This window comes from Candoia aspera, chromosome 5 (genome assembly GCF_035149785.1).
Source record: "Candoia aspera isolate rCanAsp1 chromosome 5, rCanAsp1.hap2, whole genome shotgun sequence".
Taxonomy (NCBI): Eukaryota; Metazoa; Chordata; class Lepidosauria; order Squamata; family Boidae; genus Candoia; species Candoia aspera.
Genome location: NC_086157.1, coordinates 104,132,733 through 104,244,597, shown reverse-complemented (window position 1 = coordinate 104,244,597; position 111,865 = coordinate 104,132,733). Strand labels below are relative to the sequence as shown.

Sequence of the window (111,865 nt, the reverse complement as noted above, 5' to 3'; positions counted from 1 at the left end):
ACCTTGAAGTAAAATCTGGGAATGAAAAGCAGAACAATTTTTCTGTCCCTATGAAATATACTGGAATATTGCTTGTACAGAAAGGAGGAGTTAATTACAAAACCCCCTTGTCATGAGTGCCGTTGAGCTGAAGACATCAGCACAACGGCACACATGACAATACCTAGGAAGCAGAGGAAGGGACTTAAGATAAGCATAGCACACACAACAACAGACACAGACCCCGAGGAGAAGGGAATGCCCCCGGCCGGATGACCCAGCCATCAGGACACAAAAGAGGAAGAAGGAAAGACAAAGACAGGGCGGATCACGAGGCACACCTGAAGCTGTCAGCAAAGCGCAATGGAGATCGCTCAGCTGACAGCAATCACCGGCCGGAGGAAGAAGCAGATTATGGGCAAGCCCGGGGCACCAGCAGGGGCCCTGCAACCCTTCACCTACCGGCACGAAAGCATGCAGGACTAAGGGGGGATGACGCAACCCAAAGTGAGGGGGCGCTGACCGGCGCGGGATATTTAAACCCCGCACCGGCGCGCTCCCTTCACTCTCAGCTTTGTTCCCGTCTAGCACTACGCTGAAAATAAACCTGAACCTGCTTTTCCTGAAACAGTGTCTGTGTTTCACTCAGCGGTAGGCAGCGCATGACACCCCTCTTAAATAGGGAGTTCAGAACATCAGTTTTGAGCCAAGTCAATATATTTATTGGCTTATGTATTAGCTCTAGCATTTGCTTTTCCAAGGTTCTGAAAAATTCTTCCAAACATTGGGTTTCATTTGATATTAAAACAGGCAACATTGGCTTTCTGATCCTATTCTTACTGGACCATTACAGAGCTCTTAGGATACATCCAAACAACGTATTTCAGTAATCCTTAAAACAATTCCTGTAAGATAGATCAATAAGTTAATAAAAGCGTTATCCCATCCCAAAGAAAAAAATAGATGAAAGCTGAGACGGTTGAAGCCAATTTACACATAGCATCTTTACTTTTTTACGCACTAGATTTAAAGATGATGTTCACTCAGCACGCTAAGCGTGATGTAGTTGGCTTGATGTGATGTGAATTCAATCAAAATCAGCTCATTGAATAAGCGATATTAGAAACCTAGCTTTTTTGTAGCAAAAGAATGGACAGTATCTAGAGATAGGTACTGTCCATTGTTTAACATCAGCGTGTTCTCTTTACAATGCCAGTCCACAGAGGATCTATCCTGTGTAGATATCCTTTTAGTTTCCTGCCTTTTTATGGTCATAAAGATTCTTCACCATGCTGTGATCAAATGTCAAAACTAACAAAAGGATGGACAGTCATCCAAGAATTGATATCCAAGAGCTATGAATAGATCACAGGGAATGCTAGTGATTTGATTTAACTGCTTAGAAGTTAAAATAAGGTTCTATGGAGTCCATTGCTTTGGGATCCAAACTGAAATACTTCCTTGTATCCAAGCCAGTGGTAAAAGGACCTAGAGCTGACGCTTGGGGAAGGTATGAGAGAGCTGTTAAGGGGAGGACTTGGAGGAAATATTACACACTTCTGAGATAGAGGGAAGTGTGAGAGAGAAACTCAAAATAACCCTGTCTTGATTTTCTTAAGTATAAGATGAGGGAGAAACTTGGAAAGGCTTTTTCTTTCTTGCTGTTATTAAGAAATTAGAAAATGCATCCATCTCTACTTTCAAGTACCTAGATGTTTACCAGGGGAATCCAATTGTCCTCTGTCCTTCTCACTGTAATGGCCACATCAGGCAATCTTAGAAAGTCGTTTCTAACTTGCCAGCAGTAAAATGCAAGGCCGTATTTCCACAATGGGTAAGCTAAAGAGTGCCAGCTCCAACTGATTTGCAAAGCTAGAAAGAGAGGGTGACCTAGACTGGCTATGTTATAGATCTAGATGGAAAATTAGAAATAACTGCAGGTAGTCCTCGCTTAACAACCACAATTGGGACTGGCAAATCTATCGCTAAGCAACAGGGTCATTAAGCAAAACACTGAGTGAGTGCAACGGACTTAGGACCTCACTTTCACCATGGTTGTTAAGTGAATCACTTGCTGTCATTAACCGAGACATCACATGACCGTGACCTGTGATTTTTTTCTGCTAGCTTCTCCATTGACTTTGCTTGCTGGAAGCCAGCTGTGAAGTGCAGAAATGGCAATCTCTTAACTGAGGGATACTGCAATGGTCATAAGTGTGAGGACCAGTTGTAAGTTACTTTTTCAGCACTGTCGTAACTTCAAACAATCGCTAAACATGGCAGTTGTTAAGCAAGGACTACCTGTATTTTGAGAAGTAGAGAAGAGAAGGCAGTGATCTGACCATCCAGGTACTAACTATTGATGATGGTCCCCAAGTGATTGTTGATAGCTACCTTTTCCTTCTGAAGATTGGTCAGCAAGTGACCCTTCCTACATTGACCCTTAATTCTGACTTAAAGCTAATTTAATCTGTCAGAAGTAAAGTTTCTTTCCTTAACCTGAGACTCTCCCTCTGTTGGATCACAGCTTCCATCTTCCATGATCGCATTTTCTCTGGATGTGGGAGTTATACTGCAGCACTTACGAAAAATTCAGTTTAGGAAACTGCGGTTTTTGCAGTGAATGATGGGAACCTAAGTAGGCAATGGGTTAGGAAATTGTCTTCTGCCGCACCGAGTATTGATGACCCAGCCATAGTAACAGAACAGGAAAGGAAATGGATACTGAATTTTGGATGTGCTTGAACCCCACACAGCATTTCCTTATCTTCTAAGGATTTAAACAATTGGTACTTTTGTCTCCTCTGTCTTTCCACATCCGCTGCAGTGGTTAAGTTCTCTCAAGTTAATTATATGATTCTGGACAGGGAATGTATACATCAGATTGTCCCAGTATTCCCAGTGCCAGTTGGAAGTCTTGAAAAAGTCTTCTGACATTCCTTAAAAGTGCAGGAACACTGAATTCCTGCCTTTTCCCTTTGCAAAGCTCAAGCAAGTCCAGGCAACAGCCACATTCTTTTGTGAGAGTCATCACCGGATGAGAAGCGAAGAATGTGCAAAGGGACGAACCTTGGGCTTCTTGAACAACCCAGGGGAAGAGGCTCTGAAGAGTGCAGGTAAGATATTTTCCCCTTTGTCTGGTGGCTTTTTATTACAAAGGTTTCTTCTTGGTTCAATTGAGACTGTAATGGTTATTCTTGAAGAAAAAAACCTGAGGAAAGTTCAGCCTTGCTTTCCAAATGGCAACTTTTGGAAGGGAAAAGCTCAGAGAAAATACCCTTGTAAAATTCCTGCCAGGGAAAAAAGTGGCTTGATGACCTTGAATACTGGGACTGGGATCTTCGCCTGGCATCTAGATATGCCCCAGAAACTTCTTTTTGCTCCTGCATCCCCATGACGTTGCCTTCATTCGTCCCTGGCCCATGAGTGAGATAGCCTTAAGTCTCCCTTGGCTATTCTGCTGTTTACGTTGCATTTCCTGCATTCTTCCAGCCTTGCCCAAGAGCAGCCTCAAAGCATTCAAAGTCTTTGTCATCCATGACCTTGGAGGGAAGTCAGGAGAATGGCAGTGACTGGAACAGAGTCGATAAAGGTGGGATAGGGATTGGCAATGGGGACAATCAATTTCATGCAGATAAAGTTTCCTACCCACCTAAGAATGGGTAGAGAGCAATTCAGCTAAGCAGAGGAAAAAGCCTGAAAAGTGTTATGATCCTTTTTTTCATTTGCTTCAGAACTGAGTGCAGATTTTGGTTGGGTGCGGGGTGGGGGGGAAGAGACAGAAATAGCCGCCCTATATGTACACTAAGTGAAACCACTTACAAGGATCCTGCCATTTCATCTCTGTTTAATGTCAGGGATATCATTATTGTAATTGTAGCATTTAGTTGATTAATCAGTTCAGTGAATTGTTTGAAATATTTTTTTATTAAGTAAAATAGTATTTATTATGATTTATTAGATTTATACCCTGCCTTTCAGTCAGGAGCTCAAGACAGTGCATATAATGTTCCTGTTTTTCCCCATAACAATTAAAAAAAAATCAGTCTTCCTTAAAGAAGGTGAACCACTTCCATGATGTTGCCACAAATATCATCTGGAAACTCCCATGAGTCATCAGAAGTGGAGCACAATTCCAAGGAGACCCCTTAGCCTTAGAAAAAATTGGACGACTATTTTGGTCCATGAGAAAGGAAAACGACCCCCACTGAAAGGTGGATAACAGTGTCTCCTCTATCAAGATGCTTGCTGTAAGCACCTTTATAAACCCCAAATCTACTACCTGGTAATCCTTTCTTAAAAAGTAAAGTCTCCTTGGAATTGTGCTCTTCTTCTGATGATTCATGGGAGTTTCCAGATGATATTAGTGGCAACAGCATGGAAGTGGTTCACCTTCTTTGAGGAAGGTTGATTTTTTTTTTTAATTTGTAGTCTAGGTCATAACCCTGGTACTTCCTGACAATCTCCCATCCAAGTTCTTCCAAGCACAACCCCACTTAGCTTCCAAGCCAAGACCAAGTCAGCCATTTCCTGCCCCCTGATAAAACTTTATCAGGTCCAACGAAACGCTTTTCCATTATTTTGGTTGATCTTAATAAAAGCAATACCAAATGTGGTAACTGGAATTTATTAAGAACTTCACCGGGCATGTGCCTTATTAAAAAGAGGCATTCCCATCTGAGAGAGACAAAAGAGAATGCTTCTTCTAAGATGGTGCTTGCTATAATATATGGATTTAAATTCCGATTCCCTCCTTTGCCTGAAAAGGTTACTTATATTTTTCCAATTTACAAGTATATGTTGGATGGGATATTTTGTGACAGGCAATCCATAAGTTTGTAGGGTGGGAAATAGGAGTTCTGATATTTCCCTTTCTTCTTGATGATTTTTTAAAAACTTTCCATAAAAAATATATGGAGGGAAGAGAAAATAACCACAGTGGCTTATCAGTCAAAAAGATTGGGGTTCCATCCTGGGTTGGTAGAGCCTTAAGAATCAGAGGACACTCCGATATGCCCAGAATTGAACCCAACTCTCAACAGAATTATTTTGCTCCACCAATGAAGATTCTTTATCTTTTGATTCTTTTCTCTGTATGTTTATTTTAAGCTGTCCAGAGTCACGTTTTTTGAAATGGGCAGCTATATAAATACGATAAATAAATATGGGAAAAGTCAGTCTGAGTAGATAATGTAAACTGGTACTCTTAAAAATTCCATGTTCTCTGTATCAGAATTTGCTGTGTGCTGCCAGGGGGAGAGGGCATTAGATTACGGTATTTATGTATTATTATTATTATTATTATTATTATTATTATTATTATTATTATATCATTTATATCCTGCCTTTATTTGTACAACTCAAGGCACTGTGTATTTTCCCCAAAACAACAACCCTGTGATATATTCAGGAATAATCACTTTAGTGGTTTCCTATTCACAAAAGCAGAAAATGTGATGAAGAAACAATTTGGGGACTTTGTATGAGAGGGAAGGTTGCCTAGTCATATAATTTGATACATCTTATTTTTTAAAAAAGAAAAAAAACTGCAGAAAAATATCTAAATAAGAAGATTGCTAATGTACATATAGTCCTGAAATACCAGTCTTGAATATGTAGAAAATGTTTTTTCCATAGGAATGCAATTCTCAGCTAGATAGTCAGATGTCATTTTACTTCACAACTGCATCTACTGTTTGTATGAACTGAGCCATTGACTCAGACTTGTATTATGCCCAACAGAATCCTGAAATTGCTTTGTGGGTTGATGCCTAATAGTGTAAAAAGGAGCAGAAAAGGGGGCCTTGTCACTTTTGTGGTACTCAGGAGCATCTGAAAGGAGTTTTTAAAAAAAAATCGAGGTGACGGCCATGACCACACAGCTGAAGCCCCACCCACTTTTAATTTGTGTTGCAAGTAAAAAAAGGGATCAAATAACTAATTAGGGATCTTGTGTGGAATCCAACTTGCTTCCTTGTGTTATTTAGTTGGCGTTCCCCGTCATGTAGCCACTAAAAGTACGGACATCATTTGCAGTTAGGGGCTTTGGTTTCCAGCTTGAAGATACATCTATTTTTTAGAGTTAATAACTGGGAATGGAACTGCATGCATGTTAGAACAAGAAAAAAATGTGTATTTCCTGTGATTGGCATGGCTTCCATGTATCATGTACAAACTTGTGACTCTTTTTGTATTAATATAGCAATTTATAAAAAGGGAAAGGATAACCAGACTTGGCTATTTTGAAACATCTCCTAGAAACAATGTTGTGCTTGGATTCCCCACTTTGTGCTGGTGAGATTCAAGAATACGTTAAATTCCCCCACTCTCTCTTACCTTGCCTTCTTTTTCGCCTGCAGAAATGTTATTTTATGAGGCATTCTGGCTTCAATCATAGCTAAATGTTAATGAATGTTTCCAGTGATGGTGAGTGTAGCTCACTTCTCTGTATGTATGAGGGGTTCTGTGGTGCCAGCTTATCTGAACTTGGTTCCTTTTGGAAGGTAGATAAAAAGGTGAAATCTTTGACTTTTGGAGGTTTCACGGGCTGTCCTGAGAGATTTTTTGCAATAATATGGACAACTTCCAGGATATTTTATCAATTCCTGATCTGGTCTATAGCCCTAGGTTTCCTGTGGCTTCCCAACCAAGCACTAAATATGTTTTTATCTCTCTTCATGCTGAGAATAGCTATTCCAGTTATGCTATCCCTTATTTATTTTTATTTATTTTATTTTCTATCCCGTCTTTATTATTTTTATAAATAACTCAAGGCGGGGAACATGCATAATACTCCTTCCTCCTCCTATTTTCCCCACAAGAACAACCCTGTGCGGTGGGTTGGGCTGAGAGAGAGGGACTGGCCCAAGGTCACCCAGCTGGCTTTCATGCCTAAGGCAGGACTAGAACTCTCGGTCTCCTGGTTTCTAGTACAACCATACCTATAGGGTTACCCTTTCTCCATCGAATGACAAACCCACTTCGTTTTTAAAAAAATATTTATTTACAGCTTTTGTCAAAATAAAATAATTTGAAAGATAAACAATTATAGGAGTTGATAGGCTGAAACTATGTGCTGAACTGTTAGGAGGTTAAAAGGTCATCTTTTTTTCCTATTAATTTTGTTAAACATTACAATTAAAAAGATAAAAACTAATACAAGCTAAAAAAAAAGTACAAAAAATAGTGCAGAAAAGAAAAAATAGAAATAAAAAATAATATAGTAAAGAAAAAGAAAAATATATAAAGAAGTGACTTCCCCCTTTATCATAACAAGTATAAACAGTTTTAGTAACTTATTACTTTCTCTTAAAATACAACTAATGATCTCTTCTTCCCATATCCCATCTCTTACCTATAAACAAATCCTTAAAGTCTCATTGTTTCAGTCCTGATCAGCAAAAGTCCATTAAGGGTTACCAGAGATAACAATGTATCTATTTTAACCTTGAACACATAAACCAACTTTATATTCCTTGATATTCCTATTTTACTTTTAACAATCTTAACCTTTAGCCCTTTCAAATAATGTCCTAGAACTTGATTTCTTTTTATTTTTTCTTTGTCCCTTCTCACAAACTTCCTCAAAGCTTTAACAAGCCTGTTTTGTAAATCCAATATAGGAAAATTATCCAGGTCACTCTCTTGGTTTGTTATTTGTGTATCCCTTTTACACCAACACCATTACCTATACCTCTTCACCCTTGCATCCATTATATCCACACATTGATTCATATATTACCTTTTTTGCCTTTGAAGTTCTTAATAAATTTAGATCAATATTAAGAAAGAACCCATGGCAGGAGAAGCTAAAGGGCAAAAGAGCTCAAAAGGAGTAGAAGTTCCTAAAAGCGCAATTGCAAATGATTCCAACGAGGAGAAAAAAATGGATGACAACAGGAAAAGACAAAAAAGACCTGAATGATGATCTGAAAATAGAAAGTGATACATACAGGAAATGGAAAGAGAGCCAAGTCTCAGAGGAAGAGGGCTGATGGGCAACCTAGAACTAGTGTCAGTAAAGTGAAAGTTGAGATTAGTGAAGGATGCTAAAATAGCAAAAACAGCTTCTTTAGCTTTGCTTAAAATGACATCAGAACGAACTTCCCAAGAGCAGGTGAGCAGTGGAATGGGTTGTGCAGAAAGATGGTGGGCTGCACTTCATTGGACAGGTTCAAACCAAGGCTGCACAGCCATCTGTCTGGGATGCTTTAATTTGGATTTCTGCCTGATCAGGAGTTGGGCTTAGTGGCCTGAACGGTCCTTTCCAACTCCATTCTTCAGTGAACATTGGAGCTGGTACTTCAAGAAAGATATGTCTAAGTAAAATGTAAAAATATGTTTGTGCGTGGGTTTGAGTGTCCTTAAACCAAAGCCTCTGGGTACATCACTAACTATATTTCTGCCCCTTCCCCACGAAAATTCAAAACAGCATAAGCAAGAAAGAACATCATGTTCAATCCCAGCAGATTATAAGGACCATGATGCTGAAAATGACTGAAAAAGCAGTCTTCTTCTACTATGAGAGAATCAGCTCTTGCAGAAGAAAAATCCTGCCCCCATTGACAACAATGAGTGTCCAAGCAGTTAAATGTGAGATCTGCAAATGGGGAGGGGGAGGCGCACCCCATAAATATGCCTTGGGTGGGCTGGTCTCAGCCTGTCGCTTGCTTGCTTTTTTCTGACAATATCTGAAACTAGCAGCTTTCCCAAAGTTTAAAAAGAGTTCTGCCACCGCAGCTGTTCTCATCCAGAGAATGCGACAGATTGTTTTAAACTGGAAACATTCTAAGGCTCAGCTGGCCCCTTTTCCTTGGCATATAGTTCTTAAAGATGAGAGGTTTTAGTGAAAAAAAAAATGCAACTGGAATAATAATTCATACACTGCAGTCATTTTTGTACGCAGGAAACAAAACCGGGTGTAATGATTGCCTACTCTAATAGACTCAGACTCACAAGCAGTAAGTTAATGATATCTGATTTATTAAAGAATAGTATGCAAATACAGAGAAAGCTGAGAATGAGCAAAAGCGCACCAAATACAAACTAAAAACCCTCGGCTCAAACGTAATCCCTCCCCTCGCCCTGCCGTTGCAAACTCCCCCCCCCCAGGTGCTGGTAACCGTTTCTGCTGATGTCCTGGGAAAGGAACCTTGAACACACAAGATAACCCAAACACATTCCAATCCAGCTACCAACATATAACAATCCCACGAGATGGAATCCTCCTCCCCCCCCCAGACGAAACACGCATCAGCCAAATGACATGCGAAACATTATGATGTACTGGCAACACTGGAACGGTGAACACGACATACCGCACCCCAAAAAATATTAAGGAGCAGGTTTCATAGGATAAGCTAGATGAAAGCGTCTAACTAAAACAGGAGAGTGAACATCATGGGCAGACACCCACTCAGGGTGGGGAAAGTGTTTCCACCGAATGAGGTACTGCAGGTGCCATGAAGTCTGCGAGAATCAAGGACCTCCTTCACCTCAAAATGTTGCTGTCCGTCAATCATGATCGGAGCAGGAGGTGGAGGTTGCGGATGCCAATGATCGGAGAGGTTGACAGGCTTGAGCAAGCTGCAATGAAAAACAGGATGTAAACGTTTTAGATTGTGTGGCAAATCCAGTTTAAACGTGACAGGGTTCACAACTCCCACAATGGGAAAAGGACCAACAAACTTAGGAGCCAACTTCTTCGAGGGCTGAGGGGATTTAATGAACTTGGTGGAAAGGTAGACCTTATCACCAACTTTTAAAGCAGGTTGAAGGGCTTGTCGCTTATCGGTGTGCAGTTTATAGGCAGATTGGGCATCAGCCAACGCCTGTTGAATCACTGGCCATGAATCAGCCAGTTGAGCAGCCCAATCAGAAGCGGAGCAGGGCTGTGTGGAGGGTTGAGGCAACTCAGGAATGGGAACAAAATCCCGGCCAAACACAGTACGGAAAGGGGTGTGCCCCGTGCTCTGATGGACGGCGTTGTTATAAGCCACCTCAGCAAAAGGTAGCAGATCAACCCAGTTGTCCTGCTGATAGTTGACAAATGCCCGCAAAAATTGCTCCAGAGTCGAATTAAGAGCCTCCGTAGATCTGTCAGTCTCCGGATGCGACGCAGTGGACAACGCCTGCTTGGTGCCCACCAGCTTCAAAAATGCCCTCCAAAATTGGGAAGTAAACTGTGTTCTGCGGTCCGTGATCAAGCGGGAGGGGCTCCCGTGAATCCGGTAGATGTGTATTAGAAAAAGGCGGGCCAATTGCTGCTCAGACGGAATGGAAGCACATGGAATGAAATGGGCTTGCTTAGAAAAGTAGTCCTTTACCACCCAAATCACAGTCTTTCTCTGACTAGGAGGTAAATCCACAATGAAATCCATGGAAACCTCCTCCCAAGGACAGGAGGGGCTGGCCACTGGCTGCAGTAGCCCTTGCGGTTTGCCCCCCTTCTGTTTTGACATGGCACAGACAGGACAAGAAGCAACATAACTTTTTACATCACGTCTCAATGTGGGCCACCAGAATTGGCGGCGCACCAGATGCAAGGTTTTGACAAACCCAAAATGACCAACCACTTTATCATCATGAGACCTAATCAAAATTTCCCTTCGCAAACTGTCAGGGACATAGAGGCGGTTCTGCTTCCAAGCGAAGCCTCTGTCAAATGTAACATTGTCTCTATTCGCTTGCAACCAAGTGTCAGATTTCCGCTCTAGCAGAAACTGCTGTTGCAATTGCAAGGGAATTGGCGTTCTTCCCCCAGCCGGTGAAACCGAAGCTGGGGGCAGCTGCGCACAAGTCTGACTGTATGTGACAGCTTGCAACCCCAATTGGGGTGCTGTCTACACCGTACCTACAACGTCAGGTGCCTGGACCGAATCCTGGGGCAGGCGGGAAAGCGCATCAGCCAGGAAGTTCTTCTTGCCCGGAATGAACTTCAACTTAAAGTCAAAGCGACTGAAAAATTGAGCCCAGCGGATCTGCTTAGGACTGAGCTTACAGGATGTGCTGAGCGCTTCCAAATTTTTATGGTCAGTCCAAACCTCAAAAGGACATCTAGCCCCCTCTAAGAGGTGGTGCCATGCCTCCAAAGCAGCCTTGACTGCAAAAGCTTCTTTTTCCCAAACATGCCATTGCCTTTCCATCTTGGAAAATTTCCGGGACAGATACACACAGGGCTTCAGGCGGCCAGCAGCATCCGCTTGCAGCAAGAGCCTCCAATTGAGAAATCGGAAGCCTCCACTTGAACCACAAAGGGTTTAGTGGGATCAGGGTGTTGCAGAATGGGTTCAGCAGTGAACAGGCTTTTGAGTTTGTCGAAAGCCAACTGGCATTCAGGTGTCCAATTGAGCAATGCCCCTGGGTTCTTCACCTTGCGTGTGTCCACCAACCCCTTCGTACGTAACAAATCAGTGAGAGGCAATGCAATTTCTGCGAACCCCTGGATGAATTGGCGGTAATAGTTGGAAAAGCCAAGAAAACTTTGGAGCTGCCTGCGGGTACGCGGGTGCTCCCACCCCAAAATAGCTTGAATCTTCACAGGATCCATTTCAATACCCTTGTCAGAGATCCTGTACCCCAGGTAGTCAAGCTGAGTCTGATGAAATTCACACTTAGAAAGTTTAGCATAAAGCTCAGCCTTTCTCAGTTTGCTAAGCACCTGTTTCACCAAGCGCTCATGTTCCTCCTCCGTTTCAGTATAAATTAAAACATCATCCAAATAGACCAGTACACCCTTGAACAAATGTTCATGTAACACTTCATTGATCAATTGCATGAACACCCCTGGTGCCCCCGCCAACCCAAAAGGCAAAACCTTGTACTGAAAAGAACCCAGAGGACAATTGAAAGCAGTCTTCCATTCATCCCCCTCCCGTATGCGGATACGGAAATAGGCTTCCCTCAAATCCAGCTTAGAGAAGATTTTCCCCTTAGCCAGATGTGCTAACATGTCTTTTATTATTGGCAGAGGATATTTGTTTAATATCGAGACCACATTTAATCCGCGGTAATCTGTACAAAGTCTCAATGTCCCATCCTTCTTTGCTCGAAACAAGACGGGGGCGCCCACTGGCGAATTTGCTGGTTCAATAAAACCCCTGGCCAAGTTTTTGTCCACAAACTCCCGCAACGCCGCCAGTTCCTGTTGCGTCATGGCATAGATTTTTGGTTTCGGCAGTTGCGCGTCGGGGACCAACTCTATCGCACAGTCAGTTTTTCGATGAGGTGGAAGTTGGTCCGCTTCCTTCTCACCAAACACATCCACAAAGCTTTGGTATTGCTCCGGCAAGCCCTCCAGTGGGGTGACAGCAAAATGCGGGGTTGCTGCCGCCGCCCTCCCCACTGCAGCCTCCGGAGCGTCGTCCTCCGCAGGGGCTTGATAGAAACCATCCCCAAAAGTCAAAGTCCTGTGCACCCAATTTATATATGGGTTTTGTTGGACCAACGAAGGAATCCCCAGAATGACTAAGGGACCCCCCCACAGGCGTCACTACAAATGGCAGCCCCTCACGGTGGCTGCCCATTTGCAATGCCACCATGCCCGTGAAATGGGTGACTGGCTTCCCCCCACCGTAGAACCATCCAGCTGGGTAAAAATCATGGGACGTTTTAGTGGAAAACTGGGTAACTCCAAAGCAGCCACCACATCAGGGTGCATCAAGCAACGCGAACACCCTGAATTGATCAATGCCCAAACTTCAACGGTTCTTGTGCGGGAGCCTAGCTTCACTTTCACTGTCAGTGTGGGATAGTTGCCACTCACCGAAATATGGTCGCGCCCCTCCTCCACCACCTGCCCAGAGGTGCTCTTTAAAGCAGGTGGCTGGCGTTTCCTGCCGGCTGGAGTAGATCGGGCTCCCCCTCGTCCCCGAAGTAAGGAATCTCCTCCACTTCAGTTTCAACCATGGCTGCCTTCATTTTCCTGGGTAAAGAGGGAGATTTCCCCGACGACTTTCCCGGACGATCATCGGTCTTTCCCTTCGGGCATGCCACCGCTCGGTGACCTTTCTTCCCACATCGAAGGCATTGTCCTTTCGCATAGTGGCGCTCTCTCTCCTCTTCCCAGGCACGTTGACCTGACTTTCCAGTGGGCGCAGCTGTGAGCGAAGGTCTCATGGGCATGCTCAGCCTTCCCTGCCAGCTGTATCCATTCATACAGGGTATCTGGGTCGTCCCTGCCAAGCGACCACCTCAGGACCTCCGTATTCAGACCATCCTTCAAACGTTCTATTAATGTGGATTGGGACCAATCCTCAACCTTCCCAGCCAGAGCCTTAAATTCCAGAGCATAGTCTGCCACCGATCGTGGCCCCTGGCACAGCTCCCTCAATGCCCGTTTCGCTCTTTCTTTAGCTAACGGGTCTTCAAAGTGTAGTTTCAACGCCCACAGGAATTCTTCAAACTCCTCCAGCTCAGGGGCATCCAATTGACATAACTGCACATACCAATCAGCTGCCCGCCCCTTGAGCTTAGTGGCAATGGCATTAATCTTGGCTCTTTCTGAGTGGAAACACTGTTCCCATTCGTCCATATAACTCCTTGCATTGGTAAGGAAGAATGATAGCTTAGTTGGATCTCCATCAAATTTAACGGTAAAGTCCTTAACCCCCAGTCCGGGCGGTCCCTTCGCCACAGCTGGGCGGTCGGGCTTCCTCTTAGCTCCCAGGGAGCTCCGCTCTTGAGGAGGGGACCTTGAAATTCTCACCCTCGGTGCTCTTGCTTCCTCTCTGTGACGGGTCCTACTCCTTTCCTCCGTGGAAGGTGGGGGCAAAGAAGAAGTCGAATACCTATTACTGGACTCCTCTCTCCTCCTCTCCCGGGGACCCCAGTCCATGGACATTTTCCGGAACATAAATTCTAGTGACTCCAATTTGGCCTCCACCAGTTTTATACGATCAGGGGTTTGGGAATCCTCCTTTTCCTCCTGCCTCACCACGGTTGGGGACATCGGGTATCGCTGCTTCCAAGACGTTTTGGACGTCCCTGGTAGGGATCCCTGTGTTTCATCCCAGGTGATCAGCTCGCCTGGTGACTCACCCGTCGGTCTAGGGGCTCTTTTACCTCCAACCTCCTCTTCTCCTAGGCTGGAGCTCGACCCCTCTCGAACTTCTGAGGACTCTCGAGGAGGGACTCTCTCCGTTCTTATCACTGTGGAGTCGGGTTCCCCCTCACTCGATTCCTCGCTTTCCGTGGTTTGGGGATTTGGTTTGCTCATCGCTAGCACTTCTCCCTCACAAAATAAGTCTGGAAAGGGGCTAACGGAAAAATTTTTTGGATTCTCAGCTTTATGTAATGATTGCCTACTCTAATAGACTCAGACTCACAAGCAGTAACTTAATGATATCTGATTTATTAAAGAATAGTATGCAAATACAGAGAAAGCTGAGAATGAGCAAAAGTGCGCCAAATACAAACTAAAAACCCTCGGCTTAAACATAATCCCTCCCCTCACCCTGCCGTTGCAAACTCCCCCCCCCCCAGGTGCTGGTAACCATTTCTGCTGATGTCCTGGGAAAGGAACCTTGAACACACGAGATAACCCAAACACATTCCAATCCAGCTACCAACATATAACAATCCCACGAGATGGAATCCTCCTCCCCTCCCAGACGAAACACGCATCAGCCAAATGACATGCGAAATGTTACGATGTACCGGCAACATTGGAACGGTGAACATGACACCGGGGGGGGGGAACAAAAGAGAAAGTGAAGGAAGGAAAATGCGGCACTTCAACTAATTAATTTGTTAATTAGCCAAAACTTATTTGATTCCTTTAGAAAGACCTGTTAACTTTATTTCAATAGTTCCTTGAGTACTGCCTAGCATGAGTCTATGAGTACTGCATAGCATCTTAGAAAGGACCCTTATTTCACACTCAAGGTAGACAACCTTTTCCAAGGGGGTCTCCACTGCAACATTTGCATATGCCTAAAATTAACTGGGAGCACCTAGCCCAGTTTTCTCAACCTTAGCGAGGTTAAGATGTGTGGACTTCAACTCTCGGCTGAAGTCCACACATCTTAAAATTGCTGAGGTTGAGAAACACTGTCCTAACCAATCATAGCTGTTCCCAGAAAGCTAAACAGGATCAGACCTGGTCCATACTCAGATGAGAGATGGCTATGAAATCCCAAGGCTATAAGCTAGACTGGGAAGTGGGGTGGGGGGTGAGGGATCCCTTGGCAAACCTTTGGGGGATTGGAAAGAGTGGAATGAAAACGAGGTTCAGAATATTAGAAACAAGGCCGAAGAAAAAGTGTGGGATAGGATAGAGGTCAAAGAAGTTATGCAGGGTGTAGTAAAGAATGAGAATATTTTAATGACATGGGACATTTTTGCACGTTTTTGCAAAATGTATGAGGGTTTCTAAATATACTCTTTTGGAAATTCCCACAGTGTAAGAAAAGTTACATTGGGTGGTGAACTGGGCTTTTAAAAGCCATGAAGTTTAATATCCTTAACCCTTCAGAAAGCAGCTGGATTCCTGCAAAAGTCCATCAATTTCAGCTTGCTGCTGAAATGTTCTGAAAACAAAAGCACAGCAACTTTTCCTCCTTTCCATCTAAGCCACTTTCCTGTAATTTCTTGCTGCCTGCTGGGATTTGGTTTAATACATTTTTGTTGGAGAGGTTGAGGGGAAACTGCTTTGTGAATTCCTGGCAGGCATCTTACATGCAGCAACAAAGCCAGAGGCATTTGCGACCGCACTTGAAATATTCAGCTGGAGAAAAGTCGGTGATTTCATGTCTGTAGGATTTAGATCAGGGAGGGACCGGTGGCTGGCAAGTTGATCCCAGAACACATCAGCTGATTGAATAGAGAAACTTTGGGCAAGTGAAAGTCTTTTAGCTCAGGACAGTTGGAAGTACTCTATTCTAGTTCTAGGTATGATTGCTAGTCCTGACCATCTTCAACAAAAATATTTCCACTGGACTACAAGAAGCTGTCTTTGATTACATGAGATCAATGTTTCAACCAGCTGAGTGCTGTCTAGGGTAGCTGGGCTCATACATCACAGTAAGCCATGGTTTGTTTAAATTACATTTTGTTGAATAATGTCCTATGTCCTAATGTCCCCATCATAAAAAGCCATGAACTATGTTCTACGACCCATGCTGGCTGGATTCAAACAATATGCTAAAGTTTTCCATCCCTTTGGGGTTGGCTGTCTATCTGATTGAGCTTATGCTGTTGTCTGTTTTGTGAAGTTGATCTAATTTAATTCTGACTCTCCTTGAGATTATTTGACAATGCAGCAAAGATGACATTTTCCTTTGTCACTGTGAATGTGCAGAGGTTGTGGCCAGTTCGTTTTCCCTCTGGCAGAAACTTCTGCCTTACCCTGCCTCCTGCTTCCTTTTGTCCCCTTACCAAAGTTTACCAGTCTGTACCTGGTAGTCTTTATTATGTTTAGAATTTATCTTCCCTTGCTCCAATCCAGATACTGTAGCAACATGCAGCCATGGGCAAAGCTATTGGGGAAAATACCCAGCTGCAGAATTGCTGACCTGTTATCAATTTTGCTGTCACAACTCACTGGGGCTTTAAAATACATGGAGGAATGGTGACAGGGCAGCTGGGAAGCCTTTGCAGGATTTCAGGGCTTTCATTTTAAGTTTTTTTTTTTAAAGTATCAAATTTTATTTATGGTTGCAGACCAAAATTCTGTATAAAACGCCAGGTAGCAAACATGTAACAAACTAAAATGCTAAAAGAGAAAAACCAAAACGTCTGACTTAGAACAATCTATCAGAACTTAATTATTCCCAGAATTTCTTTACAGCAATTGTGACTTAACTAGTTTCCTGGAAATGCTGGAATATCAGAGCCACAGTATCTGCAGTGAGGAGGTACTTTGTTGTCATATGCTTTGTACAGGTTATTTATTTATTTAATTTTTATCCCACCTTGATTATTTTTATAAATAACTCAAGGTGGTGAACATACCTAATACTCCTTCCTCCTCCTATTTTCCCCACAACAGCAACCCTGTGAGGCGAGTTGGGCTGAGAGAGAGGGACTGGCCCAAGGTCACCCAGCTGGCTTTCATGCCTAAGGGGACTAGAACTCACAGACTCCTGGTTTCTAGCCCGTTGCCTTATAGGTTAATTATCTCTGGACTCTTAATTTAGATGGAGTTTGTGTTTGGGGGATGAAGGATGAAGGCAGCTTCTATAATCTTCCTTCCCGGGATCTAACATCATTAGTGGCTGAAATAGATTACTTAATGAGAATGATTCATCGCTTACTGTAATGCATTCCCTGGGTAAGAATAAGCCTTTAATGTTCTGTTACTTTGAAGCTTTTTTCAGGCTTATCAGACCAAAGTGAGTTATTTTTTTCTTTTCCCCCATCTGGACTGGGAAGCTTAGAAAGTACCAGTTGTTATAGTGCCCCAGCAACTCAGTTATTCCACTGTCAAGGATGTTTATCAAGTAAAGAAGGAGATAAAGATGCACAAAGATACGTGAGCCAGTGAATTGAAGACTTGGAGGAATTGAAGTAAATTGTTCTTCTGATGCCATGACAGGCAAAACTAGCAAACAAACAAAAGCAATAGAACTTTTTCTCATGGTGGCCTGCCATCCATCCATCCATCCATCCATCCATCTATCTCACACAAATCCATGAACTGAAAAAAACATGGGTTTGGAATGGGGGAATAGCAATTTATATTGTTTCCAATTTGGTGGAGTGGGGTTAGAAAAGTTTGATACTCTATGACCAACGGGACTCAGAGGGCTCGACTCTGATTTGGTGGCTTTTAAAGTTTTTTTGCTTACATCCATTGGTCAACTAGAGGAGAAGAGGGTGAACGCTGATTGGCCCACAATATTTATTTTTATGTATTTTATTTATTTCTTGAATTTGTACTACCTCCCATCCCCCCCACAGCGGGACTCTGAGTGGTTTTATTCCCTGTATTTTGAGGTCAGCACTGGCAAACACAATCATAGGTCAGTTTTTATTAAGGATTTAGAAAGAATTCCAGAACCCATGCCCTTCAGGATTTCCCTACTTGTCTAAACCCTGCATAAATTTAACAGAACATCTCGTTTGGTTTGAAGAGCTACAACAGCTGAGGTCTGGAAGGTATCAAATGCTGACAGATGGCCCATTGCTGAGCAGCAAGCAGCTAAAACCAGTTGCTTTGAGGAGGATGAAAGCCCGTGAGGGATGGGTGCTGCAGACATATCTTTCCCCAACATTTCACCTTGGCTGCTTTTGCCCATTCTTTCTATCAGTACTTCTATCCCACCTTCACTGTTACATAAGAAGCAAAACATTCTGGAAGACTGAACATGAGGACTTCGATAGCACACCCCAGGCTGTTCGTCCTCTGTAACATAATGGTGGCTACTTGGACACTGTAGTTTGTTAGCATTTATCATCATTGCAGCTTAGGGCTGCTAGATCTGAGATGGAAAACTCTGATTCACCATTAAATGGGAGCAGAGAGTTACAGTTTTCTATGTCAGTAGCATCATGATCTGTTCAGAGCCTTATATTGCCATATAAAATTCCCTTCTAACCCCTATGGGTTGTATGTGTCTTCCTCAATCTCGGGTCTGCTACCAGAGGCGTGGGAGTTTGAGGGTTCTGCGCAGGATCTTGGCTGTTCCTGGCACAGCACTCTTCTGGACAGAGAACTCTGATGTTGCTCCTGGGATCTGTTGGAGCCACTCTCCCAGCTTGGGGGTCACAGCCCCGAGTGCTCCTACCACCCTTAGGACCACTTTGGCCTTCACTTTCCACATCCTCTCTAGGTCCTCCTTCAGGCCCTGGTACTTCTCCAGCTTCTCATACTCCTTCTTCCTGATGTTGCTGTCAATTGGCACTGCTATATCTATCACCATCGCTGTCTTCTGGTCCTTGTCTACTACCACAATATCTGGTTGATTGGCCAGTACCTGCCTGTCCCTCCGGATCTGGAAGTCCCACAGATCTTATGAATATTTATTTATTTATTTATTTATTTTCAGATACTGACTTTATTTTGAACAGCTCTTTATCTTATCTCTTTTGCCACTGAATGTTTAACATATGCCTATTAAAATCTAAGAAAACAAATTTACATTCCTTTTTCCCCCTTTTAATAAAATTTGATTTATTTACAGTATCTCTTGTGAGATTAGTCTATCTCCTCACATGGGACGAGGGGCTTATTTCCCTAATCACATGCCTCAGCATTATAGGAACAAGAGATGGCCTTATGCAGTACATTTCCCTTTTACTTGCCAATAACCGCACAGGCTATTGGAGCTGTAACAATTTTATACATTAGGGTTGTTGGGGTAGACAGCAACTAAAGGTATTTTATTCTAGTCCCCTCCCCACTTTTTTCTTTTCTGTATTTATTATATCTCCTGACGAAGAGTTTTGGAGAAGTCAAAATGTTGTACTTCAAATTTACTTTATAGAGGTATTGTCTGGGTATTTTGAACTACAAATGTGTATCATTTTTTAAATGTCTGTCACTGAAACATTAATTCTGTGGCATACAGTGCCTTTGTACAAATGATAAAAAGGCTCCTCTTCCTCAAATAATTTTTAAGTTAGCCTATGATTTATTTCTGGACATAACAATGATAGCGAACATAAAGTCATTCTTTATGTTGAGCAATAAAAATTATTGAACAAACCAAAATAGAACATTCAGATTTTAATCACAGTGATTAGGAACTCAAAGTTAATCAAAGTAAGTAATTTTAAAATACAGTAGTTGCACATCTTGCTTTCATGAAAATTACATTCTTTATGACAATTCCAATGCTTGCTTACTCCAATATCTATTGGATATTTAAAAAATATATGGCGTTAGCAGTACAATGCAACAGCAGCTTACAGTTGTAAAGATTTTCCCCTCTAAACTCCCCAGCCACTTCATCCTAAGAGGAATTATTCACACCAAAATTCTGAAGTTCAATTCTTTAACTTTTTGACTTTCCCCAATTTAGCCCAATAATGGGCATATTTCTGTTTTCTTAAAGTAGTAGTTTAAGGGGTATTCTTAAACAAAACCCAGTGTGGTATAGTGATCAAGTAGTTGGACTAGAAGTGGGGAAACCCCAGTTCTACTCCAGCTGTAGCCACAAAAATTTACTGGGTGACTTTGCGGGGCAGGCATTCTCTTTATCAATCCAGCTGTCTGTATTTTTCAGGGTATGGGGTGATACTCGACATGACCATTAAACAGGTATTTTCTGGTTTTCTTGTGGGCCAATGCACATTTACTGTTTGTATTATGAAGTATTTCTATTTTAAGAAAAACTAAGTGACTAGGATTTTATAGAAATGTACTTCGGCCTTCTTGGCTATATGGGCAGTACAGAACAAAATTTTACAATGCAGTGAAGAATACAGTTTTATACTGCAGCATTGGCAATGAAATATTGAAAATTAAGAAACATTAGATTGGAGGTGTGAGATTATAGAATCAACTTGCAATACACATTATGGTATTTGACGGACCATGGAGAGAAGCAGTGGCTTCACAACAGCTATGGGAGCTTGCCAATGGTAATATATTTTTCTGACAGCTGCCTCTTCACACATTTATTTTAAAAGGAGAAAATAATACGGGTGCACTAAAACTGAATCCAGCAATCACCATCCTACTCACTAAATGAAGAAGAACAGGAGGAACGGAGAAAATACTATACCCTAATTGCCCTACTATATTGGGCAATTTTCGCCCTGTCTCCCACCTTCCCTTTTTGGGGAAGGTGGTTGAGAAAGTGGTTGCGTTGCAGCTCCAGAAGATTCTGGATGAAACGGATTATCTAGACCCCTTTCAGTCAGGTTTCAGGCCAGGATATGGGACAGAGACCGCATTGGTCACACTTATGGATGATCTCTGGTGAGAGCGGGATGGAGGGAGTGCATCCATCCTGGCTCTCTTGGATCTCTCAGTGGCTTTCAATACCATTGACCGTGGTATCCTTTTGGGGCGGCTCAGGGGGTTGGGGGTGGGCAGTGCAGCTTTGCTCTGGTTCACCTCCTTCCCCCAGGGCCGTTCCCAATCGGTGGTGATAGGAGAGGAGAGATCCGCCCCTCGACCCCTCCGTTGTGGGGTGCTGCAGGGTTCGGTTCTCTCTCCTCTCCTATTCAACATCTACATGAAACCGCTGGGTGAGATCATCCGTCACCATGGGATGAGGTATCATCAATATGCTGATGATGCCCAGTTATATATCTCCATCCCAGGTGAAGTAAGTGATGCTGTCTCCACCCTCTCCAAGTGCCTGGGGGCTGTAGGGGTCTGGATGGGGAACAACAGGCTTCAGCTGAACCCTGGCAAGATGGAGTGGCTGTGGATTGATGGCCCCTCGGTTCCCAGGAAGTTGTCATCTTTGGTTCTGGATGGGATGGCACTGCCCCATTTGGAACCAGTGCAGAACCTGGAGGTCCTCCTGGACTCACGACTCCTGCTTGAAGAGCAGGTGGAAGTTGCAGTCAGGAGGGCTTTTGCACACCTTTGGATGGTGCGCCAGCTCTGCCCATTCCTGGATCGAGAGGCCCTCCGAACAGTCACTCATACCCTTGTCATCTCTCAGATAGACTATTGCAATGCGCTCCACATGGGGCTACCCTTGAAGAGTATCCGGAAGCTTCAGCTGGTCCAGAATGCAGCAGCGTGGACAGTTATGGGTGCTGTAAAATGTGACACCACTGTTACGCAAGCTGCATTGGGTACCAGTTTGCTTCCGGATCCAATTCAAGGTGTTGGTTATTGTCATGAGTAAGGATGGCGAGCAGGGGGCTCCTTTCCAGACTGTTAAGCGCGTGCGTAGCACTGAGGAATTGGTGAGCCATTCCAAGAGGCACAGATTGGGACCGCCTTAACCTGCGGGGTTTATATGGCTGGGTTTTTCCCACGCTTGTTCAGTTTGTTAGGATTACTGTTATGTATTAGCAATAAAACATTAGAGAACAGTTCCCTGTCTCAGAGTGTTTCCTGGGAGTCAGGACAGTTATCACCTTTAAAGCCCTACATGGCATGGGGCCAGGCTACCTGAGGGACCATCTCATCCCCATGATGTCGACCCGCCCCACCCGGTCAGGCAGGGAGGGCATGCTATGGACCCCATCAACAAAGGAATTACATCTGGCGGGCTCCAGGCGGCGGGCCTTCTCTGCAGCGGCACCCGCCCTTTGGAATATCATGCCCCTGGAGTTGAGATGGGTTTTCTTGCTCTGGTCTTCCCGAAGAAACTGAAGACCTGGTTCTGCCACCTTGCATGGGATGGGGGGTGGGGGTAATAGTTCCACCTGGGGGTGGTTGGTGCCAAAGCACCCCCTATTGATTGGGATTCCATCTCCTCTTGGATTTTATATTTATATTTATATTTTTTATCTTACTTATGTTTTTAAAGTGTGATTGAAGCTTAGATGTTTTTATTATAGTTTTTATTGTAAACCACCCAGAGTCCCCCATTGGGGGAGATGGGCGGTAATATAAATTTAATAAATAAAATTAAAAAATGGGGAACGCATGTGCTCACTGCTGTGCAAGCTGCTCACTGAACAAGCAATTTTGCTGGAGACCAGCCAGCTATGCCTGTTTGCCCAGCCAGCCAAGCACACCGTCTTCTGCCTGTGGATTGTTAGTTTTTCACTGTTTTGCCCAGAAATGGAAGTACTGCTAGCTTCCTGCACTTTGCAGATGATCTATTATGTGAATGGCCACCTCACAGATGTGGTGCCCTTGTGCACTGTACAACATGAACAGGGTAAGCAGCAGCCCTGATTCCTAGACAACACTTTGCTTATAACACTTATGGATAACTCATGGGCTACCTGTGGTCCTTAGCTGCTTTCTGTGTCTATGTTGGCACACTATACTAACCCATGGTTATTTGAACCATGATTTACTGAGTTAACTCAGTTGCTCACAAAGACTTAGCCATAGCCTAACTGTATTAGGCAACCATATTTTATCCTAGATTAATGTACTAAACAAACCTAGAATGTGTGGCTTACAGAGCTCCTGATCAGAACTGTTAAGCAGGAAGGGACTCTGGGGGTTGTGTGAACGTTCTTCTATGAGTGTGTGTGTGTGTGTGTGTTCTGGCTCCACACATCAACACTGTGTTCATCATTATGTCCACCCATTTGTAATTCTCTGAAGTGCTCTGTTGGGATCAATATGGTCCTTCATCTTACTACAAGGAAGTGCCCTCTTTGATTGGCAAAATGGAAAGAGCAGAGGAGTTGGTTTACCTCATCTTGTGTAGAACCCATAATAAACACTTGCTCATTCTTGACTGTTCATTCTTGTTCCACTGGTTTGAGCTTGCGTAGAAGTTCAGTCCTTGCAAGCACTTGACCTAAGCTGACACAATTATCTGCCTTATTTAAGAAATCTGCTTGTACGATCAGGAATTAAGTGTGTAAGGTGTGCCACTTCTAAGCTTTCAAGTGCCACCCCGTAAATTGAGAGATTGAAAAGAGGCAGCAGCCTGGGTGAGCTTGGTTTCTTTTGACCAACAATTGTGGCAAAGCCTGACTTGAACCCTAGCTTAGCACATTTCTGTGTGCACAAAACAAATCATTCTTTTTCACTGACATCAACTTCAAACAATTGTTATGAAGGCAGAAGGAGATTAATAGAAGAGAATATCTGTAGCTCAGGTTTGAACTGTGGAGTCCTTGGTCTCTCAGAAAGACATTTGTAATTTATTTATTTATTTATCAAATTTGTCACCGTCCATCTCCTCCCACCAGAGGGACTTTGGGCGGTAATAGAGGATGAAGGCAGCGAATTTCTCCATAGTGTTTAGAGTGAGATCTCAAAAGCCTTGGACAGGATGGGGAAGGGGCAAAGAAGCAGGAAAAGTAGCAATTTGTTGGCATTCTTGATGAGGACAGGGAAGGATGGATACTGAAAGTGTGAAACCAGTTGTTCAAATTCCCACTACTTGCTGCAGGAATGGTTGCTTGGGTTTGCAATGCTTTGCACATATATTTGTAAATAAAATCAGTATTACCAACCAATAAGTCTGCAATGCTCATATCTAAATAAACCCAATCCTGGAACTTTTTTTTTTTTGCTACTTGAGGAATCCAAGTACCAAAAAAACCCTGTCTAGCTGCTAGCATAATTCCAAGTGTAGTAGTAGTAGTAGTTGTTGTTATTATTATTAAAAATAATAAAATGTAGGAGAAGCTGAAAAAGAAATCCATGAAAGCAAATAAGGGGACTTTGGCTTCAGGCATCAGCATATCCTAAAGAATGATGACAAGCTTAGCTAGAAATGTTGTATAAGACTAGTTTTTATTTGAACAGGGTGTATGTTTAAGACTAATTTGTTGTCTCTGATGACTATTGTCTCTATACAGTCTCAGTCCTTATGTAAGTTGGCACCTCTTCACATCATCATGTGTCTAGGTTAGTAGCAGATCTATCATCTAGTGAACTGCTCAGAGCTTTATAGTGTTTATACTGGATTTTTTTCTGTTGGAGGGTTGTTTTTTCTTCACATACTGCCTATTTTGAACAGCTCTGTATTTTTTTTCTCCTTTATCAATGAGTGTTCTGCATGTCACACAAACTAAAAAAGCAATTTTTACATTCTCTTCTTTTCTTTTTTCTTTAAATAAAACTGGACTCTATCTCTTATGAGATTGTCCTATCTCCCATACAGGGAGAAAGAGAGGAAGGGCTGATTTTACTGCTCATATGTCTCAGTGCTGCAGGACCAGGAGATGGTGCTATAGAACTTATGTGCCTTTTATCATCTTTCTCCTTTTACTTGCCAGTTAAGTACACAGCCGCGTCACATGCCAGGTTTAGCAGGGAGGATCTCTGATATTCTCTTGGAAAACAGGTGGTGGCAGCAGTAACTGTCAAGCTGCACATCAAGGCTGTGTATTGCTCTGTATTTATGGTTTGTTGCTTCTGAGTCTTCATGACCCAATGGACATCATTTCATTGGGATTTCTTGTCAGTAATTGCTTCGTTGAATTCTTCTAAGCATCCAACTGCTTGGTATTCCGTCAGCTTCTTTTTTTATTCTTTGATTTTACCAAGCTTTGAGGCCTTCCTCAATTGCTCTTCTCTACCATTATGTGTCCAAAATGTTTAACTATTTGCTTCACTGACCAGCAGCAAGATGGATGGACTCAGTTACAGTGGCGATGGGTGTACCGTTGGAAGACCTGAAAGAAAGGTTAGGGACAGATCATTATGGAGAAAATCTATCTGTGTGGTCACTAAAAGTCCACACTGACTTGATGACACATAATCAGTCAGTCAGTCAGTCAATCAATCAATATTAGTGCTTCCAATGAGAAGTGTGGTTTTACTTCATCTAATATTAAGTGAGTTGTTCTATTTGTAGTCCAAGGTATTCTCAGCAATTTCCCCCAGCATTACAGGGGGCTGTCCACAGTTATTTTATTTTATTGTATACTACAATAAACTTAATATAATCAAAACTTGCCTGTACATTAACAAAGGAAGCCTGTGGTGAATCCTGTTTGTACATCTAGTCTAGCTGGATTGCAAAACCTTGAGCATTATCATACTAGCATGTGAGATAAGTGCAAATGTTTAGGCGGAACATTTTCTAGCACTGCCCCTTTTTAATACTGGAATATAAATTCATATTTTACCACTCCCTTACTGTCCCCACCCCATGCTGTTTTCCAAACCTGCTTTCAAAACTCAAGCACCATTTTAACTTCATCATCCTGCTAAGCTTTAAACAATTCAGATGATATTTCACGAACTCCTGCAGTTTTGTTGTTAGCATTATTTTCTAGGGCCCATTTAATTTTGCTTTATTGAATCACTGAACTAAATTCAGATTAAATCTGCATCCATAAAATTGATATAATTGAGGTCTTTTATGCTTACATAAAATTGATATAAATTTAGACATTTTTATACAGTTCTTCTATGTATATATGCCATCTCTTCTTTATATCTACTTTTGTCTGTAGATCTTTGCCTACCTTCTCTTTGCTTTTGCCCATCTTTGCATAACATGTTCCCTTGATTTTCATAAGTCTCTTGCCCTCCAATTCAATTGTTATCCTTAATTTCATCACATTGCTTATTAAATGTAACGTAGTTGGGCAAATATCCTCTGTTGCCTATTGCTTTCAACATATCAGCAGACAGACATTTTGTGCCATCTTTAATGATATCATACATTTTGCTACACAGGTCTTTAGCCAGTTTACGTATCAAATCAAATCCATTTAATCTATTCCTTGTCATTCAATAATATGGAACACGGGCAAGGCTGTATCTTGTTGGTTTGATTATTGTGTTTGTTTTCTTTAGTTCAAGTTGTCATTTTGCAAGGTGTTTATGAGAGGAGCTGTGTCAGCCTCAGGTCTTGTTTTTGCTGACTGAATAAAGTTTCTCCACCATTGCCTGAAGACTATATAGTCAATTTGATTTCAGTGTTGTTCATCTGATGATGTTCAGTATGTAAAGTACTGTTGGAACACAGTATTTGTTATAAGCACAACTCTCTTAATCTGGCTCCTGCTTCATTTTGTACACTGAGAACAATATTTCCATTATTCCAAATGCTATTTTACTTTCAGCTTTAGTATTCTAATATTCTATAAATAGTATGACATCTTTTCTCAGGTGTTGTGTTGACAAGGTATTGAAAATCACCACAGAACTGTTCAATTACTCCTTCCTCTGCATTTATGGCTGAAGTATAGACGTGGATTGCTGTAATATTCACTGTCTTGCCTTAGATTTGATTTGCAATCATTCTGTCTCCTTGGTGTTGTATTCAAGCACTGCCTTGGATGCCCCTTTGTTAACAGAGTTAATAATTTGTTGTAATTTGTTAATAATTAAAACTATTATTAACAATGAATACATATTAAAACAATATTGCAACTGTCTGCAATAGTTCTGTTACTCCTAACATATGAAGTGATCCATTCCAGTCCATTTCATTTCACTGATTCTCATTTTGCAGATCTTTGCGGCACTGATTTTTCATTTTGCAGTTGGATATCCTTTCAGTTTTAATTCACTCACAGCATAAGGCCCACTGCTACTCTTATTTGCCCTCTGTTCTTCCCCTGTAGCTCATTGGATACCTTCTGATGTGAGAGGCACATTTTTCAGTATCATGTGGACTTGATCCTGGTTGTGAATGTCCATCTGGTGTTCCTGGCAGAATACTGGAATGTCTTTCTCCAGTGGGTTGTATTTAGTTTGTCCCTTGTCCATGATCTGCCCATTATGGGTGACCTTTCTGAGTCCTGATAGTATAGTTCATGCCATCATTGCTGGTATGAGTCATACCATATAGTTCATAAGCCCCTTCACCACTACCTATGGAGAGTGAAATATTATGTATTACTGTAAAATCAGAACAACATATGTCAAGCATAGTATACATGCGAAGTTTAAAATTATGTGACAGCAGAAAGATAAAAGTTTAATCAGTAAAATCAGTTTAAAAAAAAACCCTTGATTGCAAAAACTAAAATACTGAGAGTTACTTTTTCTGCTAACCTCTCTTAACACTTCTGCTACTATCTCCTATATATACTCAGGCAGATCTGAAATATTTTTGTCTTCTGCAACTCTGTGGGTGCAACACAATTGCATCTTATCTACAAGACATCCTAATTTGCTACTTGCACCAGTGATGTAATGGGATCAGCCTCTGTAGAAACCATCCGGTTCTTCACATTCTGAAGTAGCTAGCAGTGTGGTTAATTTTATGTTGCTCTGTTTTCTTTTCAAGGCGTTGCTAGCTGTTCCTGCCATCTTGTAAAGTATTACATGTTCACCAACCAGGGCTTGGCCTTACAGAGAACGATGGACATGAATGGAAGCTGGAATTTAGATGATTTCAACTGGCTGACCCATGATGCCATTCTTCATGTTGTCAATGCACTAAAAGGTATGTACAGTTCAAGAATGTGCTGATTTTTTCCTGTCTCCCCACCCCTACCCTCAACTCCAATAAAGTAGAAAAGTGAAGAACCACTTTTCTTATCATCCCCACTTTGGTGCATTGCAACTACACTGTTCTCCGGACTGACTGTGTAATCAGTAAAATTCTCAGTAGTAATTAAACTCCATTTGCAAAGGATTTTTTGAGGTGAGAGTAATTTGGGTTGGAAAGCAAAGGATTTGCCTGCATTGCACAGATGAGGAAGAGAACCCCCAAAACTTGGCTTATTATGAAGAGATGTGAAATGTTATAAGTGGATTTACTGCATGATCTTGGTTTCCACTGTCATCTTGGTCCTCTCAGGAGAAACAGCTAATGGTTCTCCACTTCCAGGAAGAGAGAGGGGCAGAAGCTAGAAGGTGTTTTTTTTGGGCAGGACCTATTCTTTGGAACAGCCTACTAGTTGAAATCAGATTGGCCCCTTCCCTGATTTCATTCAGGAAATGTTGAAAATGGAGCTCTTTCATACAGCACTTATTGCTTGAATGAGATCACCAGTGCATGAATGTAGATTTTACATGACTGAGTATAATTAAAAGAAGTTATCCTTCTTTATGATTTTTTTTTCATTTTTTCATTTTATTTATTTTCTTTCTTGGAACTTTCCAATCCAGCAGGACTCTGAATGGCTTATACCCTCTTTTTGCAATCAGAGGTTAAAATAAACCCTACTAAGAGCAAATGGCTGTGGGTATTTGGACCACCTGAAACCTAGGGAGGATCCTATACTGGTGTGTCTACAGCAGCTGTGGCCAGGAAGGCCTCTGCACAGATTTATCTTGTGCATCAATTACACAAGGCCCCCCAAATAGTCACTCATGCTTTAGTTACCTCACATGTGGATTAATGCAATGTGTTTTATATGGGGCTGCCCTTGAAGACTGCTCAGAAGCTTCAGTTGTTCCAGAATTTGGCAACATGGGCAGTCATGGCAGGCCACGTTATGCCTATGTAAAACTTTTGCAGCAAATTCTAGATGTTGTCTGTATCTAATGAATTGCGGAGAGTCTTAATTGGATTGTGATGTGATAGAAATGGAACAAACAAATAATAAAGTTGTTACTGATTTTAGTAATCTGGTCTGCAGCAGAAAGCACTACAGCTTCCGTATACTGTTGTTAAACCTCAAGACCAATGAAGTAAGAACAATACAGATTGCAGGAGTGTTTCTTTAATGGTGGGATAAATGCAGAATCTTGAAAATTTCTAAGAGTAAATTCCCTGCCTCAATTATAGTGAATTAATCCATTGCCACATATGCCTGTGAAAGTTGGACATTAAACAAGGAAGATAGAAGAAGAATTGATGCATTTGAATTGTGGTGTTGGCAAAGATTATTGAAAATACTATGGACTGCCAGAAGAACAAACAAATCAGTTTTAGAAGAAATACAACCAGAATGCTCCCTAGAGGCAAAGATGACTAGGCTTAGACTCTCATACTTTGGGCACATCATCAGGAAAGACTGATCATGTTTGGTAAAGTTGAGGGCCAGCAGAAAAGAGGAAGACCTTCAATGCGATGGATTGATACAATTACCGCAAAAATGGATGCAAACACTGGAACAGTCAGGCATATGGCGCAAGACTGAACAGCATTTCGTTCTGTTATACATAGGGTCGCCATGAGTTGTAAATGACTCAACAGCAACTAACAACGACAACAACAATGAAGGCAGAGTCTCTTTGAAATCCTTTCTTCTCATGTCTCTCACATCTGAATGGCATTGCCTCTTCTTAGATAAACCAAACAGTCCTGCTTTCTGACAATCTTTCACAACTATGGGGGATTACAGAGGATCAAATGATAATTTACCAGGGAGCACATGAAGTAAAACAGTAAGGTGATTATCTGGGTTAGCATGTCAGCTGTGGGGATGATAGCATACAAAGCCTGTGTTTGTCCATGCTTCCTTTTAAACCATGGATTTTGAGGAAGCCATAATTGAGCACTTTGGTTGATCTTTCTCTATTAGTCCTCCGAGGTAGGCCAGGTCAGGAAACAGACTCCTCAAGAAGTACTGGAACTCTTCTTTATTGATAGAGGCCGTAGTAACAGAATCTTGAAGATCTGTGTTTTCCCTTCCCTCCCGCTTATACCCCAGAGAGCTAAGACAGAACTAGATTGAGTTTCTTTCTAATGTTTTCTTTGTTCCCTGGGCCTAAAACATGTTTGTGTAACCGTCCCAGCAATAGTTTCTCCAAGGTCATTTCTGTGGCTCTCGCATTCCAGCCTTTGCTTTCATTCCCCCATTGTGGACCAGCTTTGCAACAGAGGTCCTATGTAATCCTAAAATGTTAACCAGCATTAAGCCAAAATGGCCAAAATGTCTGCAAGTAAAGATTTCTGCTCTGCAGGTGGGGTGCAACGGGAGGAAAGGAAGGGATATGGTTAGAGTTGGCTTGGTCTTTGAGAGGAAAGAATGAGATTAACATTATTTTAGAAGACATACTAATGCTAGAAACTTCAGAGCCCAAGTGGTGTAAAAATTAGGGTTCAAGACCACACTAGACTATAAAACTCACTGGGTGACTCTATTTTTTAGCCCCACTCCTTACCATAGTCTTCTTAAAAGGATAAAATGAAGGGGACCTATTCTCTCCCCCCATAACGTGCAATGCCTTAAGCTCCCAGAGAAAAGATGACACATGCAAGTTATAATAGATAATAAAATTAAATTAAACAAAACAAAACAAAACCTCTTGAGGTGCAGGGAGAAAAGTAAATGTGATTTCCTACCCAGCAGTCTGTATCCTAATGGAAATTTGTAAGTGTAAGTGTAGCTTGGAAACTGCTCGAGGCCACAGATTTCACATTCCCATCTCATCAGATTCAAAAGTACTTTGCTTCACCCACTTCAGCGGCAATGCTCTCCAACCTGGTTTCTCTCCAGATGTGTTGGACTTCAACTCCCATGATTCCCAGCCAGCTTGCCTGCAAGAATAAAAATTATGGGAATTGGACCAATACATTTGGGAGAGCATCAGCTTCACCTGGGCTGCTGTGGGGGAAGATACACAGACAGCACGTGTGACCATTTGCTATCCGTTGTCTTAAATGTGTATGTGTATTTGGTTCAGTTTAAATCAGATTATTTAGGGCAGGTAGATAGACAAAAACACTTCTAAATGTAAGCTAAAAAAAAGGAGATGCTAATGCCGCTTACGTTCATGGAATATGCCTTCTTCGGTTGCCTAGCAACTGATGCGAGGCCAGTTGGATTGCAAGAAGGGAGAACTGTGTTGATAGGCAAGAGTAGCTGTGTCAGTTCAGGTGGGTTCGGGACAGAAATGTTCCAACCAGCTGTTGTCTCCACAGCCATGAATGGTTCTTTGGAGGTCAACTTTGGGCTTGGGTGAAGAAAAAAGATGGGAGCTGGGAAATGCTGCCAAAATAAGGAGGTGAGAATGCATGAATCCTGCTCTTTGGGTGAACCTCACAGATCTGTCCAGTGCAAAGTTTGTTGGGTGATGATGCTCAGTGTGCTGTTTTTTTTCTGCACTGGAGCAATGTTTATTCCTAGCTGAAGTTTGTTTCAATCTAATGTAATGATTACAGTAATAATTAATGAGGCGATACGGAATTTCAGGACAGCATGATGACGGTGCCAACTAAGCAGCAGAAGAGGAAATCCTACACAGCTGCCATTCAGAATTAACTGCAACACTATTGTTCTGCTTTTATCTCCCCAGACCCTGAGGCTCCCCAAAGTATTCCAGCAGTATTTGGGGTCCACCAGTTGGGTAAGTAAATGCAGTGTGTGTTGTCCTTTTGATCTTTGGAATTCTCTACATCTGTGGTTGCATTTAGACTATGAATGGCTTAATTACTGAAGACAGATGACACCTCTAGGTATGTTCTGATGTTTACATGCTTTGGTTTCTTTTTTTAAAATAGATTACTTCTGTTATAAAGGGAGCTCAGAAACATCAGTTCTCTGTTCATATTTTTTTTCAGTGGTCATTATCCTGAAACCTTGACTCAAGAATCCATTTTGTTCTAGGGGAAAAAAAACCAGCAAAGACAGAGGCTCAGAGAACAGCTAGACATAAAAATAATATGTTATGGGAGTGCAGAGAAGGTAGAAATATCTGTGCATTTTCTCTTTTGATTTAGATCTAAGGAAATTGCTCCAATGCCTATTTGATACTCAAGTCACCACCTCTCTGGTTGACCTTGATCCAATTTATCCATAAAGTGGCTAATTTAAAGCCTTGGAGTCCAATCTGAAAGCACTCTGTCCTCCAGGATAGAACAATTGGTCAAAATACTATTCAGGCATGTCTTGTAATATATTTTCTTTTATACAACTCGCTGTCAGTAGTGTGGTTTTGGTCAATTTAATCTCTATAAACTAAGTAATGAAACAACTTCACAAAGTTCCTTTCCTTCATGTAGATTAAACTATAAATTCATTTGTTCTGTCCTGAGACTCTCTGAAACCCACAAAATGTCATGGCGTGTGGCTTCCTTGACTAGATTTCCAGCTGGTTTGTAGTTTTTAAGCTTAAGATTTGACCCAGTTTATTAGCTTTCTTTCTTTATTAGGTTTTTTCTTCCTTTATTAGGTTTCCTTCCTTTCCTTCCTTTGAGGACCACAGCCCTCCGTTTCTTTCTTGGTACCATTTGGCTAAAGCAGGAATGAGGAACTTGAATCCACCCAGATGTTGTTGAAACAACTCCCAATATCTTTCACCCTTGCTCTGTGTTTTGGAGCTGCTGGAAACCTAATAGCTGAGAAGGTTCCAGATTCCTCATTCTTAGCCTAGAAAGGTCCATTGGTGTGCTGAAAGAGGAAGCTCTGTTCCCTGGGAGAGCCCGTGATTCAGTCAAATCTGGGTTCCACATACAATGCAGGAGAATTGTTCTGCACCCTCCTTCTGACTCTGGTGCCTCATATGTGTGTATCAAATACAAGCAAAAAAGGATTTATATAGGAGAAAGACCTTTTTTTGGATAGCTGCTATGGCATGCAAGAAGTCCTGCACTTTGGCTTCTCAACTATCTTCTACACAACCATGAATGGTACAGGAGTCCTTTCTTTTGCGGCATTTGGTAACCTTCAAAAGATCAGATAGTGTGTATATAGTTGCAGCAATGGTTTAAGGTTGCATGTTAGGATTTTAGCTTTATCCTAAAAATGCTGCTCCATGTCTAACTTTCACAGACCTATGGAAGTTTGGATTGTGTGGGGTTACAATAATCATGTAATATTACTTCCTCGGCCAGAGTCTTTGGGCAGATGAGGAGTCTGAGTCCATGTGTTATTAGGATGATGTAGGAGAAGAACTCTCTGATCATTTTGCAGAGTTCTCATCCAAGTGAGAGGTGCTGACCCAGTGCCTGGAGACTGTGAGGAACCGGCCCCAACTCAGCCCTTGCAAGATGGAGTGGTATGGGGCTTGGGGCTGTGTTTGAGTTTTATGTACGTTATTCAGCCCTGTGAGTTTCTGGTAGTCAAGAAGGTTTGGGGCAAGCTGCTACCACAGACTCTCAAGGTAGCCTGAATCATCCAGTCACTTCTAAAATAGCTGCATTGTCGTGGCCTGAGAGTCCTAACAATAGGTACACTTTATTCAGGTTTTCAGGTGTGTCTACCTAACTGCCCCCTTTACATTTAATGCATGTGAGCAGGTTGATAGTTGTCTATGCCCACATTAGCTTTGACTCCATCCAGAATTTCTGTTGCCCTATTTGTGTAACCAATCAGAGCTCATGGTGTATTTCTTCTGTTTTCCCTCTTTTAAGCTATTTGGGAACCTCACCACTGCCACTGGGAATCAGTAGGGCTGTGCAGCACTTTGGATTGGAAAGCAAAAAGATACTTTGTAACCTGTGGGGATGCTGAAGTATCACCGGTCTGCAACTCCTCAAAGCAGCTGCACCTTTTTCCAGGGTCATGCAGCTCCCCTCTTAGCTGCAACATGATCCCAGGAAAAGATGCATTTGGTTTACGGAGTTTGCAGGCCAGTGATACATGTGTATACGTGTGAAGAGGGAAGAGGGAATGGCCCTGAAGGACAGGAGGAAGAGCTACTACCAAGGCAATGGTCAGAAAGGAGGGTCTGAGCCAGAGTCAAGAAAGTAACTTGAGAAAGTATCTTAGAACTAGAAGTGTCTAGTTCAAACAGAGATCAAGGGAGGGAGGGGAAAGCACATGCAGATTTGCAAGATTCTGTTACAATAAAAATAGTACTGACCTACATGGCATTGGTTTCTTAGTCTGGTCTACCTTGTAGGGCTGACACAATGTGTGCTCCAAAAGCACCTTTTTGCCATTGACTCCAAAGCACCACACAACCCTAATCATCAAATGTTCCTGGCATAAATCAATCTCTTGCCTGGCCATTTCTGCAGCATCATCTTCCACTTCTTATTTGTCAAATACTAATTTTCCCATTGCTTTTTCCACCTCTGTCACAGGACTGTAAGAAACCATATGCTAACCTACAGTATCTGCCTGGGTGGGGCATATTTTCCGGGGCAGTCTTCTCTTTTTTAAAATACATGCTGTGCATTTTGCTTTAAAAAGGTTATATAATCTTATTATTCCCCACTGTAGAAGCAACTCTGCTCGTTTGCTGCATTCTTGGTGTTCTTTCAGCTTCCTTCTCTTCCTGCAGATATTTCATTATCAGAGTAGGTAATAACATCAGTGCACGGGAGAGAGGAGTTTGCTAGCCGTTTCAGCAAGCAATACATATATTCTCCACTATTTCACATTTGCTATAGCACAGTGCATAAATCTGCTGTATGTGCACCAACTCTCTAGAAAAATAACCCCCCTTTTTAGCATCAATCTATAGAGACATACAGAAGGGAATTCACATACGCATATGGACATAAGGCACCGATTAATGGATTATGAGTTTTATTGCCATTTTGTGATTACTTTCACTGTCACCCGTGCTGAAGTTTTCCTATGAAATAAGCTTAACTAAAGTTGTTATAGGCTAAAGGACCTTCTTAGATAGTTAATAGCTTATTTTTATTTTGTAACTTTTTATTACAATTACAATTATTTTATTACAATTATACAATTACAATTATTGTATGTTTTATACCTATAACATGATAATATAATGACACAACATTCTACTAGTGTAAATCAGAGTTGCCAGATTTAGAATTAAAGACATAACACTTGTTTCAGATACTGAGTATAGAGTTAAGCAAATATCCAGTGGCAGGACACACCTTGGTTTTTATAAAATGGTCAAAGCTTTTCAGTTGAACAGCCATAACTTCACTTCTTCAGAACAACAAAACTATGCAAAACTGCTGTCCTTCCCAAGCTGCCTTGCTTCTTGCAAGGAAGATATTCTCTTATTCATGTTTAGAATCACAGGGATATCCAGATTTAGGTACTCACTCAACTATAGAGTTAGAGAGAGAGAGAGAGAGAGAGTTCACTGTATAACTTTCAGCTAGTCAGTCTCTCTTTCTGTGAATTAAATCTACTCCATAGATTTAATTTTTATTCAGGGGAAAAATGAGAAGAGGTTCTCCATCCCCTCCCACCCCATCTACGCTATCTGGAGTTCTCTGAGTTGGAAATGCATCAGTCAACCAACCAAGTAAGCAAACAAGGAAGGTGACTGAGGAACTGCCTGTTGTCTTATTTCCCCCAATAGTATCAGATGCTTGAGCTGATTGCCTGCCTTGGTTAGGGATTCCTGTACAGTTGGGTCCTTTGACTGGGGAACTGTCATCACAACACACCAAGAGGCACCAAAGGCTGGAGGACGTTTTAAGCTCATTGCCAATTCTATAGGCAAAACAGTGCATTCCTTGAGATAATGGTGGACATTTTTGTCCCCCTGGAAATGCTTAAGCACCTGTTGGTAGAAGATTGTAACTTAGGGTAATAGAGTTGTTTTCCAGCATGACTGCCCTTTCCAGAGTTCTGCATGATGGGTTGGGGGAGGGAATTGGCCTCTTCACTAGAAGTTGCATAAACTCCAACACATTTTGTGTGATCTGGTAGCCACCAGGTCCTCCACTGCAGTCCTCATTCAGTGCAGACCAGTGTTTCTCAACCTTGGCAGCTTTAAGATGTGTGGACTTCAACTCCCAGAATTCCCCAGCCAGCCATGCTGGCTGGGGAATTCTGGGAGGTGAAGTCCACACATCTTCAAGTTACCAAGGTTGAGATACACTAGTATAGACAGTGGCAGTAATGATTATTCCAATTAGCAGTTTAGATCCTGTTTGGCAGTTTTTCTACATTGATAGAGAGCTAGAAGAGATCAACATGCTCACACACACACACATACACTTAAAAGGCTCTAAAGTGGCAGATATTCTGATGACCAGAGTAAACATTTGTAGGATTACCATCTCTGCCTTGCAACTGTTGCAACAAGGAATCCAATTCTGTTTGATCCTGATTGAAACCACAACCCAAGCGCTTTGTTCAGATTGCTGGTGGACATCCAGCTGTGAGAATTGGCTTCTTTTTCCCCCTTTCCCGTGCTGACCTCATCTGGGCTTGGAACGAATCCAAGGAGCCAGTGCTTCACACAGCATCCTCTCGTCAGAAACAAAACAGGTCGAATCATTAAAGGAAAGAAAGATGGAATGCTCTTCCTCCAAATAGAAAAAACAGATGTGCAGCTGATTTTTCGTTCTCATGTTTAGGGAGTGGGGTCACTTTTTCCAGCAGCGGGCCTGCACTTTGGAGAAGCCTGTTGGAGGAAACGTTATAAATACCGTATGTACATTCATTACCATGGCAAAGATCTCGTCATGGCTATTATTTTTAGGAGGAGAGTACAAGGTCTCTTTTCAGTGTCTACCAGATTCTGGTCGGTAGCAAGGTTTACTATGGCTTTAAGTGCTACTTGCAGATGGAACTGTATAACCACTAGTGGAAAGAGCAGGCACTGGGGACTCCTCCTGCTCATAGGGTTCCACCAGGCCTGTTACGCTAAGCATAAATGCACCACAGTGTGTTTCTTAAGCTGTGTGTGTGGGGCGGGGGGCAACAAGATTTGCATCTATCAGAACGTGCCATGGTCTTTGGGGATCCACATCACAGCATGAAAAGGATGGCAAGTGACTTCCCGCCCACCCTTCTTTCTTCACCCTGAATTGGACACCAAAATGCTCAACTTTTATTTAGGATAAAGAATGTAGCTAGCGTATGACAGAGCACACTGAGGATGCAGAAGGCAAGGCCGGCCCTAATCTTCGGTAAGCCTTAGGAAGGAGGGTTTGTTTGTTTGTTTACGTGGCTTTGATTCTGCTTCAATCCATTCAGACTCTGAGCAGTCATCAGTTAGCCATACACAGTACGTAATAAAATAATATACTATAAAACTTTCAGAGTAAATATTCTTAAATCTACTATATACATGTAGTCCTCACTTAGTGACTACAATAGGGACTGGAAAACTGGTGGTTAAGTGGTATGGTCATTAAGTGAGTTGGCACATGAGTAGACCCAATATTATGACCATTTTACAATGGTCATTAAGTGAATCACAGGTTGTTAATCAAATTCAACTTCACCAATGAACTTTTTATTTTAGATTTTTTTTTATCCCACCTTTATTAATTTTTATAAATAACTCAAGGCAGGGAACATACCAAATACTCCTTCCTCCTCCTATTTTCCCCACAACAACCCTGTGGGGTGAGTTGGGCTGAGAGGGAGTGACTAGCCCAAGGTCACCCAGCTGGCTTTCATGTCTAAGGTGGGACTAGAACTCAGAGTCTCCTGGTTTCTAGCCCAGCACCTTAACCACTTAACCAGAAACCAGCAAAAAAGGTTGTAAAAAGCGATCACGTGACTGCAGGATGCTACAATTGCTCATAAATGCAAGTCAGCTGCCAAGTGCTTGAATTGTGATTGTGTGACTTTGGGGATGGTGTGACATTTTGTGACAGTTGTAAGTGTGAGAACAGGTTGTAAAGCACTTTTTCCAAGGCTGTCATAACTTTGGACTGTCGTTAAATGAATGGTTGTTAAGTGAGGACTACCTGTAGGTCCAAACTTCAAGGCATTACATCTTCCTTACCACAATAATAAAATCTCCAAATGCCAGATCTTAACATTTTTAAAATAGTCTTTAAATTGTTAGAAATACTTCTGTTCTTTCTCCCTGCATCCATGTCCCATCTTTTCCAAGCATCACGTTACATTCCATAGCTACCCAGCATGCTTGCCTCTTACGGAGAATTATTTTCCTAGATTCCTAGTTTGTACTTCTGCAAACCAGTGAACTGATACTCCCTTTGGTTTGTTAAATTATCAAGATTATATCAGACATTCATCCTCCATTCAAGCTCAAATTCATGTTGTTTTCTTGCTAAAACTAGGGAAGAAGTTTGTCTTCTTTGGGGAAGTTCCTTCAATTTCTCAATCTAGTCTACAGCACTGTGGCTTTTGGTGGCCTCCCATCCATGTAACAACCTCATCCAATCCTGCTTATCTTTTTTGAGATCTGCCAAAATCAGCTGGGTACTGCCATCTGCTGCTCCATGGGATTGGGAAACTGACAGCATTCCCTTCTATCTCCCACACCCTACTTTTCCCTCCAGGTGTGGGTGGAGAAGCAGTGGGAGAGAAGAGAGGAAATGGGCCTTTTCTTTCCTCCCCGCAAACAGAAGATGAAATTGGGTATGGAAGGAGGGAGACACAGAGGAAGGTCGAGGGATCACCATGGGATTGGAGAGCTGACTGCAAGGAGGGTGTCCCCCACCCCACCTCTCTCCTCCCCAGGCTTTCAGTGCAGACAAGACCCCTACTCTGTTTTGTCACCAATGCAGAGTCGGGGTTGGAAATCCCACAACCCAGTTCCTGCCCAGGACAGCAGCATTGAATGCTGCAGGGTGGAAGAGCCCAAAGAGAATCCCTGGCATCCTGTTCAACCGGACAGCCACCCTCTGAACGCACACCCCCCCCCCATTTTTTTAAATTAAATTCTTGACAAAAGTAGCAACTGCAGAGTTTACAGCAGGCGTCAGAAGGTTGCCCCCAGGAGTTTTGGAATGCCAACAACCCCTTGCCATTGGCTGCTTATGCTGGCAGAGGCTGATGGGAGCTGAACTCTGGAACATCTGGAGGGCATCTGGTGGCCAGCCTCGAGTGGAGGTGTCACCAGCCTGGCAGGTTGGGGTAGCTCCGCAGGAGCCCCCAGGCCTCCCGCCCTTGACCCTCCAGCTTCGGCAGCCGCCCCGGCTCCGCCCCGCGCTTTCACCTCGCCCGCCCGGCGCGTCCGAGACGCGGCCAGGCGGTGGCGAGTCCGCCGTCCGGCCTGCGGCACGGAGCCTCGCGCGCTAGGACCTGGCCAGCGCCGGAGGCGCGGTGCTTCCGAGCGGCGCGCGTGGGAGGGCGTCGCGGCGGCTCGAATTACGTTGCCGAGCCCAGACCCTTCTCCGGCGCCACGGCTGAGGGAGCGGGCTCGTGCGGGACGGTCCTTCCTCCGCCCAGGGAGCCTTGGTCGCCGCGGCGAATACATGGGCCACCATTAGGACCCAGGGACGTTGCTATGATTTGGGCAGCCGTAGGTAAAAAGCTGGGGCATTCCGATCATTCCGGCGTGGGAAGCGGTGCGGGCTGGCTCCCCCTCCCCCTCCCGCTCTGGAGGATGCCAAACGCAGGCAACCACCGCAGCCTGTCAAAGCTGCACGCTTGCGCCCTCGCCGCTGCCTTCCCCGTGCCTGCCTGATCCTTCCCCCATGTTTTTGCGCGGGGTGGGGGCGGGTGGGGGTTGATGGTGCCGGGCAGAACCGGCTGGAGACGGGTGGAAGGGGTGCTGAATTGGGCTGGGCTCCCGGTTCGCTCCCCGGGAAACTTGGAGGCGGGTGCGCGAGCCACCCGAGCGCGTGCGGCGGTTCGGACGGTTGGGAAGAAGCCCGCGGCTGCGGTGGCAGCGATGAAGGGGGAAAGGGCCGAGCCAGGTTTAGGAATCCCCACCCCGCCTAGCCCGCCTGGCCAGAGCCCCCCCCCCCCCCACCTCGCTGCCGAAGCGGTTCGTTTATCCTGGGATCTATTTTGGCAGATGGTGGAAGACATTTCTCCCCCTCCCCGCGGCTGCTGGGAAGAGCGGGTGGGTCCCTGCGCTCCCTTGCTTTCTAGAAAACTTCCATTTGGGCTTATGGATCCTTCCACTGACCACGAAAAGGGTAAAAAAAAAAAACTGGGCAAAGAAGTAGCTTCGGAAGAATATTTCTAAATAAAATAATTGTATGGTACAGTACTAAGAAGTCTCGCCCCAAGGAGCGTTGCAGTGGTCACAGATAGAGAAGCGTGCAGGATAAAACAGTTGGAGTCAGTTAGCACTGCAATCCGAATAAAAGCAAAACCTGACCCCTAACTTTGCAGGGCATTTGCAACATGCTGGTGGAAAAGGCATGGCACAGAAGAAGAGAAAGGTTGGTCGTGGTAAATCATGGTCCAAAATGGACCAGGGGGTTTGCTTCAGAGGTGATTTTAGCTCCCTTGGTCCATGTATGTTTGTGTCTATGTGTGTACAAGAGTTTGGAAAATAATGCCTAATTTACAGGATTAATTCAGGGATAGCTTGATCTCCAGTGACCAAATTTACAGGAAAAAAATCAGAAGGAATCTGGTAATGCCCTTTCAGACTACATATTTTATTAAAAGGCATGATGTTTTGTGAACTACAGTCATTCACTGACTTTGGGCTACCATAGACCACACTAACATGGCTTTCTCCTACAGTTTTAAAGCATCATCCTGTAGGTAAATCCTGCTATAGTAAATCTCCTGAGTTTGGAGGTACTTAACCCTTTCTGAGCATGCATACAATGGCAGCCCTCCTTTAGATCTTTCTGAACGCCCTTATCTAATGGTTTTCAAAACTGTATGAGGTCACCTCGAAGAAGTAAAAACTTGATTAGATTTGTGATATGCAGGTGGACATCCATAAGGGTTTCTGTCCCCAGTGTTATATCATGCTGGAAATTTTAGTTTCTTGTGCTGCACTTAAAGGCATCATCTGCCTGTTCAGATGATGATTTTTTCTAAAAGCTGCTGAACAGAGAAAAAATACCTGTGTAGGAAGTTTAATTTCTAAAATGTGCCACACATTTGCCAGGTGACCCCTCTTCTTCTGAAAATGATGAAGGCTAAGTATCCCTGCTTGGTAATGAACAGAATACAGTTGGTCCTGCATAGAGTTTCCTTGTACATTTTTATCCCACACAAAATTCTAAAGCTCATCTGTGGGACTCGGAACAAAGTCCTCGTTCTAATTATATAATTGCAACTTGAATCTAAGGTGGGCTTTTTTGTGAAGGCAGATGGGGAGAGCTTCAAAGAGGCAGATGCAAAGTGCTAGTGGCAAATAGTATTTTTATTTTTATTATTATATTTTATTAACTTGGGTAGGTGCCTTTCAGATATTCTGCTTCAGGCTTGCCAGTTTTTATATCCTACACAATTGAGTTTCAGAGCAAAATATTAAGCCTCAAGTTTCAGAGCAAAGTGTTTCACAGTAATTCCAGGGTGGTCTTTCAACTAAGGGTCTGCACATTTGGGGGGATTTTTTTTTTTTAAATCTCCAAGGATTTCAGGAAGTGAGGCCATGATATGGGGCCATGATATGGGGAAGCATAGCTTTTTTAGATACTCTTTGGGGGACTTTATTCAATTATTTCTGTAATGTAATCCTATCAAGATCAAGATGATGAATGAACAAGGAATTTGTTTTGTGCCAACTTAATTTTGATTGTTTTATATTATTTTCTCCTCTCTTTTGCTTATGTGGGCTTATGGGACAAAGTGATATACAAAACACAGTAGAATTTGGTAACCAAGGCTTCTAGTTCCTGAAAAGTTTTCTTCTCTTGAAAAACAGGGTTCTACCATTTCTTTAGAATGTATTTGGCCAGTATAGGTCAGCTTAATTTGTTGTCAAAAGATGATGGAAAAAACTTGCTGTTACCACTTTTTATTATACTCTGCTTCAGCCTCCCTGGATGTCCCTGCTGCCTGATATGAAAAGCTCCATAGGAGGAATTCCTTCCTGATATATTTCTTTGATTTAATTAAAAGAAGCCAGGGAAGTTGCAGACTGTTGCAGAGGTGATTATACAGTGAACGGACACTTGGACTTGTTAAAGATGTGCAGTGGTGATTCACAGGGGCATGTACATAGCATTTGTTTGCAACTCCTTAGCTGTGTCTCTTCCTGGGATCTGAGCTGTGCTTTTAGCAGTTCAATTAACTTACAGGTTTAGTGCTGTTTTTCAAACTAGGCAACTTTAAGATGCGTGGACTTCAACTCCCAGAATTGCTGGCTGGGGAATTCTGGGGGTTGAAGTCCATGCATCTCAAAGTTGCCAAGTTTTGAAAAACACTGGTTTAGTGTATGGACAACATAAGAGTTAGTCGTTACTGCATGCTTTGGAACCGACAGGAAATTAAACCATGACCCAAAGTGGTGGGTAGAACTTGCCCCTCCAGCAGAAGGAAGGGTGTGTGCTTGTATAATAAAAGAGAGCTGGAAATTTAAATAATTTCCTCTGATCTGACCTTGGTAGAAAGGGAGTTAAGATATTTTAATAAATAGATCATAATAAAACAATGTGGTAACAAAAGATAAGCATCTCTACCTAAATCTGACTGTATGCTATGAAGAAGCAACCTGTACATACAAAAAGTATTGTGTGGGCCAGCTCTTTTAAATTTATATGCAATACAAAACAATATATACAATACAAAGATGTCTCACTCATGCTCTCTATTATTTTCCCATTTTTTTTTCTTTCCCTTAACTTTGCCAGGCATAATCATATGTTCCCCCACAGTATGTGAGACTCCACGCCCCCCTTTCTTTAAAAATTAATTTCAAGCATCTTCTAGCACTCCCTTCATTTACAAGAAAGTCGCTGGGCCTCTCATAGGCATTCCTGGAAAATAAAAAGAGTAGGTAGCTGCAGGCTTACGCTTTGTGTGCAAGCATGCCTCCCCCTCCAAAAAAAGAGGCAAAAGCAAGCTGGATGTGTTGAGGTGGTTTGGAGCATATACAGAGACTGAATGAAGGTCAACCCACAGAACTAGTAAATGAAGGAAGAGAGAATGGGTTGGAAGAAGGGGGAAGGCTGAGACAGTCCTGGTTAGATGGAGTTGATGAGATCTTCAAGACAGAGGTGAGAAGTTTAAAGAACAAAAGGCAATGGATGAAGCAGGGTATGGACATAGTGGAAGCATGGATGCTTTGTGAGGAGAGGATCTGGAGAGAAATAATGAATGGGGCTGATTTAGCTATATTCCTTTTCTTTATTTCCTGCCTTTAACTTCATTTGCTAACTACTACTTGCTCTTTTTCTGTGCTTTGTATAATGTTGCTTAGGGAATTGCATTGTGGGTATTTATGAATGCATTTAAGCTAGGCGGTGGCAGGCAGTCTTCTAGGAGACTGGAGTGCTGTTGGGGAACTAAATGCATTTTTACTTTCTGTTAAATGAATGGTTTATGATTAGCCCTGCTCACAGTAGTAGGATTTTGTAAATTGGCACCCTTCTACATGGAGAAAAAGACCACCTGTCCCTCTGAAGATTAAGTATTATCAACAATCACATTCAGATGATGGAAACAATCTTTCTGGGTACGGATAAATAAAGACATTAAAGTACAGGTAGTCCTTGCTTAATGACCACAATTGGGATCAGAATTTCAGTTGCTAAGCGGCCATTAAGTGAATCTGACCCGATTTTACGACCTTTTTTGCAGTGATCATTAAGCGAACCATGTGGTTGTTAAGTGGATCACGCAGTTCCCCATTGTTTTTGCTTGCCAGAAGCTGGTTGGGAAGGTCGAAAATGGCAATCACATGACCGCAGGATGTGCAATGGTCATAAATGCGAACTGGTTGCCAAGCGCCCAAATTGTGATCATGTGACTTGGGGGGGGGATGCTGCAATGGCTGTAAGTGTGAAGGCTGATCATAAGTTGTTTTTTTCAGCATTGTTGTAAGTCTGAACCATCACAAAATGAATAGTTGTTAAGCAAGGACTATCTGTAATACCTTTTTGTTGTTTTCTAGATTAAGCCAAAAGATTGAAAGAGTTGCATTCCTCAAGTTTACCATAACATAAAAATAGCCTTGCTGGATTTGATCAACAGCCATAATGGACTTTGTGACTCACTGAAGAACCTATAGGCAGGACCTGATGGTCATTTCATTCTTCCACTGTTATGTCCCAGCATTTGGAAACACATTGGTTTTGGATTCTGCCCATATTCTTGCAGCCATTGTAGCCTTAAGCTCCATGTATTTGTGGTATTCTGTTTAAAAACCATCCCAATTGATGGCTACCACCATCTTGGTTTTCTTCAAAAGAGTCAGAGATAGTGGCAGTATTGCAAACACGACATATTCTGGGGAATTGGCTTGGCATGCATGCTTCCAAAAGCCTATTCTATCTGGCACGTGAGTGGTAAAAGAAAATGCTACAAAATACTTCTTTTATCCTTATTTCCCAGAATGGAATTAAGCTGCTCATGCTTGTAAGATGTGGTAAGGTGTCCTTTTCTAAAAAAAAATTGGATTTTATTCTAAGCCACCCCCCACCTTCTCTGTCAGTGTGTGGTTAGAATAGTATTAGACTGGTGGCCTACAGATGAGGCCAAAAGTATTGGTACCTGTCTGCTTTTCCCCAAAGAATCCCAATTTGCCGTGAAGTAAATTGGAACTGACACAAATAAATGGCATCTACCCTTTATTTCATAGTCCATGGAGTAGACATTTTGCTTTTGATGTATGACTTAACATATTCTTTAAACAATAAAACAAATGAAAATGGCATGGGCATAATTATTGATACCCCTAGCTTAATATTTCATAGCACTCCCTTTTGAGGCAATAACTGCAATCACGAACCTTCTGTAGCTCTGAATAAGACGTCTATGCTGCTCAACTGGCCATCCGTCCCTCTCTTGAGCAAACTGCTCCAGTTGTCTTAGGCTTGATCGGTTCCTTCTCCCAACTGTGAATGTCAGCTTTTTCCATAGATGTTCTGTTGGATTCAGGTCAGGACTCAGCAGGCCACTTCAGAACAGTCCAGGTCTGCTTTTCAACCATGCTTGGATTCTCTTAGATGTGCTATATGTTTTAGGTCATTCTCCTGTTGGAAGACCCATGACCTGTAACTTAGGTGGAGCTTCCTAACACTGGGCATTATGTTTCGTTCCAGAATGCCTTGAAAATCTGCTGGTTTTATTGTTCCTGCACGGATTCAAGGCAGCAAAGCAACCCCATAATATTATGGAGCCTCCTCCATGTTTCGCAGCAGGGATGGTGTTTGTTTCTTTAAATAATCATTTTTTTCTTCTGTGAACATAGAGCTGCTATAACTTACCAAAGAGCTCTAATTTTGTTTCATCTGTCCAAAGGACATTCTCCCAGAACGACTGCGGGCTTGTCAACGTACACTTCGGCAAATGCCAGTCTGTCTTTTTTCTGTCTGTCTTTCAGAAGTAGGGTCTTCCTGGGTCTTCTGCCATGGAGGCCATTTTCAGTGACAGATGGTGCAACCTGATATTGTTGAACTTTGATCCTAGAGGTCACCCAGGATCTGATTTGAAGTTTTCCTTGGTTCTTTCTCCACCATTTGAACTCTCCTTCTGTTCAGTCTGGGGTCAGTTTTCCTCCTGCGGCACATCCAGGGAGTTGGCTATGGTCCCATGGATCTTAGACTTCTTGATAATACTGTATTAGCAACTGTGGTCACAGGAACATGGAGCTCTTTGGAAATGGTGTTGTAGCCTTCACCTTCACCTTGCTTTGCTATTACCTTCTTCCTTTCCTCCTCTGACAACTCTCTGCTTTTCTTTCTCTTGTCTGAGTTCACTTTGGACTCCTTGCTGCTCTCTGAGCTTGGTTGTTTTTTTGCAGACATTTCATTGCCCGACTGGGCAACATCTTCAGTGCTAGAAGGGAGTGGGGTTTGCTCTCTGTTCATATATAGTAGCTTGCCCTGCCCTGACATGTTGGTGGAGGTGTTGTTCTCTCCTTGGTTCTCTCCTTGATTAGGCTGTTGTTTACTGCTTGATTGTTTGACTGAGTTGGTAATTCCTTGATTGGGGTATTGTTTACTACTACTGATGGTTCATCTGGTGTTAATCTTTGCTTATCTGGGTGTTGATTGCTGGTGAGGGGGTGTTCTGGTCTTTTTGTTTTCTTTTTTAGCTTTTTATTGTCTCTTTTGAGTGCTATGTAAATGTTTTTTACCTCTATGTGTCTGTTGACGGCTGCTTCGTCTAAGTGCCAGGCGTCCAGGAATTCTCTGGCGTTTTTGGATTTGGCTTGGTCTAGGATGCTCAGTTTCCCAGCTGAAACTATGGTTCAGTCTGTCCATTGTCCACTCACTGTGTTGTGAGATTAAGGAGTTTTCATCATGTCTTCTGACTGCCAGTTGGTGTTTGTGGATGTGCTCTGTGGTCTTCTGCCTGTCTGTCCTACACAGTGGCTGTTAACAGTCTTTGCACTGTATGTTGTAGATGACTCCTGTTTTTTCTTCTTGGGCTACTGGGTCGTTTGGTTCACTTTGCTGCACAAAATGCCTGAATGAATACTTTTTTTCCATTCAAATAGGCTGAGTGACTGATTATGAGATCGAAGACACCTGTGACACTAATTAGAGTAAATAGTCTGCTTAAGAAAAAGAAATCTAATAATGTCTTTTAATTATAAGGGGTACCAATGATGATGCCCATGCCATTTTCATTTGCTTTATTATTTACAAGAATATGTTAAGTCATACATCAAAGGCAAAGTGTCTGCTCCATGGACTATGAATGGACTATGAAGTGAAGAAGGGTAGATGCCATTAACTTGTGTCAGTTTCAACTTATTTCACAGCAAACTGTGATTCTTTGGGGGGAAAAAGGTGGGGGGTACCAATACTTTTGTCCGCATCTGTAAATTTGGTTTTAAGCAATCACAACTAGGTAATTCGCATTATTGGATGTAATTTATATGAAAGGTATAAAACCTGGACTTTGGCATGGAATTCAAGAGCTGATTGCAACTTAGGCTGTACTAAGAGATGCAGGCCATTGGCTTCTTCCACGGTTGGCTGAATCTGAGGCCCAGTTCAGGGATGGACAGATGAAGGATAAGAGATTTGTTTTCATAGTGATGGGCAAGCTGGAAGTCAAATATCAGAATAGGCAGACAACAAACAAGGATTCTCACTAAAGTACAAAAACTGAGCCCACTAGCTTGCCTTCATTATCTAAAGTTCTGGTCAGGAAGAGGTCTCTAGGCTTACTGTATTTTCAAACAGGTCAGAAGTCCAAAATAAACTCAGCTGCATATTTTACATTTATTTACACGTAGTTACATGTATTTATATAATTAAGCTAATACTGCACATACACTGGGAACATTGCTTGTGTCTGGTGAGCCTCAGCATTATTTAAGTCAGACACGGAGGATTTCGGAGAGGTATTTTGGGAGCTGGCATTTTACCAGACCTCTAAACACCTTTCCAACACCTTCTGTACAACTCCACTTATGGGGACTTTGTAAACCATCTGAAATGCCCAAACTGGAACATAGAGCCAGGAAAACCTCAGCCGGGCCATAATATAAACATAATCTAGCTAGCCCTCTTTTTCAGTTGTTTAAATATAGAAATTTATTAGCCCCCTTGTTCCCATTGGTGTGACGTCCTAGGAAGTCAATTTTTAATGCGATGCTCGACAACGTAAGATCTAGTCTTCTGATTTCCTAGCTTCCTATAGAGTCTAGAATGCTTAAAGTTGGAGCAGGCAAAGTTTTGGGATCTGTAGCACATTTGGGACTGTTAGTGCACGTTGTGGGCAACCTCACAGAATACCTAACCTCTTATTTTATAACCATGTATAGGAAAATCGCAAAAGCATTGTTGTAAATCCAGATGATTCCTGAGAAGCTCTCTTTATTATGCAAAAGGCCGATTTCACAGGGTGCTTTTTAAAATATAAAAATATATATTTTAAAAAATAATAAAGCAGGGCAGGGAATCTGGAGTGCCTGAAGAGAAGTTCCTGTGAGCATACTGACTCCTGTCAAACCATCTTGCTATTCCTCGTGGCTTGGGCCCTCCCCTCAGCACCATACAGGGTTCCCATCTGCTCCACAGCCTTTTTAATGGACGTAATGTGAATTGCCCTTTTATTTATTTCATTTTGGGACCATTCCCTCGTGTGACAAAAAATTGGAAGACCATTGGTTTTTACCTATGTTACAGAAGGTATTCATAAATGGCTGATACTTGACCTTCCATATGTGACCATGAAAGTTCCTTGATAAATTTTGGCAACAGATATCTGGATGCTTAGACAACCCTCCCATGAATGGTAGCTTAATGTCATTCTGAGCATATGTTTGTGGTTCTTCAAAAGAGAAGGAAAGTAGATATTTGGATATCCACAAATGCTACAAAGACCAGCTTTCCCATGTGAATGAAAGCAGGTACCAAAAGTTTTGAATGGTTCGTGTGTTCGTTGCTTGCCTGCGGGTTGTGTTTTTTTATGATAGTGTTGAGTATATAAAGTATGGTTTTAAAATGATAAAATGCCCCTATGTGTTTGTTACGTTTTGATGTGTAAATGGATTATTTCCTATGGCAAGGGCAAGAAATAGCTTCAATATTTTGTTTCCTTTCTTTGCACACATGTGGTGCTGCTGAGTTTATCTGGCATGTGCAAAAGTTATACCTAAAGATTGTGCAGGTACAGGCATGCCAAAAGCTTGCTGTGAAGTCACCTTGAGAGAAAAGCTAAGCAAAGCATTACTGATAGGGGAATTTTGATTTCTGTGCTAGCTGGAACATCAAGTAGCAGTTGATTTAAGGTCCTATGGAAAATATCCTTCCCTTTTCAGAGATGCATGGTTGAAAAGTCCTGGCTTGTTCACTGAGAGATTCACTAGCTGTTAAATCTCTGTGTGGCTTTTATGTCCATATTTAAATGCATCTTAATATTATGGCTGTGCCGAGCTTTAGATTCAATTCCTTTGGAGTGCATTGGGTGCAGAAAAAACACTTGGGTGCAAATGTTTAAAAAACTGTTTTTCCCCCATGATGGCTCAGCCACCCTGGAGGGAGCCATGCGATTCCATATGTTCCAAATCATCTCTTGGGAACTGAATCCGGAGCACTGCACACCCATCTGGAATAGCCACTGCAGGCAGCTGAATTGGGCAGGAATTTGAAGTTTGCAATATGGAAAGAGCATGGCTGGCTGGGGAATTCTGGGAGTTGACGTCCATACATCTTCGAGTTGCCAAGGTCGAGGAACACTGTCTTAAGCAGTAAGAAAGGAGCCGTCCCACGCCCAAGGTGAAATCCTGAGAAAAAGGATTGTGAGTCAACATAAGCTGGATTTACTTACAGAATCATAGAGTTGGGAGTGATGCTAGAGGTCATCTACTTCAAACCCCTGCTCAGTACAGGATGCATTAGAGCACCTCTGACAGAAGACCCTCCAGCCTCTCTTTGAAGATTTCCAGTGACCTTCTCCTGAAAACGTTACCTATTTCTCCACACGGTAATCTAGGCTACCAGTTCCATAATTCCCAGATGAGAAAACAATGGTATAGAAAAAAATCTTGCCCCATTACATCAAAGAAAGAAGGAAGAAAATGATGGATGGTTGTAGACCGAGTGAGTGGCAGAGTGGAAGAACAACTTTATAAACTGAGAAACCCATATGCATTCATTTCTGCTTTCGGTTTACTTCAACGTGGCCCAACGGGTAGGCCTGCTACATGGGGTCTCCAGAGTTCTCTTTTATTGCCACTGCTGAAACTTGGTACCATTCTGAAGCAGGAGAAAAACAATCACAGCCTTCCAAAACCCTTCCCCACAAACCAGGAAAAACCCCCGCCTCACATGTGTGGCTTAGGCGTACTCCCTTTGCATCATTGCCCTTATCCCTCAAATAGTCTGTGGCCTTCTGTTTAGAGCAGTGTTTCTCAACCTTGGCAACTTTAAGATGTCTGGACTTCAACTCTGGCTGGGGAATCCTGGAAGTTGAAGTTCAGACATCTTAAAGTTGCTAAAGTTGAGAAACACTGGTTTGGAGGTACCAAATCTGGGCTGCAACAATCCAGATAACTGCCAGAGGGCAGCAGAAAGATATGGAAAATTCTCTTTTCTGCCATCTAGTGGACATCTCGATTTTTCTGGTCTAGAGATCTACCTCTGCTGCTCAAAGGGTGAAATCCAGGATTCCAAAGTTGTGTATGCATATGCTCCAATATGTGCTGGTGAGATGGAATTGCTACATTAGCAGTAATCAAACATTGAGCTAAAATAGAATTAGTTGGCTTAATTGTTTGAAGAGCCTCAGCAAAATATAGCAGAATTTGATCCATCTGAGAGATATTTCAGTTGAGGCTAGGTACTCATAAAAAGGATGACCCACTCACTAGCGCTGGCCGTTATTTGATGTTAACATGTGTGCAAATGATTAAATCACCAAAATAGGATGAACAGTGGCATGTTTTGTCCCACAAATAACTTCCTTTAGTATCTAACAAGCACACTGCCCCAATTGACTTTTATTATTTTAGCTTGTGTGTCTGTGTGTTTTGTAAATTTGGTATGTTACAAACTGGTGATGTTAGACAGCATCTTGGGATGAACGGGTTAAAAGGGATATTAGAAAGCATCCTTGAAGAGTGAGGACCATCCATCCATCCATCCATCTGTTTTCTTGTTTGCTTGAAAAATATGTGCATTTGTTAATTCATTTGCACTGATACGGTGTGTATTCTACCAGAGTTTTGTGTATATGTGTGAGATGTGTGTTTGTGTGTAGAGGCTGTATAGTATATTCATTTTGCTTGTTTCTGTGTGTTTGTGTAGCGATGTGTGGGAATGAGCTGGGTTAAGGCTAAAGAAGAGAGTTTTGATTTACAGTATTGTTACGCAGGGAGGAAAATTCCCATTGGGATTAAAAAAAAGCAGCAGAGGCAACTGGGAATTTGCTAATTTGGTGCTTGCTCACTGGAGGGAGAGAATTTGGCACAGAACAAAAGAGTTGATGACATCCCTGGACAAATGTTTAGATACTGCTTCCTATCTAAAAAGTGGGGGAATGATTTGTATTAAAGATAACTTCCATCTTTGTATGCTTGCATGTAATCAGGACTGTCAGCTTTGGCCCACTGCTGAACTTTCAAAGCCATTGTTATCTCATTCACACAAACTAGAGAATGTGGTCTGTACAATTTTGCTCTAGAGATCCGTTTAATCTTCCAGTGACCAAACATAAACATTTACCACAATAGACAGTGAAATCAAAAGAGTGTATTTCACTCGAGGCTGCAATTTGAGGCTGATATAAAACATGCCATTTCACTTTGAGGGCTGAAGTACTGGGGACATAAGCCTGTTGCGATATTTTTCCTTGTATCTTCTTTCTTGTTGGTATGTTTTTGTAGAGAGCTTGTACAAAAAATACAATCTTAAATCATTTTTACGACTAAGGTTAAAATGGCATTCCTGCCCCAATGCTTTTTTAAAATGTTGTAAATTTGGTTCATATGGCACATTAAGGCAGAAAAAGGGGAGAATTAAAGTTTCTGAAGCACCATTGAGGTCTGATGCCTTCCAATAATGTTAGGTTCTATGCTGGTTGAAAGGATGGGAATTGTGATATATTGCAGGGGCATCCACAGGGAGAGTCAAAATCTGCAAAATGGCGGTCACAGGGTTACAGTCCAAGCCCTGCCGTCTTGTAAGTTTTGACATACACACGTACAGCTGTGGATGCTGCTGATTTAATGCATCTAAACGAAAGCTGTTTTGCATAAATATTTCATTTCCTTTTATTATTATGGTCACAGGCTATAGAAATCAAATAAATAAATAAATAAATAGTAGCTAGAGCATACATGTTCAATTATTAAAATGAAATAAATAAAATATTAAGAGTAAACTTTAAAGCAGAATTAAGAAGAAAGGAATAGGAATCCTGATGGCCAAGGAACTGTATTCAGGATTGAGCAGTTATTAACTTCCAGAGGTAATTATTTTGGAGAGACCTATAAAACGTCTGTTGTTACTTTATTGTACCGGAATGGGCAACCTGCAAATGGCAGGCCTTTTTTCGCAGCTGCTAGAGTTCCCCAAGCTCATTTAGTGGCAGACTGCTGCATTACAGTTGTGCAATACGTGTGTTTGTGTGTACATTTTCCAGGTTGGCATTAAAACCGTTACTCACTTTTACCTAACCCCAGTTTAGCTCCCTCCAGATGCCAAAAGAAGAGCCAAGCTTTTATTGTCGACATCACCAACCCCCCACCCCAGCAGTCTTTGGAGGCAGAGAAAAAAACAATGCAGCCCCCAGGTATAGAAGACAGGCCATGGAAGCTGCATTTCTTTTGACATTAGAAAACAGGAAGCATTTACAGATAACACAAGAACTTCAGTACTGGAACGCCTATGGAGTGACAGGCATGGTGCCATTAAATAGCTGCAGGATACTACGTTTCCCTTGTGATGAGGACACTGGTTTCTATACATGTCCTCTGTGTTCTTTCAAGGAACACTGTCCTGGTGTAAAGCTTATGTCCAAGCAAACAGGCTGTATAAGCAATCATATGTCCTGTGGCTTGCTTTGAATAGTAACTGGTTGAGCATTCTTACATTGCCTTCAGTTGCACGGTTGTGAGAGGACGTTAGAAGCTTTTACTTCCCCCTTTAAATAAAACTTAGTCTCCCCAAGCTTGGGTTTAAGTGAAAATGGTCTCTCTTTTTTTCCCCCACAACAATCAGGACCAAATTGTGAGTTTGTACCTTGGTCTGTGCTGAAAATGTTTGAAACAAGCCCTAGTTCCCAAAGCTGGAAATTAACGAAGAATTGTGGTCTGTTTAAAAGCATAAATGAATTTTTGCCATTTTTTCACCTGTTCACAAAAAGAGGAGAAGGAAGGAAGAAGGCTGAGGCTAATTCATGTACTGGTGCTGTGGATATTTTCTTTGAAATATTTGAAACTGACACAAGGGTTATGTAGAAGCAGGTGGCTTACAGGCAGTGAAGTGGTTTAGCTGAATATGGATTCAGATTTTATGGCTGGCCACCTTTTCTAGGGACTATTCTCTTGTTCAAGCGCGTGCCAAATCTTGTCCACCCAAAAATGTACATGATTGCTTTTTCAATAATCTAGGTGCCAAGCCGATATTTGCTACCAACATGTATGTCTGATTGGGTTCAGAAATCATATGAAGCCAAAGTCTTTTTGACTGAAGTTGAAGTGTCAGTAATGTAATAAATAAATATGATTTTGCAGGTTGTTCAGTAAGCCATGATCACAGAAACTACAGTTTAACATTATGGGAACACTGTGTGCTCATAATCCCTTGGATGAAAATTCTTGTATTGGTCCGTTTGATAGCACTTTCTCACTGCTCAGGTATATTTCTGTATACAATCCAACTGAAGGCAGACATCTGAAAAGCTTGAGAGTACACATACTGAAAAACCTTTCAGGAGTTATTCAACACATCCAATACTACTTAAAATGTGTGTAGTGATTAAGAGAACTAGTTTGTTGTAGTAGTGAAGGGGCTGGAGGTAGATATCCAGGTTCAAGTCTACCCTTAGTGATAGGAACTTCTTGGGGAACTCATAGGGCTGCTGTGGAGATAAAAGGGGAAGATATTCCCATGTGAGATACCTTCAGTTCCTGGAGGAAATCCTAACAAATCAAATAAATAATAAATACTGTTTATAACTCTTGTTTTTTTTAATTTTCTCCACAGGCCCCCCATCGATCTGCTATACTTCCAGTACTCCTGTGCAGGTACTGGAAGGCACTGGCTGTCTTAATACAGATCCTCACCTGTTTGGCAATAGGCAAGATGGCTCCCCATTAATGGTAGAGGGGTTCAATAATATTGAAGGTGAGTTTTTGCACTTCATCTCTAGCTCTGTCTTCTGCCACCTGTGCCCTTTCTGAAACGTGGACTTCAGTTCTCATCCTTTTGTCATTGGCCATGTTAGCTGGGAGGATGGAAGTTGCTTTACAGTGATCACTTTCAGATTACTGGCTAGCTGCAGGACTGCAGGTAGACTGTGGGAAGTAATTACTCCACTCTTATTTTGTCTTGGTCAGACGCCATTTGGAGTCCTATATCCAGTTCTGGGCACCGAAAAGAACTGTGATACACTGGGAACAAGTTCAGAGGAGGTCTCCCTCCTTTTCCTTTTCTCTGTGTATAGAGAAAGAGCATACAAAATAGAGAAAGGGCCTACAAGTAAAAGGGGAAAAGGTTATTTTATTTTGCCAGACCTGAGCTTCTTTGCCACCATAAGAGCCAATTGTGCCTATGATATTACACCTCTGTGATGGCATTATGGTACTAATGGGCTAGTTGGGACTAGAGAGAGCCATCTTTGGATCACTGAGGAGCAGTTTGGTATCTGTAGACTTTAGCCAGGAATCTGAGAAGGCACATTGGTAGAGAAGACACCAAGTCATTAAAAATAAAAAGATGGCTGCTCAGTTCAGGTTGTAGAACCTTTCTTACCATGGATGGGCTCAGAAGCTAAGCCTAGACAGGCCTGGTTAGCATTTAGATGGGAAAGCACCATGGAACTTCAGATCTGTAGACTAGAATGCATACCCCAACCCACCCTGGTGTACCACTTCTGTACAGTTACCAAGAAAACTGTGTGGATATGTCCATGTAGTTAGCAGGAGACAAGCTCAGCTGTGAGAGTTTTTACAGTCAGAGAAAGCAGCAAGGGAAATGATAGAAAATTCCCCCCCCCCCTAATTTCTTTTCTCTCCTTTAATTTTTCACAATTCTCCACTTTCTACCCTTTACAGAATGTGCTCAGGATGCTTTTAATGGCGTTCTTTCAGAAACAACCCCAAATGTTGGGAACATTTCATAAATGGGTTTCTATGGGGGGGGTTGAATTTGGAGGTTTAGATACTTGTTTATTTTTCTTTATATATAAGGGGAAGAAGCAATTGCTTTTACTGATTTTTATAATGCCTATGGGATGATTTATAAAATAATGTGATCTTGGTTAAATATAGAGTAAGGGACTAATTATGGAAACTGCTGTATATTCTTGATGTTGAAAGTTGGAAGTCATCTTGTAATTTCTTAAAATAAATCTTTTTTCATTTTCTGTTTTCTCATCTTTTTTTTCTTTTCTTTTTGTAGGTTTTTTTTTTTGCTTTTTTGTAGTTTTTATCTTTGTTCTAAATTTACTAAAGCTTTTATCAAAAAAAAAAAAAAGAAAGAAAGGAACAACCCCAAATGTTGATAAAACTTGGTAGACATTATAAAGAAAGAATAAGGATCAGTTAACTCCTCATTGGCAGCAGTGTACATGTGAAACAATTTAAATGCTGTAGAAAAATTACCGAGGAACAAATCCTGTTACAAAAGATGAGCATAGTACATAAAATTTCCATGTGAATTTTACTCACCAAACCCCTGAGAACTAAATTGCCTGTAATGGCCTATGAATGAAATATCACCCTATGGTTAAAGTTCTGTCCTTGTATCAGAGGGTAATAGTAGAGCAGAGCGAAGGAGATGAAATATTTCAGAAGGTCTCAGAGAAACTGGGTAGACCAGACACATTTCAAATGCTTCTTCAGTAGCCTGACTTCAGAACCAACTACCAGGTGATACTCTCCATGTGTAATTTTTTTTCTGTTGCCTTTAAAAGTTCAGGAATGAAAATGGCCTCACCTCTTACCTTTTTTCCATCTCTTTCTTTCTGCTTGGCATCTGGGCCTCAGCTGAAGACCCTTTGTGTACCTTCTACCCCCCAAGCTTCCTTCAGGCTTCAGAGGTGGAAATGAGAGGTTCGGAGGATGTTGCCCCTGGCACTGTTTTACAGCGGTTGATCCAGGAGCTGCGCTATGGCAATCCGAATGAGAATATGAACCTACTGGCTCTCCAGCACCAAGCTACGGGGAGTGCAGGGCCATCCAACTCTACTGCCAGCAGCACCCTGTCTTCTTCTGCAGAAAACCTTGTGCCGGAAGACCCACAAATGGTCCAGCAGTCAGCACGGCAGGAACCACAAGGCCAGGAACATCAAGGGGATAATACGGTGATGGAGAAGCAGACCAGAGGCTCCCAGCCTCAGCAGAACAGTGAAGAATTACCTTCTTATGAAGAGGCCAAAGCCCAGTCTCAGTTTTTTAGAAGTCAGCAGCCTAGTGTTGGGCCCAGTTTCTATGTGGCCAGCAGCTCTGGTCCAAAATCTAAGACAGAAGGGAGGCCCACTTTGGCCCGTGCCAACAGTGGACAGGCCCACAAAGATGAAGCACTGAAGGAACTGAAACAAGGTCACGTGCGCTCCTTGAGCGAGCGGATCATGCAGCTCTCCTTGGAAAGGAATGGGGCCAAACAGCATCCTCCCTGCTCCGGGAGAAGCAAAGGGTTCAAATCCAGTGGGCCACCCGCTTCCCAGGCTTCCAATAAAGGCATGGAACTGAGGGGGCCCCCTCCAGATTATCCATTCAAAAGCAAACAGGTGGCCTCTCCAGGAAGCAAAAGTCAAGAGCCAGGGGTGTTTTTTAATGAGCAGCATTCTGGAACGATTCAAGAAGCGGCAAAGCCATCCTATTCAGCGTCACAGCCAGCGAGGAGTGAAGTAGCCATTGCCCGATATCAGGCTCCCCCAGAGTATGGTGTCAACAGGTAATTTTGAATACCCTTCTTCTCTCCTATTGTAAAATGTTAAATGTTCAGATCCTTGCACAATCCTTCCCTTTTCTTTACTACGTAAAGCTGCACTATATGACTCATCTTGATACCAAATATTATGAATAGTTATTCTTTCAGTAATTCCAGTCATTATTCACAAGCTCTTTGTAACTAACCCCTTTGTGTAAATAATCCAATTAAAGTTTATTCCTCTCCCCCCCCGTAGTCGTCAATGTGCGTCCTCTTTTCCATCACTGCCAGTGCCCCAGGAGCACAGCCCAGTGGCCTCCCAGGCCTCCTCTCTGAGTGGCCCCCTGCACTCTGCGTCTCTGCCACCTCTCTCCATGGCCACAGCATCACAGTCTCTGCCTGCAACTCCGCCTAGCCAGCAGCCCCTCACATCAGATGCCTTCACGATAGTACAGCGAGCCCAGCAAATGGTGGAGATGTTGTCTGAAGATAATGAAGCCTTGCAGAAGGAGCTGGAGGGCTACTACGAGAAAGCTGACAAGCTTCAGAAGGTGGGTGACAGGATAGAGAGGATCCAGATCTCTCCTCTCTCTCTCTCTCAATCTCTCTCCTACCTACCTACCTACCTTCCCTACCTACCTTACAGTGGTTGTAGCCCATCCAACTCAAAAGATTCTGGGCAGATTACCAAGACTATAGGTGTTTTTGTGAAATATGCATTTAGGAGGCATGTGTATAATTTGGAATGGAGACCCCATCTCTGCCTTGTATAAATTATTTGACTCAGATCCTGTTCCATTTACCTTCTTTGAAATGGGTATTGGAAGGGGGAAAAGCATGGCTTTCTGCTTTGGAGCTCCATCTGTCACCTCTTTTAGCCCCATCACTTTGCCTTCTTGGGTGGGCTGTGGCTCATCATACCATTGCAGGAGGTATTTTATGCATGAACGTGCCCTCTCTTATGGCACCATTTTGTAAGGTGCCCATAGCATATGCTCAGAACCTCAAAATGTGCCTACCTTGATCCCCAGAAGGTTGATCCTGGTTATAGACAGTGGCTAGCTAAATGATCTGATTGTCCAAAGGATAGTTAGGCACTTGGGTAAACTGGAGCCAATTTGTGTAGTGTAGTAGTATCTGGGAAGTATCCAACTCAAATCTCACTTCAGCCAGTATTCTCCAAGGGGCCTTAGATAATATTATCCTTTCCTCCTTGTCGATGTAGTTGTTATTTACCATAAATACCTGTCTGGAATTCTTCCAAATGCTTTAAAAATGAACGATGTTACTGCAGTTGCCTGACTGATACCAATGTTCAGAGTTAATTCCTGTGATGTCGTTTTGTAACGCTTCAGCTACCTTCCTGTCGGACAGCCTATTTCGAACGCTTGCCAAATCCTCCTCTGACACAGAGTGTTTATACAGCCGTGGGCTGTCTCAGGCCACAAAAGGGGTTCCCAGATTTTCTTTCCTGAACTAGCTGTTGGAGGTTTTGCTTTGTCACCTGCACTGCTTAACTTCCTGGGAAGTGTCCAGTTGTACATTTTCACATATAAAGCAGTACAGTTACCCGCCCATCCCGAAAATGCAGAGCATATGTCTATTGATGTGAAAACTTAATTAAGCTTTTAGCAAGTGGGCACATGGTCTATGCGTAATGAATCGAGACAGCGAAGTATTCTTGGTTTGGGAGAGTGGCCGTAGTTAGGTAATTTTAGATTCTGGACTTTGTGGTCTCATGATGAAAAGGGAGTGTCTTTAGATAGCCATACATTTCCTCTTCCAAATCTAGTAAGTTGGTCATGTTATATTCAGGGCTTCTTGATCATTCTGCTGAGTGGGGCCCTGAAGATTTTCCTCTCCCCGTTGGAACCCCTGGGCTTCTGTTTGCATCATTGTCCCATTCCGTCTGACCTCAGCCTTGCAAAAAAAAAAAATGTTAATTGGAACTCCAGGCTATCATAAGACTGGTCACAGCAGTCATAAACTACAATTTACAAATTGCAAAAGTTGGGTTCACATGTCATGCTGCTGCAGTAATCCTGTACACCCACCCATGCATATCTATCATGTTATTCCTTTTGGGGGTAAATGATGTTGTCTAAAATGTGGTAGAGGAGATCATGATCTCTGCCACACATCACAGTTTTGGTCAATCAAGGCTTTTATATAATGTTTTTTTTTTACAAGAGAAGGGAAGAGCAGACTAGGTTACAGCCTGGAACATACCTGTGTGAATACGCACGTCCCTGATAATTGTAAGGACAGGATTGGTCAGTTTTGACACATTTTGGCCATTACAACACATCCAAAACCCAGTTTTAGCCTAAGCACGCTCATACTGTTCTATGCAAGCTAGGATCTCTAATCTAGAGGCTACCTTGCAAGCCAGCATTCTGTTATCCACATTGCACCAACTAGGACATACATACCAGTGCACTGACATGCTATGGGCAGGACATGTCACTGTTTGCATGGAAGCCCTGTGTTCTACAGGCTTTCCACTGGCATGTTCAAACATTTCTCCAGTGACTGGGAAACTGATTGCTTTCAGCATTACTTGGTTTTTTTGTGTTTGTGGAAGGATTCCCATTTGGATGTGATTATAAAAGAGTTCTTTTTGCAAAATTACAGAACTGGTACAGTTGGCAGGGACTTCTAGGTATTGTATAAAATTTGCCAATGATTGACATGCATCCCTGCCTAGCTTTTAATGGAATATTGGTTTCTCCTTTATCCTAGTTTGAAATAGAAATTCAGAGGATTTCAGAAGCTTATGAGGACCTGGTGAAAATCACCACCAAGAGGGAATCACTAGACAAGGCTATGCGAAACAAACTTGAAGGTGAAATCAGGAGACTCCATGATTTCAACAGGGACTTGCATGGTATGTTGTTGTTGTTGTCGTCGTCGTCCTCCTCCTCCTCCTCCTCCTCCTCCTCCTCCTCCTCTTCTTCTTCTTCTTCTTCTTCTTCTTCTTCTTCTTCTTCTTCTTCTTCTTCTTCTTCTTCTTCTTCTTCTTCTTCTCGTCCTCCTCCTCCTCCTCCTCCTCCTCCTCCTCCTCCTCCTCTTCTTCTTCTTCTTCTTCTTCTTCTTCTTCTTCTTCTTCTTCTTCTTCTTCTTCTTCTTCTCGTCCTCCTCCTCCTCCTCCTCCTCCTCCTGCTGCTGCTGCTGCTGCTGCTGCTGCTGCTGCTCCTCCTCCTCCTCCTCCTCCTCCTCCTCTCCTCCATAGCCTTTATGCTGTTCCCCTTTGAGGTAAGCAGCAATATAGAAAGCATGGAGAAGGAGTAAACGAAGAAATTAAAAGCATGACATAAGAAAAAGAAAAGGAAACATAGCTAAGACTCATTTATATCCACATCATTCACTACAGTTGCTCTACCCTAGCAAAGCATCTTTTCTTCTACCAGGTCCATACCCTGCTTTGTAATTGTCTTTTGTCTTTAAGTATCTCATTTCTCTCTTTTTGAAGATTGCATCGTTTCCACCCAAACTCAACTTTTTTGGTCTTCCCCTTCCTCTCCATCCATTCACTCTTCCTGTGTGTATTTGTTTTGTGATTTGTTTTGTTATTTCATTCATTCTATCAATATGATCAAACCACCACAATGAACTTCTTTCATACAGGTCACTTACTTTTGTATCATGTCCTTTCATTTCTTAATTCATGTTCTTTATCATTTATTCGTCTTACATTTCCATTTCCAATCCCCCATATGCCACGATTGTCACTAGATGGACCTACCAATCTTAACCTCTGCCACTATCATAACTTTAGTAAATCCAGGCTTTCACTGGATGCTTTTTAGTAACATAGAGAAGGTGTAGAATAGGTTACTGTCCTGAGCATGACTATACTCAGACCACATGTGGCACGTCCTACTAATGATAAGGATGATACCAGTCAGTTTGGGCCTAGAATGCCACAAATACAACTAAAGCTCATTTGTAGCTCAAGCATGCTTGAGCTATTCTGTTCAAACCATGATCTCTAATCTAGAGTCTATCTCACAAGCCAACATCACATCAACTAGGAGGTAGATAGGCTTTTAATTTATCACTATATTTCAATTTTGCTCCAAAATCAGAAGAAGGCAATGGGGGTGGGGGTGGTGTTGAGCAGCAGCACATATTTTTTAGCCATTTGGGTTACTGTTAGCCACAGGGGAGTGCATCCAGTGATGTGAATAGTGCGTGCATGCACACTCTTGCTTTGCAGTACTTGGGGATGGTCAGGAGTTTTAAAAATGGAAATGGATTCCCTTTTGCCTTGTAAAGGTTTCCATTTATTTTAGTCATTTCTCCTTATTGTTATGACAAAGATTAAGCATGTTGACATTGGCAATGTGATCCTGGGGTGCTCTGAGGATCACACATTGGGATTTGGGTGCTGATGGTCCACAAGCCATGGGTGGCTTTCCCCAGTTCTAAGCTATCATATTCTGTATTGCCAGGCTAGAGACCAGACAAATTGTTCCCTGTCATGACTTTTAGAGAGCTATTATGGGTAAGGTTTTCTGGGCCTGGTTGTAGATGTGTATTTAAGGGCTCCATTTATCATTGCTTGACCCAAATGTTATAAATCTAGATTGCTTCTGCTTTCAGTTAATTACATACTTATTTTCTCCAAACAAAAACTTGTGGCTAACACTAATTATGATTTACGGGAAGCCAGGATTGTAAAACATAGATTGAAGTTATCCAGAATTCAAGTATAAATCAGAAAGTAGGGAGGGGCATTTATAAAAATAATAAAGGCGGGATAAAAATTAAATAAATGATAATAATTTATATTATTGATTCCAACCCCCTGCTCAGGACTGGAATCCATATTATAACATCCACAAACAAGTACATGTTTAGCCTTTAGTTGAGCCCACCATCTCTTTGAGTAAATGGTTCCACGGACAACCTGCTTTTACTCTTAGGAAGCTTCTTCTGGCATCTAATCAGAATTTGCCTTCCTGTAACTTGTCCTGCACTCTGGAATGGGAAAGGAAAAGTTTGCTCACAGAGTTGTACATTTTTGGCTGGTCCTAAAAAAGGTATTGCCTGACTGGAGTTTGGAATAGCTCTCAGCCACAGCATAAACTATTGGCAGCAGCTTCACTCCGCATTCCACTCCACATTTATTTTTTTTTCCACTCCACTCCACTACCATTGCAAAAGGAGGACATCTGTACTGATTCCTTGGTTCCCTCCTTCTTGTGCTCCCCAAAATCTGTCTTAGTCACAAGGCGATAAGTCACTGGAGGGGGCATGACAGAAGCAGGAATTTCTTCTACCATAAGATCCTTTGTTGGAGCTCAACCCCATCTTCAGTCCCACTTTTCCCCAAGGAGAAAGAATCTTTTGGCTTGCAGACACCAAGTTAGGAACTGAGCCAGCCTTCCCACATGCACTCCTTGATGTGTGCCTGGGTTGGAGAAAGTTGAGCCAGACTGAAGCCTATGGAAGAGAACCTCCACCCTTGATGTAGGTCATTCTTCCTTATTCTCTAGTATGATCTTCCATTTCTTGTCCTTTAAATTAGTTTCTCCCTCCCTCTGAATCCCTCTTTTTAAAGTATTTTTATGTCACACTTGTTGGCCTGCCTCTTTCTGTTCAAGCATTCAGTGTAATACGCATTATGTATTTTAATTCTCAAAATCTTTCTCCTTCCTGTGTAGACCGACTGGAGACTGCAAATAGGCAACTGGCCAGCCGAGAGTTTGAGGGACATGAAAATAAGGCAACAGAGGATCTTTATGCCTCTCAGAGTGAGTGCCATATTAATATATACTGAAGATATATAGGAATGTGTCTATGTGTGATTTCACTTCTTAACAGCATTTGCACTTGAAAACTTTTCTGTTTTCTGACCTGTTTTTCTGGGGAGACTGTTGTAGTAGTTTATGGTGGGGGGGGGGGAAGTGGGAACACTTTGAATATTTACGTGCAAGTGAAAAGCCCTGAGAGGAAAAAAGAAGCCCACACTCAGTTCACATATGCAGTTCTTCTCACCTTCTGGGATCCTTCAGAATTCACACAGAACCCAAAGTGGTGAAGCTATTAAATATGGTGCCTTTCCTAAGAAGTGCAACAGACATTTGTGTTCTTCATCCCCAACATATAGATATTTCCTGCATCAGCTTTGGAGCAAATTATAAGTTATATGAAGTGAGGCTGAAAAGCGAGCATTGCCCATACAGGCACGGCTGCCATCTTAACCTATCTGATCCCTCTCAGATCTTCCTGGTCCCTATACAGCCCGAAGGAGATACTTAGAACCACAATGAAGAATCTAAGACTCCAGGACTTCACATGGCCCTTGAAAGGCATTCCCATCAAACTGGAATTTTTAATGTGAAAGATAGGGATTCTTATTATATACATGGGGACAAATAGTGTTAACTGCATTTAATTAATTTTAATACCAATGTCTTGGCTCTGTCTGAATTAACATCCCTGCCCACAAGTGCATCTCATTACCCCAAATATATTATGCTTCCTTTTATTATAGTATTAAATGGCCTTTCAAGGTCCATTTATAGGTAAAGAGTAACATTGCATTGGGTGGGAAATTCCTGAGTATGAACTTTCGGCTGAAATTTGTGGAGGTGCAAAAAAAAAAAAAGGAAATAGAAACTAACTCATCAGTAATAAGAGACAGGCAAGAACAACGTTATCATCATCATCATCATCATTTTTCCTAACTGGCAAAATAGGCTGGCCACTGCCATTTTCTCTTCTCCAAGGTTCCAAAAACAGATGCTGTGTGATACTGTAGGAAGAATGGTGGATGATGAATGTAGCCCTTCCTGCAAAGAATTGGCTAAAATCCCCCTCCCACTTTTTCAGCCTGACAAAGTAGGGATAGTGTTCATTCAGTCCTGGAATGATGACAATCACCCTGTCCCACTTCAGAGCTCTAATGCCTCTGATCACCCAGGTTCTATTTAGACATCATGTTGATCTCCATTTTTACTCTTAAATTAATCACATTCTGTTAGGAAGCCACCTGAGACAATAGCCTTCCACGCATTTTATAGTTGTGAATTCTACAACTGTGTGTTCTACTCAGTGCTATTTTGTCCATTCAGAGTCAATGGTGGAGTGGGGCAAATGACATGATAGCTTTCTATGCACTCTTCACCCAGGATGCATGTTGGATCACAAATTGTAGAGATCTGCTACAGAATATCCTTCATTTAATCCTGGCCAATTTGAAAGAAGTGAACTTATTTTAAGGGCAGGGAAAGATCTCTAAATGCCTGACTGGTTTTCACCAACTGGATTAATCAGTGAGGTTGCAGAATGGCAGCTTTGAAATACACCAGCAGGAGCCTAAAAGATGGATGCAATCGATTAAAGACTGCAGTGCCTCTAAGAAGCTGCGAGGTGAACACCATAAGGTTTTGTCTGAGTGGGAGAAATGAGCTGAACTTACAATTCTTACAGATCAGCTGCAAGTCTTGGGATCTGCCAATAGACCCAAGTCACATACTGCCCATTATGGCTGGTATTTGGATTGGGTCACATCTTAATTGAGTTTTCCCAAGCTGTATGGTTTGGGTCTGGGTCAGCCTGCCCTAGACTCTTTGGTTGCATTACAGCCTCACCAAAATACAATATTTATTATTTTCTTAGCTGACAATGTTTACTGAAGTATATTTTTGTGTATACTTTGCTAAAAATATTGATGGAACTATCACAGCTCGTAACCGAGTTGAGCTGTTTATTTGCAACACAGGAACAAATGTAGTTCCTTAAAGCACAGATCATACAAAATGCCACAAATGTTTGGCATGAATACCCTATGTAAGCTAGACAGCTCCATGCTACAAATAACAGATAAAGTATTTCCAGGAATAGAAAGAGGATTATGCAGAACCTCATCAGATAGATTTTATTTATTTCTACTCTGATATCCATAGACTTGTAAATACCATCATCTGCAGTGTAGCCCCGAGGTAAAAACAGAGTTGGATGTCCTGGAGTGGCTAGTAAGGTGTTTCTATGGAAGCACCACCTGGAGCAAGATGGCACCATTAGACTATGGGTACCCATTTTCAAAATTCTTCCCAAATGATTAACAGGTTTATATGACAGTAAGTTAATTAAAATATTGGAATCTTACCTATTTGTGGGGAGAGAGAAGGAGAAAGTGCATAAGAGCAGTTTGAACTTAAGCAGGGCACTCATGCTTAAGCACATTTATTTATTGCTTTTTTACAGTAAAAAGATAGGCAGAGCAGATCACAATAAACCACTTACCATACTTAATGGTTGGAAAAAATTGTTAACTGAAAATTATAGTAAATTTAAATTGAGCACAATTGAATAAACACCAAACAAATATAATACCGTATTCGAAATCACAGGCAAAGAAGAAAACCAAAGTTAAGGCAAAAACAAAATAATGAAGGTGATCTGTACAAGTAGCAATTGTCTTTACATACTACGTGAGGGTGCAACAGCATAAATACAGTTCAGAGGAAGTCGGGACTAGTTTGCAGTTGGTTCAGAGGAGGGTAGAAGTAAGAACGGAAAATGTGGGGGGAAACCTGCAATGATTTTCTCAGTGCCTCTACACACATTCCCCCCCGCCCCCCAAAGGTTGGATGCTAGTGCTTGGCCTCATGTGTTGCTTGCTGTTTTCAGCAGAATCTGTTTAGGATAAGGGATAAGAGCCTAAACAGAGTTCAATTTAGTTTTTTTTCCTTATGTTTGAGGACATAAAATATATCTGTATACTACGCAAACATTGGAAGCCATTGTGCCATCTACTCTTCTTTGGCCAGGACCCACTTAGAATATTCTGTCCAGTTCTGGGACAGTTTGAAAATGGCAATGACTAGTTGGAGTGAGTTCAGACAAGGGCTACCAAGAGAGTGATTGGGCACCAGGTCTTGTGAAGAACAGCTAAAGGAACTGGATATGCTAGAAGACTGAGATGAGATAGATTAGCAATCTTCAGACATCTAATTGGTTGTCATACGGAGTTGGGAGTTGGCTTGTTCTCTCTGTCCCAGGAGGTTGGACCAGAACAAATAGGTTGAAACTAGAGAGAAGTAGCCTCAGGTCAACTATCGGGAGGAATTTCTTGACATTAAGACCTGATAAGCAGTGGAATAAGGTGCCTCACAAAGTGCTGTTCCTCTTCCGTGGAAATCTTCAGACAGAGGCTAAATTACCATCTGTTTGAAACACTATAGAAGATTCTGCACTAAGCAGGACATTTGATTAGAGGACTTGTGATCTCTCTTCCAGCCCAAGTCTTGATTCTGTGAGCTGAAGTCTAATATATCTGCAGGCCACCAAGCTCAAAAAGCTGTCTTATGACATGGCTGATCTTTATTTTTTTTCCTTTTTGTGATCTCTCGTGGTGCTTTCCTTGTCCTTTGTTTTTGCACAGGAGGGGGAAATTAAGGGAACAAATGTCTAGGCTTTGTGCCTCCCTGTGGAACAGGACTGTCTGTCATCCCTTTAGTGAAAATGTACTGGTCCTCAACTCCCCTGAAAAGTTCTTTATCAGTATCCTGAGGACCCCAAATGAATGTGGCCTGCAGAATGAGCGGGCAGAAGTTCCTCATGCGATGAGCCACAGCTCATCCTGGGCCATCTGAGCTATTTGGGAATGCTTGGCCACAGCTGAGGTTCAGTGAATTCTTTCCCATCCCATGACTCAGAGCCAAGTTCACATGAATGGGGCTAAGCTAAATAAAGCACAGCAATGTCTCCCCCCCCACCCGCTCCAAATGATGTTGATATTAACAAGGCCTCGCTGGAATCAACAGCAGCCATGTCGTTTCAGGTCTACTGACAAGCTTTGTCTAATGTAGCTTTCCCGCAACTATGGACCACATTTATACCTGTTTGGTGCAGCATGTGCATGCAGGTGTGTATCTGCATGCTCACACACATCCATTTTGCCTGATGTCACCACTCAAATGGAGCCTCATTCTTAATCACTTGCTAATTTTTTAAAACTTAAAAATATTGAAATTACATCTCTTTTATGTTTCCATGTCTTTATTTAAAATTTTGTATTAGGACGAATGAGGGCTCAAATGTGGAAAGTGATCAGGCCCTTCGGGATCTCTGCATATATGTATGTGTGAGTGTATGTGTAGGTGGAGAGCAGTTTGGTGTGGTGGTGAAGGTGCTGGCCTAGAAACTGGGTGTAATGGTATGTGGGAATGACCTTGAGAGACGGGGTAATGGTATGTGGGAATGACCTTGAGAGACGGGGTGAAGAGATGCTGCCTAGGGGATGGTCAGATAACAGAACACATAGCCCACAGCTGCATAGTGGGTGGAGCAAGAGGCTCAGAAGGGACCCTCCCTAAGTTCTCAGGCTGTAAAGAAGATGGTGGGAGAATTATACTTTCAGACTTGCAAGATTGATGTCAGCCTTACCAGTAGACCAGACAGGAAACATGACCAGATAACTAATTCTACTTTCTTGTAAAGCTACATTAATGGAATCTTGCAAGTCTGAAAGTAGAGTTCTCCCGCCGTCACCTTTACAGCCCGAGAACATAGGGAGGGTCGCTTCTGAGCCTCTTGCTCCTCCCACTATACAGCTGTGGGCTATGTGTTCTCTTATCTGACCATCCCCTAGGCAGCATCTCTTCACCCCGTCTCTCAAGGTCATTCCCACATACCATTACACTGGGAGACCTTCAGTTGTAATCTTCCCTTAGGCGTGAAAGCTGGTTGAGTGACTTTGGTCCAGTCACTCTCAGCCCAACCCACCTCACAGGGTTGTGGTGGTGGTGAAAATAGGTGGTGGGAATGTTATGTGCACCATCTTGAGTGATACAAATAAAGGCAGAATATAAATCTCATAATAAATTACAATCCTAGGTGAGTTTGTAAAAGGCTGTTTCCTAGATGGCTCTGCCAGGGGTCAGATCTAAACATCTCCAGATGTCCATGCATATTCTCCACACCTTGTTTTACCACAATGTTTAGTCAGGCAGGCACACAGTGCTGCAAAATAAATGTGTGGGCCCAGAGATACTCTGGTGATGGTATAGGTGACTCAACCTTCAGCAGATTATAGATAATTTGTCCTGTCCATGAGGCTGTCAGCTGAATGTTTAAGGAAGGAAGTCATGTTGAGTCAGATCTCAGCTTTGGTTTACGGCTGTCCATGCCGGGTCCTGTCTCTGGGCTTGCTTCCTGCTGCTTCCTCCATCACTCCACTCCCAAATTATTTGTTCTTCTCGCAGCTGATTCACAGAGCTGCTGCTTGATCCCCAAGACAGCAGTGGAAATAGCAGGGGCTTCTGTGAAATATTTTCTATGTGTGGAAGAAGCAAGCAAGGGTACGTTTTAGATTTTCAGCTGAAAAACAACTTGGCTCTTCAGCAGTGCAAGTAGCTGCAATGCAAATGGTAAAAGAAACCATTTTCTTTGCTTAGGATTGTCCCTCATAATTTATTTAACTTTTAAGGGGTGTGTGTGTGTGTATGTGTGTGGGTGGGTGGGTGGGTAGGTGAAGCTGCAGCCCATAGTTTATGTTGTGGCTAGTCAAATAACAGAGAGCTATTCCATAATCCATAGTTCAAGTCCACACATCTTAAAGTTGCCAAGTTTTAAAAAACACTGCTTTATACTTAAAATTTATACAGTCCTCAGTATGAGAATGAAAGACTAGCTGATATTGGACTTAATGGCTTGACTGAGGATTTGAACCTTGATCTCCCTGTCTAGTTGGAAATGCTTCTCCTATACCATGCTGGCAATTATTCAGGGGATTATTTTACAAAATATGGGCTTCTCCTGCCTTCCTCTCCCAACCCCCTGGTGAGGTGGTTAAATGATGGAGATCTAAGAATGTCCGTGGCAAAGGTGGGGATCTGGTACATGGTAGTCCTAGTTTAGCACTGTGGACACTGTTGGGAGTTTACTCTTTCATAAAATGGCTACCCAACCTCTGTATTCTCTTAGAAAGTTTGCATTTGAGGCCCAGAGCCATAATTAGAAATAAAGGTAACGATGGACACCAGCAGTTGCTTTGCAGCATGGAGACTAGTATGATTGATTGATTTAGATTTATTAGCTTCCCAACTCCAATGGACTCTGGGCGGGATACAAACTAGGAAAACTGTCTGTAAATACCTCAGGACTCCTGGGTGCTAATTTCGGGACTGCAAGCCTAGAATTTTTTTTTCTCTGAAGGATCTGACTTTGGCCTTGTTACCCTTCTAGACAAAGAGTACGTGAAGGAGAAGGAGAAGCTAGAAATGGACTTGACAGCCATGCGCTTGACCCATGAGGAGCAGCGAAGGCACATTGAAATCCTGGACCAGGCTCTCAATAGTGCGCAAGCCAAAGTCATCAAACTAGAAGCAGAGGTGAGATGTTAAATTCTCTCTCATAAACTGTCACTTGTTTTCTGGGATTGGTGTGGGTGGACAAATTCTCCCCTTGGTGCTAAGGATGATGGGGCTGGCTTCCAATCCAAACATCAGCATTAAAGGAGGCAGCACACTTCTGTGCTGTCTGGAATATTTTAACTGAAGAGCCCCAGATGTTCTAATCAGGCTTCTCAAGGTCGTTTCTCAATCTCCTTCATTATTTTGGTTGTCCTTTGGGTTGCCTTTTTCTGCACCTTTCTGAGTTTGTTTGTTCTGAGATGCAGTAACTGGACGGTGCACAATTTTTTAAGAATAGAATATTTGGACTTAGTCATATTTTCCAATCTGTAACTATATATTCTCAGCATTTATTACGGTGGCTAGAGTAACCCAAAACATAAGGGGAGCCAGGCAGCTAAAAGCCTAGAAAGTATGAAGAACATCTGCTGGGTAATTGCCAAATTGTATCTTTTATTCCAAATTTAGGGTTATCCAGTCACATTAAAATTAACCAGAACTAAAGGGAGAAACATCAGTAACTTGCATTAGTGATTTTAAAAGCTTTGGAGCTCTTCTCAGCCTTTGCCCCCATAACTTGCTCTATAGGACAAGGATGAGAGGAAGCTGCTTCTCTAGAGTTGGCGAAGCAACCTCCCAGTTTGAACAGCTCCAGCATAGGCCATGGGGAACCCCTCTATGTGCTTTGAAGATGGCCAACACAGATCCCTCTTGGCATGTGCCAGGCAGTCTCCAACCCCAGGAGCCCAGGGTGCAAAACTCAGGGATTCCTGCTGTATGATCTGGAGATAGCCATCTCAAAGGTCTCTTAGGATCTGCCACTTGCCTTCTCCCTATTGGAAGGGTAAATTTGCTGGCACCAACTCGTTAGCCGCTTATGACCTACTGATCACAATGGAGCAGTGGGAGAGAAATGCAGAGTTAAGGATTTACCTTGTGTCCCTCCAGAGGCATCCACAGGGTGGGGCAAGAGCAGTAGCAAAACCAACATTTTTAAGTGACAAAACCAATGACATCGTGATGCAAGCCCCACCCCTTTTCACGTGGACATCACACGCATGCGCCAAAGCACCTGTGGATGCTGCTAATCCCCTCTTATCAATGCTATATAGCAGTGTTTCTCAACCATGGCCACTTGAACCTTGAGTTATTTATAAAAATAATAAAGGCAGGATGGATGGATAAATACATACATACACACATACCATTAAAGCACATTAAAAATTATTAAAACCATAACAACACAATCTGTAAGAGCATAATCCGCTTTACTAACAATATAGCCATTTAGCAGGCTCCATACCACCACTACCAGATCCCCAGGCAAGATAGCAAAACCAAGTCTCCAGGTCCTTCCTAAAGGCCAGAAGGGTAGGTGTCAATCTAAGTTCCCAAAGAAATTATGTTGCAAAGGGCAGGCATCACGGCAGAAATGGCTCTCTTCCTGGGTCCTGTGAGATGACATTCTTTACTAGATGGGACTAGTAACATGCTTCTCCTGCCAGATCTGATGGAATGTGTAGATGTAACCGGGAAGAGAGCACAGGAATGATTTACCATTGCCTTCTCTTGCACAGCATGAATTGATGTCTTTGCCATTGTCACTAAAATGGTCATCAGCCTCCAGCATATTCCTATATACAGTATAAGTGCTTGCTTGCTTTAACTGGCAGCTGGGATGATCTTCATGGCTTAGGTGACCCTTCTGGGAGTATATTCTCCCTGTGTCCTTCACTCATCCTTCTCAGGAACACCCCACCACCAGAGTGGGGTAACACAGCAGGACTTGAGGGGGAGCACTTGCATAGAAATACATATAAATGGCACCCCGCTCCAAATATCTCTAGCATGTTCATTTTTCCTTGTGGAACTTTGGTCTCTTGAACTAGCTATCAATCTGCCACATGCTTCTTATTTCTGTCCTGTTATCATTTCAATAGTCAAGAACATTTTGCCTTCATCCTCTGGGGTATAATTGTTTTGGATGATTCATCCCAGATAAGAAGTTCCCAGTATCCTGGTTTCCTCCCAGGACCAGTTTAAAAACCACTCTTTTTGATATGAAGCACACTAACATCCTTCTTCCAATTAGATTCAGGCCTGTCATATCTTTGAAGGTCTCGTCCCCCAACCTCTCTTCCTCTTTCAGCTTCTTCAGATCACCTACCTTAACCAAGGCAAGACTCCCTTTTCCTTGGGACTCACTGTACTGAGCACACCTCTGTAACTTGGGAACATGCACCTAATACCCTGTGAAATATATGTTATATATTACAGGTTTTAGATATTATATTATGGTACATTAAATTAAAATCCGCCATAGTTTACACAGCCCTTACACAGCTCTGTAGTTTTCTATGTTGTAATTTTTATTTATTCATGTTTACCTGGATTTAGGTTACTTTTTGTCAAAAGTGGAGAAAGGGTTTACTGCCATAGGCCCCTGTTTCTAAAGTTACCTGTCATCTTGTTTTGTGGGGTTGCATTCAGTGATATGAATTAAATGAATCCCATAGAATTCAAGAATTCACTGAGTTTTATGGGATTACACTGACCCCTTCCTGGTGGTCAACATAACTGTCACCTTAGTTCACTGTTACCTTGAAGATTTATCACTGGACAACTTTTCACATTCATAGAGTTGAACTCCTTCCTGGGTCTATCCTCTCTTCTCCATCAATGGATAATCTCCATGTTTGTTGTTCTCTCATTCTGGATCACAAGTTCCCAAGTATTGGCAAGTTGTATTAGTTTGTAATGCTGTTTGTTTTTAAATAGTTCTGTGTCATTTATAAGAACTCCTTATGAAGTATTTTGGCTACAGTCAGACCCTCAAAGTAGACTGGGCTCACATATGATCACACATAGTTTGCTGAATGGATGATGACTGGCTAAATGATGATGACTAAACTATGTTCAGAGTTTAGTGCAGCAGCTGTGTAACTGGCAGTAACGATGACTCTATTCGAATATGTCTTACGGTTAAAAAGGAAAATATCCTTATCTAGGTTTCCATTATTTCAGAGATTACATAGAACAATCATTTTAATTTACATCCTGGATGGAGCAGGAGAGCAGAGGGAGCTTTCAGAAAGATTGAGAGACTTAAGTTACAATACGCAAGTTGGACAGGAGCACCAGACTTTGCCCTCCCTTTTCCCCCTTGCATGAATATACATAGACTAAAGTTCAGTCATGAATTGGTTGCTGTTGCTATTCCAGCAAAGTCATGGTTTATGAGCCTCAGTGGGTTGAAAATACTGAATGAACAATAAACAAATCACATTGTGGTTTAGCATGGGATGAACCAATTTCAAAATCTCCAAGCCATGTTGAACCAAAAGCCAACTCTTTCTCTCTTTTTCCCACACACGCTCACGCGCATGTAAACATACAATCACTGTTCTTGGTCTCATCTATTTCTCCCAGGTAAAATTTCTTTTTTGCTGCTCTCATTTCCTTGCTCTGGGTTGCACTGACCGGCGGGTTGGCCACAGAGCACTCTGCTTTGAAGGGAATAAGTTCTCAGTTGTTGGGGCATTTCCTTAGAAGCAGAGTGATTCCTGTTAGGGATGCTGAGGTGCACTTCCTGTATTGAATTAGAGGTCGGATGAAGTGACTCCCATCCGTGGGGTTCTGTGATTCTGCCTTCAGCTACGGAAGAAGCAAGCGCACGTCGAGAAGGTAGAGAAGCTCCAGCAGGCCTTGACCCAACTTCAGGCAGCCTATGAGAAACGAGAGCAGATGGAGCATCGGCTGCGCACCAGGCTGGAAAGAGAGTTGGAATCTCTGAGGCTGCAACAGGTGAGAAATTGAGAACTTTGGTCTCCTGGAGTGACTTAAGGTGCTCCCAGATCAAAGCCCAGAACTGACCTTGTGTTGGTCTGCATCCATCTCAGACTCAGGTGGGATCTTCTTATTTTCCTAGATTGCTCTGGAATGGTCTCTCTCTCTCTCTCTCATTCTGTGTGTGTGTGTGTGTGTGTGTGTGTAAAATAAACACTCTTGAACTGTATGCTATGGAAGCAGTTTGCCTTTGTTTTCTTTCAGGAAGTTTTTTCAATTTCCCTAGAATTGCCATTGAGTGGCTTCCCATTTAACTATTAACCAAGGCCAATCCTGCTTAGCTTCTGAGATCAACCAAGGCCGACTAGGTTCTGCCATCTGTAATGGTAAATATTTTAAAGACATCCACAATAAATGAACTAAACTGGTTATATGTAGCAATAGCTCCACCAAGCTCATTGAGATCTTGGAATTTGCCTAAAACTAAGTGAGTTTAAACCACTTCTGCTCCAAGTGACATCTGGGCAACCCATTAGGCTCAAGTGCACTTTGAAAACACAGCAGTTGGTTTTAGGCATTCAACTCTTTTGGCAAGCATTCAAGGTTGTATCAATCTAATCTTCTGGATTACATTTCATTCACCAGTTCTTTTAAAGTACAACATTTGGGGTCTTTCAAGGAGCAAGTAGCTGTCATCTTTTAAGTGGCTGTTCTTTAGACAACCAGTGTTAGAAATGTTCAGAGGTACTCCGTTGATTTAGAACTAAAACTCTAAATTATTTTTTAAAAAAAACATGGGTCTGCCTCTCTTTGTTGGCTTCTATTAATCCACAGGCCAGAAAACTGTCTCCTGAGTTTAACATAATTTGAGATAATTTAACAGAATTCAGCCAATTCAGTTACTTGGCATGAGTGAAGAGCTTTTGATTTAATTTATTTGCTTTCTGAGAATTACTTTTTAGGAACCTAGTTGTCACTTGCCAAATTGGAATGCTTAGGGATGTTTTTATGCAGAGATTGATCCTTATCAGCAGGTGTGATATGCTGTTGAAATATTACCATAGCTTGGAAAATTATATGCTAGATCAGTTTCGTCTTTGTATCAAGGAAAACTATTCTGAGTGACTATTATTTGAAGATATATTTGCATTGATATTAATGAGCTGGGGAAATGGGGTGCCTGAAAACAACCATAGTTTGCTGTTATCAGTAGCATAAGCTTCAGGTTTGTGCATTCTCCAATCTTCTTCCCATCTGCCACATGCTAGAAGAGAATGTGGTGGTGGTTTGCAGTTATGTTTGAAGCTAGCAGATCATATATTTTTGCAGGCTATCGCTTGCCTACAAAGATAATTGGTGGAATCAGATAGTGGTTTGGGATCCTGGCTGATAAAACAAGCTGTAAATGTAATTTGCTGGAGTCAAACTAAACCCTGGTTTGCTAGATAAAAGGAGATGAGAGAGGACAGATTGCACAGATGTACCTTGTGTTTGAGTTGCTGTCCCATCTGAAAATAACCTGTTCTTTCTCTGAAAATGGCTAGGATTGGTTTGCTTTCCAGAAGAAGAAGAATTTATATGCCATCTGATTCCTAGTGAATCTGGGCAATTAGTCTGATTGGTCTGATCAGAAGAGCTGTAAATGGATAAAACTGAAAGGACATTCAAACTGAACTACATTTTGACTTTGGCACTATTATCTCATCTGATATATTGTAGTTGGGTCTCCTCTTGCCTAGCATAAGTTGAGTACAAACATGATTGTTCATTCCTTCTTTAAAGGAAGGGCATAGAATGGTGTTTCTACTTCAACTTTGAAAGCAGTTTTGTAGTTATTGTGTCATGGGTAATGTTTCTCTTAATGCATTAGCTGCATGATTTTTGTCCAGAATCCTTCCATGAACTCCCCAGAAGCCTCAATAGGCCCCTGCTGCAATTGGATGAGGTTGCATTGTTAATCATCTTGGCATAAGTCTGTAGACAAAGGGCCATTGTCATGCGCTGCCTACCTCTGAATAACGTTCAGACACTGGTTCGCAAAGCAGGCTCTGGTTTATTTCAGGGTAGGTACAACGTTGGTAGAAAAAAGCTGAGAGTGACAGGAGCGCGCCGGTGCGGGGTTTAAATACCCCGCGCCGGTCAGCGCCCCCTCGCTCTCGGTCACGTCACCCCCCTTTGTCCCATGCGTTGCCCTGCCATTGGTTGAGGGTTTCCAGGATCGCCCATCCTCAGGTTTTCATTCTTCTGCTGATTGCTTTCAGCTGGGCGATCCCCGTTGTATTGCCGCTGATGGCTTGGGTGGCTCCGTGATCCGTTTAGCTATTGTTTGTTAGCCGTTAGTCGTTGTGGGTTGATGGCTACTTAACTTGTACCCCTTCACCTATTTCCTTGTCATTGTCATGAGTGCCATTGCGCTGATGACTTTAGCTCAACGGCACTCATGACATACTGCCCCCTTTCCGAATAGTGTTCTCCCCCGGGTTTCTGGGTTTTCCCCATGGAGCTGTCAAAATGCCACATTTTTTTTTTTTTTTTTTTTTTTTTTAAAGTTCCCGCCGGAGTAGTTGTCGCCCCTCCCTTTGCTCCTCCCTCTACCACGTGCCTTCCCAGGGTGTGTCCATGGTGCGCATGCTCGGGTTCTGACCTGGCGTGCGCATGCTCCAGCCACACCCTGTTTGTTTGGCTCAGTTCGGCGAGGCGAGAGGCGTGGCTGGTCGGGTGCTTCTCAGCTCCAGGTAGGGCCCTTCTTTTCTTATTTAGAGTGCGTCGCCTTTGTTGTGTCTCTTGGGCGTTGCCCCCAGGTTGCCCTGTTGACTTGCTTGCCACTCCCCCGCGGCCGGGGGGCGGGGGGAGGGTGCTGGCGATCGTTTGTCACCACCCCGTGGGCCCGGGGCGGGGGGAGTGAGTCCCGGGGGGGGGAAGGTCCACCCAAGTCGCGGGCTTGGGGGGGGCCCTTTCCCTTGGGGCACGGGAGGCGGGGGGAGGCCTGCGGGGGGGGGTTTGGTTTTGCTGACCTTGGTTGCGGTTTGTCGGGGTATGCCCGGTGAAATGCTCTGGTCAGGTCAGGCGCGTTAACGTTATGCGCCGCCACCCATTCAGGGTGGGGGAAGTGTTTCCACCTGACCAGGTAGTGTAGGGTTCCTCGTTGCTTGCGGGAGTCGAGGATGTCCCTTATCTCGAAGTGGTGTTGCCCGTCGATCATAAGCGGTGCGGGCTGTGGCGTGCTTGGGTGCCATCGGGAGGTGGTTGCCGGTTTTAGGAGGCTGGTGTGGAACACCGGGTGGAGCCTCCGGAGGTTGTGTGGCAGGTCCAGGCGTATTGCTACCGGGTTCACTATTTGCGTGACTCGGAACGGCCCGATGTACTTAGGCCCCAGTTTTTTCGAGGGTTGGGTTGACTTTAGGAACTTGGTGGAGAGATAGGCCATATCCCCCGCCTGGAACGTCGGTTGTAGGCGCCGGTGCTTGTCGGCCTGCTCTTTGTAAGCAGCCTGTGCCTCCTTTAGCGCCGCCGTGATTACTGGCCATGCTTCCGCGATCTTCCGTCCCCAGTCGCTGGCGTCCACCTGGGGTTCCGGGGGTTGAGGTAGCTCCGGGATGGGGACGAAGTCGCGCCCCGAGACTACTTCGAACGGGGTTTTCCCCGTGCTCGTGTGGACGGCGTTATTGTATGCGACTTCGGCGAACGGGAGCAGTTCAGCCCAGTCGTCTTGGTGGTAGTTCGTATATGATCGTATAAATTGCTCTAAGGTGGCATTAAGAACCTCAGTGGCTCCGTCCGTCTGCGGATGCCAAGCCGTAGACAGGGCCTGTTGGGTCCCCGTCAGCTTCAGGAAGGCCCGCCAGAATTTGGAGGTGAACTGTGTGCCCCTGTCGGTCACCACACGTGCGGGACATCCGTGTAGCCTGTACACGTGGATGAGGAAGAGTTTGGCTAGTTGTTGTGAGGATGGGACCGACGTGCAGGGGATGAAGTGGGCCTGCTTTGAGAAGTAGTCCTTCACCACCCAAATGGCCGTTTTCTTCTGGCTGGGTGGGAGGTCCACTATAAAATCCATAGAGATTTCCTCCCATGGGCGGGAGGGTTCTGCCACCCGTTGCAGTAGCCCCGCGGGTTTGCCTGGTGCCCGTTTGGCCCTAGCGCACGTTGGGCAGGACGCCACGTAGGTTTTTACGTCTCGCCTGAGCGCGGGCCACCAGAATTGGCGCCGCGTTAGGTGTAGGGTCTTGAGGAACCCAAAGTGTCCCGCTTGCTTGGCGTCGTGTGACCTATGCAAGATCGCCTGGCGTTGCGAGTCCGGGACGTAGATTCTGCCTTCCCCCCATGCCAGGTCTTGCGCCATTGTTACCTTGTCGGGGTTTGCCAGGAACCAGGGGTCGGTTTTGAGGGCGGCGGCGAGGTCCGTGCGCATTCCCCCTGGTAGTTGCGGTTGCCTTCTTTCCGTCGCCGGTTGTCCCGCCGTCGGCTGCGCCGTAGCGTCGAGCTGCCTCCGTGCGCCGCTTCGGGTGGTCACGGCCATCCCCAGTTGCGAGGCGGATAGGACCGTCCCAATGGTGTCTGGGGCGGGCTCTTCGTCTTGGGGCAGCCGGGAGAGGGCGTCGGCCAGGAAGTTCTTCTTTCCCGGCATGAACTTCAGCTGGAAATCAAAGCGGCTGAAGAATTGGGCCCATCGGACCTGTTTTGGGCTAAGGCGTCTAGGCGTTCGTAGGGCCTCGAGGTTCCGGTGGTCCGTCCAGACCTCGAATGGTTGGGTGGCTCCCTCGAGTAGGTGACGCCATGTCTCTAGTGCCGATTTCACCGCGAAGGCTTCTTTCTCCCAGACGTGCCATCGCCTCTCTGTCTCGGAGAACTTCCTTGACAGGTAGGCGCATGGTTTCAGGAGCCCCGTGGAGTCTTTTTGTAGCAGGATGGCTCCCAGGGAGAAGTCTGAGGCGTCGGCTTGGACCACGAACGGCCGTTCTGGGTCCGGGTGCGCGAGGATTGGCTCCGTCGTGAACAGCGCTTTCAGCTTGTCGAATGCGGTCTGGCACGCGGGAGTCCAATTCAGCACTGTGCCTGGGTTCTTGGCGCGTCGGGTGTCCCCCACCCCTTTGGTTTTGAGGAGGTCCGTTAAGGGGAGGGCTATCTCAGCGAACCCCCGGGCGAAGGACCTGTAGAAATTCGCGAATCCCAGGAAGCTCTGTAGTTGCCGTCTGTTGCGGGGCCGCTCCCAGTTTAGCACCGCTTCGACTTTTGCGGGGTCCATTTCGATGCCGTCCCCGGAGATTCGATACCCCAAATAGTCTAGGCGCTCTTTGTGAAACTCGCACTTTGTGGGCTTTGCATAGAGCTGCGCCCTTCTGAGCTTGTCGAGGACTTGCCTGACTAAGGTTACGTGTTCCTCGTATGTTTTTGTGTAAATGAGGACGTCGTCGATGTAGACCAGGACCCCTTTAAACAGATGTTCATGCAGTACCTCATTGATGAGCTGCATGAACACCCCAGGGGCCCCCGCGAGTCCGAAGGGCAGTACCTTGTACTGGAACGCGCCTAGGGGGCAGTTAAACGCCGTCTTCCATTCGTCCCCCTCCCTGATTCGGATGCGATAGTACGCCTCGCGCAGGTCCAATTTGGAAAAGACTTTGCCCGTGGACAGGTGGGCGAGCATGTCCTTCACCAGGGGTAAGGGGTATTTGTTGGACAGGGAAGCCGCGTTTAGGCCCCGGTAGTCGGTACAGAGCCGTAGGGTCCCGTCTTTCTTCTCCCGGAATAAGACGGGGGCTCCGACCGGTGAGCATGCTGGCTCTATGAATCCCCTGTCTAGGTTTTTATCGATGAACTCCCGGAGGGTTGCCATCTCCTTCGGGGTCATCGAATAGATCTTTGGTCTAGGTAGGGGGACGTCGGGCAGTAGGTCGATCCGGCAATCCGTCTTGCGGTGGGGGGGTAGTTGGTCTGCCTCTGCCTCTCCGAAGACCTCGGAGAAGTCGGCGTATTGTTCCGGTAGGTCTGCTGTGGTAGCGGCGTTGTCTTGTGTGGTCGCCTCCGCTCGTCCTACCGTGGGGTTGCTTTTGCCAGCTGGTACTGGTGCTCGATACTCGCCGTCGCCGAATGTGAAGGTGCGGGTCGCCCAGTTGATCCGCGGGTTGTTTTTCGCGAGCCATGGCATCCCCAGGACTGCAATGGGCCGTCCGATGGGCGTGACTACGAACGACGTGCGCTCGGTGTGAGTGCCCATTTGTAGGGTGACCGGCTCGGTTTGTAGCGTGGCTGGTTTCCCTCCCGCTGTAGAGCCGTCCAGCTGGTGGAATGCCAGCGGCGTGGGGAGGGGGAAGCAGCGGAGGTCGAGTTTGGCGACTAGGTCGGGGTGGATGAGGTTTTTTGAGCACCCCGAGTCCACTAGTGCCGCGGCCGTGGTGGCTCCGTTGCCGGCAGAGAGTTGAATTGCTGCCAATATTACGGAGCTTTTGTCGTTTCGTTGAGGTGGTCCGCGTTGCTGTCCCACCGCCTGCCTCGCCACGCGTCTCAGAGCAAGCGGGGAGCATTTCCCGCCGGCTGGTCGGGGTCGGTATTGTCCTCTTCCCCCCAGTAAGTGTCCCAGCCCTCTTCCGGTGTCGCTGTGGCCACGGTCATTCGGCGGTGAGGGGGCGGCCCCGGGTTGGGTGGTTTGGGGCTAATTTTCGGGGCGGGCTTGGGCGCGCTGGTCGGCGGTCGGTTGGCGAAGCAATCCGCCGTCTTGTGCCCTAATTTGCCACACCTCCCGCAGGGCTCCCGGTTAAACTTCTTTTTTGGATATATGGGGCCGGCCATCCCCCCGTGAGGTGCGGGTACCTTTTTCCCGACATAGTTTGTGTCTTCCGTGGTTGTCATCAGGAAGGTGCGGTGCGCGTGTTCGGCTTTCCCCGCGAGGTGGATCCACCCGTGTAACGTTTCTGGGTCGTCGCGGTAGAGGGCCCATTGGAGAACGTCGCGGTTGAGCCCCCTTTTGAAGATTTCCAGCAGGGTGGTCTCAGACCAGTCGCAGACCTTTCCCGCGAGGGCTTTGAACTCCAGGGCGTAGTCAGGGACCGTGCGTGTGCCCTGTTTAAGTCTCTGGAGTGCGCTTTTCGCCCGTACTTTAGCTAGGGGGTCTTCGAAGTAGTTTTTCATCTCTTTGATGAAAGCAGGGAAGGTGGCGAGGGCGGGGGAGCTGGACTCGTACAGTTGGACGTACCAGTCCGCCGCCCTGTCTTGGAGTTTGATCGCCACGGCGGCGATCTTGTCGGCCTCGGAGTCATAGGAGTGTCCGTGCCTCCCCATGAACTCCCTAGCGTTGGTCACGAAAAACGAGAGTTTTGAGGGGGTCCCATCGAAGAAGATGGGGAAGTCCTTTGGGGCCCGGGCGTTTTGTGCGGCCCCGCCTCTCGCTTCCCGGGGTGTGGTGTCGGCCGCCTGTGCCGTCTGCTGGCTCTCCGCTGGCCCGTGTGGGTTCGGTGCTTCGCTCGGGGTGTGGGCTTGTGCGGGGACGTCGTTGGGTGGCGCGGGGGGCATGAGCGCCTGGAGCATGGTCCGGAGTTCCGTCAGCTGAGCCCGCATGGCCGCGAGTTCAGCTCGTGCCTCCTCGTCCACAGCCCGCGCCGCCGCTGGGGCCGGTTCCGTTGGCGCGTCCTCGGGGGTGGGTTGCCGGTGGGGTTCATCGTCCCTCCGCCGCGGGTCCGCTTCCTCCTCCGTCTGATGGGTGTCTCCGTCGTCCTCCTCCGTGTCGAGCACCGTGGGGCTGTCGCTCCACGCCCGTTGCTGGGGTGCGATGTGGGGCGCGGGGTCCTCCGCTGGTTTCGGAAGTCGTGCTGCTCCCTCCCGCGGTCGGGTTGCCTCCGTCGCCATCTCCCCTTGGGGTTGGAGCTGAGGCTCGGGTCGGGTGGGGTGGGCGTCCATGGCTCCGGGAGTCCGCGGTGCCTCTGGCCTCGGTCGGTCCTCCTCTGTCTCTTGCCGCGCGGCTCGCCCTCCTTGCCCGCGTCGTTCCGGCCTCATCTTGCTGGTCTTCTCGCCGTCTACTCCTCCCGCGGCTCGTTGTCGTCCGGTGGGGCTCGGCGAGGCTGAGTTTATGACTCTCAGCTTTATGTCATGCGCTGCCTACCTCTGAATAACGTTCAGACACTGGTTCGCAAAGCAGGCTCTGGTTTATTTCAGGGTAGGTACAACGTTGGTAGAAAAAAGCTGAGAGTGACAGGAGCGCGCCGGTGCGGGGTTTAAATACCCCGCGCCGGTCAGCGCCCCCTCGCTCTCGGTCACGTCACCCCCCTTTGTCCCATGCGTTGCCCTGCCATTGGTTGAGGGTTTCCAGGATCGCCCATCCTCAGGTTTTCATTCTTCTGCTGATTGCTTTCAGCTGGGCGATCCCCGTTGTATTGCCGCTGATGGCTTGGGTGGCTCCGTGATCCGTTTAGCTATTGTTTGTTAGCCGTTAGTCGTTGTGGGTTGATGGCTACTTAACTTGTACCCCTTCACCTATTTCCTTGTCATTGTCATGAGTGCCATTGCGCTGATGACTTTAGCTCAACGGCACTCATGACAGCCATTTTGGTATGCAATGTGGGGTGAGGAATGACTTCCAAGACTAATTATCCATCTTTTAAAAAATTGCATTAATAATATGATTTTCATCAAACTGAGTCAGGGCTAAGCTCACTGAAAGCAATGAATTGTGACTTCATTGCAACTAAGCGTTATAGGAAACTGTGTTTGCCTACTATGGAGTGAAGAATATGCATCTTTACCGAGTTCTAAAACCAATCATTTAGAGAAATTGTGGGTTCTCTTTCGCTGGATGTGGCCAGTGACCAGACAGCCATCTGTCAGGAATGCTTTAATTTTTATTTCTGCATTGAGTGAAGTGTTGGAGGCATTGTCTAGTATGGCTTCTTCTAACTCTATGATTCTATGATAAGCTGTTGAATTCAGTGGGGCATACTTCAGAGCAGATATGTATCTGATGGCACTGCTGGTCATGACTACCTTTGGTTGGATGAGGGCCAGTGGTCAAGTTTATTTATTACTTCAACTTTTACACTGCCCACTGATACACATCTCTGTATTCTCTGTATAAGAGTATAACAGTTAAAACAAAATTCCAGTGGCCGTACCAGAAGAAAAAGACCACAGTTTTCCTACCTTTAACCCCAGTGTATACCCCAAACACTTTAGCCTGGTGCCTGTGGAATGAGCCAGATCTTCAGTGCTTTCTGGAAGGCACACAGGATCGAGGCTGTTTAGACCTTGGGGGGAATGCTCTCCCAGAAGTCAGGTGCAGTGACAGAGAAGGTACACATCCTGGGTTCCATAAGGTGACATTGTTTAATAAATGGGACCTCAAGCATGCCAACCTTGTTGGAATTTTCCAGGCAGGCAGATACAATGGGAAACAGATGGACTCATAACTTTCCAGGCCTTATACCATGTAGAGCTTTGTAGATGACATCAGCACCTTGACTTGCATCCAGAAGCTTACTGCTAACCAGTGCAGCTTGTATAGGAGCGGTAATACATGAGCATAGCCAGGCATGCCCATAACGATTTGCACTGCTGCATTTTGGATCAGCTGTAGCTTCAGAGTGATCTTCAAGAGCAGCCCCATGTAGATCACATTATACTAATCCACATGCATGGTGACTTGGGCACAAGTCACTGTCATTAAGGCCTCCTGATCCAAGAAAGGACACAGTTAGTGCATCAGACAAATCTGTGCAAAAGCCTTCCTGGTCCCAGCTGCCTCTTGCTTCTGAAGTCCAGAAAAAGCCCTCAGATTGTACCCTAGCTCTGACTTGGAAAGTACTACCCCATCCGGTCCTTGGTAAATCCCTGGAACTGGATGATCCATGCTCCTCCACCCACTCGGTCTCACCAGGGTTGAGCATCAGCCTGTTTCTCTTCATCCAGAACCCAACAGGCTCCAGGTGCAGCAACAGCCCTTTGACTTCATCACTTGGTTGGCTCAGGGTCAGGGTGGGCTGGGCAGAGGATGTAGAGTTTGCCGTATTCTGTCAAGTGCTATTAATATGTTGAGATCTGGAAACACCGTGCAATAATAGAAATCCTTTCCCCGCGGGAGGCCAATTTTGAGACTGCCGTTAAACTACTATTTATGTATTTTGGCGGGCTTCATTCCAAAAGCCAGAAATATTTTCCCACAGGCTGTTTTTCAGGTTATATGTAACTCTGCTTTCTTTTCCTTGTGTAATTGGCTGGAGACCCGCCTTTATAATTCAGTGGAGTATACTCAGTGAAAAAATATCTACTGTATCTGTGCCGGAAGTGGAGTGAAATCTCCTTAGGGGTATTTTGATAGGTATGACTGTATATGAGGGGGGGGGGGAAATCAGTGTGAGCCGCTGAATTTTGTGTCTTGCATATCTTTTAATTTTCGGATTGTGCTGGCCCCACTGGTGCATACTGATTCATTTCTTAGAGCTTTCTACCAGCTGAAGAATTGTCCGTTGGTGAAATATCTGGTGCTCAAATCTAGTGCTGCCATCAAGGGAAGGGAGGCAGCTATCACAAGTGGGGAACAAAAGTGAGAGCGGATCTTTGTGTGTCGTGTGGCCTGCTCTGCTTCATCAAAACTCCCAGCTGCTTTCAATTTCCCTGGAGGACATTTTCTTGAAAGCCAGCTACCAGCACAGTCAGTTTTTATAAATGGAAAGATACAAGGCGGTGTGGAGGTAGGAGTGGCAGTGGACTTTTGCCCATTGAAAATTGGCTTAGCCCCAAAGTCTTCATCAGTAATGAAGTCTAGATGTGTGCAATCAAAGCAAGTATGTTACTGCTTTCTCCTTGAGTCCCAACCTTCCCCAACTCGCCTGTTTCTCCTGCACTGAATTTTCAATTGTAGTCTCCACTGGGGAGAGATCTCTCTTTTTGCACTTCAATCAATCAATCAATCAATCAATGAATCAATGTTTTGCCAAGGTAGTAAAGTCTTGCTTAAGTCAAGCTTCATTCCTGGTGATTTTATGGAATCTATGGTGTTTTCTTAGGAACAGCATGGAAGTGGGTTGCAATCACTTCCTTTCAGGATATTTTTCAATTTACCCATCTAGCCTATCACCATACGATTTCCTCATAGTCTCCCATCCAAATACTACCAGCTCCAGATCTCTTTTAGCTTTCTCAAAATCAACAAAGCTCACAATATTACTGTGCCATATTTTGCTTATTATTGCAAATATTGCAAATATTATTTTTTTAAAAAACAACAACCACCCCAAATAGGTTGCAATTAGGCAACATGATCTGGAAAAGCCCTGGGGGTTGCAAGGTGTGGAGAGGATATAGATGCATGCTCTGGATGTAGATGCAGTAATAGTAGGGAAAAAAATGAGGGAGGTGAGATGGGGGCAAAATAATGTATCTGGGTTTTGGGAGAGAGCACATAAAAATGTGTCTTTCGTTATGTAACTGCAGGGAGTGGGTAGATTGAGAGAATGAGGTTTTAGTTTGGGGAGAAGGATGTTTGGTTGAAAAGGGCAATTTAAGCCTTTCTTCCAAAGTAAGAGGACTTCCAGATCATGTAATAACAGAGTTACATTCTGTTTGTTTGGTTGTGAGGAGAGAGAATGGTTCCTGGTCTAATTAGCTGTGCTGAGTCCAGTCACCAGTTGCATCTCTTATATATGGTGACCATGTGCTTCCTTTACATGTATTTCATTGCCTGAATATGTCTAAATCTGTTTTCCTTTATTGTTGCTGTTGTTTACATTTATACTATGCCAGCTGAGAAGAATAATTCAAGTAACTGCTGAAATAGATATAGCCTGATGGACGCTTCGGGCTGTCATATATAGGACAGTGGAATCTAAACTGAAATGCATAATACATCCATAAATGTGTCGGTGGTGGACTCTTGGTTGTTTTAGCAAGAGATGCAAAGCCAGACCAGATGGGTTTGTGAGCTTTTTGCATGTTAAATTTATACTAAAAATGGTTTAACAGCATATTCCTTTATTTCAGAAACAAGGGAACTACCAGGCAGCCCCTGTGCCTGAGTACAATGTCCCAGCCTTAATGGAGTTAGTGCGGGAGAAGGACGAAAGGATTCTGGCTTTGGAAGCTGACATGACCAAGTGGGAACAGAAGTACCTCGAAGAGAGCACAATCCGACACTTTGCCATGAATGCTGCAGCCACAGCTGCCACAGAAAAGTAGGATATATTTATTGATTTATCAATCAATCAATCACATTTATATAGGTAGCTGAATGACAGGCTTTTCAGTATTCCATTGATGTTGGGTGAAGCTCAAGAGTTTATGAGGTCTTTTTGAAGCTCACTAGACCTCATGTGAGACTTTGAGAGATTTGGTTGTCTCCTAGGATTATGGAGATTTGTAAATACACACATACCTCTCCCCCTGCCCTGCCTTTTTTCTTTTTAGTTTGATGGGTTGGTGGAAGCCATCAGGATAGCATGGCACCTATGGGCACTGCATTGTCACCCCAGGATGTAGATGGCAGAGGAAGCCCCGACACTTAATGATAGGCATCCACTGAGCACCCAGAGGTGACTAGATGTGGTCCGTGGTCTCTTTAGCAAAAGAACCAGACAGAAGAAGTGTGAGAGGCATTCTGTTCTGAGAGGCAAGAGAGCTGTTGCACCTAGAAATCACCAGACTAGAGAAACAGATAGTTGGATCAATGAAAGGAAGCTTCCTGTATTTTGACCAAGTCAGATAAAAGTCTTTTTTGGGGGGGGGCGGTTTCTGTTGCCAGAGATACCTTGGCCACCAACCACTCCCGCAGTGGCAGCTACAGTGAGAGTTCCCTGGAAGTCCGCATATGGCAGGAAGAAGAGGAGAAGATGCAAACCAGCCGGAGGTGTCAGGACATGGAATACATGTAAGGAACAGCTGTGAAATCACTACTGGGTGATTTGAGTGAAGATATGTAGTGCCGAGGCTCCCTGTGGTGCTTAATACGTCCAAAGAATTTTTGGCTTTTGGCATATAAGGCCCTAAACAGCTTGGGAGTCAAATCCTGAACGTGCTGCATTCATGTTAGGAAGCTGGTTGGTTGCCAAGAGCATTAGAGAAGGTCCTCTGTCTATACTTTGACTAAGTGTCATCTTGTGGTTACTTGTGGGGAGGCCTTCTTTAAGGAACGCTCTCTCTGTGAACGATCCTGAACCATCTTCTCTTGCCTTTGGGGGTCAACGAGGAAGACCTGTCTCTTCATTCAGGCCTTTCTTGTATTAATGCTGTAGATGAATGGTTCTGTTTAGCTTTGTTTTTTTCCCTGTATATTTTTTTCACACTATTTCCTTTGGTATATTTTAATCATTTCTAAATGTTTTGGTTGCTTTGAAATGTGCACTGCACTGCATAGCAAATGGTAGATTAAATAAATGACACCTACACATCCTAATCAGGCCATAATGCCTTACATAACTAGCATTGCCTCAGGGACAGAGTGGGCTGTAGCACATTGTGTCCATGTCTTTCCCACCTTCTCCCACGTACCCAAACCAAGGCTGTGCTTACATGACATCCTGTGTCTCCAACTAGCCAACCATATTTTAGGCTCATGATCCTGAGGTCATTTTAGGGTTGGGTAAGCCACTGCACATTTCACCATGGATGGATGCGTGTGTCATGCAGATGCTGCCATGTTGTCCATGGAATAGGAGGAGGATTTGACAGAGGAACTTATTCTGTAGCAAATAGCCTCTGCTGTGATGCAGGTTTTAGAAAGCAGTTTTGTTGTCTCAGGAGGGTATGTCTCTAGGACTTTCCCTCTCAATGATGAGTGCAAGTGGAGGGGGCAGCCCAGCCTGTTCTTCTCTGCTCTTCTTCTCATGGAACGTGCAACTAGATGGCAGATGTCAGCCCTTCAAGATAGGTCAGATCAGGAAACAGACACCACAAGAACTACTGGAAGCATGTTTTATTGTTATAGGAAATAATAACAGAATGTGGAAAGTCTCTCTTATACCAGAGATAGTCAAGGAGTGGCAATCTTGAATTTCTTCCTCATCCCCTCCTGTCTTTCTGGGCTAAGCTCATGTTCTCACGACAGTTGTTGTATTCCTTTTTCAAGGCTGTCTCAGTACTCCCCTACAAGGGGACAGCTCCTTGATAGGACTATACCAATCGCATGTCTTCTATACAGAAAATATTTTGCCCGTGCTGAATACATTGCAGGCTGGTCGAGATGCACAGTCCCATCCACAAGGGATTAAGCAAGTCCAGTAAGATGGACTTTGCAACCATGTACAAATGTGGAAGTGGTGTGTGTGTGCTTTTAATGGATACTATTAATGGATCATAGCAAGATTAAAGGAAAGCCCTAATTGGGATCAGAAGGGTGCAGTGTTTGTATAGAGAGCGAGAAAGGTGCTTTGGTCCAAATACCTACCCGTCTCTAGCTGGGACTAAGTGGCCTCTTATCTTTAAGTCTTGCTTCCACTTCTATAATATTATTACCTCTGTAGTTGTCATATAATAATATGACATAATATTATATAATATTATTACCCCTGTATTTGTATTATTACCTCTGTATTTGCCAGGTAGACCAGACAGGAAATACGACCAGATAAGCTAATCCTACTTTAAAGCTACATTAGCAGAATCTTGCAAGTCTGAAAGTACAATTCTCCTGTTTCCGTTACAGGCCAGGAAACCAGAGAGGGCCCCCTCTGAACCTCTTGCCCTTCCCACTATCCAGCTGCAGGCTATGCCATCTCTTATCTGACCATTCCCTAGGCAGCATCTCTTTGCCATGTCTCCAAAGGTCTTTGTCACATGCCATTACAGTATTTACGAGTTTAATAAATTATTGTTATTATTAATAGAATAAAGAATCTGTATGCAAAAATCATCGAGAAAGACGCCATGATCAAGGTCCTTCAGCAGCGATCCAGGAAAGATGCCAGCAAAGGAGATTCTGCAAGCTTGCGGCCCGCTCAGTCGGTGCCATCCATAGCTGCAGCTACAGGAGCACACTCCCATCAGACTTCTCTTAACCACAACCAGGGAGCTGAGGAGAAGAAAGAAGAAAAGTCATGGAAAGAAAGCATCGGTGAGCTTCGGTTCATATGTGATATGAAGCGATAGTTGTTGAATAAGCCACAGTTTTGTTCAGACAACATGCTAAACCATGTATCATGATTTGTCAGCTGCAGTGGCTAGGTTCATATAACTTGTTTAATCCAAATCAAGCAAAGCACCATTATTGTTTAACAGAATATGTGAACCCATCCTTGGTGTAAGCTGGGGCATGGCAAAGACAGACTAATGCTCTCCATCCCTTAGAGCAGTTTCTCAGCCTCAGCAAGTTTAAGATGTGTGGACTTCAACTCCCACAGTAAAGGCAAACCAGGAATCCAGGTTTAGACAGTGAAGTTTCTATGGCTGACTAGCTCTTGGGGTCTGTGGTCACTCTTGTTTGTAATATTGCTTATTACTAAACGGTCAGACTCCCCAGCCCTTCTAGCTTAGAGTTTTGGGTACGTGTGACCGTTCTGTATTGAATGTAGCATCTTTGCATCAGACTTTGTATGACTAAGTCTCTTTGTCCCTGGGGGAAGGCAAGGCAGAAATATAATGAAAAACATCTTGGTTGTCCATGTTGTTGTTTTCTTCAAGGTTTGCTGTTAGGGAAAGACACCCCTGAACAGTCATCCATCCCTTCATTGACCCTTCCACCTCCCTCTTTGTCCTCTACAATGTCTTCATGGCCAGTAACCATCTGCCATGTTAAAATGGACAGCAAAGACAGCAGCACTCAGACAGACAAAGGCACGGAGCTTCTCTGGCCCAGTGCAGCTTCTTTTCTGGGTAGAGGGAAACTGAGTCACTCTTCTGGTGGCAGTCCAGCCCTGAGGCACACGGCAGGCAAAAACGCTGGGGACAAACTTGGTGAGTAATTCCAGTTGCACTGATCCCAAGAATAGGGCAGGATCTGTAGACTTGTGATTTGCAGAGTTTAGAATTTTGAAAATCTGCTCTCGGGGGAGAAGCAAAATAAAGGAGAATTCAGCTGTAGATAAACTGAAACGTTGGCTATAAATATTTTAAATCAATGAACAAAATTCAGATTCATTGAAAGGTGCAGATTTCAGAAATCATCCATGTTCTACCCCCTGAAGATTTCCCTCCAGGAAAGCTCTCAGCTTTTACTTAGACGATTAGTCTCTTACCAGCCTGTATGAGTTAAAGGCGTTCTGTGCTTCTTTAATTTGCTTCCCTGTGGCACTCATGGAGGTGTTTCTTCTATTCCTTCTATTCCATTCGTGGGAATGGAAGCCACCTGTACCGGGAACTTTACATCCTGCAAGTTTAAAGCACATTTTACTTGGCAGTGCATGGGGCAGCAATCGCCTGAAAGAACTGTCTTAAAAGCAGGTAGCAAAAACAAACATCCAGTGCAATGACAGCCTGGAAAGGATGCCATGTGAATGTGTGAGATAGTTGTCCCATGCGGGGCGGAGGTGGTGGTGAGAGGCACTTGCATAGATCGGCTTCTACACGAAACATGCAATTTGGCCCTAAGACCTGACTCATTCTCTACATTTTTCTCCCTAGAGAACTCTTCCACCTATGGGAAGCTCCTGGACAGCAGCAAAAGCAGAGTTAGCAATCTGCTTCACAAGCCTGAATTTCCAGATCCAGACATGATGGAAGTCCTTATTTGAAGCCCTGGAGCTTTTGCTAGTTTGGGTAGCACACATGGCCCCTGGAGGGGTTGTTGTTGTCTTTGCTCTGCTTGAATTAAAAACTCTGGAGGACAGCACAAAGATGGACCAAGAAAGTTTGAACCTAGAAGAAAACTCCAGGTGAATCTGACTTTTGACAGAGAGCAGGGGACTTGGAATGTTGGAGATGGAACATTTAGGATGTCTGCTGTGAACAGTCAACCATGCTGTGGATTTGGGGGGAAAAAGAGGACAAGAAATCATAGGAATCAGAGAACATTTTCTATTGGAGATGTGTTTGATATACCAAGAACTGTTCTGCAACCATCTGGGTAGTAACATCATTGGGTGGTATGTTGCCTGCACGAAAATTTTTGAATTGCATTTGCAATTCCTGGGCAAGGGAGCAGGACTTCCGGATATCATTGTTTTACATACTGCCTTCCTCCTGCTTTTCCTTCTAGATTCCCCCACCATCCAGGTTTGCTTCAGAGATGTATGTTGGCATGTTGTCAACCATGCCAACATACATCTCTGGTAGAACAAGGTTTAGACAGGTTCATCATAAATTTTTTCCATGATTTCTGTAGCTGTCCCTCTCTACAGCAGGTCCCTGAATGCTGTTGACAACAAACTAAAATGAGTTAACATCCAGGTGCTCCATACATGACAGCCACGACTTCCTGATCTTATTCCACAAGGCCATCTGCATTATGAAACTAAGCAGTTAAGTAACCAACCCGCCAAAATGTCTTCAGCTCCTTAAAGTTCAATGTATCGTGGCTGTGTCAGACCCCTGGCTCATTTAGGCCCACAACAGTTTATAATCTCAGAAGCATTTTAAGGGACTTCTTCCCTGGATTCATAGCAAGGTTGCACTACCAGTGAGGTTTCCCACTGAGACCAGTCTCTGGCAAAATGTTTTGCAGCTGAAAATTCATGTGTGAAGATAGCACATCTTTGGATCAGCCTCTGCTTACTAGATCTATTTATGGATAAGCACATCTGCTGCTAGGTAAGGTATCTTTGAGTCTTCTGCTGTAAGCTGGGTTATTGAAAGAAAAGTCCTAGTGTAACGTAAGTAGTAGTTCCCAAGATGGTCCCTTCCGCATGGGGCAAAACGTGCAGTTGTTTTTGTATTCTCCTTTGTTCTGTAGTTTAGTGCCTGTTACGTTGAATTCTTTCTGAAGAAAAGTATGCCTGTGTACATTGGTAAGAGTCCTTATTCCATGTAACAGTGTTCTGGTTTTGCTCTGACCCATAATTTGCCCCTTCATCGGATACTATGTGGAAAGAAGTCTCCCAAGGCTTATAGTAGCTGCTACCTCCAAGAGTATCTGTGGGCAGGAAGGTCATGCAAATCCCTTTTTCCTCCTTCCCTTCCTCTGTAGACAAGGAGACAGTCTTCTTGCCTCTTATTAGAGACATGTTTATCCAGGACAGGGATGTCCTTGTTCTCCGTGGCAAAAAGCTGAAAATGCAGCACTCTGTGAGGCCGAGTTACGTTTTATCCAAAGCATAAATAGCTCGTCTCAAGTTCTGACTGCCTGTGGTCTTACTCAAATTCCTCTCCGTGGCCTGTGAGGCGAAGAGGTGAATCAGGACCGTATGTAGCATTGCTTACTCAGTGCTGTTTTCTTACTCAGCAAAACATGGAAATTTAGAGGGGGATTAGCCTAAAACTTGCTTCCTTATATATTTATATGTATGTACATTTAGACATACATATCCTGGGACATTTCATTGAAGGCCAGACCTTCTATTTATAACTTTCCAACAGTATCTTTACATCCAAGATTTCACTTGCATACAAAGGGCAAATTGTTACCATTCTTTTGTGTGCAATCTACAGGCGGCTTTCCCAGACCAAAAAGATCAGGACATTGAATTCTTGTTAATCTGATTGCATGCAAAAATAATACGTTACTCTAGATCAGGGTGCAAAAAAGCATGGCAAAGTAGGTGGGGCCAAAACTTTGGGGTCTTTTTTACACTGGGAGGGCAAGTTGGCTACAGTTTCAGGGCAAGTTGCAAATAATCTAAGCCACTCATTTCAGCCCGTAACAACCCCCTCAATATGGGGATGATCCCTGCCCACTTTTCCCTCAACCGGCCTGGTGTGGTCCTCAAGCTGATGGAAGTTCACCTCCATTCCAGTTCATCCTATTAGAGCACAATTTATATACAGTATTGCATTTGTATGGTGGTCGCTACACTTGTAAACCAATGTTTTCTAGCCTGCCCAATACCTGATCTATGCGCTGTGGTGTTATCCTGCCTGACACTTATAGCATTATGTAGTTATGTTCCAGGCAAATGGATTGTAAGATAATGTCATTTTTCCCGTTGTGTTTCTGTTGTGCAGATTGGCTACTGCAGAGCATTGTACAACTTGAATGTGTTTGTATATATACATAGTGTCTCATCTTCCATAACAAATATGGGTGACTCTGGCCAGCCAAAGAATTCTCTCCTGTTCTCAGCTGCTTAAATTTGTGCCTTAATATTGTATATAATAAATGTATACAACTGCAGTTTCCAAATCATTTCCTATATGCAAACGACTGCATCATCCTAGTAAATTTTGAGGACCACCCCATAACACAAAGATTGGTAGCATAGTACTTGTGGAAGCATCATGTCCCAAAGCATGCTAAACCCTAAATCTTGGTTAGCATATTGTTGATATATGTTGATGATATGTTGATATAATGTGCTATGTTCAAACCATATTGGGCTTTAATGTAATGGCCCACTGCAGATCACATTCTGTAACAACAGAAGAATTCCCACAACTTGCTGAACCACAAACTACCCAACTATGAACTATCCATATTTAAATTGCGTGAAATCAACCCTGAGTTTGTGGGTGGGAACAGATCAGGGAGTTATTTTGTTAATGAATCATCTCTCTGCTCAACAACTCATAACTAGTAAGAGAACTACTAAAATGTGGAGTCCTTGGTGCTCAGAGCTTGGTTGTTTGCTTGCAGACGTTTCATTACCCAACTAGGTAACATCATCAGATGATATTACCTAGTTGGGTAATGAAACGTCTGCAAGCAAAAATGCAATCTCAGAGACCACCAAGGACTCCACAATTCAACCCTGAGCTACATGTATTCTCTCCTATTGTGACTAAGAATGGTTTGCAGAGCGGTAGTTTGTCTCAGTACATATATATGTATATATGTTTGCTCGTAGACTTAGTAATTAAATCAGCAATAATGAAAGAGCTTATGTTAGCCCCAGGGTCTCTTAGTTATCCATAGAAGACCATCATATTATGGTTCTGTGGCTTTAAGCTGGACTGGTACAAGCAGCCTTGTTAATGGAGATTTCTTGAAACATGCCAAATAGAGAACTGCCCTTTGTAAAGTAGGACAGCTGGCCATTTTATCAGTCATATTTTCCTGCACTCTTCCACACAAACACCAGTATGAGTTTAAGATTAAATGTTTAAGTGTGAGAGTGCATGTACTATGTATATGTATATGAATGGGTGTGCACATGCAACTGACTCTCAGGGGAGGTTCATATTTGTTTGGGCCCCAAATCAGCTGCATTTGATGGGTCTCTAGTGGTAACTGTGTGTTTGGAACAAACGTGACTAAGTTCCATCCTCTGAACAACTAATTACTTTAGCTGAATAGAAATGCCAGATGTTGCTTGCTTAAATTCATCTTTTGATCTTCGGTCTAATTCTCTTTATGTGAAAAGCAGCTGCTTCTCCCGAGCCCCTCTCCCCCCCGCATATCATGTGTGTCATATTTTTGCACAAGTGATGCAAATTGTGTAATCTGTGTAATTTACTGGATTATGTCATTGTGCAAGTGACGTCACTTATTTCTGCTGGGATTGCTCAGGTTCTAATCCCGTTTGGATCAGATTTATAATTCCGGACCTAGTTGTCTTAAAAGCCTTTTAAAAGCCTGCACGTGTTATTTGGAAATCAGTTCAATTCTGTGAATATTATGAAACATTAAAAAAATCCAAACCTCTGTAACTACATCTTCACCCAGATGCCCTATTTCTAAAATGCTTGTAAGACAAGGAGGTTGATATGGCAAGCTGTCCCCCCCCCTCATTATTTTGATAGGAACGGGAGAGAAATTCATGTAGTCTGCATGTGAATTCAAGCCTAACTAATTTTGCTTTTTCAGACCACTGCATAAGCCAAAATATAACCATCTCTGATTTCTGCAATGCAGGTTACCGACACGTGTTTTAAAAGGTCGCAGGTTTCCGTAGTTTGTTCAAAAGGGTACATCTTCAGGAAAAAAATTATATGGGTTGATACTACAGAAAGTTATTTGCAAGACCTGTGTATTTTAGACAAAATGGCAAGCAAAAACATATTGGAGAAATGTGCACCAAAACACACGCATGTTTTGCTTTATTTAAAAGAATTTCCTCAAGTTCAACAAATGGAACTTGACATATTCACAGAAATGGAATACCGAATATGCCAGGCACACAAAACAGAGAATCTGGGAAAAACCTAAATTGACAAGATTTTTCCCAGTTGTACTTTCAGAGTGGTCATTTGAGAAAACTCCTTAGCTGCAAGGCTCTGAATTTCAGGTCCAGAAAAAACTGCACCTTCAGTGCTTCCTTCCATACACTCTACAACTGATTCTGATTCCTCTTTTCAAAACAGGAGAAAGGGCAAAACAATAGAAGGTTTTCTGGTCCTTACATTCTGCTTGCTACACAACAGATAAGGAGAGCGGACTGGGGAAGTTTTGTGAGGGCCGACGGAAAACAGTTGGGAAGACAGAGTTTGGTTTTCCATTATTTCTGCTATATCGTGGCCTTAACGGAACATCAACCAAGGATAGACAACCTTTCTAGACAGGGGCATGTATGGAATTTTGAGAACATGTTGAGGCTGCCATGGAAGACTTGCCTATGGACAAAACAGTTGCCATGGTGGGCATGACCCATCACCAACACAGGTAAGCTTGCTCTGCAAGACACCTTCTACCATCCCATCCCCATGAAACCTTTGTGGACCCCAAAGGCATTGCTGCAAATGTGATGCAAAAAGCCAACATTTACAATGTGCCAGCTTCTATTTATTAAAATTAAGATGTACTTATATACATATTTAAAGTCAGAGATAGCAAAAGGAAGTACTTGTAGCCTTGTGGGCTTTGAATGTTATTCTTAAGCTCTGAAGATTTTTAACTAGAGTGCTGCCTACCACATCTGCTTCTTCAGCTTAATAAAATATGTGAGAAACTGCCAGAAGAAGCAGTAAAGGAATGTCAGTTTTGCTGTCTTTGTGATAACAAGGGTCAAGATGGGAGCTATCTCTGGGGTTTACTATCCAGAGCCAAATGGCCATGAGAAAGTGGAGGCCTCCATTCCCAACAGAGATAGACAGCCGTTTTTTAGGAACTGCTTTGAGAAAATGCTTTTCTTCTGGAATTTCCCAGACAGCAGCTCCATGATGAATGGAGGCACTGACTGACTCCCAAGAGAGATCCATTTTTCTCATGGTTTAAAGCAGCGTTTCTCAACCTTAGCAACTTTAAGACATGGCTGGCTGGGGAATTCTGGGAGTTGAAGTCCACATGTCTTAAAGTTGCCACGGTTGAGAAACACTGCTTTAAAGGAACTATCCTTTTCTCAAATGTGATGGATAGTCACAAAACCCACTTCTTTGTTCTGAATCTACACGTAAGCAGCTTTTCATTGAGAAAATTGCCATAGCACCCAGTGAACTTTAGTTAAAATGGACTCCATTGCTTGAATTGTGTTTCCTTGCATGAGGTTAGTGGAACCCCACAAGCTGCCATCCGGGCATGGATCACGAAAGGTAAAGATTCCTTTGACTCAAGCTTGATTCCCAGTGATGTCATGAAAATGCCCGTGTAGGGTTTTTTTGGACACAAAATGAAAGTGAGTTATCACTGGCTTTCAGGATTTTTTTTTTTTAATTTTCCAAACTGGTCTACAGTCCTGTGATGTTCTGGTGATCTTACATCCACAGACTAACCAGGTTAGCCATAATATATAATTTGTTTGATGCTTTGCAGCATGCTAGGTCTCTATGTAAGGTTAGTATAATGTTTGAAATTATTATTTTAACAGCAGTGCTAGTTTCAGGAGGAAAGTAGGTGAGAGGTGAGACATAAAATAAGTATTTTTAATTAAAAAACAAAACATCAGGGAGCCTGGTGATTACTCAGGATGATGCCTAGACTCACTCTGGGCCCTGGCTGGGTACCTCACATGCATGCAAGTTACTATCCAGAATAAGTAAGTTGATATCCTGTATGTACCTTTATATTTGGAGTAACTATGGTTATTGTACAAGAAGTTAGTTTTTAAAAAGAAAAGAATGTATGTAGCTCAGGTTCCACTGTGGAGTCCTTGGTGCTCTCTGAGCTTGGTTGTTTGCTTGCAGACGTTTCATTACCTGACTAGGGAAAGTCACCACTGCGCTACCGTATCAGGAAAAGCAGCAAAATGAGACCATTGCTGCTAGGTTCCTACCTCTCAGAACATGGTATGATCCACCCAGCACTGTCATTTTTCTTCTTTCAACCCCTAACCCATCCACCCCACTTTCTAATGGTGGGGCTTTGGTGAAGCAGTGCTCAGTTCTAAACTAGAGGTTGCTGGTGCTTAGGAGCAATAGTCAATCTGCTTGTCCATGAAGGATTTGAAGCTGGGACATCAGCCAGAACTAATGAAGCACGCTTCATATCACAGGAGACAGAAGGATCTCTGATAATGCTGAGTCTAAAAACATCCAAACTAATATAGGTTTATAAAGAAATGGCCTCATCAGTGAGTGAAGGATTTATTGGAAACCATTTTCAAAACATTTACAGAATGATTTTTCTATGAATGTACATTCATGGCAATAAGGAAACCAGCATCTGCAGGAAATGTGGGGGAGGGGGGCAAGTTAAAACAACAAAACATGCAAAATATGCCAGACAAGGGGTTAAGTTAAAAAGATACCTATGTCCGTGATGGATATTTGCTCACTGTTGACAGATTTCCATCTGAGCCAGCATTTTAATGATGGAAGGCAAATGACTTGCACCACACAATCTATCAGCAACACAGCCCATTCCTACTTGATGTATTTTTCCATAAACTTTTTGTGAAATTCAGACCGCAGCGTGTCATTGACAAATCGTTTGTCTTTTTTCATCTCATCTACGCCTTTAGCACAGTTCTTGAAGACGACATCATCATCCCATCTAAAAGAGGAAAGGAATGATCTACATGTCAGAGGTACTGCCAGAGACCTTAGTCCACGCTATACTGTTCTGACATATTTTCCCTTCTGGAATGTTGAGTGCTGAACTGGGCAGAGCCCATGTTAAAATGTGTAGGCTGAATTGACGAGAAAAGCAGTGGTCATTTATAAATGAGCAGAGCCATGGCCAGGCTAAAGACTGACCATCCTGACTAACTTCATCCTGACTAAGAAACCCTTGAAATACTTGGGTTTCTTTCCCAGAGAGAAGGAGAAGCAGGAGCAGAGTATTACGGAAAACAAGAAAAAACAGAAAATCCTAAAGAATCTATATGAAATGTCATGTGGTAAACAGGCTATCCTGAACCTAATAAAAAAGTACAGCAGGTGCTATTTGGACAGATAAAACAAAGGCACAACATTCTAGTTTTCCTGAGACAGCCCTGGCTTTATTTATATTATGGACCTTCCTAAATAGGAGATTATGAATGCATACTCAAGTTGACTACAGAAACCCATATACAAATAGGTACAATACTTTGAGAGCCATTTCTGGCAAAAGCTAGACTGTAGTCAGAAGCAGATTCAGACAAACGGAGTCTACGGGTCCTTAAAGGTGCAAGCCAGACTTCTCTAGAAACAGAGGTTAGAGAAGACATATACAGCATTTCAAAAAATGTATATTGCCTTTTTTTCCCCAATGAAAGCAACGTAATACAAGTTAATCATCTGGGAATTGAGGAATTTAAAAATGTGTCATGACTCCTTCCTACATTTCAGTGATTTTTCTCTAGTTTTAGACTTCTACCTTTTAGAAGTCCCTCAAAGTCTAAGCCTGGGGAAATTTTGTCAATCCTACAGATTTGGTAGAAACCAAGCCACTGGATTAAATCAATTAAAGGGGTAATACTGCATCGTGTGAGGGTTGGAAATAAAACCCTAAAGTAAGGATCTTAGACTGTAGAAGTAACTAGGGCTTTTAAAACAATAAAAATGACTTTGGCTCATAAAGGTCATAGCTAGGGATGTGCAAAACTCACTGAGGAACGGTATCAGCCAGAGAGCTCTGGAATGTTCTATTCCAACCCTCCACGATGAGCCTGCTTCTGGACTGTCTCATTCGTGGTGGTTCAGCAGTTTCTGAAAGTAAATTCTCCAAATGCTCAGTTTTGCACATCCCTGTTCATGGCCTCTCTTGTATATATGCTAATGCTGAGAGTATGGGGAAATAAACAAGAGGAGCTTGGAAGTGTGGTCCAGGAAGATGAATGTGTTTTAGTATGTATAACAGAGACCAAGGGCTTGAAGGCCTTAAATGCCTGCTCCCCACTTTATGATTTCAAGGCACATCTCTTTAAACAATTCAATTAAAACCCAGTTCAACTGTTTTGCAGTTGTGAATCCATACAGACTAGTGGAAAAAGCTGAGGATCCATTAAATGTACTGTTACACCTCCATACCTTCGCTTCACTTTAAAATTTGCCTGAGGCTGTACTGGTCCTGTCAGGTTCAGCAGAGGGTTACCACTAAGGATGTTTTCCATCCGTATCCTCTCCTCCTCAGCTTTCTGTTCTTGTTCCTGCCAAGAGAATAAAAGGTTGGTTCCATGCTTCTATAAAAGTGGGCTGTTTCCTTTTCAGATCACTAAGCTAGAGGTTCCTTCCTAGCCTCCTTTTGCAGTGCATTCAGGTTTCTTTTTTATTTTCGTAGTGCCAGGTTTCCATTTCTGAAATAAGCATATGCCAAATACTGGACTGCAGCCAGAGCCTGTTTTGGCTTCGTGTGTCCAGGGCAGGCAGCAATGAGTCCAAGGAATGAAGAGTTCACCTTCAGGCTGAAGCTTCTGTACTCCCCCACTGAGAAGTTCAGAGAAGGACTTATAAAAATAAAATCCCAGTGTCATGCCTTAAGTTGCTCCAGGAACCTTTGGGTGCCTCCCTCTAATCTTGCTTACACAACAGAGGGCTACAGGAGGGGTAAGCCCTAGAGGATGCTGCCAAAAGTCAGAGGGACCAGAACTCAGGAACGTCCATTTATTTATTTATAACATTTATATGGCTGCCCATCTTATATCAACCAACAACTAAAACAACTACACACACACACACACCCCATAAACATTATATATAATATAATATAATATAATATAATATAATATAATATAATATAATATAATATAATATAATATAATATAATATAATATAATATAATATAATATAATATAATATAATATATAATAATTACAATACAAATATTCTGACTTAAGCAAAAAACCACGCTGAGACAAGAAAAGAGTCTGTAGTGTTTATTAACTGCTCTAGTAGACAGAAAATCCTACCAAACTGAAGGAGCGTGGGAAACCCAGACAGATAAACCCCAAAACTCAAGGCAGGTCTGCTCAGAGTTTCTTTGAAGGACAGTTCAAAGCCTCTAAACTACGCATGCGTTTTCCACCCTGGATAGGGGCCCGCTCCTGCTCACCCTCCATACTCACAACTACACACACACACACACACACACAAAATTGAAAACCTGGCATCAAAGTTAAGCTTCCACATGCAGTCCATCATTAAATCCTCTCATCCACCTCACCCTATCCCACTGCTTGGGGGAAATGCCAGATCTTAAGTGCTTTTCAGAAGGCTAGGAGGGTTGGGGGCTGCCGAACTTCAAGGGGAAGGGTGTTCCATAGCACAGGGGCTGCCATGGGAAAGGCACGCTTCCTGGACCCCATAAGATGGCAATGTTTAAGGGAAGGGACTAGAAGTGTGCCCACCCTATCTGATCTGGTAGGAGAGGTAGATGTCCTTAGGGAGAGGTGGTCCCACAGATAACCTGGCCCTCTCGTTTCAAAGTTGGATGGAAGTGGGACTGCTCGCCGCAGCTGTGATAAGCACATTTGTGGAAGCCTTTGATGTAGGACCTCCTCTCTGCTCATGTCTATAATTCGCAAAAACCGGGTCACCACATCCTCTACTCCTCTCTGGAAAGCAATATAAGGTAATTTGTTTGCCTTCACTCCATCTAAGCAGAAAACAGCAAAGATGATTAATGGCCTAAATTGCTTGATTATGTGCTAAGTTGCAGAACCAAATTTTCTGGGTACACAATTTGTACTACTTCTAGATGGAATTCTATTTATTTATTTATTCAGTGATTTATATGGCCAGCCAACTCACAAAGAGTGACTTGGGAAGCTTACGTATAGTTAAAAATCTGAAAACAGAAAAACCAGTAACAAAACACACAAAACACCACAATGCAGCAAAACCGAGGCCAAGTTGTCTCAGGATGAGCTCATCCAACATTCTTGCCTGGGGAATAAAACAAGTGTTCAAGGCCTTGCAGAAGGCCAGTAGGGTCATGGCCATCTGAATCCTGGGGAGGGAATGTAGTCCCAAAGGGCAGGTGCTGTGACAGAAAAGTTGTGCTTCCAGATCCTCCTAGAAGACAGTGTTTTAATGGAACGACCCTGAAGCATGCCCACCCTGCAGGATCTCATGGGATGAGCCAACCCCATCAGAGACAGCAGTCCCACAAATAACCCAGCCCAGACACTAACCCTAGGTGCCAACCCAAAACACAGCAAGCAGAAGAAGCTGCTTCGGCAACCCAATTTATGCAACCCAGTAGGCACAAAACCATGGAAATATGGAGTTGGAAGAGGCTATTAAGGCCAGCTACCTACTCAGCCTGAGAATCCACACTAGAGCATCCCTGGACAGCCTTTATTAAATACACCCAGCTAAGGGGAGCCCATCATTTTCCTAGAGATAAAACCTTTTTCCTAATATTTAACTGGATTCCCCTTGCTGTAACCCAAAACCATCATTTCCCGTCTTGCATTCTAGGATGATACAGAATAGTTCTTGGCCTTCTCCTACGTGACAGCCTTTTAAGTACCTGAAGACTGCTGTCCTATCCCCCCCTCTTATTTTTTCTCAAGGCTCAACATTGCCAGCTCATTCAATCTCTCTTCACAGGACTTAGTTTCTAATCTCCTGATCTTCCTTCTTGTCCCTCTCAGAATCTGTTCCAGAACCTTTCCTAAAATGTGCTGCCCAGAGTACTTGCAATGAAGCCTGCCCAGTGCAGAATGGGGTGGAATTATTATTGTTCAAGAAGTAATTGCATGATTGCCAAACTGCATCGCAACTGATAATCCTAAACATCCATACAGTAATGAAAACATCAGCACCCCTATTTTAAACCACCCAAGAATGTCACTCGCAGCAAATCAGAACTAAATGATGCTCATTTTCAGCACACATACAACAAAAATTGCACAGGGAATCAAAGCAGGGAATCTGAAACTTTGGCTTCTGAGTGACAGATTCAACTTTTAACCTTTGTTTGCTTGGAACAAAAAATGGTTTGACTGCTTATCCTTTGGATGAAATTGGAGAGTGAACACCAGCTGATTTAGCCTGGGCCAGGTGGTAAAAGATTATACCACTTGTATAATCCAGGAATAAACTGCAATCTGGGAATTGGAGGCAGACCAATCAAGCATAAATGTTACAACAAGATAAAAAGCCAATCACACTAGATAAAACATGTAATAGTTATATTTAGGCGGTGCAAGATCCAGACCTCCCACTCAAGTTTTTCTCACTTACTGTTCTACAAGATTGTGAGAAGAGACACATAAGAATCCTTTGCATGATCAAAACCTGATAGGAACTTAAACAGAATTGTATGTATTCTTCAATTAAGTAATTGATAATTGTATAGAGTAATTACAATGTTTAATCTCATTCCTATGCTACACTTCATCAAAATGGAACTATTCTATTTGATCCACTCCATAAACATTATCTTACTAACAATAACTACAAGTAGAAGCAAATACAACTAATGACATTTAGCCTAAGTTCAGTCCTTTACTGTTGTTTACTATCATTTTGTCTTACGTTGTTTTCTGGGCTTCTGTGAAACTTCTGGCTGAAAGGCAGCCTCAGTTTCTATCTGCACATAATTTTAACACAGGCAGTTATATGCACGAATGTGTATTCATCTCCATCATTTCCCAGACAGGCACATTACTTACCCTAGATATATGGCATACTCATAAACAGAATTCAGGACAAGCCCAGCATTCCACAGGAGCTGTAGCTCAGCAGGAGATCACATGGCTTTGACACAGGAGCATAACAGAGTTAAACCAGCCACAGGAAGAATTTTGGGCTGCAAGATTGTGCAGGGGAGGTGGGGTGGGAAGAATGTTGCTCGATAGCTTAGGGAACAGCTGCCAATCAGAGCAAAGATTACTGTACTTGGTAAACTAGTGATCCAATGCAGGATAAGCAGTTTTATATCTTCAAAGGGGTAACCAAAGAGGCATAGCAAATGATAATAATTTGGGCTGTGCAGCCCTTTATATTTGATTACAGAAAAGGTGCTCTGGTGCACAGTGGACCGGAAATGCAAAAGTCCTATTTGCAATTCTTTAATTCTCTCCAGAATCACAAAGCTGTCCTCTGGAAGCAATGTGATTCAAGATAAAAAGATGCAGCTGCTTTAAAGAGTTACAGACAGGCGCCCTATAAGTGCCCCCAAATGCTTCAAAGTATCTTTTTAGAACTGAATTCTGAAGCATTGCACAGCCATAGTAATAACAAGATTATGTACAACATTCAGTGATCTAGCAATGGAATGTTCTGGCATTCCCTGGAATGTTCCTGAGTGTTCTGGGGGCAGACTGGCTTCTTCTGGAAGTGTTTCTTGTGGAACAGGAAGTGCTTCATGATGTTCTGGAAAAGATTTCAGGTTAGGGTCCAGACCACATCCACAAAACAGCCAATTGGTGCATTCTGGAAGGAAAATGGAACGTTCCTAGGAATATCCAAGCGATCTGTTCCTGGACTGAGTTTTGCACATCCCTGATTCCAAGCAAGCTTTAGACCAGCCTTCCCTCCATGGTGCCTTCTGATGCCATCAGATTACTACTCTTGCTATTCTTTGACCATGCTGGCTGGACATGATAGAAAGTGTAATTCAGTCACCTGGAAGGTTCCTGCCTGGAAACTTTATATTCTAGCAGCCTCTAGTGGTACTAAATGGCTGTTTCTAGAAATAACATTTGTATCTGGGAAGGGCAAGATGTTTCAGATTCAAATCATTCTGAATTTGAAACGTTTTGCACACCCCTAGCTTATATGCAATGACAAACAGTTTGCTTTGATGTGGTGGACAAGACTCGACAGTAGATATCTCTGGACAGTGTTTCTCAACCTGGGGAGCAGAGGAGGAAAAGAATTTCTCCCCAAATTCTTATTGAATCGCTCTCAATAAGAAATGATAATCCTAGAAGATGCAGACCACATATCTATCTTCATTTTGCAATTTATTCAGTAAACTTAAATTATGCATTTACCTTTCGGGCTTGCTCTTCAGCTCGTTCCTTTTTTATCTTCTCTAGCTCAGCTAACAGAGCAGCTGTATCATCATCACTCTCTTCATCGTAGTCTTCATCCTCATCATCCTCCTACAAATAGAGCAAGATCAGCAGACTGTTCATTTTATACCCAAGGGGAGCGTGCAGTCCTTCAGATCCCATTCCAAAAAGAAGCTTTGGACTGCACAGAGACACAAACGCAGCACCTGTCTCCCACTGTTCTAATGAACCCTGCTGCTTCCCAGGATCATATGGCAGTTGCAGAAAGCAGCAGCATGATCTTGCAAAAGATGCAGCTGCTTTAAAAACTTCCAGACAGGTGCTCCACTTGTGCTCTGAAGCATCTTTTCCAGTTTATTTCTGAAGGGCACATTGCCCTAGTACTAGCATGAAATATTTAATTCCAGTTTCCTATATAGCAAAACATGTATATATAATGCATTTATGAAGCAACTAATCAGATTAGCCTGTACCTATGAAAAATGTGTAAGTTTTACACACAATTTATTCAATTTGCAATTTCCAGTTTTCCAATCAAGACTCCACCAAGCTAGCATATGTTGTGGTTTTGTTATTTTACCACAGGAATCATAACTCTCCAAATATTTGTTTCTGTTTCTGAAGCTTCCTAACTGATCGTCAGTGCATTCAAGTAAAACACATTTTTGTCAAAAAATTCATGAGACCATTTTTAAGTCACCATATTCTCAATTCAGGTCTGTACAGGTAGTCCTTGACTTATGACCACAATTGGGACTGGACTTTCCAGTGCAAGTCATTGTGGTTGTAAGTCGAGTCACCATGTGACTGGACCTCATTTTACAACCATTTTTACCATGGTCGATAAGCAAATCCAGCTTCCCCAATGGGCATTTTTTGCCAGAAAATGGCAAAAAACATCACAAAATGTGATCACATGACTGCAGGATGCTGCAATCGGTCATAAATGTGAGCTGGTTTCCAAGCACCAGAAAAGTGATCATGTGACCGCAGGGGGTGGTGCGACATTTTGTGATGCTCAGAAGTGTTTTACAGGCCATAAAGCACCCATTCCAAGGCTGGCATAACTTCAGACCATTGTTAAACGAAGGGTCATAAACTGAGGACTACCTGTATCAATCATGACCACCATCTTAGGCCCAATCACATGCATCACACAACATATATTATTCAGTCCTACAGCCTGGGTCTAACATAGCATGACACCTTCCTGGTGCCTGCCAGGATCTACCCTCTACCTGACTTTATTATCAGATTGTTTTAATTGAAACAAAAAACACATAGAAAGCTGGCATGCTACAATGTGTCAGCTTCAAGCATTTTTAATTTTATTTATTTATTTATTTAGAGAGCCAGTTTGGTCTAGTGGTTAAGGCAACTGGCTAGAAACCAGGAGACTGTGAATTCTAGTCCTGCCTTAGGCATGAAAGCCGGCTGGGTGTCCTTGGCAACTGGCTAGAAACCAGGAGACTGTGGTTAAGGCAACTGGCTAGAAACCAGGAGACTGTGCCTTAATCCCTCTCTCTCAGCCCAACTCACCTCACAGGGTTGTTGTTGTGGGGAAAATAGGAGGAAGGAGTATTACGTATGTTTGCCACCTTGAGGTATTTATAAAAATAATAAAGGCAGGATAGAAAACAAACAAACAAACAGAATTTTGTCACCACCCATCTCACTCAAAGAGCGACTCTGGGTGCTTCTGCATTAAAAAAATATGCATATTCTGTACTCCAAAAACATTTTAGAAAATAAAAATGATGGGGGCCACAGCCCAGGGCTTTGTCATGTATATGAAAAAACAAACAAACAAAAAAGTTGAGATCATAAAGAGAGTTGTGGGATGCTATAAGGAGCGAGGGGAGTAACTGTTCTGCTGTCCAATAAGTGGGTGTTTAGTGACTGGCCACACCCAGCAGTGCAGCTGTTTCAAGAAAGCACCTGTAATGTATTCTCAAAATTGCAAATGTGCTTATCAGCCGAAAAGGTTTGGCAACCCAGACCTAAATGGATGTCCAAGATTCCCAAAATTTAAGAAAGAAGGAAGGTCTCTATGTTTTACAACTCCTGAAAAGATGCCTGTTCCAACCATTTGAAAATTTGCCTTCTAATATCAGGAAGCTCATACGTCATGTTCTTCTATATTAATCCAGTTTTGGGAAACTGCTGATTTTGCAAACTGCAGTGGCAACGTTTATGATCACTTATTCTGATCTCAAAGAAACATCTGTGCCTCACAATCAATTCTAAAAACTCCTGGCTTTCTACAGACCTGACCCACTGAGTCTGCCCCTTCCTTCCCACAGTTTAGTGGCAGAGCAGGTGCTGGGCATACAGCAGATTTAATCTTGAGTTAAAAATTTATCAGGACAGAAATGATGATTGAAACCCTTATCTGAGATCTGGACTGCACTAACAGCCACAGCAGATGGACAACGAGTGATCAAGGCGGACCATGGATAAGAGAGCTACTGAGTTCCCAAACTCTCCAGAATACATACGTCAGTCAAAGGATCATCTGCATCCAGGTTAGCTGCAGGGATCTGATCTAGTCGAGGTTTCTTTGACACTGAAGAGGAAGTTGTGTGCTCTGGGAAAGAAACATAGCCCAAAAAACCAACAGCAATGAAAGAAAAGTGAATATCATAGAAAATGAACAAAGCTGTCCTTACAATAAAGCTGACGGTAAAAAAAATGTTACCAGTTCACACCAGTCTTTCAGTAAATCTAAATTCTGATAGTATTTAGATTCTGATTAAACTGATAATTTAATAAATTAAATTGATAATTTAATAAATGATTAAATTCTGATAGAATCTAAATGGGAAAAAAAGGGGTAGAGGGAAGGAGCCAGGCCTCTTCTAGCTCTCTGTGTTTTTTGCTTGTAAGTCTGTAAACAATTCTTAGACCAAGGCAAGTAGTTATTTATATACCTTTTTATCTCTAGTGACAAATTGTTGGATTTCTTAGAGCAGGCCTTATATTAAGTGATTTTGCCTTTGAAGACCATTCCCAAATATTGAAAAAGTCCTTTCTTTTAATACTACTACCCCTTTTTGCTATTGCTTTACAACACCACCCCCAGCATTTGCTGTCAACATATTCCCTTCTACTATCTTCATTCATTTATTATTTGCTCAATTTATATCCCTCCTTTCTGTTTACATCCTCTCTGTAATATATTTACAATACACGTAGACCTCACTTAGCGACTGCCTCAGGCAGCAACCGTTCAAACTTACAACAGTAATGAAGAAGTAACTTTGTGACCAATGCCTGCATTTATGACTTTTGCAGCGTCTCTCTCTCAGGCACGGTTGCCATTACAGTCAGCACATGCTGTCCTATGCCTGACCCATTTTTCTCTCCCCCCTCGCAGAGTAAAGGGATTACCTAAACAATTTTTCTCTGCAGCTCAGCCCTTCCCCAGAAGGAGCTAACCACAAGTGAACAAGCTCAGCTCTGTGACCTTAATTAGCCAGCTTGCAGCCCTGCCTGTAACTGACAAGACTTTAATCAGTTTCACCTTTGTTTGCCTCCCAAGTGGCTCAGGGCTGGGAGTGCGCCAGGCAAACAGCTGGTGCCAGGGCATTCTTTTCTGTGTGTATTCCCCATTGTGTGCCTCCTTACTTTCTTGTAATCCCTTCCTCTCCAATGAATGTAAATACAAACAGTAATTTCCTTCTCGCTAATTATCCCAGTGCTGGGGTGAGCATTCCAAAGGGCGGGGGAGTGGGGGGGAAAAAAGCTGAAGTAAAATCATAAGCACAGTTGTGGTCACATGATTTTCCACTTAGTGACAACATCACTTAATGACCAAGTTGCTGGTCCCAATAGTGGTCGCTAAATGAGGACTACCTGTAATGTGCTATTGACCCTATTGCTGCCCTGCTCTAGCATCTGGGAGAGGTTTCTTAGAACATACACCCCATGGAATATTTATAAATTTTATTTTAGTGAGCCCTTTTTGAATTTCCTGGGCCTGCACTAGATCCATGGGTATCTCCACAAACCACAGGCTGATCAACCCTACAAACCCCTTTGCTATGATGATGGCACAAACCTCGTGCTGGCCTGTCTCGGTTCTTCTCTCTCACCACAACTCTCTCCCTCTCCTCCAGTTCTCTCCTGAAATCACGGTTGCGCACCTCTTCAGGGGCATCCTGAGTGGCTTGCCTAAAAGAAGCAGCACATCAAGAAGGCGAATCAAGAAAATGAAGCTCCTGTAGCACAGCAGACAAGAACATGTAATAAGAAGTGGGGATGTGCAAACCAGCAAGATCTGCTTTTGGAAAGTTTCTTAAACATTCTGAGTATGTTTTCCATAAGGGCATCTTCCAGAAGTTCTGTTAACTTTCAGGTGTTATGACATGGTAAGGCACACAAAGAACAGAAGAGGAGTTTATTAGCCAAAACTTCCTCAAGATACTTCTGTGTGATTCTTGCACACTTTATAGAGAAAAAGGGAGCCTGGTGTTAAGTCCAACTGAGACTGCAATTGGAGTAGTTTCCCCAAGCTGAATTTGACTCCTAGTATTTACATGAAGAGGATGACCAGCAGCAAAGTGGATGGGCTCAGTTACAGTGGTGATGGTGCAGATCATGGACAGATCATGATGGAGAAAATCTATGTGGTTGCTAACAGGTGACACCAACCTGATGGCACATAATCAATCAATCTAGTTAGCCGGATCAATGCAAGAGGGCTAACATGTTGAATTGAAGATCCAGTGATTGTTTTTGCATCACATTAATTCAAACCTTGGTTAGGGTTGATTGGTTTACTGATTTACTGGTGAGATCCCAAAAAACTGGAGAAGAGCTAATATCCCTGTCTGGTGGTCTATGTAGTCACTAAGAGTCAAGACTGACTTGATGGACATAATCAATTACATGAAGACCTGAGCTGCCATTGGCTGTGACCCAATGGAGATTACAAATTCATAAATCTCCAGTTGTGCCAGGTGTTCCCTTAAATAATGACTATGCTACATTGACGACACATTAGATGCCAGAAAGAAAACAAATGGCAGGTATTCCTTCTTCAGGCAAAATGAAACCCACTGCCAGAATCAATTCCCACAAGAAAAACAACTTGGCCTTTACCTATATTTGATTTTTGTATGAGAAGGAAGATCTCTGCTAGAATACTGCTTGGAGAGCTGACTTAAGTCACCTTCTCCTTTCCCTCTTCCGCCTCTTGCTGGTTCAAAGGTTGGTCGAGCAGCAGTAGTCATCTTAAAAGCATGGGATCAAACACGCACCATGGATGTAGGTTAAAACCTACAATACTAATACAAAAACAAAGCTTGATCAATACATCTTATTCAAGGAAACAGCCAGTCTCTGTTACAGTTGTAGTCCAATGCAAAAAACAATATTTTTATTTCTTAGTAAACTGCGCTGAATTAAAGAGGTCTGGTGCTAATGAAGCAAACGCAGAATGGCAGTTTTAAGCAGTGTGTATCTTCATTCAACTGCTGCATCCCAGAACCCCTTAATGATATACCTACATTTTAAAAACATGCAATAGAATACATAGCATTCCTTCTAATATCCAGGATTGAAAATGGGAAAATGGGGGCAGAAACAGAGCCAAAAAGTATTTTGATATGAAATATACTTCTATTCTTTTGAACTCTGCTTTGGGGATTTTCTAAAAATGATTATAAAGGATGATAAACAAGAACACTTTTTTTATACTTACATCAAGGCCTCTATCAGAACTGCAAATGTATTTGGTTCATTCTTTTTTTGCTCTTTCTGTACCTTGTCCCTGATAGCCTTGAGCTTATTACTTTTTCTCATGAGCCATTCAGGATAGTTACTAGAATAAAATTAAAGGAAACCCCACCTACACTACCTTGGGCCCATGGAAGGTAGGTGAGATTTAAATGCAATAAAGTTACGCTAAAAACTATATTTCAGAATTCACTGGCTACAATGTAAATCTGCATATATCTCTCTTAGTAACTTTCCTTTGCTTTTTGCATCTTATGAAATAGTACATACTTAAAAACACATACACCAATATAAACAACTATTATTTATTTATTTAATACATTTATATGGCTGCCAACTCATACACGGTGACTCCGGGTGGCTTACAAAATTAAAGTCCACAATATATATATATATAAAAAAAAAAATCGACCCCCCGCAGTGCCTACAAAAACATTCATTTATTTATTTGCTATCAGAGGTTTTTATTTTGTTCCACAGTTAGCGCAGTTAGACATACACTGCACTAGCGGAACAATTTCCTTTAAGAAAAACAAGTTTTAGCAATAGACTAGCAATGAGGCATCATTATCACTAGTTTATTTTTTAAAATACAGAGTATTTTCATATATATCTGTTTGTGAAGAAAATGTTCATGCCCAGGTTTTCTTGATGCCATTCAGTCCTCCATAGGGTCCATACCCATGTGCAATATCAAAAGATTTCCTTCAATACTTACCTACCATTCGTTTAAGAATTTCCTACCCTTCTTATTACCAAAGCAGCAAATAACTGAATAACAAGCTTCTGTTATCAAGTTACAGATCTATTCTTAGAAGGCTACCAAACACAATACAGTATAATTCAACTTTGCCTCTATGTTAATAACATGACATTGATTGTAACATTTATATTACTTTAATCAAGTTAGACTACAGTTAGCTCCTTGTATCAAGTAAAGGGATACATGCTGTCTGTCTGTCTATTTATTTGTTTAAATGATTTATATGGCCGCCCAATATAAGCAACTCTGGGTGGCTCACAACAACCATCTTAATTAGGCACCTTTGATTTCAAAGAATTGAGTCTCTCTTAATCACAACTATTAAAGCCAGATTATGACCCTATCCAGCACTATTTTAAACACCACATTCTCACACATCATGCAAACTGGGGTGCAAGTGTAATCACAGAACAGGCTCCAAGGAAGTTCCTTATTCTAATCCAGCGTTTCCCAACTTTCCAGAGAGGCAGACTTCAACTCCCAGAGTTCTCAGCAGTGACCATGCTGGCTAAGGAATTGTGGGGGTTGAAGTCCACACCTCTGGAAGTGGCCCAGGAGGAGGAAAGCTGTTCTAATCTCACCTCTTTCCCGTACGATACCCTGTAAGGTAAAGCCTTTTCAAGTTGAATTCAAATCCATGTGACTGGCCTAATTCGGAAAATCATTCTGAATTCAAAGTCTCTAAAAAGGCCACCTTGACTCTTGATAACTTCTCATGTGGATCCATGTAGTTTCCTAGGCAACAGTACATCAGTAGGTTGCCAGTGCTGCCTTCTGGGGGGTTTTTTCTCCCCCTTTTTAAATTCCTGGTCTATCCTCGAGCCCTGGGATTTCCTGGTGGTCTCCCATCCAAGTACTAGCCAGCCGCAACCACTTCAGCTTTTCCAGTTCAGCCAAGGTTGGCTAGAGATTGATACCTAGACAGGCTCTGTAAGGCAGGTCAATACTGTTACTCTGGATCTTACATGGAGAGACTGAGAAAAAGCAGATTGGGGCTAAACTTGCCCCTCGCTCAACCCCTCCTCCTTTTGCAAGAAAGGGGTGGGAGAATACTGTCCTACCTTACAGGACTGTCGTATGAATTCTGACTAGATTATGCACGTAAACCTATGATTGCCTGAAAGCTCTGTACACATAAACAATCCCTATTACAAAAATGATATTGTAATTAATTCTACCTGCTGCAGTGACTGGCCTAAATGGGGCAGCCTCCGTGTCCTGAGACGCACACACGAGACCCACACACAGCTCGACCCACTTACTTATCGCCCGCGGTTACAGCCGCACGGCTAGGCCAGCCGCGCCATTATTCCCCCCACAGACCAGCATCCACCGCACATGAAACTATAGAGACGCTACTCGATGGTGGAGAAGGGAGAATTCATATACTAGAAAGAGGCTAGAGGGGCCCATTCCCTAAGCTTCCGGTGAAATATGTCCAGGACTGGTCGTTCGGCTTCCCGGAGGCGGGACAGAACTGCACCGCTCTCAGCCGCATCCTCTCTGCCCCTTTGCAAAGAGAAAGGTAGTTCGGTTTTGGACCGGAAGTGGGAGCATGATCGTATTTAACAAAGAGTTAAAGCTAGAGCAAACCTCCGTCTTTTGGGGGAGATGGGTGGTAACAAAATTTGAATAATAAATAAATAAACAAACAACATACTACTTCTGGTTTAATTTCCATCGGAAAGCAAAATGTGGGAGACCCATCGAAAGGCGGTCGAATTCAGATTCAGGGAGGTGTAATAATCCCTTCTACTGCCGACTGGAGAAGCATTTCTCGTCCATTTTCCTTTAGCCGCCTTTTTGTAGTGGTCAATTGGAAACCGGAAGTGTAAGGAGTGCAAGTAATTCTTGCCTTTGTTCCCAGGGCCGCAACTAGGGGGGGGGCAAGCGGGGCTGGGGGGGGCGCCAAAATGAGCGCTGGGGGGGGGGGCGCCAAAAATGGTCGCGGAATCCATGTTCGCCCCGGGTGATACAGATCCTAGTTGCGGCCCTGCTTGTTCCTAAGACTTTCTCTGAAAGGGTTGGGGGCCAAGACAGATTGAACTAAAAGGGGAGGAGCAAATGATGGGAAGGGGGCGGGGCCTGGAAGATCCTGGTGTCTTTGTGCCCCCATACAGTACTTATAATCACAGAAGTGGTCTCGCTGTAATTCCAGTTTCCAGAGTGCCTAGTCTGAATTGTGGGATAGGTAGTTCATATGCATGTGGAGGGCCCTATAGGGAGGAATGAATTGAAAAGCTAAGCAAGGATGGATCTGGTTGGTTCTTGGATGAGAGATCATAAGGAAAGCCTAGATGTATAGGCTAGGCAGAAAGTCACAAAAACATCTTGGAAAAAGACAATGGGAAATTATTTCCATGTTGCTGCTGAGAACACTACACAGACATCTCC

At 43.2% G+C, this 111,865-nt stretch overlaps 2 protein-coding genes and 1 long non-coding RNA gene across 3 annotated transcripts; 1 reads left to right on the top strand and 2 right to left on the bottom strand.

Annotated features, from left to right (window-relative positions):
• The first annotated feature begins 39,285 nt into the window (after positions 1–39,285).
• AMOTL1 (angiomotin like 1) lies at positions 39,286–91,298 on the top strand. Its single transcript, XM_063305873.1, has 13 exons — positions 39,286–39,443; positions 53,664–53,804; positions 55,667–56,576; positions 56,809–57,103; positions 59,295–59,439; positions 62,222–62,311; positions 68,754–68,899; positions 72,575–72,724; positions 84,671–84,861; positions 85,428–85,553; positions 87,508–87,734; positions 88,301–88,573; positions 89,240–91,298. Exons 1-13 carry the CDS (start codon positions 39,425–39,427, stop codon positions 89,347–89,349), a joined length of 2,823 nt encoding a protein of 940 aa, XP_063161943.1. The 5' UTR covers positions 39,286–39,424; the 3' UTR covers positions 89,350–91,298.
• LOC134499235 (uncharacterized) lies at positions 86,583–87,299 on the bottom strand. Its single transcript, XR_010068109.1, has 2 exons — positions 87,188–87,299; positions 86,583–87,136 (listed from the first exon to the last, which is right to left on the bottom strand). It is a non-coding gene; the product is annotated as an uncharacterized LOC134499235 (long non-coding RNA).
• A 4,851-nt stretch (positions 91,299–96,149) lies between the features above and the next one.
• Positions 96,150–110,668, bottom strand: CWC15 (CWC15 spliceosome associated protein homolog). Its single transcript, XM_063305872.1, has 7 exons — positions 110,650–110,668; positions 108,073–108,257; positions 107,030–107,142; positions 105,468–105,556; positions 102,949–103,059; positions 98,033–98,151; positions 96,150–96,572 (listed from the first exon to the last, which is right to left on the bottom strand). The coding sequence occupies exons 2-7, from the start codon at positions 108,201–108,203 to the stop codon at positions 96,443–96,445; spliced, it is 693 nt and encodes a 230-aa protein (XP_063161942.1). The 5' UTR covers positions 108,204–108,257; positions 110,650–110,668; the 3' UTR covers positions 96,150–96,442.
• Between the last annotated feature and the right edge of the window lie 1,197 nt (positions 110,669–111,865).

What these genes read in the sequence shown, in the direction of transcription:
- CWC15 (XM_063305872.1), bottom strand. Translation starts at nt 108,203, where the DNA reads ATGACTACTGCTGCTCGACCAACCTTTGAACCAGCAAGAGGCGGAAGA. An exon ending in CAGATGATCCTTTGACTGAC is followed by an intron (nt 103,060 to 105,467) that starts GTATGTATTCTG and finishes CTCTATTTGTAG; the next exon opens with GAGGATGATGAGGATGAAGA. An exon ending in CTGAAGAGCAAGCCCGAAAG is followed by an intron (nt 98,152 to 102,948) that starts GTAAATGCATAA and finishes TTCTCTTGGCAG; the next exon opens with GAACAAGAACAGAAAGCTGA.
- AMOTL1 (XM_063305873.1), top strand. An exon ending in TCATCAAACTAGAAGCAGAG is followed by an intron (nt 68,900 to 72,574) that starts GTGAGATGTTAA and finishes TTCTGCCTTCAG; the next exon opens with CTACGGAAGAAGCAAGCGCA. An exon ending in AATCTCTGAGGCTGCAACAG is followed by an intron (nt 72,725 to 84,670) that starts GTGAGAAATTGA and finishes CCTTTATTTCAG; the next exon opens with AAACAAGGGAACTACCAGGC.